Genomic DNA, 142,239 nt, shown 5'->3' on the forward strand with positions numbered 1-142,239 from the left:
CCCTAACCCTAACCCTAACCCTAACCCTAACCCTAACCCTAACCCTAACCCTAACCCTAACCCTAACCCTAACCCTAACCCTAACCCTAACCCTAACCCTAACCCTAACCCTAACCCTAACCCTAACCCTAACCCTAACCCTAACCCTAACCCTAACCCTAACCCTAACCCTAACCCTAACCCTAACCCTAACCCTAACCCTAACCCTAACCCTAACCCTAACCCTAACCCTAACCCTAACCCTAACCCTAACCCTAACCCTAACCCTAACCCTAACCCTAACCCTAACCCTAACCCTAACCCTAACCCTAACCCTAACCCTAACCCTAACCCTAACCCTAACCCTAACCCTAACCCTAACCCTAACCCTAACCCTAACCCTTGTCCTCCTGAATGCGACTGGTTGCTGTAAAACAAAGGTCTAGATGTGATTGGGTCAGCTATTGCGCCATACCTGAACTCACAGAGCATAGTACCAGCTCACGTGGAGGCAGTGGGAGTGGAAGCAGAAGCGGCCGGGGGATCTTCACTCACGACGAGGGACTTGGTTGGAGAGGTGAGGTGGAGGGGTGTTGAGGGTGACGTGTCCCTCCGGCGCACGGACTTTTGGAATCTGTGTAGCCCCCCCTCCTGCCGGCCGCTGGTGGTTGTCGGCTTGTTGGCCGTCAAAGCTTCTTGACAGCAAATAGCCGCTATGCCTGCCAGCGGATGTTTGGTCAGGGCGTGTTTGCCGGCGACTTGACCGGGCAAGTTAACATAACTTGCCTGAAGTCGAGTCAACTTCATCTGAGCTTGAGTGTTGGTGGGAGATCTGGTCAGATTGGCGGCAATTTGACAGAGTGGGGGTCAATTTGCCGGTGGCTTCCACCCCCCGTCAATCTGACAGGCAAAACTTTAAAAAGCAAAACCGCCATGTACGTACCTTTTTGAGCTTTCACCTTTGTTTTCACGCGCCATTCACACAGCTGTCACAGCTGCACACCTGTCTCGCATAGTCTTACACTGTTTTAGTGGGGATTTTCCGACCACAAATTCCCATTCCCATTAATGATTAGAACGACTGTAGTTGGCCCAGAACACTCGCCTTGATTCTCAGAAGTTTTGCTCCACAAACCACTTGCTTCAAAGTAAGTCCGTGATGCTCATCACACTTAATCATATTCATACCCCAGCTCCACTCTGACCTCGATCTACCCCAAAGGAGCGGTATTTGAAGCCCAGCAAAATCCCGCCCATGGAACCGACGACTCCCAAACGGCCTTTTGCCGAAGTTGAACCGTTGAACAATGATCAGGCATTCAAACGTTTCCGGGACAATCTTTCTCCAGAGGAAGATCTAAATTCAAAGGAAGCTTTTTGATTGTTTTGGAATGAGGCAGGAGGTACGTCGATTCTTTCACATCCATCCATTCCTCCTTGTTAACATTCACACTGATGATTTTTCTTCCTTTCTTTCCCAGCCGAGCTTGTCAAGAAGTATCTTGACCATCTTGATTCTTTTTCTGAAAAATTGCTTCAGGACACTGTCTTGACCAAGGAAAACTTCCGCTTGAGATGGGCAGATTTCCTCGCTGGAGATATGTCGTTGGAAGGGTTCTGTCGCCGGTTGCGGGTTGACAACCAACGCCTGAAGGACCAAGCTGTCCAACTTGCATTCTTGCAAAATCACCCGGGCTATTCCACCAACAAAGCGATCACCGTCCCGCAAATGAGTGAAGCCCTGAAATGTTGCGGTAACGGAGCAGAGCTTTATTTGAAATCTCTACTGAACAAACCCGCCCGCAAGGCCCTAGCATCCGGCATAAGCGTCGAGATCATCAAGAAAGGTTATGACGGTGATTTCTTGAAATCAGACACTATTCTTAAGCCACTGTTGGAAAAACTTCGAAAACAAGCAGCGATGTGGGACAAAAACAGCTGTCATTCCCCGTACACCTCCCTGGTTGGCCCAATGACTTGTGGAAAAACTCAATCATTAGGCAAGCTATCCGAGCATGTATGCGTAGTTTATATCTGCCTTTGCAATAAAGATTCCGACGGGCAGCCACCCCGATCAGCGCTGGCTTCTAGCATGACGCCAGATACAGTAGCAGATTTGACCAATTACTATGAAAGCTTCCTCATCGCTATCTTTGGGGTGGTGACCAAATTCTTTTCTAAACATAAAGATACGCCGAACAAAGAGCTCCTGAAGCAATGGTTTGATTACAATTGCCCAAAGAATTTGCAACTGGAAGAGGTAACCGACTTTTCCAAGGCTGTTTCCAATAAAATCAATCATCACTATGGATCTTTTCAAAAGAACCCAAACAACAAGGCGTCCACACTTCTCAAAAAAGCCGCAGCCAACATGTTCACTCAAACAGAGGGTATCCACCCTTCCTTTAACGTATTGCTTGCAATCAATGAGGCGCGGGCATTACTCTCGTCGCCCAAAAAAATTCCAAATGAATTCTCTTTTTTCCGCAATTTTTGTCGTGCTTTACAACATATACCTCCACATAAAGGCTTCTTCACCATACTAGCCGATACTACTTCGCAAGTTGCCAACTTTAACCCAGCACCCAAGTACGATCCTAGCGCAAGAGGTGGTCTTGAAAAAGGTGTTTGGCTTTTCGACCCAATATACCAGATTTCCTCGCTCGATGTCCTAGTCCCAACCAATTCACCTACATCCTGGAACAAATTGACGTCGGCCGCTCGACTAGTCAATTATGGAACTCCAGTTTATGGAGCATACTGGCGCGATGCGCAAGCCGAGTCAATTAACCAATTGGAAGTCTTCAGCCACATCATCAGCTTAGCACAATCCAAGCTACTTTGTTCAAATCAGCTGCCCCTACCTCAAAACCTCACCAAATATCAAGCCCTCGCATTGCTAGGTACTACAATCCAGCCAAGGCTCAGCGGCACTTTGCACTTGAACTCCAAGCTAGTTTCATCGCATGCAGCTCATTGTGACTACATGTCACCCGGTCGTGACCTGATTCTCGCTAATTACCCCTCCCAGTTTATCTTGGCATCTGCAGCGAATAGAACTTTGGCAGACAAAGAAATGCTCATTTGCTGCATCAAGAAGCTAACTGCCACTCTGCGCCTCGGACTTGATGCCAGGGGAGTTGCTGGAGAGCTAGCCAGCAGGATCATTCTATCATGTGTGATGCGCGAGGCTATGCAAAAATCAAAGGAAGATCCTGTCGAAATACATTACGGTTGCTCAGTTTGATTGGCCGACTTTTTGAATGCTTTAACCGGTTGTTCAGAAGACAAGTTAGAGCTTGGTGAAAACCTCTCCCCCAAACACCGCACGAATCTCTTGAAAAACGGGATGGTTTTTTGGAACCATTTCTGTTAGAATTATGCCCCATGCCCAGAAGAGGATTTATTTCCTTTTTGTTCCTTTTCTTTCCATCAGGGTCCTTTAGCCCCCTAGGCCCCTGTTAGGCCCCTTTTTCTCCATGTATTTCATTCGTCCCCTCATGAAATACAACCCTCACTTAGTTCCGAGCCCATAGTAGTCAGACCTGCTCCTCTGGAGACTTCTGATCTGCTGTTCTGAGTCCCTGAGCATTCTGTGCTCCTGATCTTCTTCAGCTCACCCTTCTTCAGTCTCAGGCCTTTGGCCACATTTTCTTCATTTTCATCCAAATCTCCTACACGCCGAACTCAAGGCAGCTGTTAAACTTCCTTTATTGAGGGCTAGCCGTGCAATGCAAACCATTACAAAAAGGTTTTGATCAACTATTCACAATCTATCTGAAGCGTGACAATACCCTTGACAAGCAGAACATCACGTTCTGCGGTGTTCAAGTCAAGAATACCACAACCAAGCCCAACTTTGCCCAAGACAATTGCAAATGGACTGATGTATCCTCTGATGTTAAAATCCCGAAGGCCAACCCATATCTCGTGCTTTTCATGAGCCTGAAGACAAAAGGCGACGTGGCTCCGTTACTGCCGCCAGATGCACGACGAGCCTCCCAAGTTTTTCATGGTTTCAAGGGCTATGCGTGTCTTCCTGAAGGCGTAGCTGAAGCTCTAGAAGAAATGATACAAGTCGAGCCGGATTTGCGGTTGCTTCATCAAGATCAACCTGGAAGGGAATACGCCCACACAGTCAACCCATTGGTTTATACTGGTCCCCAGAGCTGAATCATCATGATCACTCCCATCGGTATGCACATAATTTCCCGCAGCCCCAAATAATCTCAATTGCAACATTGATAATTATCCAATTTTCCTATTTGCTTTTGTTCCCATTCTTATACAACAGTCAAGCCCCACTTCCTACGCATGTTTTGCCTTGTAGCTCCCCATCATCATCCCTCTTGACTGTCCATGAAGTTGACTGTCCATGAAGCTTTGAATTATGTGTGTTAATTATTGCTGTATTTACATCCTATGAGCAAAGATATTATCAATGTGACAGATCAGGTACATGTCAATCTTGCAAAAAGGAAAACCCAATGGCAAAGGCAAATTGGACAAGACCAAAAAGCCTAGTTGTCTGTCCCTTTGAATTCACCAGCAACTACTGGAAAAAGAAGCAATTCTGTAAAATTATCACTTAGGAACCTCTGCACAACCATCAACCTGCAGAACACTCCTTGGCCCATGCTTTCGAAGGCATGCTTGAGGTTTGGCGCTGGTGTGGTGTGCTGGCTGGGATTTTGCTGACTTAACTAAGCCTCCCGGGACTGGGGGTGCGGAGCACCCCAATGCGAAGCATTTCCCATTCCCAAGAGAGAGTCCTTGATTTGGTTGTCGGACTTGGAATCAACGGACTGAAATGAGACGCTACTCAATGCCAGCGGAGTTGTATCTTCCAGCTCAAAGGGAGGCTCCGCCTGGTTCTCTAATGGCGGGGAAAAATCTGGACTGGGTTGTTTGCAGTTTTGATCCGCCATGGTGCTGAATAAGTTTAATCGGAAGGAAGGGGGTAGTCAAGTCCGGGACTCCTAAGACTCGATAGCTTGTTTACGCTGGGCTCATAACCTGAGAAACCAGAACAGCGGGCTGTGAGCTAGGGAGGCTGTGATGATAACCAAACTGAGAGTTAGTAATAAATACAAACCAACAGCCTGTCAGTAATAGAAAAATTTGCAGCTTTTTTGGTGGGTGAATAAATACTGTTGTTTAACTTAAAACTACTTCCTGATCTTCAATATCATGGCACTTGGGATCAAGCATACATTTTACGCAGACCAACCAAGCTTTATGTGAAGTTGCAATGTACATATTTCAGCACCTCAGGAAACGCAAGCTCCCAACACATAATTTAGTCCTCATGTCATGCATGGTGTGATCACTGGCACTCTTAGATCAGAGAGTTGGTGATAGTAGAAAGCTCCCAGGGACTAATCTGAAAAGGTTGAAAGACATACAGAGGCTAAGAGAGGAGATTTTGACTTTTATTGAACTTGATTGCAGTGGTTGGATGAAGATTTTAGTAGAGGGAAACCCGGAAGAATTGGGCGTCATTTTGAGAGATTTGAGGGATGCATGGGTCAGAGTGTGACCTTTGAAGTCTTGCTAGACAGGGGAAGTAAACACAGGACTGTAAAGCCTAAGATTTGCAGCGGCAAAGCCGCCTTGGCCTCTAGTCTATACTAAAATTGTAAACTCCATACTCAAACAGGAGTCATCTGAAAGGGAAGAATACTACCTGCTAAAGGGTGACAGGTGCCCTCTGGTGTTGCAAATTACCATCTCTACTCACCATTTCTAATAGCATCTGGGGGTACAGATAAAGCCACTGCATCATGTTCTGGAAAAATTTGTGGATTTCAGTTGGCAAATTCAATGTTTTCTTGCTAGCATTTTTCACACTTCAAAAAAAATTGCATATCCTGTCCGGGATATGTCACACATGACACAGGATATGTCATGTCATTTTTTTTTTTTTAAAAAAAAGGGGCTAATAATACATTTCAGCGCAAAAATAAGTGTGTGTAGTAGAGTAGAAACATACAAGCTAGGTAGAACTGGGACTAGGAGGATTTTGTTTTTTTTGTTTTTTTTTCATTTTTTGTTTTTTTTTTGTTGTTTTATTTTTAAAGCTATGATTACAGTCTGAGTAGATTGGATGATACTTGGGTGGCAAATCGGACTTATAAGACGTGCTCCGGCGCCGAGTCGGGCGATGCCGTTGGTTGCTGGCTGGCCTCAGGGCCGTGAGCGGAAGGGGCGGCCTCCGGCGCCAAGTCGGGCGATGTTGGCGGTTGCTGGCTGGCCTCAGGGCCGGGAGCGGAAGGGGCGGCCTCCGGAGGAGAGTCGGGCGATGCCGGCAGTTGCTGGCTAGCCTCAGGGCCAGGAGCGGAAGGGGCGGCCTCCGGCGCCAAGTCGGGCGATGTTGGCGGTTGCTGGCTGGCCTCAGGGCCGGGAGTGGAAGGGGCGGCCTCCGGCGCCAAGTCGGGCGATGCTGGCGGTTGCTGGCTGGCCTCAGGGCCGGGAGCGGAAGGGGCGGCCTCCGGAGGAGAGTCGGGCGATGCCGGCAGTTGCTGGCTAGCCTCAGGGCCGGGAGCGGAAGGGGCGGCCTCCGGCGCCAAGTCGGGCGATGCTGGCTGGCCTCAGGGCGGGAGGAGCACGCCGGCACCGATTGAGCGGCCAAATGCGGTAATTGCCAAAAGTTTGATGTCCAGGAGGATTGCGGCACCTGGGTTGACAAATGTAATCCAAAAACTAGACAAGGTTGAGGCTGGGTGGGCAACTCTTGTTGGCTTGCCTTTGTGCCAGGAGATCCTAGATTTCCGATCTCGGTTAGGGTGAGGGGAAGGGTACGACTGTTGATCTCGGTTAGGGTGAGTGGAAGAGTACCACTGGGTTGTACTCGAGAAGGACTTGTGGCAAGTCTCACAAGTACCTCCTCCACAAATGAAAAGTCTTCGTCTCCTGCAGGATTCGACTCGGCGCGCATCTCCGCCAGTTGGTCAAGTGAGAGCTGCTGAGTGGCCGGTGTATCGTTCAGTAGGCTGTCCAAGAAAACTAGACACCAATGATCAGGAGTTAGTGTGGCAAATGTGAAAGGAGTGAATGTGGGACTAACATGCTGAAGCCCGGGGCCGTGAGGATGCTGGACTGGCTCCAAAGGAACTGGTGCTTGGAGGAGAGTCCAAGTCCATCGGTTGAGAAGTATCTCCCGGGTTTGACTCATCCTCGAGTTGAGAATTGCGAATCGGCAACTCAACGCTGGTAAGACTCGAGATTTCCGTGACATGGGGGGCTGACAGAAGAGGGCTGGTTGTGGTGCCGGTTTCCGAAGCCTCCGAGTCTGCTTCAAAAGAAATCAGATCCATGTCCTCGGTTGGCGGTTGGAATGCTGCTGTCGGAAAATCCTCGGCGTCCAGTAATGACGGAGCATCGGCGGCTCTAACAGGCTGGGAAGGAAGGAGGGGACGAGGGAGCTGATCGTGACCCGAATGAGCAAGCAGAAGGTCGTGAATATCTTGCACGTCGGCTCTACGCGGGAAATAGGGCGGGGGGGCCTTGATTGGTCAGTTGCACTGGCTAGAGTGATCAGGGGCTTGGTTATTGTTTTGGTCACCCTTATCGTAACACGCTGACGATGGTCAGGCGTATGAGACATGGTCTCCTGGATGTTGGTTTGGAGTACAAGTACTAAAATCAGCATTACCGCGCCTGGGTTGCGGATTCTGGAGGTATGCAACTCACCGTCACCGTCACGTTCATGCGGCTTGCCCCAGGGTCGGGATCAAGACCCGGCAGGTCAGCTGGAGCAGCTGGAACATGGGGGTTTGGCCTAGCGAATCCCGTAGATCTGGAGAGGTCCTCCCGGGGAACTGGGACAGCCGGAGCCTGTTGGTTTGGCAGAGACGTACGTGTAGCTCTACTGATCACTCTGCGAGGCGCACGCCCTTCTTGGTTTGGTGATGGCGACAAGGTTCTAGGCACGTCGCGTGGCCAAGGGTTAGGCGGAGTTCCTGCCCAAAACACGCATCAGACCAACAACGATTTTCATTCCAAAGAAATCACTTATGTTCAGCAGGACCAGTGGTATCCCGAGAACGGCTTCGTAGCCTTCGGGCAGGAGTCTGGGGTTCCAAGGGGACTGTAGAGTAATCATTTGTCAGATTACTGCAGAGAGAGAAATTGGCAAATGAGGAAAAACAAACCATTGGCCAATCGTTTGGTTGCCAGCTGTTGCAACTCGGCCTTCGTAATTTTTGAATGAATATAAATTTCAGAATCTAAACGGCGCAGAAGATCTAGTATTTGTTGCCTTTTCAAGCCTGAGATTCGTGGATCTATTTCCCTGGGTGGAGGATGTGCAGGGATGTGCGGAAGTTAGAGATCTGTGCAAGCCCCATGTTGCGTTAAGGTCTTACCTTTCCATGTCGTCGCCCACACCGATGGCAGAACTGATGAAATGTTATGGAGGTGTGGGGAAAGCTCATGGTGAAATCAGCAGGGTTATATACTAGGATTGCATAGCATTCAAGTTTTAAACACTGAGGATCGGAAAGCTGTCCAATGTCCACCGATCCAGCTGTCAAGTCACAGAAGGTCACAGACAGTTCGAAATCAATCTTATTAAGCAACTCTACAAGCTCCGTGGAGCTTCTTTCAAGAACTTCTTTAATTCTGCGTCACATACACAACATGGATCTTCTACCTCCGGGGATCCGCTGGCATGAGAGATTTACTTGGTGCATATTGTACTAAGGTTAGCCAGTCTACCAATTATGGGTGTCGTAAACCAGCATACACCGCCCGTCACCTGATCATGCTTGCCAGTGCTTGCCAGAACGCGTCAAGGGCCTGTGTCAAGTGGGCGGCCGGAATTACAACAGAGTCTGAGGTATTTAACTCACTGCTTCCGTTTATCCCCAACACGCGAAGCGCCCAGCCAAGAGAAAGTCTGTCAATGGATCCGAAATGACCAGTGAGTGATTTATTATGATCATCGTGCAAGCTTTGTTTATGTGGTGAGACAAGATTAAACTGACCTTCAACTCGTAATATTTTCTGGAGCTCAGAACTTGAAGAAGACTGGCTGCGTTAGTATTCCATCCTACAGCCATCTACATCTAGCCACCACTGATTTGGTACAAAACTTGATAATTTGATGCAGCCGCCAGAACATTAAGACTTCCTGGATTAAGGTCGCGACTTAATTTGCTGGGCATTGCCTTTGATGAAAAAAAAACTCGCCGTCCACAGCTGGTGGAGTTGTACAAAGCAAACAAGCCGTCAGCAACCACAGGTCCCTCAGGAGCGCCACCTGTCCTCGAGCCAGGAACCGTCGCGCCGGAAGAAACTGTCGAGCGGGAAACGTCCGTCAGGCCCAAAGAGACCGTCGAGAGGGAAAAGACCGCCGAGCCGCAAAGGACTGTCGAGCGGGAAGGGGCCGTTGGGCCGGAAGAAATTGTTGAGCGGGAAAGGTCCGCCGAGCGGGAACAGACAAAATCTGTTGAGCCGGCGAGCCATGGCACAAAAAGCACCGTCGGGACAAAGAAGCCTTGAGGGCCACCTCAACGTAAGCGGGTGAACAAGCCGGCCAGCCAGCTTACGGGTTCTGCCAAAGCCTCAAAGGATGCAAAACCTTCAAGGGACTGCTGGAAACGTAAGTAAGCAGTCAATTCTTCTGGGGTTCCCAGGTCTTGATCACTGAGAATTGCGTTGCACGCACAGCATCGTCCAAGCATAATATTGAAGCTTTGAAGAGCATCCTTACTCGCCACCACGTGCCCTTCAAGCACAAGGCAAACGCAAAAGGGAAGATCGGAAGAGATGTCCTCGTTCCACTTTACAACGAGCTCAAAGAGCGTGTCGAATCCGCCGATAAAACTGAAGTTTCTGGACCATCCAATGGCCAAGCACGCGACACTCAAACCCCAGTGCATTCCAAGGATTCAGACCTTTCTTTACCACAATCAGCCGCCAACATCCTGCCTCGTAACGGCAAGTCCCCAAGCGTTGTCGGCACGACATCTTTATCGGCTACGGTTTCTGATCCTTCCAAAGGTAAAGGTAAAGCACGTGACAGCCAGGCTCCAGCCCTTCCTTCACCAGCCGCCGACATCCATCCGCCTGGCAACGGCAAGGCTCCAAGCGGTGTTGGCACGGCATCTTTGCCAGTTGTGCTTTCTGATCCTTCCAAAGTCCAAGCACCCAAAAACCAGGCTCCAGAGGAATCCAACGATCCAATCCTCTCCTTACCACGATCGGCCGCAGACATCCTGCCTGGTCACGGCAAGTCCCCAAGTGTTGTTGGCACAACATCTATACCGGCTGCGGTTTCTGATCCTTCGAAAGGTAAAGGTAAAGCACGAGACAACCAGGCTCCAGACCTTTCTTCATCAGCCGCCAACATCCATCCGCCTGGCAACGGAAAGGCCCCAAGCGTTGTTGGCACGGCATCTTTACTTTCTGATCTTTCCGAAGATAATGCACGCGAAAACCAGGCTCCAACGCAATCCAAGGATCCAATCATCTCCTTACCACGATTGGCCGCAGACATCCAAGCTTCAGTGCAGTCGGGATCATCACTACAACACACACCCTCCGGAGAAGTAGAAACCGAGAACCGTATCCGGAAGGCGCCTGATCAAGTTGGAGTCGGAGAAGCTGAAAAAACGAAGCAGGATGGCTCGAGAATACGCAAGGCAGATCTGATTGATTTAGATGGAAACACCTCTGACTTGGTGAGTGAGAATCTCTAATTGAAATCAGGTCGCAGAGTTGCAAACTAACCCCCTTTTTGACATGAAGGATGAGATGGATTTTGCTCGAAAACGACCTCGCGTTGCTCCGGTGAAGCTGCCACCGGTATGCGCCCGACCGCATTGGATAGTGGAAAGGCACCTCAACAAGGATAAAACCTACCATGAGATGATGCGCAAGGGTCAACAATCTAACGCATCAGGGCTGCCGACCTCGCCAACACAAGAATCGATGCGCGGCAGCCCACAGCTTGCTGACACGCTGGGCGAAGTGGCCGACTTTCCAGCTCCAGTTCAGCCTGCAAAGCCACCAGAGCCGATGATACTGACGGATATGGCTGGCAGTAACTCCCCGCGAGCCAACGATTGGGAGGACTTGATTGATTGGGATGGTCCCAACTTGGAATTATTAGCGCCTCAGCCCACTCACCAAGCGATTTTGGCTGACCCACCAGCGCCGGCAACCCTGCCAGCGCATAATTTGTCGGACTTGATTGATTGGGATGGTCCCGACTTGGAATCATTAGCGCCTCAACCCACTCAACAAGCGATTTTGGCTGACCCACCAGCGCCGGCAACCCTGCCAGCGCAGAATTTTTCGGACTTGATTGGTTGGGATGGAACCAACTCGGAATCCATCCCAAACCCCAATCACCCACCGATTCCAGTCAACAGGAGAAAAGCATGCATGATTGATTTGGATGGAGACGACTTGGAATCGGTACGTCAGCATAAATAATTAGTATCAGGTCTCGTAATCAGAAACTGATCACCTTATTGACTTGCAGGATGAGATGGATTTTACTCAAAAGCGACCTCGCATTGCTCCAGTGAAACTACCACCGGTATGCGCCCGACCGCACTGGATAGTCCAAAGGCAACTCGAGAACGAAAAGGTTCCTCAGAGTCCACAATCACAGCATGTGGAGGTTCCAGCTCAGCCGGCAACCCTGCCTGTGCAGGATTTGACCCAGGATTCCTCACGCGGAAACAAAGATCCAATTCTTGAACCCGACAACAGATCAGCTTCAGTCAATCCCCGAGAGGAACCACCTTTGTTGCAAGCCCCATCAACAGGCTGTGGCCCAAAGATGACCAACAACCTAGGTCCGTTGATTGAGTATGGTTCTGATGAACAGATCCCCGCCCCGCTTACGGCACCAAAAAACAAAGGCCTTCCGCAACAGCCAGACCATTGTTCCGAGATTCAGCTGTCTGACCTTTCAGCTGGTCCCAGACATTGCCCAGATCGTTCAGTCAAGGAGATCCTGAGCCTGTGTGCTGAGGTTCATCCGTCGGAAAGCCTTTCGGCTGGTCCCAGCCATCACCCAACTCGTCCTGTCGAACCACTTGGCAACTGTCCCCTTCCTCTGAATGATAGGACCTCAACCTTGGCTACTCCATTGAGAGCAACTGAGGAGCAATCTCCTTTGCCAGTTACAATCTGTACTGCAACACCTGAGCGTACCAGAAACTCTCCGCCTGAAATACTGTCAACTGCAGCTCCACCCTCGCCATATCCAGAGCCCACTCCTTCCCCAGACCCTGAGCACCCATTATCTTCCCCTCAACCCAACAATCAATACTTACATCAAACATGACTAAACGAGCCTTCTCCAATGCCATCACCCTCTCCATCACTGGGTTCCGAACCACAAATTCAGACGGGTTCTGCGGAGCCCGCCCCAGTTCCACCCGTTGATTGCAATAATCAGTCCTCCGATGAGGGTGGCAGTGGTGCTGCACCGTGTTTAGGCAAGAGAATACATCACGATTTGGAAGGTAAGTTCACCTACACGCATCGGGCCTGCTAAATACCAAGCTGACATGTCCACCGATTATATTCACAGATGATGATCCTACAGATTTCCGAGCAAAGCGCAGGAGAAACACTACGGCTAGGAGTCCTCTCCCTTTGCCGTCAAAGGATCGCCCGAGACCTCGAAAGCGCATTATCATCACCGCTTCAGACGAAGAAGAAGAGATCCCCAAATTCTGCCCCGAAGTAGAATCTCAAGGAGGCACCGGGAGAGACCTCCTGGACGATCAAGCGGCCCCAGAACCTCCCTCAGAAGTCGGCGGTAGACCCCCACCTGACACATCCAGCACACCGGCCATCAATCCTCGATGGCGCAAAAATCCCGACAAGATGACGATGGTTCAGATCAAGGCTGATCTTGATGAGTATAAAGTCAAATACCTCAAACGAGAGCGCAAACCTCAACTGACCAAGCGCTGGAAAGACTTGGCCTTTGTGCAATCTGAGCTGGAGCGTTGGCGAGGCGCAGACCCTCACCCAAAAAATCAAGTGCCTCCATCCGGTAACACAACGCAAAATCACACGCCGGGAAATCAAGATGTGGCATTAAATACGGATTTGTCCGCGGCAGGTCCACAGGTGGATCAGGTAGATGACTTAATCCGATTGTCTCCCGAGCCGCAAGCCCCTGTAAACAATGGAAATTCTATTGCTGCCACTGTGGACTCATTCAGAACACCTGCAAGACCAGTAGCAGAAACTTCAGGCTCCCGGGCGGCAGGTCAATGGAATGAAGGTGTTTTTGATGCTATGCATGCTATGGATGAAGACACACCTGATACTGGAAACCCGTCTATGACACTCGAGATGATCCATGCCTTGAACTCATTTACCCACTCATCAAGAGAATGGGCAAGTTCCATCGCGCGGAGCATGGAAACCATAGCGGGTGGTGTATCCGCAATCCAATCAGCCGTTGGAGCTGCGCCTCTGTCTTCCGCATCAAGACACCCTTCAACTTCCCGAAGAAGAAGACGCCAGTCCCGGCCAGCAGACATGTCTGACAACGAATCGACCACTGGCAAAGGGTCAAACATATTTTTACCAACGAGAGACATGATGGTAAGTATTGAATGTATTCGAATCAATTGATTCCGTCATTGTGCTCACGCTAGATCGCCCTTGTTACAGGCTGAAATCAGGGTGCACTGTGCTTGTTTATTCGGAAAATCTGCACAAGAAGGCACTTTTCCGCCTCCCGCCACTGAGGAGGAGCGCCGACGATGGATTGTCACGACCATGGATGATTCCTATTCCGATTCTGATTCCGGAGACAGCCAACCAGACGATCCAATGGACGTTGACGTTGCCGAGGACTTGGACACAAACACGGACCCAGTTTTTCCATTTCCAGATGGACCTGGACACAAACATGTCTCGCCTCAAGGTGTACGTATCATCTGGAACATGATGAGACGTGCAGGTGTTAAGTCTTTCAGGCCAGACTTGAGTGAAGCATTTACCTCGCCAATGAATACGTTTCTATGGAACCTTGCTGTGAAGACTTTCATTAAACTAGTTGAGTCCGGAGAATACAAACGATTTCCCCGAGATTCGTGCAATGAAGAAATAGTACAAATGATGATTAGCAATCATGTGAACGGCCACCTTATGAAAACGTAGGACCTTTCTTGCCTGCAACGTGGTCTCCAAGCACTAACACCACACATTCTTCCTGCAGATACCGAGAGACAAAACTTGTGGCAGAAGAGAAAGCTCATCGCGAGCAACGCCGACGAAGTACAACTCGTTGACACACGGTAAGTACAGCTTTCTGCTATTGGTACTTAGATGTCATATTACTCATCACTTGCTGCATACCGACGCCTTCACCCATCTAGCTCCGGGACTGGCGCGTCGCCCTGATCCTAGAAAGACCAATTTTAGCCCCAATCCTGCCGGTAATCGACGCCTGCTGTAGTGATGACGAAACAGAAGATGAGGACCCACCCGCATTATCGGCCATCAATGCTAACCGTAAGCGTAAGGTCAAGAGCTATGTTGTCAAGGAGCTACCTTGGCGCCACCCTCGAATCGGCCGCATGATGATTGAGCTTGATCGCATCCGAGAACAGAGTGGCGCCCAGTCTGTCCGCTCCCGAAGGCGTCCCATCAATCCAAAGAGCAGTCACATCGAAGCTGTGTCAGGCCTACCTATTGGATGTTACAATGCTAATTGGCTCCAAACTTTGACACCCTACGAGATGAACAAATTAAAGCACACTCTCACTCCCGTTGTCAACCAATATGTGGGACTCCTGCAATCACTCTGAAGAAGCTGCAGCCGTTTCTGTGGTTGATCCACACCTGTACGTGTGTCAATGTTGCTGGTCCGCACCCCATCCGATGATTTCACGTTTCCTTTGTAATTATATCACATGCTATTTCCTACGTATCCCCGTCTTACTCCCAGTTTCGGAATCACCCAGCCCCGTCATCTCTACTTTGATTCCACTTCCTCAATGACCCTCCAACTCTTTTTTACCCACCACATCTTATGTACTTTCTGTATTGCTATTTGTCACAAAACTAAGAAGCCGCCCTGTACACATGCCGCCACGCACCTTTGCAAAAGTTATTTGCGTTTGCAACCAATGCTCTAAATATCAGTACACTGATGAAACAGGGACTCACTCAGGACAACTAATTGGCGCGAAAACCCGAAAATCACACGTTTTGGCTGACGCTCGAGTTGCTCTCATTGCTCGAGCAGCAAACAAAGAAGGTAAGCCTCTCAGAAAACGTGCATGCGTATTGAGGCTGAGATTGTGATATTATTAGAGGGACCCTCTGATTCACATTGACTCGAATTTGATCTACCGGAAAATGATCTGGAGGACAACAACTTACCGATGGCAGTTGATGAACCCAAAGACCTTCTAGCAACTGAAGTACCAGAGCAACTTGCACCAATCCTCGAACCGGATCAGCTTCTAGGAGCTTTCGGAGGTCTTGAAATTGTTGACGATGTGATCAACTACAATTGCTGTTAGTATTTTCATGTGTTTCAAGGTCATCTTATGTACAGATCACTAGACTGAGCAAGACACTTCTTTACTGCAGCCCGATTCCATAAAGCTACCAACTATGACCGGAAGTCTCCAGCGGTATTGCTAGTCAGCCTTAAGACAGCCCTCTTTTATGTTACAGAGCAATCCTCCTTATACACGTCATCCTGTCTCCTCAAACTCGACCGCATGCTCATTGAACTGATAATCGCTCAAGGTCTCAATCCATCCTCTCCACCTCAGAAGATAGCTTTTGAGCACACAGCTGTGCTAAACTCCCTGCCCAAGACCACCCAGACGGTCATGCAACGGCTAGCCATCGAGCCGGACCTTTTGTTCTTTGTTTGCTGTCCAAGTTGCTTCGCCACGTATCCCGATGGATCCACTGGACCCGAGCGGTGTACTCATCGTCTGCCTGATGACAGCGAAGAATCTACGGAACCTGATGGGACTGGCGTGCGCGACAAGTCAAGGAAAAAGCCCTACTTATGTGGTACACCTTTGTTCAAAGATTTTGCCTCTTCAAAACCCACTCCAGTTCGCCGCTTAGCCGTCCAGGATCTTTACAGCTGGCTAGGGCGATTGTTTTCCAGAGAAGGAATCAAAGACGCGTTGAACCAGACAGCCGTTAAATCCCAGGCCCCATACGATGCATCGCTCGATCAGTTAGATATTCAAGATTCTAGAATCTGGAAGCAATTTCGTGCCGCCAATGGGAAACAATTTACTGCCGACAGTAGCAATGTCACATTTGGCATGTTCATTGATGGAATTAATCCCTACGGAAATCGAATAGCCGGAAAACATGCCTCGGTCACTTTTATGATAATGATTTGTTACAGTCTACCACTTTCCCTTCGCTACAGACCCGAAAACATCTTTCTCGTAGGCATCGCCCCTGGCCCAAAAGAACCTTCGTTGGAACAAGTTAACTGGATTTTACGACCCGTAGTCGAACAGCTGAAGCGTCTGTGGAATCCTGGTGTACATCTGTCGAAAACCCATCAATACCCCGAGGGTCGGCTGATTTCCGCTGCTCTACTCCCATTCTTTGCCGATCTACCGGCCCTCCGCCGCTCGCTTGGATTCGCAGGACCAACTGCCAAACTGATGTGCTCTTACTGCCTTCTACCAAAGCAAAAAATCAACAATCTCGATGTCAAAACTTGGCCTGCGCGCGACTTAGAAGAGCACCGGCACTGGGCGAAAAAATCTCGTGATGCTAATACCCTCAAAGAAAAGAAAAAAATCCTCGATGATCAGGGTGTGCGCTACTCAGTTATTTTGGAGCTTCCCTATTGGAACATTCTTGAATACCACGTAGTAGATTCAATGCACAACTTACTGTTAGGTCTACTCAAGTGGCATTGTCAGCGTTTCTAGGCAATGGACGACAAAGTTGACGAAACCGGAAAAGCTTCGGAAAAAGAACCCGAAGATCAACAAGCCAATGTCGAGGCCACTCATCCAACAATTCCGCAAAATGATGTAGCATTTTGGGAAAATCTACTCGAAATCCCGATCAATCCAACAAGTGAAGATGGCCGTGTGCCATCTGTCGAAGGCAATGAATGGGCGGGCCAATGGTTGCCCCCAGAAGACGAAACTATCTTTGATGGTGCCCTGCTGAAAAAAATCAATTCTTTCCTCAAGAGAATTTGCGTCCCCACCTGGATTAAGCGGGAAATTCCGGCTCTCGGCAAAGCCTCGTTTGGTCGCCTCAAGGCTGACGAGTGGAGGAATCTATTCACGATTCAATTGCTCCTTATCCTGCCACATCTTTGGAGCGATGATGACCCTGTCTCGCAGTCCCTACTGCATAACTTTGCTCACTTGGTTTCTCTGGTCACCGTTGCGCTTAAACGGGCTATGAATGCTAAACACATTGCAGATTATCGCTACCACGTACATTCCTACATTGAAAGCTGCCTCAAACTTTTTCCAGACTTCACACTGGCCCCAAATCACCACATGGTGTTTCACTTGGCCGATTGTTTAGAAAGATTTGGTCCTTCTCGAGCGTGGTGGTCGTTTTCGATGGAACGGCTGATGGGCCAGGTCTTGAAAAGCACTGGTAATAACCGTATAGGTAAGGGTCTTCTCCTGTTTGACCTGTAGCACCAGAAGGAAAGTAACCTGTATCATCTTTTGGTTTTCTAATGCAGGCGAACTCGAAATAACCTACTTGACAAATTTCGGTCGAGTGGGAAATCTTCGGGCTCTCTTACAAAGCGGAAATCTGCCTGCTTCATTAGAACCATTCGTCCAACAGATTCGGGCATTATACGAGCCGATCCCGTTCGTCCCTCAATCTCAAGTTCAACATTGCCAGAGCTCGCTGGAGCACGATATGTTTTCGCACTTGGTGACCAGACTCAACGAGCTATTCCCGCTCAATAACTGCGAGTGGGTTCCATCCGATGAATGGCACAAAGCCAAATCAAAGAGCAAGTTAGCTCCTGTTAATTCCCTTGTCCAGGTAGTTTCGAATTTCAAACGAGGAGAAGAGATCTTCATGAGCATGCAAAAAAGCAAAAAAAACTGTGCAGTTGCCCTGAAACCGGACGCCAAAATCAAATACGGAATGATTGACAAAATATTTGTACATTCACGAACGCCTCCTGGTCTTCTACTTCAAACCGATACCTGGTTGGCTGTCAAACCTCTGCATCCTGTCCCCCGGACCAACAACCCATTCGCCCAACTGAGTAAGTACGCCTTCGATGTGTCCTTACGAACATTGGAACAAAATCCAATCTACATAGTTCATTCCGACGAAGTACTGGCCCATTGCGCGTGGCTGAAGTACCGGCCAGGTGAATTAAACTCAAAGATTACTTACGAGACATATGCGCTGGTTTGTCTTAACCGTTGATTTCGTTTCTGGCAACCATTTTTTGTTTTCCAATCTTTCTTCTCTTAGCTATCTTTCTTTCTTCAGCTCGTGTGTCTATCTCAATCTACCTCAGCCAAAATAGAAAAAAAGAGAAAAGCAAAAAAAACAAAATCCTCCTAGTCCCAGTTCTACCTAGCTTGTATGTTTCTACTCTACTACACACACTTATTTTTGCGCTGAAATGTATTATTAGCCCCTTTTTTTTAAAAAAAAAAAATGACATGACATATCCTGTGTCATGTGTGACATATCCCGGACAGGATATGCAATTTTTTTTGAAGTGTCATATATAAGAGAGGCATCATCTTGTTATATCCTTTTGTTGAAAGCACTTTTGAAATCAAAGATCCAACGGAACATTGTCATATTCCAATCTTGGTCATGAGTCACTGTGCATTCTTGACCTATAGAGGATCATAACTTGAAAAGAATTATAAATCTCAAACATCCAAGTATATTAAAGCTTCAGGTTTGCAGAAAAAAAAATCAAGGGTTTCCCCTATATATGAGCAAATTACAAAAAAAAGATCAAAGGTTTCCCCTTTTACAAATCAAGCAAACACAGGGTGAAATTTAGCTGACAATTGAAGCAACACACAAAAAAAATCTATACAAAAAATTTACAAACAGAAAAAGGCCCGCACCCAGCCACCCAGCGCAGCAAGCTGACGCACTGTGGCCCAACACCCATCCCTGTCTAGCAGGGTTAAAAAGCGTTGGGAAGAAGACCCCCAGCCCAAAAGCACAGGGGGGTCCCCGAATATCCCCCGCCGGACTGCGCAAGTGCAACAGCGGATGGGGGTGAGGCAACCCTCAAGCTGGAATTACAGCTGAGGAGTTGCCTGGGGATCCAAAGCCCAACAAATTCATCACTCTTATACCCGGCAAGTCAACCTGTTTGACCTTGGAGGTCTCAACTCTTGCCCATCTGGTTGCTCACACCACACCCCGCCTGGCCCTTGCAACAACCACAACCCTTCCCTGCTGTCACTGCCACAAAAAAAGAACCGCCACCTACGCTGGCGCCTATCCCCTATTCCCTGACTGCCATGCACCTATTCCCTCAGAGAATTTGCCACGCAATTCCGTTTAACCTTGTCATGGGGATACCCCCACACAACTGCTCTGCGTGAGGGTGTCAATACAATCTCCAAGCGTTGTCAAGTCTTGCTCGAAATTGTCAACTTCAACGTCAAAGGCCAGCAATATGTCACCGCCAGAGAGCTTGTGGCGCTCCAAACCCTTACCAATGTCTTGAATTTCTTGAAGGTCCAGAGAAAACGCTGAAAAATTGGGTCAAGGATGGCTGGGACCCGCCCAAAAATTGAAGCAAGCTTGGTCACGTCATTATTGTCAAGCTTCTGGCTTGCCAATTTGCATTGTAAGTTCCTTTTTCTATTTACTCGGCTGCTTTCACAAAGCCCATCTGAAAATATTTGTGCCCAAATTTTCAGACCAGTACTCTGGATTCAAACTCAGGATCAGCTGTTTTCCCACCACAAAAGTACAACATCAAGCGACTGATCAAATTTGGCCCATCTCCAACCCTCGCCGGCATGGCTTCTTGTACTTTGAAATTGAAGTATGTTAAGCAAGATACAGCACACAACATGTCCCGCGAAATCCTTTGTATTTCGAAGAACATCACAGAAATTGACTATCAATACCAAGACAAAGTTGAGACTGAGGCACCCTCACCAGCAGCCAACGAAACCGCTGTTGCTGCTCCTGCCGCCGTTGCCGTCGCTGCCCCAGCCCCTGTCGTTGCTAGCTCCGGACCCGTCGCCGCTGTCGCTGACGAGCCACTGCAGGCGGTCAAAACACTGCGTCTCTTGGTTGCTCAAGGCCTGAAAAAACTTTGGATGATGTGCCCCTTTCGAAGGCCATCAAGGATTTGGTTGGTGGCAAGTCAACACTGCAAAACAAACTGCTAGGCAGTGCTTGTATATGCAAGTAAATCCTAAGTTTAAGGTCAAAGAGACTTTGAATATTTGTGTCTTAGACTAAATAAATTTGCAGCCCAACAATCATGTATCATCAGCCAAAAGGGAAAAAAATCCTCAAACTGAACAGAATTTTGACTGGATTGGACTCACAGCAACGGTGAAAGGCTACGCTGCGCTACAAAAAGCGCCCATTATAGCGCAGCGCAGCGGGCACCCGCTACTCAACTGACCCAAAAAGCTTTAGCGCAGCGGGTAACCCGCTGCGCTAAAGCTAAATATAGCGCACATGCGCTTTTCCCCAAGGGGGAATAGCGCAAGCGCATCCAAAAACGCTGCACTTTTGCGCTAAAATAGCGCAGCGCAGCTTGAAACGCTTTTTGCCTCTATGAGTGCGCTACATGCGCTATTTTGCTAAAATAGCACAAGCACTTCAAAGCTGTGATGCGCTTCGAGGCGCTACAGGCTACCAAGCGGGTATACATATACCCCTTGCAACGGTGGGCCGCTACGCTACATTTAGTCCGTAGTTCAGCGCAGCGTAGCGGATCTAAACTACAAATGACAGGGCTTTCCGTTAGCGGGCAGTGATTGCCCGCTACCGCTAACAGGCACCCCTTGAAACTACAGGGCCTCTATCGCCGCTATCAGCGCTAGCAGTGCTATTCAACCGCTAAAAAAGCTGATAGCGCTGTTAGCGCCCGTTAGCGTAGCGTAGCGTCCCGTAGCGGGCGCTACAACTAACGGCAATGTGTCAGGAACTACGCAACGCTAAACTAGCGGATAGCGCACGCTACGGATAGTTTAGCGTAGCGGCCCACCGTTGCCCCTTGGCTCCTCCCATCCAATGCATCCATCCCACAGTGGAGTGATCACTCACCATCCCTCACCCTTAATCTGTTCTTCACTTCAGTGTGATAGCATGGTGGAAGGTAAGCCAAAACTTCAGTTTATAATGTGTCCGTGTAGCTGACTCTGTCTTTTGTTCTGCCCAGACCCACTGCCAGGACTTCCCTGTCATGGGCTCCTTGGCAAGAGATTATCTCGCCTGTCCCGCCAGCTCAGCTTCTGTGGAACAAACGTTCTCGGGCGCAGCAACGGTGTGCTCATCAGGTCTGTTGAGTCTTTTGGTCCGCACAATTGAGCGCTGCATCCACATGTGGCTGCGCAACAATTTCAGGATGGGAGGTGAGTTCAAGGATTGCCAGAAACTGATTGATGGGGCGCTCAAGAACCCCAAATTTGAATCAACTGCAAACAAGATGGATCCTGGAAATTCAAAGTAGATCCTTTTTACTAATGGCCACTCAAATTTATCTTCCATGTTATTGGTTCCCCCTCAAACATTTTTCTAGATAAAATCTATATTGAAATAAAAAAAATGCTACTTCCCCCCCCCTCCCAAATAAAAACTGCCTCAAAAGCGCTACAAAAGCGCTATAAAATAGCGTAGCGCACTATTTATAGCTGTAGCATAGTGCTTTTGCGCTATTTTATGGCTATAAATAGTGGCTAAAAAAATAGAAAAGCTACAAGCTCGTGCAAAAAAGCGCAAGCGTAGCCCAAAAACTCTACAAATTAGTGTAGCGCATCCGGGCCAAAAAACGCTACGCTTTGCGCTATCTGCAGCACAGCGCTTTCACCATTGCTCACAGGTTAAATCTTATGAGCTGGTGAAATTTTATTCAATGTGAATTCCAACTGGTTTCACTGAACATAGTGATGATAGGTTTCTTGAACTCTTGACCAATGACAAAAAGATAAATTTGGCTGTGGAACATCTGAAAATCTGTATCTTTGGGGCATCATTTTACATACAGGCAGTGGAATGTTAAACTGATGCTTGTATTTACATTTGTATCTGACAAGAACAGTGTAAAACTTTGATGTAGATTTAACATGACAATTCTTTTGGGATGTTTGTTCAAGCCAAAATGCTATACAAACACAACCACACCTCCCATGAATGAGGCATTGCCAGAAGGTTCAAATTTTAACTAAAGGTGAGACATGGATTTTGTTTAAACAAGTTTTACTTTATGAATTGTTTTTTGATTTAAATGATCAGCACTAGGACTTAGGACCATACTTGATTGAGCCAAATTGGGAGCAGCAACAGGGGGGCATACTGGCTCATGTGGTTAGACAGATACCCTGAAAGTGCAGCGGCATAGCCGCCTTGGACTCTAGTTATCTTATGAATCTCAAACATTATCTTTTAGAAACCAATTTTGAAAAAGATCACAGCTAAAACATTGATATCTTTCTAAACAAAATTTTGATTGTTTCCTTTTGGGTATATCCTTGTCTTGTCAATTTTGGGTTGATTTTATGTGATCTGTAGTGTTGATCAATTAACCATTTGATCCATTGTTGATTGTTCCTCTTTTTGGATGTAACTGTTGCTCATTTCAAATTACAAAAAAGTCACTTTTTCCGGACAAGTTTGGACATTTTTGGTTAATTTTCTCTCTGAATGTTTCAAAGCTGCACTGCTTAACTCCTGAGCCAAACCATGAATCATCACAAGCAGATTTGAACTCAACAAAGCCCCTCTCTACAGTGGGTGTGTGATCTTGCCAAGCAAGCCCATGACAGCCCTTGGCAGGAGGGAATTGTGCGCTACAAGGGTGGGCTGTTACATTTACACATGAATTCAACATATCATAAAATATCAGAGAATAGTTAGCTAACGGTAGCTGCCTTGAGGGATAAAAGATTACTCTTGACAACAGTAGTTAAAGGCTGGTTTTTTCAAATACAGCCTGAAACAAATTGTACGGTATTGTAAAGTGTTGAAGAATTGTTGATTTTTTTATTTAATAACAGGAAAAAATGTTCCAGAGGTAATTCTTGATTTTCAAGTGGTTTTGCCAATTGGATACTGGTGCAGCAAGACAAACATTTGTCTCAATACCCCGCAGCGGCGCAGCCGCCTTGGCCTCTAGTTGTTTATTATTGAGTGGATCATGCATTCATTTGTTTGCTTTTTTTTAAACTGGGGGAAAGCCTTGATTTTCTTTTTCTCATTTTATGTATTTACAGGGGGAACCCTTGATATTTTTTTTACAATTCAGATGAATCTGTGTCTTTAATAAACTTGGATAATTATTCTTGGGAACTTCTTTTCCACCCCTGTAGCCAATCTCATGAATCAAAGTCTGTGGCCTGAGCTTCTGAATTGAAAAATTTTGTGCCAAAAACATTAGATAACCCACTGCACATACAATGTATTTTTTTTCAGTCCAATAACCATGGGGATGTCTCCAAAAGGAGAATTGTTTAGGCTGGATTCATTCCAGCAGCAATCTGAGTTATACTTTACCCACTGACTGTCATCCCACATTGGTGGGAAATCTGGTTCAAGCGCGAAGACCTTATACAACCTGACGGGCTCTCATAAATTTTACAATGTTCTTGGTCAATTCCTGCTCTCCCAGAAGCTTGGTAAGACTCACATCTTTGCTGAGAGTGGCTCAAGCCATCACCTCTTTGCAACTGCTTCTCTTTGCGCAAAGTTTGGAATGGACTGTGTCATCTACGCGGGTGAGGAAGAAATCCTGAGACAGGAAGATGCTGTGCTCAAGATTGCAACGGTTGATGCAAAAGCTGTAACTGTTCTTAGTGGCCACAAAAAATTGAAAGATGCAATTATTTAAGACTTGGCACTCTCCTCTTGCTCTCCTTTTTTTTCTTTGACCTGTTAATGAAACGCTGAAAAAAACTTGCCTTGCTTTTTGAATTACAGATGAGGCAATGAGTGTGTGGGTGTCAGATTTTGGCTCAACCCGTTATTTCACTGGCTCCGCAATTGGGCCACATCTATCCCCAACAATAGTCCAAGATTTCCAGAGCATGATAGTTCAAGTTATTAATTAGCAACTACAAGCAAGGCAACAGTATCTTCCATTTTTGGAGTTTGAAACCTATGGAAAGAAAATTCAAGTCAGAAAAGGATGAGAAAGAAGGCTCACATATGCAAAGCCCTTGCCCGTAAACCCTTTCTTGACAAAATGCTGTTTGGATGGACGTGAATCCCGTAGCTCTGCCTGCGGCACTGTAAATTCATTGCACTTGCTCTTTTCAGCTGCCTCAATGCCCCCAAACAGTCCCAAACAAACTATAAATGCATACATGTCAAAGATCAAGCAGATTCATACCCTATGTACAGTGCAAAAAAAGAAAGAAAAAAACTGCAACAGATCAGTGTTCAGTATGTAGAAAAAGAGCAGAAGATTGCATACTTGGAGAGCAGTTCTGACCCCTGTTCTTGGCCTGATTGGGACAGAAAGGTGTCAAGGCGTCAAGGCAAGCATGAGGCGTGTGCATGGCAGTAACAACAGTTAGATTACAACATGGAGGAAGGTTTTGCTTGGGTGGAACTGGATGGTGTGGTTTTGGAGAGGATACGGTGGTCATGGCGCCAGATGTGGCGAGAGTCACGACTCACTGCACTTGGATGCTCTGAGCTTGAGTATATAAGGAGGGGGGCTGCTGTCAATTGTACCCCCAGGGGTTCCGGTTTTGTCCTGGCCCCTCCCTGCAGGCCCCCTACTTTGCTTGGATAGGCCCCTGCTTGATTTTAAAAAATGCTGGCCCTTTTTTGCTTGTTGCACTGTCACAAGCTGGAGGGTCTATCCATGGCACATAGTGTTTGGGGTTAATCTATTCAACAGTGGCCATCATGTGGTTGCACACCAAAACTTAGATCTTTTTTGCCATGTTTTTGTGAATTTAATAAACTTGGATTTGCACCTGTGCCCAGTGCATTTTACCATCCAAAAGACAGGGAAAGACACTCCAGCAGTTGGTGTTTGATCATCCCAGGAGATCAGTGCGGCAAATTTTTGTCGGGGGAAAATGGAAGACTTCCTGTAGCCCAGACAGAATAAAACTTCACAGATTAGTTGCCAACAGATTGACTGGGCCCTGCTAAATTGGCAAAAAATCTGTGAAATTTTAGTCTCTGGGGCGTAGATCCAACGACAAGTCATCCAATGGAGGACTTCCTGTTGCCTAAATGACTAGATTTATCAGGAGGCTCTTAAAATTGAGCTCAATCAATTTTCACCAGCCAGTAAGGTTTAGCCTTGCCCTCCAGATCTAGCATTAATTGAGCTGACGGGAAGTCCTCCAATGTTTGTCATCTTTGGCTTGTATGATGATCTGTGCACATGATAGGAACACAAAGTAACGATAAATTTCAGTTGGTATACAGGTTTTATCTAAACCTGCAATAGATATCGCCACTTTTTCTCTTAATGAAGGAGTCTCATGTACCTCCAGATCAGGATCAAGTTTGATCAAGTAACACTAGGGAAGTTTCCTGGAATCCTTGTTGATTTTTTTCTTCATTTTCTCTGCAAAGGAATTCTAACAAATGAGCACAATCATTCAAGAAATGCCAGATAACCACTTGATAAAATGCTTTAACCATGAAAGCCATTAAAACCTGTCACAATTCTACCCCACCAACCTTGCAATCTTCAGACCAACCAACCACCAGGCCCAAAGCTTTTTACTACCCTGAGGATATCAATGACATAGCCCCCATTGATTTGGTGTAACCCAGTACAGTAATTGACCTCCCAAAACGGGCACAGAGAACGGATGGGTCCGGAGAAATTTGACAAGGTCTTGTCCAGTTGGGTCCTTGCATAATACATGCACTTTTTGAAAGACATTCGCCGTTGGCCGCGGTCTAGGGAAAAAGTTTCGAATAACACAGGCCACTTCCTTGTCGGAGTTTAGTGGTGGGGAGATCTTCTCTGGTTTGCTACATAAAATTGAGGTGATGTGGTACAGGGATTCCCCACGGGGGGGGAGGGGGGACCGGGGGCTGGACAATATAAAGATGGGCGAACAGTTGAGAGCACAGCCACGCCTGAGGATGACCGAGCAACGACAACCAACCACCGGAGAAGACGACGAAGCTCATGGAGAGGGAAAAGGACGAGCGCGAGCACGAGACCGAGTAGAAACTGGGAAAGAACGAGAACAGGAACAAGAACAAGAACAAGAACAGGAACGAGAACAAGAACAAGAACAAGAACGAGAACAAGAACAAGAACAAGAACAAGAAGAACAAGAACAAGAAGAACAAGAACAAGAAGAACAAGAACAAGAACAAGAACAAGAACAAGAACAAGAACAAGAGCGCGACGGAGAACAGGATAAAGTCGACGGAGAACCAACCACAGAAAAGGATGACACCACAACCCACTCACAGCCTCCAACCGACCAACGCTGGTGGATCAAACAGATACTCTGGCCACCCTTTCCAACTCAGAATAACTCAAGGCCCCGTTCGGTCTCAATCGTAAATACTTCAGCTCTCCTCGATTTATTGATCTCATCATAAATTGATAACCAGTATATTTATTCCATCATTCCAGCTCATGCAAAACCACAACGGCCCCTGTTCCTTGCTGGCCATCTGTAACGTCCTCCTCCTCCGCGGCTCCATCCTTCTACCCGGCCCACCCACTCGCACCTCGATCTCGTTCACCAGCCTGCTATCCCTCCTGGCAGACTACCTCGTCCGCCAGAACCTGCAAGCCGACCAGCTCCATGCAGCCCTCTCCACCATCCCCACCACCCAGACCGGCCTCGACCTGAACCCGAGATTCGGGTCGATAGACGGCTTCAGGGCCCCCTCGCGATCCTCAGCCGCCCAGGGCCTCGATCTCTTCTCGGCTGTCGGGATCCCTCTCGTCCATGGATGGATCGCCGACTCGCAGGACTTCGATACATGGGACGTCGTCGTCGGAAAGTGTGGTGATTACGATAAGGCGGTCGAACTAGCGGTGACTGGCGAAGAGCTACTGGCCAAACAGCTCGAAAACCCTCACCTTGAACTCCGCCAGGAAGAGCAAAGCTTGCTAAGAGAGGGTCAGTTCTTATACATATATGCTCATTATTAAATATAATTAATCAAGAACACATCACTGATTCTCTTGTGGACAGCTCTCCTGCTCCGCAGGTTTCTCGACTCTACCTCGACCCAACTCAGCTACCCGGGTCTCTTCCAGCTTGCCAGCGGAATAGCGCCCGATTCGCTAGTCGCCCTACTGCGCAACTCGCATCTCTCGGTCCTCTACCGCCGGCCGGTCCTACCGGTCCACCAGCGCCCACCGGCGGCCCGACCGGCCCCACCACTCCCCCCGCCGCCGGACCAGACTGATCCGGACTACGACCACCAGACGGCCTTGGAGGTCCATGCGCTCAGCCTGGAGCTCGCGGCGGCTGAAGAGCACGAAGGCCAGCCGGATGGCGATCAGGAGGGGCGCCAGGACGATCCCCGGCTGCCTAAGCTCTTCACCCTCGCCACCGACCTGGCCTTCCTCCACGAGCCCCAGATCGTCTGGGAGTCTCTCGAGGATGTCGAAGGCGGGCTGAGTGAGTTCTACGACTGGAAACTGGCCCGCAGCTGTCTCAACACCCATCGTGCGCCCACTCAGGCCGCTCAGTCGACCACCCACCCATCCAGCCAAGCTCAGCCTTCGGACACGGATACCGAGTGAGTGTTGATCTGCCTGCTTCTCCCGGCTCTTTGACCCACAGACTAAGTCTGACCGCTTCTCTCGCAGCTTGAGCCTAGCCCACCAGCTACAGGAGGAAGAGTACCAGCGCGTCCGCCGAGCCGAGCAGCGGTCTGGCCATCAGCCTAACACACCGTCCGGGGGCGGCGTGCCCTCTTCTGCCCCTCCCCGCCGACCCGCTCAGCCTCAACCGCCTCATCTAGTCACAGCTACTGTGCCGCTTTCTTCGACGAAGAAGAAAAAGAAAGACTGCGTGATCGTCTAGTCAGTCTTCTTTCTCGACGAAAAGCCATTCTTGTTCGGAATTCAGACCAGATGATACTGGAAAGCTATGATTACTAGATTCTAATTATCAGCAACATCTTCGAAACATACATTTGCTGTATCTATCTCCACCGATAATTTATCCGCTGTAGTAAGTAAGCCTCTGGTGTGTATTGTTGCAACGTTTTCCTCTGATCACGCTTCCGCTGTATGTATTTATTTCCGTCAGAAAGCATTGGTGTATTGCTCATGATCGCCGGACAATCCAGCCGAGGCCTCATCCTGTTGATTGTCCTGCTCAGATTGCTTGCTTGTACTATACCTCCCCCATACCATTGTTCACGGACGTAGATATTCTCATCTTTTTTTTCTTTTTTTTTTTTTTCTCTGTTCGACACAAGACAAAGGGTGGTTATTTGTTTGAAACATGCAATGGATGAGATCTAAGAGGGCGCATCGGCAGCCAACTGGCCCATTGGGGTGTGCAACTAAACGCCAGCGAAGGAAAACAGAAGGCGAGGCTAGGGGCGTGTGGAAGAGATCTGTTTCTGGGTTGTGGTGATCTTGAATTGCCCGAATTCTTCCAGACCAGGATTAAAATATGGATTTCTTGGCATACATCGAAGGTGCAGGTGTTTTGGACTAGGGAGGATGGGCTTGAGTGGCCCTGGAGCGCTGTTCGTTGACGACCCGTTTATTGAAATGGTCGACCTGGGGTGGAGAGTGTCAGTGTGGCTATCTGTATGTCTCATGTGGAGGATTGGTTGGATCTACCCAGCTCTTCATGCATCCGGCATGGTATGCCTGGCGCTCGGATGCGCAGAGCTGCTCGGGCTCCTCTCCGGGCACGAAGTAGTGCGTCTTTCTTCCCGGGGCCAGCTGCTGGCGGTGGTGGTTGGTGGCCAGACATCCGAAGTAGGCGTCCCTGGCCGCCCAGCACTGTGCGCGTGAGTTGCGGTCCGGCGGCTGGCTGGCTGAGGAGACCATCGTCGCTGGGAGTCGGTGGTGGGCGTGGCTGGCTGGCTGGCTGGGGTGTGGTGTGGGGTAGTGGTGCGCAGTGCGCAGTGGGCGTGCGCGGCGCGCCTGGGCAAGCAGGGCGAGTGTACATATTCTCAGTCGAAAGTTGAGCTGGAGCTGGCCAGCATCGGAGCGATGGCCGACGACCACCCCCTGAGCCCACACGAGGAGACGAACGAGGAACAGCCACCGGGCACAAACTACTTCGGACTCAAGGCACACGCAGAAGCCATCACAACCGAACCAACTCAAACAGAACCAGAACCAGAACCAGAACCAACTCAAACAACAACCATCTCACTCTCAGACCAGCCTCATCGCATACCCACCCAGAACCAGCTACTCCACGAACTCAGCCAGACCACAAACACTCCAACAGAACTCCTCCTCCTCGCACTCGTCCGCGAACTATCCCGCAGACTCAGCCAGGCACAGGACCAGCTCACCCACAGCCAGCGCGAAACCAGCAGCCTCAGGGATCTGCTCAGCAACACCTACGCCGCCGGAAGAGGCGAAATCGAGCGATGTCTCCTGCGCGCAAGAGTACCACCCAAGAAGCCACCCACAGCCACAGCATGGCACCTCCAACTAGAACACCCACTCGGCCCATCATGTCCAGCAGTCCAGCTCGATCTAGACGACCTGCGCGAAGCCATGTCCGACAACCCATGCTTCGACACCCTCTCAGCCGAAGCCGGGCCCTCCCGCTCCCAACTACTCACCTCACCCGCCGCACGAATCAACCAGCACACACTGCCCAAGAAGACAACAACCATCCTCAACGGCAAGTATCGCAAATCCGCCCCCATCCCACCCATCCGCCCCACCTCATCAGCAGACCACCACCAACATCCTAACCCCTCCCTCCACAAGCGCACCACTTCCATCGCCAGCAGTCTCAGCGCACTCTCCTCATCCGCAGCCGGAACCCGCCAGCCACCCAGCAGTAACAACAACGTCTGGGGCCTATATGGCTGGAAGTGGAACAAACGAAACAAGACAAACACTCCCGCTACCGGGCTGGATGGCAACGGATCCACCCAGGAATCCGCCCTGTCCCCGGAGAACGGACCTGGAGGCGGACCTCATCACCCCCAGGACGACCAACACACACCCCCCCTCACTCGTCCCAAACGCAGCCCAACCGAAGCATCCAACAGCACCATCCTCTCGGGCCTGTTCGACAGTCTCACTCGGAGGTAAGCTCATCAAACCAACCGAGCAAAATCTCCACTGACTGATTGTCTATCCCAGGAAACGAGCTGAATCCAGCCTCCAGAAACCATCGCTTCAATCCTTCAACTCCCCCATCCCTGCCCCAGGCTCATCATCCGACGAACCCTTCCCAGCATCCATCAACGCATCCTCCAACCTCCTCACCCGCTCCCCATCCCTCATCCTCAACTCCTCATCCTCCATCAACACCCAGACTACCTCAAGCAGCCCCTCCTGCTCCAGCGAGCACCTCAGCCCCCATCCCCAACAGACTCACCTCACCCTCTCCCTGCCCAGTCTCGCCACAGCCGATACCAAACCCCCCGATCCCTCCTCCTCCTCCTCCTCTCAATCAGCCCTCGCATCCGCCCCACCCAGTGCCCTCCATTCAGCCTCATCTGCTTCCGACCTCACCCCTCCATTCACTGGCACAGACAGATTGCCCGACAGCCTCCTCGATCACTGCTCACTCGACCCAGCATCGTCCAATCGTGCCCCCAGCAGCCAGTCCACCCCTCTGGCCAAGCTCGCTCGAAATCCTACATCCAGCTCAGATCCCGCGGCCATCAACCGGCGGCCCTCGCTCATCAATCTCAAATCGCCTGCCGAATCTTTCGTATCCACCTCCAAAGCGCTACCCACCCTCGCCACCCATGCCGAGACGACCGCCCAGGGCGAAACCTCCCAGCTGCCCCCGGTCATCACCGCACTCTCTGGCGACCACCACAGACATCGAAATCCCTCCACGAATACCGGAGATCATACCCACCCCAGCGCCGATCCTGACTCATCCTCCTACTCCCAGTCAGTCAATTCAAGTCTCACTGGCCCTCAAGATCTCAGCGACCGTACCAACTCCACCCGGCTTCGATCACCCCCTAGTCACCCAAACCTTTCGATCCGCTCCTCAAAATCTAGCGTCGTGACCAGCGCATCGCAGATGAAGTCCAAGCCCCAGGTCAAACTAACCCAACCAGCCACCACTAAGAGCTATCTCTCAACAGCCACCGGCACGATCGGCAAAGCCCTCGGCACCAACCCATCCTCTGAGCTCCCCACCCCCGCAGAATTCGAACCCAACGTGACAACCGTGCCCAAGGCGGCCTTTGGAAGACTGGCTTCTGTGTACTTCAGAGCCCCCGACTCACGCGCCAGTGCATCTCCCTCGAGATCTTCAAATAAGGCTAGCTCAACTTCAATCCTCTCCACCGGTCAAGCTCCCCCCCATCGTGTGCTTGGAAACAGGATCCCTGGGATTACTGATCAATCAGTAGACCTCAAACCATCCACAAAAGATACCACTCTCCCCAACGAGCCCAGCAAACATCCCCATCATCACCGTCTCAATAAACTCAACCTCAAGTTCCTCCCACCGCTCTCGAACAGTACCATGGAACTTAGTACGTTTATCAATCCGCAGTCCAACCCACCGCCGTTCTCCAACTTCAATCGCGACGAAGAGGCCCGCGGGCTGGATGCCCCGCCTGGTCCGTCTCCGGGTGCGGCGGATGATGAGCCTATCATCGATCGCTTTGGGTTCATCGTCGATGCCAAGTACGGGCTGAAGCTGATGCGCAAGTCTAGAGACAAGAAGAAACAGCTGTTGGCCAAGGAACGACTGGCCGCTTTGGGAGAGCAACATCCCCCCGCCGCACCCCGACAAGCCTCGACTGTCCTTGATTCCACCCTACATCCTGATCAGCCCCCGACGGATCCAGCTCTTTCAAGTGAGACCTCATCGACTTCTCTCCATTCGCCCTCCGATCGCGTCCTCCCTCTAGCCCATACGTCCGAAGAGAACAGCAAATTGAACTCAACACGTGGTGATGCCAGTGTCGAGGGCTCAGATCTCGACCATACACCCATGGTCACCACCGCGCTACCCATCAAATCTCAAGTTGATGTGGAAGCTGAACTGTCCTCTCTGCGCGAAGCCTTGGGCCTCTCCCCAGCTCCCAAACCTGCGGGAAAGGAAGACTCGTCGACGACCGAACCGGGTGAGACCAACAGTCATCAGGCACATCAAGCCTCCTCGGCCGATCCGGTGGTCGAGTCATCGACTCAGAGCATTCGAAGACTGCTTTTCCAGCTCAACGAGATGCAAAACATGCTGGAGAAGAAGCAGATGGAGGCCTGGGGACAGTTCATCACGAAGCGACGGATGAAGCTCATGAGAGTCTCCAACTCGTCCACCCCTTCGCACGGCCTATCCTCCGGGCTCTCAGTCAGTGACCCTAGTAGTAGCGGAGGTATCCAGGGCACCGGGGCGGTCTCGCCGGCCTCGGTTGGCGCGTTCCTTGGGACCGGGCCGCGGCAGGGAGCGAGTTCGAGCGGGGGTGCGAGTTCGCCGACCGGGCTAGCCGCCAAGACGCCGCACTCGAGCACCCACCATCCAAGCTCATCGAAGCGCCCCTCGATGGGGGGAGGAGACGCTGCGTCTGTCGACAGCGACACGCCCGACCTGATCACCTGTCACGACGACAACCTCATCGGAATCGCCTCGATGGGCCTGTCCAACGACAACAACAAGAAGGCGCTCAAGGACGAGTGGAAGGAGTTCAGGGCGCTCGTCATCCAGGGCATCCCGATCAGCTTGCGCCCCAAGATCTGGCTCGAATGCTCCGGCGCCAGTCAGCTTAAAGAGCCTGGCTATTACCACGATCTTCTCAACTTACATGCCGGCGAAGAGGGCCTCTGTCTCACTCAGATCGAATGCGACGTCACCCGGTAAGCCCTCTCCTATCCTTCCCTTCCCCTCCGCCCTCTAACCCTTCTCTGTTTGGCGTTTAGCACTCTTCCTACGAACGTCTACTTCGGAGGCGACGGGCCCGGTGTGAGCAAGCTACGGCGCGTGCTCGCGGCGATGTCGTGGCACAACCCGGTCGTTGGCTATTGCCAGGTCAGTCTCTCTCTCTCTCTCTCTGCCCTGAGATCTTGTACTCACGCATTCATACAGGGCATGAACATGGTCGCAGCCACCTTACTGCTAACGATCCCGAGCGAAGAAGACGCCTTCTGGATCCTCGTCTGCATCGTCGACGTAAGCCCCTCCTCCTCCCCTTCTCTCCCGCCCGCGCCCCACCGGCTGACCCGCGTCGCGACACCCGTATCTGTGTAGAAAATCCTGCCCGCACATTACTACACCTCTCATCTCCTCACCTCCCAGGCCGACCAACGCGTGCTCAAGGTCCTCGTCGGAAAACACCTCGCCGAATTGGCCGCCCACTTCGAGGCCCTCGACGTCGAGCTGCCCGCCATCACGTTTGTCTCTATCCTCTTCTCCCATCACTCACAGATACCGTTACTCATAGTGTGTGTTGGATTTGCAGGTTTGGATGGTTCTTGTCCCTGTTTGCTGATGCGTTACCGATCCAGACGCTCCTGTAAGCCCGCACTGAGTCCTCCACGAGCCCTTGTAGCGCGAGACTGACGGCAGAGCTGAGCAGACGGGTGTTCGACCTGTTCCTGATCGACGGGAGCCTGCTCCTATTCCGGATCGCGCTGGCCCTGCTGAAGATCAACGCGCCGACGATCCTGTCGTACGACTCGCCCGCCTCGCTGTACGCCTACATGCGCGGGCCCATGACCCTCAGCTCCCACCACGCCGACCTGCTCGTCACCGTCGCCTCCCGCGACTTCGCCGACCTCAAGAACTCCCTCATCGTCGCCCTCAGGGCCCAGTTCGTCGACCAGATCAAGCTCGAAATGGGCCTCCCCGACTGACCCTTCCCCCCCCCCCCCCCCCCCCCCCACCTTTCTCCTCCTGGCAACTGTCCATATCCTGCCTCGTTCTCCAGCTTCCATAACTCGCTACTTCAACCACCAATCTAACCAATCCACTCCATCCATTTATACATATATATATACATACAAAAAACATGTGTTTTGTCTGGATCGTTCATTTTTTGACTTTTTTTGGGGGCATGGTTTGTGGTCTTGTGTTGTTGTTTTCAGATGATGTTGTTGTTGTTACCGTGTCTGCGTCTCGAAAAAATGTGTACGAGTGTGTGTATCTGTTCTGCCTACATAATAACTAACCAATAACAGAATGAAGAAAAAAAACTCTCTTGTTTTGTGGCTGCACTCTCCCTCTCCTTCCACACCCTTACATGCGCTTTTCTACGCAACCTTTGTTCGCTGTGGTCTTCCATAGTTCTCTTCTTCTTGGCCGATCTTTCTGTCATACGTATTGGGTTTGTCTGTCCACTTGCAGGGCCCATTTTTACTGACGTCACTCTTTTTTTCTCACCTCACATAATATATTGCAATGCTAACCCAACTACTCCCCTCCCTCCCTGGGTGGAGAGTGGTCAACCCTTGCTGCATTGTGAGGGAAGGACTGCTATCTCCAACAGTCTGGGGGCGGATTGGCTTGCCTTGAGCACCTGCAGGCAGATGTCCTGAGCTGTCACTGTTCTGTCACATTTTAGTCTGCATCTTACGGACGGCTGGTGCCTGCAGGATCTCGTGCTGAGGCCCCAGCTGCCAACAGGAGCAGCCAAGGGCAGCTGTGATCCACACCCGCCACCTGTGGCAGCTCTCTCAGCAGCTCTGCTGGAGGCTGAATCTACCATAACCAATGCTCTCTCTATGCAGTGCAAGACTCCAAAAGTGGTTTCCGCCTCGTATGGCTGAATTTATGGAAGTGTGTGTGGGGACACCCTGGCCTCTCTGAAAGACAATGACTGACAAAAATCCCTGGCTAGGCTGGACGACAGTGGCCCACTAAATTTGAATACTGTTCTCACAAGTGGCTCAAGTGGACTGTATATTGCAAAACATAAAGCAAGTATTGATCGTGTGAGAATGTATTCTGCTCAGGTGGGGGGAACAATCTCTGCTGGCTGGCTCTCCTCTCATCTGATGGGGAACAAAGGAAGAGAGCTCCCCTTATCATGCAGGAAAATGGGAGGCAGTGATGCTGGTGTTCTAGGTAGAAGAGTGTTTTTGGCTGATGTGCCTTTACAAATTGGTTAATTTAGCTGAGCTACTGTGCAGAATAAAGCTGCATATGGGGAATAAAAGATCTTTGGTTTTCCAACCACTGGTGTTAGTATACAACCAGGATACTAACAAATTAACAATCTTAGAGCTAGGTGTTAACCTGTGGTTTTCCAACCATGGGTGTTGGTATACAACTAAGATAGTAACAACCAGAGAGCTCAGTGTGAACCTAGAGCCCACAAAAATGAGATGGGACAGAGAAAGAGTGAGACTCTGAAATGAAACCAAATATTGGATGAAGAAAAGAAAAAGGAAAAACTAGTAGTATACATGTGTATAATCTAAGATAGGTTTCACTACTATGGTCTTCTCACTATTCCGTGTTCACCAGTGAAGACATGAGAAACTGTATCTGGTGGTCCGGTTACAAGTATGGCTTACACAGCCCTCTGGTTGGGTCTAGGGATGGCACTTTGTACCCGGGTACCCACACGGATGCGGGTACCCAGACAGAATTTCACTAAAATCAGACACCCGCACCCGCAGAGAGGGTACCCGGGTGCAAGAGGCAAGTACCCGCTGCCCGTACGTTGGGTCCAAAAACCCATTGATTGGGTCCAAAGACCCATTGATTGGGTCCAAAGACCCATCAATTGGGTCCAACTGTTAGCGCAACAGTCAGACAGGCGGGTACCTGCGCCAGGTACCCACCCTTTTTCTAGAAAAACTAAACACCCGCACCCGGTATCCATTGGCGGGTACCCACCAACAGTTACCCAAGGCCATCCCTAGTTGGGTCATTGATGAAAAGCTATTTATCCAAAAAACTGATGTCATTTGTTGTTGCCTGATTTGTTTTATTTATTTTTATCAGTCTGAGTCTGCACCTGTGATCCAATTTTATATCATGCAGACACATTTCTTCACTGGTTGTTAATTTCCAAAAGCTCTGTTATATACTATATCTGTCAGGGAAAGATCAAGATGACAATTTGGTACCCATTGGCATGTTCCCCCAACTTCCAAGGCAGTGCCGTGTCCTCAAATTTCTAGAAAAAAAGAGGAAAAACCTGGGTACCCACCAGCCATACCTTTCCTCCCCCCCCCCCCCCAAGCCCCAATTATTCTCAGGTCCAAGGCGGACTTGACCATATCCAACAATACTACCCACAAGAAAAAGGAAAGAAGCTCATCACATGTGTCATCATCCCTGTACTCTCCAAATGAACCTCAACTTTTTATGTCTACAAAGGAAACAAATTGCAAAGCCAAGGAAACTGAAAGACCTCTGATTCCTAGTAGAGAAAAACTCAATGTGCACCTGATGGTGGTGCGGGCGATGAGACACAAGATGAGTGAGGAAAAAGAAAAGAAAGGAAAAACAAGTTATGAGCTATCATCTAATATACAAAGCTTAGTGCAAAACCTAATTAGATGATATTTCAGCCGCAGTTGTTCCTCCTCACCCCGCCAAGTCGCTGAGTCGCTCTTGTGACAGGTCTATGTAACTCAACAAACATTACTCCCCTTGAATAACAATGGCCCCTTTTTCATCATCAGGGGATTCTACCACTTTTACATGAGTGTATGGTTGGAGTTAAGGCTGTAGTTAACTTCACATCACCTACCACCTACTCCCCTTAGTTTTTTCATGGTGCTGGTACCTGCACAGATGTTGCCGGGTCATGTGGTACCAGCAGTGGTGGGTAGTTATGGTACGGTTATTGGTAATGTACCAATATCGTAATGGTTTTTCTTGTGTTACCATTACCGTTAACCGTAACGGAAGTGCATTACAATATTGCACACCCAGGATGTTTGGCATTTGACATCCGTTACAATATCTGCCTGCACGAAGGGGCAGATATTGGACTGCATATGATCCAGAGGGGGCCATTTCCCCTCTTTATCTTGTTAACCGGTGGTTAACACGTTACGCTACTAGTAACGCAATTAACACACCAAAAAAATCAGGCCTGTTACAATACGGGCCCGGGGTTACAACTAGTTGTTACTAGTAGCCCTAACGCCTGAGCGCAGTAACGGCAAGCGTTACGCTACGCAGATAACGGTGGTTATTGTAGCGTATTGTAACTACCCACCCCTGGTACCAGATTTCTTTTTCAGGTTGAAAACAGTGTGGGTAACTGGTTCCCAATTGACACCTATAGTTGGGGAGAGGATGTTTCATTTAAGACTGGAGCCTGCTTCCCTTAGGCTAATCCAAATTTCTTGGCCCTTGAGTCTGCTTGAGTAAGCCACAGGAATGATTTCTTATAGTAGGATGAGACACCTCTCTGAGCATGTTTACCGGTTGAGACAAGTTTGTGCAAGGTTTGACTTGCAGCTATTGCTAATTAAAGTAGCAAGGTGTGATTTTACCATATTGGTCTGTCAGCTTTGTGATACACTTGTGGGTAGATAGCTAGCTTGTGAGCTAACTGTTGCTATATGTAGCAAGGGTTAGCTCACATTGTTGATTCTTGCTAGTTTAGCTGAGGCTTAGCTCAGCCGGGTGTGGTTGAGTTTGATGGCTAAACTAATCTGAAAGCTAAACTAGCCACCGGTAAACATGCTCTCACACTTATTGCTCTCACAGGGTCTATCACCACTAAGATGAACTACTTGGACAAATTAGTGCAAAACATTTTTGGACTGATTTGCCCAAGCTTCTGGTGAGACTGCTAAATAATTTTTATCCAATGACTGCTTCAACAAATTTTGCAGTCAATTGGCAAGAGGTGCCTTTGGCCCTGTCCAAATTTTACTGGGACATGGTTGATAAGACAAAAACAATGTTGCTGGTCATGTTATATTTTGGTGAACACATCCAATAAATAAACAAGCTAGGGAATTCCTGCACATTGAAAAAAGATTGAAATATAGCTCTGGAGGATCTTGTGGATCCAGAAAACCAGGATAGAAAGAAACTGTGGAACTAGACTTATGAAGAAAGTTTCAAGGGGAACATCTCAAGGAAGATAATATGCATAGAAATGGTGAATTCAAAGCCAGTAGGTCAAAAAGGAAATGTTTTAGAGAAAAAGGATGGTATGGTTTGTAGATTCAAAGCTTCTAATAAGTAAGAAACAATCCAATACCATGTGTAATGAGTTAGGCTTGGTACATAGGGACTGCCTCATGGATAGTAGATGAAAGAATTAAAACAAACAAATGAATTGTTAAAACTGATGGTTAGAAATTTGTAAGTGATACTCTGACATACAATGCTCTAATTAAGTTTTCTCATGGGATAGATTGACTTAATTGTAAAAATGTCACACTTGAGGTTGTGAGTCAGGGTAATCAAATGGAAGGTGATAAGGTATGGGAAGGAAGACAATATACAAACAGATAAACCAAGATTGTTTTAAACCAAGAAATCCTGCTGTTTATCTGATGAAAATCAAACTGGTGCTAATTTGTGTAAAATTTCACTTGCTTATACATATATATCTCAATTATTCAGGCAAATGAATAAGATCTGATTTATTGGTAAACTGTTCTCAGCATTCAATCAATTCTTCTTTCATGATCAAGACCAAAAAAAAGCAAATCAATTCCTTGTTTAGATATATCATCAATCCAATATTTAGCAAACTCTTTTTGTTCTGGACTGATTTGAAATTCCAAAGGAAATGAATTCCATACTGATTCCCATTTTGTATGGCCTTCCAGATTAGTATGTTGATCTTTCAGCAATCTGATTGTACCAATAATCTGCCCATTGAGGCCATGTTCCATCACAATCAATCTTTGTTCATCCCGGTAATCCATAAGGTCAATGATTTCTGAGATTCTTTCATGATTCAAGTCTGGCTCTATTCTTGAATCCTCAGGCCAATATCGTAGTGGATTTTGTAAATATTCCCAATATTGTACACCACTGGCTCTTTGACATAAAAGTTTCAACTTCTCATCATATTCTTCTCCAAAAAATTCTCTTAACCAAGCCCTATCAGCTGATTTGTACCAACTAATTTCAGTGTGCCATATTGAGCTTGAGATGATTTTATTGAGTATTTGAATATGTTGGATGACTTTATTGATGTCCCAAGATTGGATAACATTTTTGCTTTGACCTAAACCAAGATAATGGATAAAGTGGCTCACATTCAAGATACTAACTCCATTCAATCTTTCTGCCTTCTGAAGTTTCTCCTTCATCTCTTGTTGCATTTTCATTTTTTTAGAGTCTTTAATAAAATCATGGGCTGCCTGTAACCTCCTGTTATTCTCACTGATACCTACAACTGATCTGTAAAGACTGTTGGCCTTCTTGGATGTCTTATCTTCTGGATAGTATTTTGTGTATTTTGTATTTGCCCAAGTGAGTGGGTCTGGAAACTCTGTTTGAAGTTTAAAGTAGTCTTCAACTTTATTCAAAAAAGAAGGCTTCTCTTCCTTTTTTTCAATCAAGTTTTGCTTGACTAACACCCAATTTTCAAGAATAGTCTTTTGGACTATTTGATTAGCCAAGGTTATAGTTCTCCTGAGAAATTCATATTTATTCAATTTACAGTTAGCAATTCCCAATTGTTTAATTCCAAGTGCAGCCACTTCAGGATCCAAGTTCCACAGTAATTTTAGTTTTGTGTAAATCTCCTCACTCATTTCTTGAAGAGGAATATTATTTTGAGCATTTGAGATTTGCAACTGATTGCCAAAGATTTTAACCACCAGATTTGTGTGATTTTGACTCACTTTTTCAATCAAATCACCTGAAGAAAGTGCTTCAATTGATTCTTCACTTGATGGTATACTTTGAACAATTTCAATCAATAAGTCCTGTGATGTATGCACAATCTCACTGAATATTCCCTTGATGACTCCAGGATAGATTTCACCAGGATTTTCTGATGGATTTGGTTGGAAAGCCCTCTTGATTTTTTCTATGGCTTCCTCTGACATTTTTTCTTCCAATTCTCTTTCACTGTTGAAAATCCATTGAATAGAATTTGATATACTTGAAGCTGCATTGGGTTCTTCTTTGGCAGGCAAAATTTGTTTCAATGATATATTTGATTGTGACGTCAATTCATGAATAATTCTATCTAAATCCTGGTTGAGTTGTTTCTTAGATTGATCTGACTCCTTAGAATTATAATGAGATAGTTGCCTGTATGTATAAACCAGCCAGAAAGTTGTCTTAGTTGTTCAGGAAATAATGGTACAAGATTGACAAGGCAAGAAACCACTTGCCTAGATTGCACTCCTGAAACCTCATTTTCTGGAAGAAATGAAGCCTTCATTCCGGGTGCCTCTTTTGGAACAGCTTCTACATTTTTAGTTTGGTTCTTATTTTTTCTTTTGTTCTTATTTTTCCTGCTTTTCTTATTTTTTCTTTCATTTCTCACCGGAGAACTAGCTCTGGCACAATCAGAAAAATATTTATTTGAGAATATCAGCTTTTACATTCCACATACATAAACCCTTCCTTCCACTCACATTTTTCTTTCCTCAACTGGCCTTTCATATGAAGCTATTTCCAGTTTTTCCCCTTCTTCTGCAACAGTGTTGATTTCTGAAATCTGGTTATCAGGAAGTAATTTGGGTAGTGTACCGGAGGCAGAAGGGACACTTGATTCCTGACTGGCTTTCCCCTTGCTTGCTAACTCTCCCCAGCCAAAGCTATCTGTTATTTGGCCAGTAGTTCCTTCTGTGAACCTTTCTTCACCTTTGTTCAAATCAAAGACAGCCTTTCTTGGGGATCCTAATGTAATTGGGGAAGAAAAGTCTGGAGCTAGGCTTTCAACAGCAGTGGTCCAAATGCTATTCCTTCTTAGATAAAAAGTAATTATCAAGTACACAGGCACTTTAAGTTGATTTCCTAACATTATAAATTAGGTAGACTAGGATGATAATTGGATGGTGTGATTGTGGGGGGTAAAATAATGAGGTTCAGTGAAAACACTCGCTGGTTATATAGGCTTTCCACAGCAGCTTCACTGGATTGTAAAGCAGAGATGAGCGGGTAACCAACCAGACAGAAAGCCATACATGTGTCATAGATGGAATGTAGACGCCAGGCAGCTGGGTGCGCTCAAGCCCTGCCGGTCCCAACCTCCCGCGAGCCTGTTGTGCAGATCTGCTGCCCATCAGGATGGCCTTGACAGATACTCATAAGATGTCTCTACATCTCGCCAGCAGTTCCTCCTGCGGGAGATAGGACACGTGTCGCAATTTAATTTTTCAGCAATACCTCACCGGAGATTTTGTTTCAGTTCAGCTTACTTGGGCACTTGCCAGTCCAGCGAGAACTTTGTGGTTTTCTGCAGCAACCTTTTGGACCTTTGCGCTCCGAGCAATAGTTATTGAGTTTAAAACCGTTTGTCCGACCGACTGGTGTTACTTGTTGTTGCCTCAGTTTTGGTAATTGGGTGGCATCATGCAAAGTTTAGGCCGGATCTGGCCGGATGTACCCAGGCAGGTAGATCTACATACTCACTGGCCGCAGCTGTAATGGTCAGTCGACATGAGTTGTCACAGACGGGAAAAGCTTATGAATGAATCAGAGCAACAAACATTTAGAGTCCTGCTTCAGAAATGAGGTTCGGTTGATGTCAAGGGGAGAGGGACAAAAGATGACATCCTGAGGTGAGAATTACGCTGCTAACTTTGTTCAGTATGTAAGCAGCTGGTTGCCAAATTTGCTCCGCTTGGCTTTGAGAAGACAAGAGCCAGATTTTCAAAAACAAACGGCACATCAGTCTACATCAGTATGATTTATCTAGTGTGCTTTACCACCGAACTTAATGGCTCTTTGCACTGTGGAGGGTCGTCCTGCTGAGGTTTGCCGCACCACATGCTATTTAATGGCTGAAAGTGACTTACGCAAATGCAACGCTGGCAGACGAAGAAGACCTTGTATTAAGTTTGCCTTTTGCACCACAGCAATGTGGTGATCCGGTTCACTTGATGAACAAGACAGGATTGAGCGAAATCATAAACGAAGCAAGACAATATAAGAAAGGCATTGCGCAGTCGACAGGCATGTAGTGATAAATGTGAGAAACGATGATTGCTCAGAAACGACCAACCTGGATATCCCTTACTAACATGATTACAAACAAACAAACAAACAAACAAGAGTAGAGGAGAGTAAAAAAGAGGAGGAAGATGGGCAAGGAGAAGAAACAGCCAGCCATACAACGCGCAGAAGTTTCCAGGCATCAAGTTCACATACACATACGTGTTTTCCACAATGAAAGAACACGTTTTTTTGTTGCTTTGGTCTTTTATCAAAGAGAAAATAGGCAATAGAGACGCGGGAGGGATTTGATTGTGATTGGGGGACGGAATAGAGCGGGTATCATTCTTCATCTTCGCATTCGGCGTCGATCTCCATCTCATCATCGACCTGCCTGATCGATGTTGATCCGTCCTTGGTGCTTCCCTCAACTTCTTCTTCCTCGCCCTCCTCCTCCTCTTCCTCACCATCATCGTCCTCGCCCTCCGCCTCCTCTTCAGCTCCCTCAGCCTCGACACGCCCCTCGACACGGGGTGCGGGGCCGTTGCCGTTCAAAAGCGGCTGAGAGGTCGGCGGATGAGGGTGTAGGCTGGGAAGGACGGCGGCCGAGGCTGGGTTTGAGCGAGCATGCTCGGACGGGTGTCGGTGGTGATGATGGTGGTGGTGGACATGTGGGGATGGATAGCGGCTGTGATGATGGTGAGCGGAGACAGGCATCGAGCGAGCACCAAGTTGGTGTTGTTGTTGGAAATGGTTGTTCGGTGCGGTGGGACTGTCGGAGGCCGAAGAGAATCGGGCGCTGGCCGCCGGGTCGGCAGAGATCGGCGCAAGCTGATGGGCGTTGGTGGTAGTCATCCTGGAATTATTATGGGATGGGACCTGAGTTTGGGCAGGTAGGTTCTGAGGATATTGACTGTGAGGGATCGGTGGAGGTGGTCCGTGGTGAGAATTGGTGTTATTAACATTCGAATTCAGCAATCCGGTGATCCCGTTGATTGGGACCGGTTCCGTTGACCTGTTAAAGCTTCGATTGGGTACTTGTCCGTGATTATTCGCGGCTTGCGGAGGATCGTTGTAGGCCCTACTAGGAGGCGGGATGCTCTGAGGATGATATCCATTATGAGGCGATGGGATCGAAGGTGCCGGGGTCGGATTTAAGGCAGACAGTGGAGCATTGCAGGTAGATGGTTGAGCTTCAGGAGGGACGATTATGCCCTTTGCCTTGAATGCACTTGCGCTGACCGTTGCCAACGCCTCGTAGAGCACACTACGAGCCGGAGAGAAGCGAAGGGGATGATAAGCGAACGCATGTTATTTTGTTTTTGTTGGGCAGGGTTCAAGAGCACTCACGCTCGCTCGATCCGCAAGCGTGACACGTTCTTCTTGGATTGCAGGATTTTTAGCTGAATGTTTTGGTTTTCCTGGATGGAGGATCATTGGGTGTCAGGACTAGGTTTGCCGGATGGACTTGATTGCTCCTCTTGCGTGGGTTGAGAAGGATGGGTTTGATCGGTTGAATGGTCCGAACAAGACGACTCACCCGTTCGATCTCCCGTATCTTAGCCCGTAGCTCGTGACACTTGGTACCGTAACGTTGTTCATCGGCGATCGAGGGTAGCGGGTTAGAGTAGGCTTTCGATTTTGGCATTCCGACTGTGGTGAGGAGATGGAATAAGGAAGGGCTCGAGAGGGAAGTAAGCGAAGAGCGAGTTGAGATTGGATGGAGATGGATGGGAGGAGAGATGGTTCCGGGGAGGTTCGATGGCGATGGTGGTGGTCTTTGGACTTCGGCCCTGGCCACCGGCATACATAACATCACATAACACGCTAGCAGCTGACGTGATGTGATGTGGGCACAACCTTGGCCCTTCGGAAACATTTCAAACAGAAAGATTGATTGAAACTGTTTATTCCAAGAAATCTGGCCCATTGAATACACCTCTGATCGAAAGATACAACTCGTAATCAACCCCACATGGTGAGAATCGTCTGATTGAGGATAGAAGGGCCAGAACAACTGTCGAGGTTTCATCATCTCCAGAGACATGCCAGGGAGAGGAAAGATAATTAACAGGTCTTATCCAACGACTCAGTCCTCTTTCAAACATCCCCATGTCGCTCCACCTTTTTCAAAACAGAGATATGATATAATAAGATCATAAGAGCACCCAATCGCGTCCTACTCTAGTTGAAAGGCATCAATAGGCATGAATCCCAAGAGCTTTCAGAGACGATCACTGGCACATACCAAATAACAGCCACAGTATTGAAAACAGCCAGTCACGAGAGAAGCAGACAACTCATTCAGCAATCACAAACAATCCCAGCCATAACAGGATTCCTAGAAAAATTTCAATCAAACCCAAAAAGAAATCCAGGCCATCGCTCCCAAGCTATTATATGAACCTCTTTTCAGGAGGGGGGGAGGGGGGACTTCAGTCTGCTGAGCAGGCTTCCTTAACCTGATTCCGCATGGGTCGATTTAAGGTAAATAATCAAATCCAAAACGTACATAAGTGTTAAATTTAGGAGTCTCTGTTCGATCAGCAGGTCGGATGATGTTTTAGTAGAACCATGCTGATACAGAAAAACTGCTAGCCAAGCTCAAACGTGAACACCTGGCAAGAGCAGTAGATTTCAAGGAATGAATATAACCAAGAGCATATTGTTCTCATAACATAACACGATTGTCCTTCGGAATCTCCCGGCTCGCGTGCACAGACGAAGATCGTAAAAAAAAACCCCCGGCGGAAGAATCAAGTCATGGGGGAAGTATAGCGGAGTTTCCATTGAATGACCCTTCAACAGATGTTGCCAGCATGCTGCTCTCTTCGATACATCCATCAGTCACGTTCTGTCAAAGCAGGTCAAAGCCCGCCCATCCTATCTCAACAAATATGTTTATGAGACTCGTAGCGTGTCGGGCTTATTGTTCAAACTGACATGAAATGATTGGACTCTCAAGTCTTGAGATGGGGATAAAAGAAAACATCCCCAAGCTAGAAAACAGGGTACACATATGAAAAACCCAAATTTGAACTGCTCTGGGTTCCTTTCCCAGTCGGGTTTGAACCAAACAAGACAGGCGGATAGCCGGAATTCCGTTCGACGAGGATTGCAAACAGAGTGACTTACCATCGTACCTTCTCCTCCGTCCACTCGGCCCATGCTCTGCCTCCATATTTCCTGTAGACTATGCCCGAAAGAATCGACGTCGCAAGAGCACCAGGGAAGAAGCTCTGCTCACTGCCAAGACTAACTAGCTTCGAAGATCACGTTCGGCGTTATCATAAAGAAAGACAGAACAATATTCAGGAGTTTACTTCGCCAAGGAAGTCAAGTAAAGCTGAGTCTTTTTTTGCCAATGAAGATGATCGGAAACCGGCGGTCCGATTGTTTCAATTGAGTGAGGAATTTGAGCCGATAAACTGACCTGATCAGCGACTTGAAGATTCAATTTATCTCTTTTCAAAGAACGGGAAATTATGTAAAAGACGGGTGGTACCTAGTCGCGAACATTGACTGATTTATTTGCGGGTACTCCAGGGTACTCTTCACTCATCTCAGCTCGAGACCCAGCAGGACTGAGCATGGTGGGAGTACTGTAAGGATTTCAAGGAGATGAAGGAGATAACATTCCATGCCTTTCAATTCATTATGTATTTCCAAAGTTTACGTAATAAATAACTTCAACAGAGAAAAGTGTAAACTTTCGATAAGTTTCGGTAGGTGAGAGTCAAGCCATCACTTTTTCCCCTCTGAAGTCTGACCTTTTTCGCATAACTCTTTCTTTCCTTTTGTAACCTTATTTCTGGGCTGTAAACTTGGACAGTGGTCTGAATTGGTTCGCCGGAGTTTCAGGGGCGCTCCTCCGGCTGCCGAGTCTGGCCGACTCCAAACTCTGACTGGCTTGTATGTATCTTGGACTTTCAGCAGCCCGGAAGGAGCGAATCCATCTGAAGGAACACGCCAAAAAACCCAATGGGATTGGGACAAACTTGTCCGTCCACTCGAAAACACAAACATACCCACGCTAAGAAACCTCATCACATGTTCAGCTGCCAAGGAAAGAGGTTGAACAGAAGCCAATTATTTTACATAAATAATAAACAGCACGGCGCCCATTACGTAACACCCGTGGATCAACAAATAGTTGAGAAACGTGAGGGATGTCATGGTAACAGTCGTCTTACTGCATGGACTTGAGTCTGCCTCATTCACACCGATCGCGTTGTGTCAGTGTGGATTCACCATCTGCCTTATCTTTCTCACTCAACAATGTCAAGAGTGTTGATGAAACGAATATCTGTACATGTCTGTGCAATACAACGCTGCGAATGGGATCGCAGCGAGAGAAACGCCCACTCAGACTTTGTTTTTAGAATGACGACATTGTGGGGTGTGGATTGCCCCATTGGGGTTTTCTTGTGGGGAGCGTGAAATGTTCAATCGGAAAAAATATCTCACGAGTCGGATGGAGTTTAGGAAGGGGGATGCCGAGGATACATACTCAGGCACAAGAAGGGCTCTCTTGCCCTGTGGGAAAGGGAGCTAATTCAGACTGGAAAACTGAAGAGAATGTATAGTAATGCCATGGCCGGAGAAAAACCAGCGGCTCTAGACCCGGTACAAAACAAATCATTGGTAATAGCTTCTGCTGGCCCAACGGAATGGCTGTGCCCCTCGGACGGGGGTCTTCTGCGGACACACACTCTCAACAGCTCCTGAAATTTTGAATCGGTTGGCGGACGCGATGATGATCTTTTTGGCAGAGATCACAGTCGGACCACCCTAACTTGACGAAGTCCCAAATTCAGAGTGGGGACGCCATCCCACAGGGATACTCTAAAATTAGGATTTGATCCATCTAGCAAGGTCCCACATATGTACTATTGGTGATAAGCGAATCACATCTGTTGCAGGACCTCACACGGTCACCCATAAGTGCTTGTAGTTCAGGTCATCTCAATACCAGGACAAGCGACACGATACTCGTGCTGATGTGGTGCGAGATGATCAGACATGTGGAGATTTGGAAACAAGGTTACTAGACAGACGGACTACAGCTGCTTCAAAAATGAGTAGAAGAGGAACAAGCGAGGCCTAGAACAAGGGCCTGGAGTGGGTCGATCAGTCGACATACAACACGGTCGGGATCCGTCGTCAGGACACGAATCTCGACAAGATAAATGATCCAGTAATGTGGGCGTAAAACTCAAATGAAACAAGACGGAAGACAAACAAATAAACAATCGGAAGGGGGAGAGAACAGCGTGGGACGACTTGTACAATCAGAAATAGGCAGAGGTCGCTGACACGTAGGTGGGGGATTGCGAGGGGACATCAGAGACGATTATAAAGAAAGAAATCTCGAACATGGGATAACAGGTATATAATAGATAGACGCACAATGTGGCTATCAAGAGAGGAGAGGGTTAAGAGTGATCGTTAATAACAATAAGGAAGAGTGAAAGGAGACCAATGGTAGCCGATGTCCGGTTAGGCAAAGACGGCGGAGACCGCGGCGGCAATGGCAAGGCCAGCCAGGCAAGACTGTTGGCTGAAGCCAGAGACGGAGGACGCAGCATTAGCAGGGGCGTTGCTAGCAGCGTTGTTCGGGGTGGTGGGGACCGGGGTGGTGGAGGAGGGGGTGGTGGAGGGGGGGACGAAGGGGGAAGGGCCCTTGGTGGTGTTAGTCGAGCCAGCGGCGGCAGAGGTCGTGTTGGGCGTGGTGGCTGGCGTAGTGGCGTTGGGCTGGGCACCTCCCGGGGTGTTGCCGCCCTTGGGCGGGGGGTTCGCAGGGGTGGTCGAAGTCGATCCACCCGGAGTACCACTGCCGGTTGAGCTAAAGGAAGACATAAATTAGTTGCTCTGTACGTTGGGTTGTTGTGGGGGGAGCTAAAAGAAATACTAACTTGGGTGGGCCTGAGGGGTTGGGGGATGGGGTTCCACCAGCACCAGCACCAGCACCGCCACCACCACCGTTCAAGCATTTGCTGTCACTGCTGGCCTGTAGAGGTGAAAAGTGGGTTAATGTTTAGATCTACAAGTAAGCAGAAGCAGGGCGGCTGGCTTACCTGGACGGTGATAGCCTGGGTGTAGTTGATGACTCCCTTGGAATCACGAATCTGGAGGGTAGTCGCGGTACCGCCGGGCAAGTTAGTGACCCAGGTGAAGCTCGTACCGGATTGGGAGCCCAATTCGGCAAGAGGGGTTGCGCCGGGTTGACCAGCAGGGAGGGCCTGGCAGAGAAAAGATTGTGGTAGGACGATCAGCGCGCAGCCCGGTCTACCTCGGGCCGATCAGGAAGGAAGACTTACTGAGAGCGTGTACGGAGGAACACCGCCGCCGAAGGTCAACTGCGTGGGCAGACATTGGACAACCGACTTCGGAAGAGCAAGGAGCAGGGTGTCAGTCGGGCCTTGGGTGGAGGGTTGAGAGGAAGACAGAGAGGACACAAGCCTACCATAGGGGTGTTGATGGTTGGTCCATCTTGTGCGAGGACGAGGTGGAGCGAGCCCAAGAGGATGGTCAATTGAGGATGCATGCTGAGTGAGACGAGAAGATTTATAAATGACAATTAGTATCGGATATATGATGTTCCAGTGGTTTAGGATGGATGTATTGGAGGAATACAGATGGTTATGAGGGGGATGGGAGGGAGGGAGGGAGGAGGAGGCGAGCGAAGGCGATGGAAGTCGGGTGGAGCAGGGGGAGGCGGGGCTTATGTAATCATCGGCATGTCCAAGCGGCTGTGTGAAAATCCACCTGCAACGACAGTCTGTGCTCACTTCCTACCAGACATCTCAATAGGGAACTGTTTCTAGCGACCAGAGATACCCTGCTAAGTATATGTACCCTCGGGCAGTTAATCCGATCTTGACAAGCTGGAGAAGCTGCAAACCCTTGGGCACGGATGCGCTGGACTTGTGCTTGTTGAAGTGGAAAAACATGAATGGCAAAAAACGGAAGGACGGTTACATACCTTTTCTTGCGGGCTCTGCTATAGTGCTTGTGAACTCTTATCGGTACAGTTGATGATGGCAGAATAATGGTCGAGTTTGAAGCCAATGGGATGGGGGAAGCTGCGGTGGCGGGATGGGGTATTTGTATGGAGCTGGGCAGTAGGATCGAAGGAAATCGAAGGTTCGGCTGCTGCTTCGAGCGATGATAAACTATTCCCAAGGTGTCCGGATCCTTCACAACGTATGAGGGGGAATCGAAGGGGACTTCGCTCAAACTGTGATCACTCCGGCGAATTCAAGAGCACACACACACAGAATTGCCCCCCGGGGAGGATCAACAGTGTGAAACGTGTGAAGTTTGGTGGATACAGAAACAGCTTCGTGTCATAACCAGAAGCCACCCTAGTTCTCAGCGAAGAAATACAAGGGAAATGTAAGGGTTCACACTGGATACACTTCAGCTCCCCTCAAACAGTTTGATCAGGTGTAAATGCCTTCAGACTGGCAAGCTGGGAGGGACACGGAATTAAACCCTGGCGGAATGGTTTTTTTTCTTCTTTTCTCTTTGAAAAAATATAAATGCAGAAGCTGGCATGATGTAAAGCTGACTGTGCTTGAAGCCTCTTTCAGGTAATCAGAGCCCAAGTGGTCTTCAATTGACCCTTCCTGCGCACTATAAATAGTGAGCACTGATTGCGCAGCTCCAATATATCTGAGCAACTCATTCTGAGGCAGTTCCATCGGTGATTTAAGCAGTCCCATTGCTAGCATGCCAAAAGGACTAGTTGTCACGAAGCTGGATGATCTGGTCTCCAGTCCAAACATGTCACTTGGCTCTTTGCACGAAACTCTCAAAGAGATGCACCGCCTGGCGCCTTTGATTGGAATGGGCACCAACCAGAGGAAATTCCCATTCAACTTTGCAGTTTGAGTTCATGTGAACACTGGACTCAAGTGTCAGCATTTTTTTCAATTTGAAAGTAGACTCAGATTGTTGAAGGTAAATGAACCTGATTAACAACGTGAGAAAAAGCAGCAGCTGGCAGATTGGATTGGGAAAAAAGAGGGAGGAGGAGGAAAAAGCTGAAAAGTCCAATTAAAATGAAACCCATGGCACATATGTAAAATACATGAATCATGAACTGATTCACATTGAACTTGCTTCTATCCTGACCTCCATACATACTGCTGTTTCTGAAATTTTGGGCTTGCTTTGTCTCTACATGGAGATTAGTATTTAAGTAATTTTTGAACCACTTGCAATTCAAGCTGGTTGGGAAGAATTAGCCTGAGGAAACAACTCTGCTGATAGGCTGTTTGTTCTTTTTGAAATGTTCCAAGTTATATTTTCCTTCTTTATCAATTTTCTTCAAGGAATAATGGCCATCAACAGATAGTTTATCTCCCAAAGATTTAATCATAATGTCCCAGTATTCCTCATCTGTTTCAAAAAAACATTGTGGATGAAATGTTCTGTACCAATATTCAAGTAAAGCAAGTGAAACCCAAATCACTGCCAAGTATCCTGTGGGATCATTCAAGTAGTTTTCTATCAAGTAGGCTTGTACTTCTCCAAAGTCATTGTATTCAAACTTCTCTTTTTCTGTTTCTACATCTCCAATTATTGGAAAGCTGTCTCCTGCTTTCCCAAGTAGAATATTTTTGAACCATGTGTGGAAAGAATTCAATGCATCTTCAGCCACCCTTATGGATCTTGACTCTTGTTGGGAAATGAGGTCCATGTGGCATATTTTCAAATGTATGTCAAGCATATCAATCTTGGATTGAAAGCGATGAGACCGACAAGGTTTATTATTGTGTGAATTTAAAATTTTGACTCTATATTTGGCAAGATTGCCCTTGGATTTAGCTCTGTATTTATACATCTTGGCTGAAAGATCTTGAACTTTTACTGTTTTCCAAGCATCAAACTCAACTGTTTCAACTTTCATCAACTCCCCAAGTGGTTCCATTGTTGGGGTAAACCCTCTTGTATAAAACTTGTTTGGCTTCATTGTGATGGGAAGTTTGCTTACATTGGGCTTTTTCAACTTGATGTTCCCTTGATAAGATGTTTTGATTATCCCAATCTGATCTTTAGAAATTTTAATTCCTGAATGAACGTATTTGTATGCAATACAGATTAGATTTATTTCTGGGCTGCACCACTCCTGGTAATCTACAACATGTCTCCAAAGGTCTGGTTTGAAAGCCTTGAGCCATGATATAATGATCAATATGGAAGCCTCAAAGGAATATTGGTCAGGTTTGGTCCTTGAGAGCTGTTGAATAAGTATCTTTTGAGTTGTTCCAAACTCTTCTCCTGCATTCAATCTTTTATCTTTTTCAAGTATCCCAAAAATAGGATAGCTACTTGTTGGCTTGAATGCTTCATTAAACAACCAATCCAATAGCTGTGTGTTTGAATCTGAGTTATTTGGGTCTGAACCAGCTGGCATGTAGTCTTTTGCTACAGCTGTATTGATGAGAATCAGCCACTTGAAGATGTAGTTGAAGTTATCAATCATGTAGTAAGGGCTTCTGAATCTCCCCTTCCTTTCACTCTCAAATTGGATAAAGCAATCTTCAGATTTTGGAAGATGACATTTGAAAGCTGGAGAATCCTGTATCTTATATTTTTTGAAGCACTTATTAAATCTTGGCATGTTTTTGCCTGTTCTATTCATGAATATCCCAAATGTGTTTGTATGTACTTTTAAAAACTCTTCATCAATTATTCCATCAGGCACAGAGTTGAGGTTGCAATAAAGAAAAGACTTATGTTGAATTATGTTGAGTTCTTTCATTTTTCTGCTCCAATTCTCCCTTTGTTTTGCAAGAACAATGTCATGTTCAGGTTCCACATTTGCATTTTTCTGGCCGGTTTCAAGACAATTTGGAAGTTCCTCTGGATCATCTGACTTCTTTTGTTCTTTTGTAAAATTCTCATGCTGATTGTAAATTTGGAGATGAGAAGCAGAATCAAATTCATCTTCATTTTCTGAATCATCTGTAATTTGAATTTTTTCTTGCTCCAAGAAGCCTACAACTTGTGGAGAATTGTCAGACTTATTTTGCAGATTGGAGTTTTCCCAGGTCTCAAGGGTATACAGAGGCCCCTGATCTGGATGGACTGAATCATCTACATGGTTTGTTGGCATGAGTTCATTTGGATCAGAAAGGTTGAGAGATTCGGAAAAAAGACTTTCTGAAGCATTTGGAGCCTTGATAGAAGTGTGTTTTGGTTGACAGAAGTTCAAGTTCTGGGCATGTATGATTTTTTCAGAATCAATTCCCAAAATTCCATCTGCCTGGGTTTCATGACGATTTATAGCCTTTTCCTGGTCTCCAATTGGGATAATTTCATTTGGATCCAAAGAGTTGAGATATGAAAAAAAACCAAAGTTTGTCAGAATTTCTACAGCATGTGGAGCATTGATGTCAGAGCTCCCTTTTTCACATTGGTTTGGTGGATGTGCATTAGTTTGTCCAATATTTTTGTACTGTGTTGTAGACCCAAAGTCATTATTCACTGCACATGGTAAAGTAGAAATCTCCCCTGGATAATATGTTCCAGGTATTCCAAAAGAATCTGGAGTTTGGTAGCTGTCCAGATGATTCAGTTGTCCTCTATGAATGGGTATTTCAATCCCTATAAATGACAGGTTTTATTTAATATTTATTCGAGTATTTTACATTGTCAGAAGAACGTGATTCCTAACCTTGCAAGTGGTCAAGATGAAATATGTCACTGTCATGGCTAACTTGACACTTACAATCACCTGATTCCACCAAGCCAGATTTGCAGTTATATTCTGGAATCTCTCTCCTAGGCCTTTTTTCCTGATTATGAATGGAGGAACCTCCAGGGTCAACTGATAAATAAAGCAAATAATTAGCACTATTAGATATGTTGTACTGCAGTCTTCATTTTAGACTTGCCTTGCTTGGATGGAACTGTCCATGAATCTGGTGGCTGCAACACATATTGACTCTCCAGTGGACGCTTGCAGTTCCTTCCAGTGCCCATTTCCCAGGAACCTTGAGATTCAGTGCAAATGGTTTCTAGAATTCTGCTTGTGCTAGGTTTAGAACCCAGATTCTGGAGCTTGGGGATTCCTCCTGGCAAGAAGATTGGCCAAGTCCACACTGATATTAAATTTGGGTTAAAAAATACGCCCCAGAAACCAAGATACTTCATGAAATATTGAAGCATCTTTCTTCAATGTTAAACAATATAGTAGCTTAGCTGGTCTTGGTAGAAGTCTGGCTTTCCAGAAGAGCGTTTGAGAAAGCGTTTTACAATGAGGGCCAACAAATCCACTTGTTTGAGGTGATTGTTTTGCGCATTCAAGTCCTTATTAATCAAGCAGTTGTAATCCCCCAGTCAAATGTTTGATATGTGTCAGGTATTAATAACATACACAGGATGGCTGTCAATTTGTTACAGTGTTTCTGAGGCATATTTGGTGTGTTGTGTGTGATGGACAAAGAGACCTTACATAATTAGTTTCCTTTTAGGGTTCTCAAAGTTGGGTGACATAAAATCACAGCATCATAGACTCTTTCAATAAATGTCAAATTTTTTATTTGAAATTTTGTATAATGTGATCTACTATCATGTCTCTACCCCTCAAAAATTGGTCTATATCAGTTTTTAAACAGCAAACTTGCACTCATGAAGATTGAAATTTGTATGTTTTCAACTTTGAGACCCCTATTTGTTTCTAATTTTACCAACCTACCTTCAAGTTCCGGTGAAACTTTCATATTGGTTCAACCGGGGTGGAAATCTAATGCAAGGGGGTAAGCAGAGCTTGGAGGGGAAATGTAAATACATATCACAGAAATGACACATTGCAAAGGTTCTCTTCAGCTGTCCTCCTGAAATAAACTCAGGGAGTTACACTGAGAATTAAGTATGCCACAATCTCTGAGAAAGCTTAAGGTGGCTACACTAAAACTTCTTTGTCCCAATTTCAGGAGAAGATAATATGGTGTAGATGTGGGCAATTTATCTGATATGATTTGAGAGATGTGGCAAAAGGGATTTAAGGGGCCCCTGTCCATAATCTAATAATACAGAATCTTCCAGATCTGGATTTTCAATATCTTCAATGAAGAATATGATCATGAATGATGATCAGTCTTTATAAATTGATTAAGTAGTGCAAGCATGGGGGGAAAAGAACGCAGGAAGGTAAAAAGAAGGCCCCCTTTTATATGCAAAAACTAGTCTGAGAATGTTATGGTCAGGTCTGTGCCACAGACCTACCAATAGTGACAGGTTTCAATTTGGAAATGAATCCAAGCTTAATTAAACTGCACTAGTTGTTACTAGACAAGATACACACACCAGGGGGGAAAGTGTGGCACTCCCTGGAGAGTGCCAGACCGTATGTTCCTTTGGGAAGACTGTCTGATGTCAAATGTGTGAGCATGTGGGATTTAGGCTTCAAATATGTTGACCTTATGTTCAACTCGGGATGATCTTTGATCCACTCCATGGTGAACATGTTGGTAATTGAGTTGAGGGTACCCCCACTTGATGCCTGGTACACCCTGGTATTCTACACTTAGTGGTGTGTTTCAGGAATCAATTTGAGACCCCCTCCACTCAATGAATGGGTTGTAAAGTCATTGAGTGGAGATTCCCTCCACTTGATGACTGTTGGACAACCATTGATTGGAGGTTGTGTCCACTCAATGACCATATCTAAATTACCAGCCACCAAGTGGAGACATCCTCCACTCGATGACTGGTTTTTAATGTCATTGAGTGGAGGGATTCTCCACTTGAGGACTGGTGTGTATACTGGCTGTTGAGTGGGGGGGGTTCCATACTCGGTGACTGGTTCTACTGGCCATTGAGTGGAGACACCCTCCACTTGATCACAGTTCACTAGGCTGGGAAAATCCCAGAGCAGTGACCAGTACTGCATGTTGGTCATTGAGCCGGGCCTCTCCCAGCTTTAAGGACTGTATGTACTGTACTCAGCGCGGGGAAAGTCCCGGCTTGATGGACAGTATGTACTGTCCATCCTGCTGCACTTTTCCAAGCTGAGTGGCCAGTGTAGGCTGCCTACCGCGCTCGGAAAGGCTGACTAGATGACCAGCATTTGCTGGTCATTGGGCTAGGGCTTCTCGCTGGATGACCAGCATCTACTGGTCATCGGATTTGAGCTCGGAGAGGCTGCAGATCGATGACCAGGGCATGATGCCTGTCAAGCGCGGCCTCTCTGAACTCGATGGCCAGTTTGTGTTGGCCATCCAGTCGGAGAAGCCCTGGTCCAATGACCAGCACCTATTGGTCATTGTTCTGGGCCTGTCTGAGCTTGGTGAGCAGTCTGTACTGGATGACTTCCCGCCAATCTGGAAACCCAGATTTTCCCAGATTTCGCAGGGAAATCTAGGCAGATCTAGGATTTGGGAAGATCGAGCCCAGATTTCGCAGGGAAATCTAGGCAGATCTAGGATTTGGGAAGATCGAGCCCAGATTTCCCCGCAAAATCTGGAAAAATCTGGGTTCCCAGATTGACAGGAAGTCCTCCACTGTCCACCAACCTCGGAAAAGCCAAGCTGAATGAACAGTATTTAGTGTACTGTTCATTGAGTTGGGGCTTTCCCAGCTCAATGACCAGCAAACAAAGGTCATCGAGCCCGTGTACATAAACAAGCAACTTGCCAATGTCCACCCTGATGTTCGGCCAAACATGACAGTGGACATAGCAACAAAAAAAAAAACACTCCCCGGGGACACCCGGGGATACAGAGCTGATCCCTGTTGCCCTGCTGCCACCGTAGTTGACTTGTGCCCAGATTGAAACTCCTGGAACACAAGCTTTTTTGGTGATTTGCTACACATATGAACACCATTTTTGCCACTACAAAATGATGATGATTTTGATTGTTCTGGATACAGTAGGTCAAAAGAGCATCATTCTTATCTTACACCTGGTGCTAATAATTACCATGTGATAAGAGCAATCAACCCCATTTTGTTGCACAATGGCCACGGAAATAATGGTAGGTGTGATGAAGGTATGCTACCTGGAGGAAAAAATCGCCCAAAACAGTCATGCAAAAGGTGTGAAGATGATCAATCTACAAGACAAACGGTATGACCCTGCATGCTGAGATGTGTGTGGACATTTCAGAGTTGACTTTTCACCTCAGAGTTCAGTCCAGCTATTGAAATCTTTCTCCTGCTGGTTCCAGGATCATCAAAATATTGATGCATCTATTGATATCCACCAATCTGCCCCCTTCCCTCTGTGAAGCTTAATAATTTTAACCTCTAGCTGCTGCATTTTTCAGTCAGATGGAGGTCAAGTGAAGGAAAATTGTGCAATGTGTATTCACATACAAAAGGTGCATGGACCCAAATGAACAGCTGACCGTATGACAAACTTTAGCCTGCATAAGTGGACCATCACTTGGTAAACATCGTTGGTGAAAAGGCCTCTTTGATTGTTCACATTTCATATTACAGGGAGGAAAGACAGGTTACAGAGGGTTTCCCAGCTTTGACACTGTGTGATACTCAAAAAAGAGAAATTTAATTTTAGATAACTTTCCTCCCAATTGATGAAGGGAACAGGCATGGCAGAAATATCCCACAAGGATTAATCTACCAGTTAACTGAGTCTTTGCGGTTGCTATAATTTACAGCTATCTTTCATTATGTGATTTTATGTGGGTTTTGATTGAAAAAAATCAGCCCTGAAAAATCTTCCTTCTCACTTGGTCAAGGATATCTTTGAGCATCAGGATAGTTACATTCTTGGCAAAACATGTTGTGAATTGAAGCTCACATCCTGGATTTTTTTGATATGAACCAAACAGAAAATTTCAACTAAGATATTTCCATGTGTTGGAATTGAGTTACAGATCATCTCTGTTGGGAAGAAAATTGAACAAAGAGTTGCGACTCACATCTAACTCACATCAGACCATTTGCCTGACAGAATTACGGCCTGGCACTCTCCAGAGAGTTCCACACTTTCCCCCCTGGTGACAGGTTGATGCTATCAATCTCAATGGATGTGATTGTGTACCCACCACTTTTACTCATTTGGTTTTATCTCACATCCAAAAGACCACATAAACTGACATGGAGAGAAACACAAGCATCAAGCAGAGTTGGAATGTTTTGTTGAGGTGAGGTAGGTTCTATGATATCCAGATGAGCATCTTTATCAAAGAGATGTACTGTAGGTGCCTTGAATTGGAATGCATACCAGCAGTTTGATTCCTTATTCAACTTTGTGGTTCATGTGAACACAGGACTTGGAGATGGCACTTTGCACCTAGGTACCCATGGAAGGTGTTGTGCGCTGCTCAGTTCATAGATGAATGGCTTTGAGATTTAATCCTATCAAGTTTACTGGTAATTTGGAGGACTTAATCTGGATGACCAAGCATGTACCTGCTTGAAATTCTACTAAAACTGAATAACTGCACCCCCACCTAGCATCTGCTAACAGGCACCTTCAAGAACAGACAGGTAGCTAACAACAGTTACTATGTGCCATTAGGGTTGACAATTGGGCCGGGTGTCCAACAGGCCGCCAAAACCCGGCCGGGTTTGGGCCGGGTGCGGACAGTGCTTTTATGGAAATATTGAGCTTTGGTCCAGCCTGTTAAAGTTGCTAAACGGCGCGGGTCGGCGCGGGCTGCCCATTGGGCGCCCGTGGGCTTTGCCTTGCTCATCTGGTGCGGCCAGAAGCTCAGATGATAAGTGTGCCATCCCAGAATCCAAGACCCAGTCACAGGACCTGTGAGAAAATCTCCCTTTGCATTTACTGAGTTGAACAAGGTTAAAAAAATCCATAGGAAACCCTGTGAAAATCTAATCTTCATGAACTATGTGCCCTTCACCTTGGCAACTTGGTGTACAGACAGCAGCCAATCCAACACACCGGGTGCCAAATTAGACCTCTACCTTGAGGAGAGGAATGTCGGCATAACCAGTGATGAACAGTTTTGATCTCCTCAGCTGGTGGAAGATCAATGCCTCCCGCTTTCCGGCCTTTTCAAAGCTTGCCAAGGCAATCTTGATGGCCCCGGCGACCTCTGTGGCATCAGAATCGGCCTTTTCCACTGGGGGGCGTGTCTTGGACGACTACCGAAGCCGCCTGAGCAAAAAAACCACCAAAGCACTCTTATGCACTCAAGACTGGATTAAGAAGTAGCCTATTTTCTTCTTTCTTGACTACTTTATTTTACATTCTTCCTATACCTTTTTGCTTGTAGCTGCCCTAGTTGCATAGTACATGTCTTTGAATTGTAAAAATACATGTCTCCTCCTCCAAAACTACATTTTTTGAGGGTCTTTCTACCTGGCCTGTGGGCTGCCCGCGGGCAGCCTGCCATGGCCCGCTGGCCATTTGGCCCAACGGGGCGCCGCTGGACAGCCCGTGTCCGTCTCATTGCGGACACGGGTTTGGGCCAGACAGCAAAATCTGAGGTTTTAGCCCGGCCCGGCCTGTCCAATTAAGTCGCGGGCTGAGGCGGGCTAGCCCGTGGGCGGCCCGAACCCGCCCAATTGTCAACCCTATGTGCCATCCCTAAAGTCTTGAATAAAGTTTCAGAAATTTGGCTATTTGTTTATTTTAAAAAAATCAGGCAGGAAAGGAGGAATGCACTAGAAGAATGTGGGGACAAGAAGAAGTTGGAAGGTGTGGGCAGGATAGGAAAAGAGAAAAGAAGAAAGCCAAATAGTGAAGGTTGTTTTAATCCCACACAAAATATAACATGTATGATAAAATAAGTTTCATCATCATGGAATTGATTCTATACTGAAAACCATCATGCTACTGTTTGGGAAATGTGGTGCTTTCTTTAACTCAACAGAAAACTTATGATGCAAGAAATTTTGTAGCAATTTGAAATTAAAACTTTTCAAGAGGAATTAACACAGGAAACAATATATTTCCGCTTTTTCTTTTTAAGATATCTTGAGATGTAGTTACCTTCATTATCAATTCTTCTCAAGGAATAGCGACCATCAACAGATAATTTGGCCCCCAAAGATTCAATCATAATATTCCAGTATTCCTCATCTGTTTCAAAAAAACATCTAGCATGGAATGTTTTGTACCAATATTCAAGTAGAGCAAGTGATACCCAAATAACTGCTGAGCATCCTACTGGATCACTGAAGTAGCTTTCTATCAAGTACACTTGAACCTCTCCAAAGTCTCTGTATTCAAACTGGTCTTTCTCAGTTTCTACATCTCCAATGATTGGGAAGCTTTTTCCTCCTTCTCCAAGTAGGATATATTTGAACCATCTGATGAAAGAATCCAAGGCATTCTCAGCCACTCTGATGGATCGTGACTCTTGTTGGGAAATGAGTTCCAAGTGGCATATTTTCAAGTGTCTATCAAGCATATCAATCCTGGCCTGTAAGCACACCGGTGGGACAGTTTTATCATTGTCTGAATTTGTAATTTTGACTCTATATTTGGAAAGATTACACTGAGATTTGGATTTGTATTCATACATCTTAGCCGAGAGACCTTGGACTTTTATAGCTCTCCAAGTTTCAAAATCATTTGTTTCAACTGTCATAAAATCCATCAGTGGTTCAATTTTTGTGGTCCCCCCTCTTGTATAAAACTTGCCTGGCTTCATTGTTATGGGAAGTTTGCTCAAATTTGGCTTTTTCAACTTGATTGCCTCTTGATCAATTGTTTCAATTATTTCTTTATTTTCTGTAGAGATCCTGATTCCTGCATGAATTGCTTTGTATAAAATCAAAATCATATTTATCTCTGGGGAACACCACTCCTGGTAATTCACAAGGTATTTCCAAATATCTGGTTTATAATCCTTGAGCCATGCAATCATGATCAAGACTGAAGCCTCAAAGGAATATTGTTGAGGTTTCATACGTGAGAGCTGTTGCATCAATATCTTTTGAGTTTTTCCAAACTCTTCTCCTGGTTTGAACTCTTTATCTTTTTCAAGGATTCCAAAAACAGGGTAGCTATTTTTGGGCTTGAATGCTTCATTGAACAACCAATCTAAAAGTTGTGTGTTTGAATCTAAGTTATTTGGGTCTGATCCAGCTGGCATGAATTCTTTTGCTACAGCAGTATTGATTAGAATTGTCCACTTGATAATATTTTTAAAGTTATTAATCATGTAGTAGGGGGTTCTGAAAGAACCCTTCTTTTCACTCTCAATTTGAATAAAGAAAACTTCATATTTTGGCATATGAAATTTGAAAGCCAGAGAATCCCGTATCTTATATTTTTTCAAACAGTTGTGAAAACGTGGGATTTTTTTGGCTGTGTTGTTCATGTATATTCCAAATTTGTTCAGATGCCCTTTCAGAAACTTTTCATCAATTGTTCCATCAGGCACAGAAGTGAGGCTCCAGGAAATAAAAGACTTGTATTGAGCTATGTCAAGTGCTTTTAATTTCCTGCTCCAATTATCACGTTGGTTTGCAAGAACTACAACATCATTTTCAAGTTCCGCATTTAAATACTCAAGTTCCACATTTGCATTTTCTTGAATCTCAAGAGAGTTTAAAATTCCCTCTGGATCAATTAAGTTATTCTCCTGGTTTCTCATCAAATTTTGAGTTTGGTGGAAAAAGTTGAGATGGGAAGAAGAATCTGGATGCTCTAAATCATCTTGAATGACAATTTTTTCTGGCTCCAAAGAGGCCGGTTCATTCACAAAACTGTCAGGCACACTTTCCTGATTGATTTTTTCCCAGATCTCAAGATTATATGGGGGTCCCTGATCTGGACAAGACAAGTTATCTGCATGGTTTATTGGCATGATTTCATTTTGATCAGGAAGGTTGAGATATGAAGAAAAAACACTTTTTGGAGTATCTGGAACCTTGATAGCAGATTGTTCTGGTTCACAAAACTTGAGGTTTTGATCATCTATGGACTCAAATTCTAAATTTACATTTGCCGGTGTTGCATAATGATTTACAGTCTTTTCCTGGTCTCCAATTGGGATCAGTTCATTTGGATCCAAAGAGTTGAGATATGAGAAAAAATCAAAGTCTGTCAGACTTTCTGCAGAATGTGGATCATTGATGGAGTTCCCTGTTTCCCAGGGGTGTGGGGGATGTTCATTAGTGTGTCCCATGTGGTTGTGCTGGGTTGTAGCTCCTAATTCATCAACCAATGAACATGGTAAAGTGGAAATGTCCCTTTGCCAAGTTTCAGGTATTCCGACAAGTTCTGGAGTTTGGTAGCTCTCCAGATGATTTAGTTTTCCTCCACAATTTGGAATACCAATTCCTAAGATGACACTTTTTATTTATATGAGTATTTGACATTAAAAAAGGAATTTGATTATCTAACCTTGCAAAGGAACATGCTGGAACATGTCACTGTAGCTGGGCCCAAACAGATGATCTCCTGATGAGACCAAGTTAGATTTACAGCTATCTTTTAGGATCTCTCTTCTGGGCTTTTTCTCCTGGTTGGAGGAACCTCCAAGGCCAATTGATAAAGAAAGCAAATTAGCACAGGTGAAGATATTGCATTGCAGTCTTCTTGTGAGACTCACCCTGCCCGTCTGGAATGGTCCATGAATCTAGCTCCTGCCGCGTATACTGGCTCTCCAGTGGACGATTGCAATTATTCCCAGTACCACCGTCCCAGGACCCCTGCAATCCAGTGAAAATTTTGTCTGGTAGTCTGCTTGCGCTAGGGTTGCCATAACCTACATGGTGGAGCTCGAGGCTTCCTTGTGCCAGTGGCCACGAGCCCGGTCGAGCCCACACTGATATCAAACTTGGGTTGAAAACCACACCCCAGAAAGAATGATACTTCATTAAGGATTCGTGCATCTCTCTGGAATGTTAAAAAATGATAATAGCTCGGCTGGTCGTGGTATAAGTCTGGCTTTCCAGCCGAGTGTTCAAGAAAGTACAGTTCTCATCGGGCCACCTATTCGAGGCGACTTTTCGCAAATTCAGGTTTTTATTCAGGTTTTTATTCAGCAAACTGTTTAATGTACTGTGCAACTTGTGTCTGGTATTCATACCATACACGGGATGGTTGCCGGTTATGATGGTGTTTCTGAGGCATGTTTAGCGCATTCCTGAAGCGCGGGCGGCTTCCTGTGGAGATCTGCGGCCCCCAGAATCGATTTACACGCTGAAAAGCTATATTCACCTCTTTGGGCAAATACCAACATCTGCGAGTGTCCCAGCTTTGACAGGAAGTCATCTAGTCTTTACGTAAGTATTTCGCTTTGTTTCTAATTCCACCAACTCCCTCCCTCTCGGTGAAACTAATATGTAGATTGGGTCGGCCAGAGGGAGTGACATACCTCTGTCCCCCTACAGAATCCTGGTTCCCGCCTCAGGAAATTGCAGTTGTGTTTGGGCCAGCAAAGCAGAGTCCAAATCTAAGCGTAGGTAACTGCTAGGTGAATGTCTGATCATGCCGGAACCCTTCTAGGTTCGGCTGGCTTTGAGTGTGCGGGAGATAAGACCAGTATATGGACTTTCTGGGATTGATCAAAACATCTTTCTGTTCGACTCCGGACTTACCAGTATCCGGTTTCCGACTTCTCCTTCCTAATGGCAACACTGGGTAGGTAGGTTACCAGTAAAGGTAACATACCGATATTGTGTTGATTTTTGGCAGTAAAGAAAGCGCGCTAACGATAGGCGATTTTTCTCACGTTTTTATTTTGGCGCCGGCGCGTGATTTTCTTGCGGGAAGAAGTCCATTTGCAGTATATTTAGTTAGTGCTACGCCGTCGCCTACGGTACCCAAAATTAAGAAAATATGAAAAGATTAGTTGCTCTCTTAGGGCTATTTGAAAGTGGTCTCCAAAATTGAATCATAACTGCATAAACATGAATTCACAATTGGCTTTGGGCTGGGATTATGTGAACATGTACTTGCCAAAGTCAGTCATGATTTTATGTTCATGCAGTTATAATTACAATTTTAAAGACTTGAAATCATAAAATCATAGAATCATAGCAGTTGTGCTGGTGATAATTGTTTTATGTACCATTCTAGTATTATATTTGATCTGTTTTGAGTGCTTGGGTGTTTTTTGATTTAATTTTTATGCAAGTCAACTTTGAAGACCCCTGTTATCAATTAAGGTCTTCAAAGTTGAAATCATAAAATCATAACACTTTCAAATGATGATTTTATATGTACCATTTTAGAAATGTTGCTCTAATTTGAGTGTTTAGGTGTACATATTTTTTTCACCTCAGAATTTTATGATTTTATGCAAGTCAACTTTGAACACCCTAAATGGCAAGGGAGCCTGTTGTTATGTACTGATAGCAGTAACAATGGTCCACCGTAATGGGAATAGTTACAATGAAAATTATGCTCAACAATGCAGCATATTGTACTACCTACCTGGTGTTGCTAATGGGACTAAAGAGTATTAGCTGCTACTCCAGGTTAGATTGGGTGTTTTATGGGTTGTGTCTGCCTGGCTCTTTTCAACTGAGACTATATGTAAGGGTTCAAGGGTGTTTGCATTCAGTTCTTGCAGTCAACCAGTTTTCATTTCCATGAATGCAGCAATTTTTGGGTGGAAAAGAAAACTGAGATGATGAAAGTGGAATGTCCCTCATGAATATTGATTAGCAGCTGGTGAAGTAGCAACATTGAAATAGATGATGTAAAATTCAGAGGGCCACTGAATCCAATCAACCTCCACTAGCAAAGTGATAATAGGTAAATGAAGGCCAAGGATCACATGAGACCATTTGAAATCCCAGAAAGCTCAAGGAGAGTTTGCTGATTACAGTCGTATATCTTTTGTTATCTCGACTGTAGCGCAAGACCCTAATAGCTTCGATGTTAGAGAATTGTGATTTTTAAAAAGATCACATTTGTTGTTGTTTTTAATTTCTCTCGCCGGACATCAGCGGACATCCTGGCCGGAGTGTGATGGAAGTTCTCAGGATTTTCCGTTGAGATTATGTAAGCTGTGTGAGCTGATTAAGGTTTGCCGGTGCACGATTTGAAATTGGGGTGATGACTCCCAGGCCCCGCTGGCCCAGTCCGGTCCATCCCCCGGCCAGTTCGGGGGCCAGCCCAGTTCCGCCCCCTCCGACCTCCCCCCCCCCCCCTCTTCAGCCTCAGCCGACAACCACCACGACCAAACCCAAGCCAGCAGCAAACCATGTCGAGCGATGTATCCCGGAGACAAGCACCCCCGCAACAACAGAGTCTGTCCATCCCCACACAAACCCCCGCATGCGCTCGCACATACTGACCCCTTCCATCTCTAGCATTCGGCTGCCAAACCTACCACGCCCCCACCCCCAACCAGGTCATCGAGGCGTTCTCGACGGCCACCCTGGAATGGGACCCCCACTGCTTCGACTCGCAGAAGAACATCGACATCTATCTCCAGTCGCTCGACGTCGCCCAGCCGATCCACGTCTGGAAGAACGTGGTCGCCTCGAGTGCCAAGCTGTCCACCCAGTTCATCCCTGACTGGTGGAACAGCACCCAGTCCGTCTCGCTCCAGATCGTCATCACCCCCTCCGACCTGCCCCTCTGGGCCGGCCTCGGCCCCGGCCCGATCTTCTTCGCCCACTTCAACGGCTCCATCCCCGCTGGCGCACCCACCTCGGCCCACGACGGGAAACAGCTCGGCGGGCCAAGTATCGAGTACATCACCGACCTCTTCCATCGCTCCCACCATGCACTCAGCGGCGGCAAGCTCGGCGCGGCCATCTTCTTGCCCCTCCTCGCCGTGGCCGTCGCCATCTCGACCTACATCTTCATCTCCAGACGCAGGAGCGGCCAGGCCAGCAAGCGCTGGAGCGAGTACGTCGACAAGCGCATGTCCGTCATGGGCTCCCAGACCTGGGACAGCCCTGCGCTCGGCTCGGGCCCCTTGCCCTCAATTCGTGGCATCCCCGGTAGCAGGGTAGCCTCCATGTACCGTCACTCAGCCTCGCTTCCCCAGCGAGACTCGATGGTCAATACCCCTCACGCCCGCCTAAGTACATTTAGCCTTAACCGCCCAGTCTCCTCAGTCAGACCGCCCACCCATCACTCCCGTAACATCTCCCTGGCTGGCAGCGCCGCGAGGGTCTCCTTCGTCGACCGCCAATCCGGCATCTCCTTCCCCCGCCCCGGCTCCGAACTGGTCCCCAACTCCTTTGAGCCTCCCGTCGCGCCCTTCAGACCTACTCACCAAACCACCTCGAGCATGAGTAGAAGCGTCAGCAACCTGCGCTTCGAACTCGACGCCCATCCGGCTGCCGACCATGTACGTCCTATCTCTCCCCCCTCCCTTAAATCAAGAATGTGGTCTAACCTTCTTCAAACAGTCGCCCTCCGCTAAATCCAGGGCCCTCAAAGTGGACACAGAGATCCTCTCCCATCGGGCCTCCAGTGCCGGCTCATCCGCACGCACCGACCCGGTCACGGCCTCCGGTATGCGACGTCTCGACGGCGCCTCCGCCCTCAGCCCAGACGAGGCCCTGCGCCAGTACACCCTCTTCCGTGGACGCGACGACGAGCGAGCATCGACTCCTGGTAGTGGGTCACCTAAGTGATCAGACTTCCCCCCGCCGTGCACTCACGAACACTCCATATCCATTCCCTCCATGACGAACAAAAAACTTTCTGGGCCTCATCTGCTTCCTCCGTCTCCGCTATTTTTTCTACTCTCCCCTTCCATAACACCGATTGTCTGCTCTTCCTTACCTGTCTTCCAAGCACATGGAGGGGAAGAGAGCCGGTCACGACTCTGACAGTCTCATCTTTTCTGGTGATCCCTATGGATCTTCTCTCGTTGGATTCCCCCTTTTTGGATTTAAATCTTTTTCTGGGTTACGATCACTCTCGACATCTCAAAATATCTGCAACTTTTGGATACTTGGGTCAGATCACTCGGGTCGATTGTCGGCTCTGCTTGACATCCACCTGTCTGCGCTGCTTGTTTTTCTCGCCGCTTGGCACGATCATACGTCTCCTCTTCCTATCTCTTTCATGACTCTCGATACGTCCATTCTCTCTATCTCTCTCTCTCTTCTGCCCGTCTCCCATACCCAGCCCGCTGTCTTTCTCCTGTCACATTACCATTAATCTCTCTCTCGCTCTTCCTTGAATATATATATACACATCTATCTTGTTCTTTCGTCACCATACTTTTGGGATCGCCTTCTTCCCAGTCCTTCGTTTGTTGTTGTGTGGACAAATCACTCAATACCACCTGTTTAAATTTTTCTCCTTTTTGTGTGGATCTCTCGAGTCATTATCAGATGTTTTTGGAGTCCATTACATCATCTTGAATCATCAAACATTGTGGTACAGATGCATCATAACCTGCCACAAATTCACTCAAGTGGGTTTTTCTTCTGAATCTGTCGGAAACGGGGTGGTAAGAGTGGTGGAAATTTCTGCTTGGGCAAAAGAAAATGAGAGCATGTGATAAGATGTGACAAGCTTGCTGTAATTGCAGATTTCTGACAAGGATAGAATGTGTCTCTGAGAAGCTCAAGATAAGAACAAGTGGGCAGAATTAGGGAGGAACAGAGGAAGGAAGCAGAATAAGCTAAAAGTAGTTCAAGCTCAATAAATGTGATTAACTCAAAACCGTCAAGACTGAAGATACATCAAGGCTACATTTCCTTCTCTCCTGGCCCAGCCTTTCAAAACTCCAAAAAGCTCAGGAGAATTATTTAGCCAACTAGGGATCTTTGATATATCATTGCTGATAGCCATATGTTTGCCATTCTCCCAATAACAAAGGTATGTACAACATTCCATTACTTTTGATTGCCTTTGTCAAGGAATAGTGACCACCAACATATAAGTTTGGTGGTTGGAAGATGCAACCCTCTGCAACCACAGTGGCAGTATCTCTTAATTTTAGGGCCTGTACCATACGAAATCTGTTTTTCCCGTGCGAGGAAAACAGCTTTATTTTTTTCAATATTCTGTTTATCAAGCTATAAAAACAGCTCTGCATAAACGTGTACCATAACCACAAGTTCCTTCACCAAGTTCCTTGCTGCAAGAATCTTCTCCGCTTGGACTATGTATGTACATACATACATAACACATATATTATGCAGTCTGAGGCCAATGGGGTTCCTCAACATCAGGCCGATAAACACATATCGGTCCACAACGGAAGGCAGGAGGGCCAAACCTCTCCTTCCTCTCAGACCAATCGAGCTGTGACGGTCAGAGAGGAAGAGGCAGACAAGTCTGTCCTGACCAATAAACGGACCTCTCCGTCCGAGGGCAAAACGGACCGCTCCGTCCAAGGGGAAAGGGAGACAAACCCCCACCCCCAGACACATTGTATCGGTCCAAGGGGAAAACACCCCTTCTTCCTCTTGAGCCGATCTAGTCAAATCGGGTGGAGAGGAAGAAGGGGTGGTTTTGAGTGATATGAAGGAATTAGATTGTTCCGTCCAAGGGAGAAGAGGAGACAGATCCTCTCAGACCAATACCTATACATTGTATTGGTCCAAGGGGAACACTCCAGAGTCCACTACTTCCTCTCGGACCGATCAAGTTATATCAGGTGGAAGGAGGGGAGGATTCCTCTCGGACCTATATGATAGATGGTCCTGGAAGGTGGAAGACAGAGCTCCTCTCAAACCAATACTTTGTATTGGTGGCAGGACTATCCGGGATGAGAGTGTTGTATCGTCCGAGAGGTGGGACAGGCGGGCGCAGCGAGTGTGGAAATTGCTTGAGAAAACAGGGTCAGACCTGTTTCTGGAAATTGGCAATTTCTGAAGGAAATTGATTACTGGATCCCCCCAAAAACGGGTGCTATGGTACACGTTTTTGAGGGGAAACTGTTTTCTGTAAGAAAAGCAGATTTCCGGCCGAAAAACTGCTTTTTGAGTTGCTATGGTACAGGCCCTTGTTCTGGTTTGAAAAAGATGTTTTAGATAAACAGTTTTGTGCAAATATACAAAGGTAGAGCAAATAAGACCCCCATATATACATACTTTGAAGTTTGTTTCTTCTCCCCAAAGATGTCTGGCAATGGATGAGGTGCAATATTCCACATTAATCATTTCAGTTTTCTCAACCAACAAATTGGCCTGAAATGCAAAATTTCCACAGGAAGCCGGCTGGCAGATGTTGGTAATTCAGGATTCCAACAGACAAGAATGTTTTGATGAATCCTGGAAAGGAGCTGGTCAAATGTAGACCCCTGAAACAACGTTGTAACAGCTGCGCTGCTTGTAGCGCAGCGAAGCGATTGGCGCAGCGGTTATTTGTGCCGCTGCGTTAAACGCTGCGCGCAGCGGCCAGACCGCTGCGCTAACCGCTCTTTGTTTTCCTGAAAAAAAAAGATAATTTTAGCGCGCTAAAAAAGCGGTCACGTAGCGCTGAACCGCTGCGCTTCAGAGGTAGCGCAGCGGTTTACAAAAGGAGAAAGAAAATGGTTTAAATCATGTCACATAAAAGAGGTTTAACATGCAATTAAATTCCACTATCCGCAAATTTAGCGGATAGCGCAGCGGATTTCCGCTTCTGCTGCGCTATCGCTAATTGCCCTGGGTGGGTAGCGGTCAACCGCTGCGCGTAGCGAGTAGCGCAGCGGTTTTTTCAACAGCTTCCGCTGCATGCCTCTGGGACCGTGGGACGTAGCGGTGTGACCGCTGCGCTGCGCTAAATGACAGCTTTTTTTAGCGCAGCGCAGCGTTTACAACGTTGCCTGAAACCTCACTTAGTTAAGTTGTCTCACTGAGCTTCCCCAGCCTTGTGAGATGCCCCCTATTACTCTTACTTCTTGAATGGCTATGAATAGACTCAAGAGAGACTATTGCCTATGTTCAGATGTAATAAGGGTAGTTTATCTTCCAAGGAAAGATAAACTCTTGATGGGGATTAACAAGGAACCTTTATAATGTAGTTCTTTTGGATAATGATGATATGAAACACAAATATCGCGATGAGGAAAAGAAGGAAAGAGGGAGAAAGACAACAACCATCTAGCACTTATCAACGGAACACGATATACGCGCACAACAATTAAACAATGAAAATAGCAACCATTTACAATCAAAACTAAAACCATAGCGGCGTACAAGCAATATTACACATAGTTTTAGAACCTAACCTGTATATAATTTAATCTATAAATAATTGAAAACGTTACAAGACTGCGCATGAATAGGTCCGGCGTGCTCAGGAAGCAGCATACAGGTTTTGCTTCAGCCCAACCTGGCAGTTAACCTAACTAAGCCTCCCGATGGGACTGGGGGTGCAGAGCAACCCGCATCTCCGCTTCCCAATGGGAATCCTGGACCACTGACCGAAGTGAGGGCCCCGAGGCTGGCAGTTTGCATGGGCGCTGTTTTCCTGGCTTCAAATTTGTTCCAAGACGGCAATCGGGGTTGTGGGACAGAACCTATCTCCGTTCCTCGCTACACCAAAGTTTCACCCGGCAGGAGGGAGTTGGTGTATTGCAAACTGCGGACTCGTCAATCACACAGAACACACCAAACTTGCCTCAGAAACTGTGTAACCAAAAATTGGCCTTAGGTAACCCCCCTATATGAATACCCGACCAGTACGTCAAATGTAACAGGGGGGTCGTAATAGCTTCAAGAATAAGAGTTGGCCCGAACGGAAGATATGCTTTCTTGAACACTTTGCCAGTCTTGTACGAATACCAATCGACACACTTTCATTGTTTCAAATTCCAGACAGAAGCTTGAATCTTTGATGAGGTATCATCTTTTCTTGGGCGTGGTTTTCAACCCAGATTTGATATCAGTGTGGGCTCGACCGGGCTTGTGGCCAGTAGAAAACCTCGAGTTCCAGCATACGGGCTACAACCCTAGCGCAAGCAGACTACCAGACAATATTTTCACTGGATCGCCAGGGTCCTGGGACGGTGGAACTGGGAGGAATTGCAAGCGTCCACTGGAGAGCCAGTATCCACTGCAGCTACCAGATTCATGGGCCATTCCAACCGGGCATGGCGAGTCTAAAAAAAGACTGCAATTCTATATCAACACTTGTGCTAATTTGCTTTCTTTATTTGTTGGCCCTTTAGTTTCCTCCATTCACAACCAGGAGAAAAGGCCCAGGAGAGAGATCCCAAAAGATAGCTGTGAATCTGACTTGTTCTCATCAGGAGATTATATTTTTGAGCCCAGTTGCAGTGAAATATCTCAGCTTGTTTGCTTGCAAGGTCAGGAAATCTGTTTCCTTGTTGAGGTGTAGAATAATCAAATGAACAAAATAATTTATGTTGATCATCTTAGGAATGGAAAACCCAAATCATGAAGGACACATGCATCATCCGGGCAGCTATGCCACTCCAGAACCTGTTGGAATACCTGGAACCCATCAAGGAGACTTGGACACTTTAACATGTTCAGTGAATGATTACTTTGACTCAACAATACATTGCAGCCACCAAATAGGACCCAGTAATCAACATACCCCACACCCCTGGGAAACAGAGAACTCTGCAATCAATGTGCCAAATGCTACAGAAAGTCTAGAACACTTTGATTTTTTTTCATATCTCAACTCTATTGATCCAAATGAACTTATACCAATTGGTAACCATGAAAATAAATTGCCTGGTCCAGAGGGGATCCCAAATAATCACAACACACAGGCAAATGCAAATTCTGGAATTGATTCAGACAAGAGTTTACAGGCCAGAATCTCCAAGCTCCATGATACAGAAAACTCTGGTATCAAGGATCCAATTGCTTCAGAAATTCTGGAAGAATTTGATTTGTCTTCATATCTCAATCTCTCTGATCTTAACCAACTTGTGCCAAAAAACACAGAAAATCACTCACCTGAACCAGGTCAGGAGCTTCTGTATCTTCATGAGAACCAGGCAAATATGAATGTGGAAAGTGAGTTTGAAAATGTTGCACATTTCCCAGGCTCATGGGAATCAGAAGACATAGACATTGGTATTTCTGAAATGCCAAAATACCTTGATCCTGCTTCATATCTCAACTTTATCAATAGCAACAAATATCTCCCAAAAAACCAGGAAAGTAACTCATCTAATCCAAAGGGACTTCCAAATCTTTCTGAGACAAATGCCAATGCAAATATGGAACATGATCAATATAATATTCTAACTCTTGCTAATCAAAGGGATAATTTGAATAAAAAAATAAAAGAACTGAACAGAATTAAAATTGATTATTCATTAGATTCCTGGAAACTGGATTCTGTGCCCAGTGGAATAATTGAAGAAGAGTTATTGGAAAGCCATGCAGAAAAATTTAGGATCTACATGAAGACTGCAGGCAAAAAATTACAAAGGATTCATAAAGACTGCATGGATTTTAAGATAAAGGGTCATCTAGCTTTCAAATACCCTTCTCCAAAATCAAAAGATTTTTTTATCCAAGTTGAGTCCGAGAATCAAAATAAGAGTCAATTTAGAACACCCTACTATATGATTAACAACTTCAAAAACATCATCAAGTGGCTGATTCTCATCAAAACTGCTGTAGAAAAAGAATTCTTGCCATCTGGAACAGACCAAGGTGAATTATTTTCATCAACACAAGTATTGGATTGGGTTTTCAATCAAGCATTCAAGCCCAAAGATTGCTACCCCGTTTTTGGACCATTTAAGAAAGAAAATGAATTAAATATTGTGAAAGAGTTTGGTACGACTCAAGATATATTGCTGCAACAGCTCTCAAGGCATAAACCTGAACAATATTCTCTTGAGGCTTCCATCTTGATCATGATTTTATGGCTCAAGGATCATAGACCTGATGTTTTAGAATACATTGTAAATTATCAGGACAGGTGCAGTCCAGAAATAAATCTGATTTTAATTGTATATAAATCAATTCATGCAGGAATCAAGGTTTCAAAAGAGTATGATAAAATTGAGGAACTTGATCAAGGCTTGGTTAAGTTGAAAGATCTAAACTTGAGCAGACTTCCCCCCACATTGAAGCCTAACAAGTTTTATTCAAGAGGGGTGGATGTAACAACAGCACCACTTATGGATTTGATGAAAATTGATAGAGCTTATTTTGATCTTTTAAACCCCAAATTAGCTGTTCGAGGTCTCTCAGTCATTATGTACAAATACAAAAAAAACTCAGAGGATGATCTTCCAAAATATAGAACAAGAGTTTGCAATTTCAATCAAGATCCTCATGGAAATAAAAACTTCCAATCCAAGATTGATATGCTTGACATACACTTGAAAATATGTCATTTGGATCTCATTAACCAACAAGAGTCACAATCCATGAGAGTGGCTGAAGATGCCTTGAATTCTTTCAGCAAATGGTTCAAAAATGTACTACTTGGAAAAGAAGGAGACAGCTTCCCAATAATTGGAGATGTAGAAACTAAAAAAGAGCAGTTTGAATGCAGTGACTTTGGAGAAGTTCAAACCTACTTGTTAGAAAACTACTTCAGTGATCCAACAGGATACTCAGCAGTAATCTGGGTCTCCCTTTCCCTACTTGAATATTGGTACAAAAGATTTCATTCATACTGTTTTTTTGAAACAGATGAGAAATACTGGAAAACTATGATTGAATCTTTGAAAATCAAACTATCTGATGAGGGCCGCTATTCCTTGAAAAGAATTGACAATGAAGGAAACTATATCCCACCTTATTCCAAGAGGAAGAAAAAGAAATCTATCAGCAGACATGCCATTTACATAAATTAATTCTTTCAGACAAGTTCAAATTTAGAATTATGGCTTGGAGATGTCTTTTAATCCTCTTTCTGTCCAGCCTAAGGTATCCAGACATGGAACAGGAATATTTATACATGTTGGGATAGAGTCAAGTGTCTTGGAGTTCAGCTCATCATCTGTTAGACTTCAATTAGTATTCATTTTCAATTTTATTGGGAATTTGCCTTGTAATTTGAGCTTGTTCCTATTGTGAGGCTGAGTCTCATACAATGTGAAAACAGGACACAACAAGCAAGGGAGAACTCTGATTTTATCTCAATATATAATGAATATAACCAGATCAAGAGAGAGATAGATACAGAGTGAGATAATCAAGAGTGAGATGAGATATTCAAGGTGGGAACTAACATCCACTAGCAATGCTACAACCTTAAGGGTGTGGCCAAGCTGTGCCAGTCTCCAGAGATGCAACAGCCTCTTTACACAAAGAAAATGTAGAATTTAACTGGATTAGAAAATTCTAAGCACTGCCTGGCAGGTACTGCCGGCACCCGCCGCACACCCGCCGGGCGGTGCCGGGTGCCTGTTTTTTTTGTGAAAAGCGGGGGGAGGGGGTGCCTGGGTACCGCTTGAGGTACCCGCCCAAGTGCCTCCTCCAGATGCGGCAGGGGCTGGAGCACGTGCCAATGCATAACACCCGGCGAGCTGGACGTTGACCAGCTCGCCGAGAGTAATACACACCTCTCGGCGAGATGGATTTGTGCCAGCTCGCCAAGAGGAAAACATCCCTCCTGGTGAGCTGGACATTGATCAGCTCTCCAAAAGGAATATGCTCCCCAATCCGGCCTAGAACAAGGACCTTGATCCACAGAAACCGTACTTGTACTATATCTCTGACCATCCAATGGCCGGTTCTTCCACACAACTTGACCCGAAGAAAAACTACAGCATTCACACCATGAAGATAATTAGATAATGTTTAGATTGTTGGCTGCTTTTCTTCCTGTCTTGTGTTTTTGGTGGTTGATAGCCCAATGCAAAGATCTTACATGAGAATCCTCAAGCTCTACATGTCTCTCTAAGAATGTCCACCTGTGCATTCAGTCTATCTGTAGCTCTCAGGATCAAATATTCTCTTGGCAGCTTGTCATAGTTATAATATTGAGCTGTTACTAGAATGAGTGCTTTACTGTATCTAAAAATTATCATGAATGATTATTTCATGGAGCCATATACACAGCTTTCACAATGAAAATATTTCAAAAATATCACCACCATACTCTTTTATCTGTCAAGAGAGTATTCAGTGAGATATTCCAAATCTGTTTCATCTATTGGAAATGAAAACTCAAAATACAAATGGTAACTCATAGTGTACAAATATTATTCCTAAGCCATCAATTATGCACATCAATGGCCTCAATGCACATCAATGGCCTCAATGGATTAATCTTTATATAGCAAGTTGTGAGCTTACACTGGCAAATTCAAATATGTCTTGCTGTATTTGAACCCCTGAAGACAAAGCAGTGCAGCAGAGTATTTTTAACTGATTACATAACATGAATTGTTTTTGCATGGGGTGATGGTCACACCAGAATCCCAGATTATTGCAAGATGAATGCATTCCCAGCAGCATTTTGCAAGTGTTTTTGTGAGGCATTGTGACAGGTACCAATTTTAGATTTTTCTTGGGAAGACAATTGTTGGGGGAGGTGTGAGAAATGGGCTCTTGTCCCTACAGCGATGAAGCCGCCTTGGCCTCCATTAGAAACAAGGAAGATAAATTCTGTTTGTGTATGAAACAGACTGCCTCAAACATGCCTCAAAGAATTACCAGATACCCTGCGCAGTATGGAGATCTGACAAATAAGCTGAATGGTGTATGAAAACTGCTTTTTCAGCTTTTATTCACTAGTCAGTACACAAGGGGATATGTTTAAGCAATCAACTGATTCTTATTGTTCACCTTTCTTGAAAAACTGAACACAATATCAGTCAAAACACCATCAAGATTCCAAACAATTCTTGAATCTCACATATGAAGTATTATCTTCTATTTGCTGTGGTTTACAGCCCAAATTACAAATTATTGTTGGCTCTACCAGGATTGTTCTCAGGAGAAAGCCACAACCTCCAGAGCTTGGTTGATGATCCTAACACAAGAATACTAGCCGACAAAGTTTTCCCTGGTTTGGAAGAGTTCAGGGATGGTGGAAGAAATTGCAAGCACCCACTGGAGAGGAAGTATACACTGCAGCAACCAGACTCATGGAAAATTCCAAACAGCAAAGGCAAGTCTTACTTAATACAAAAAATTTCGAGTATTATATTTCCACTTCAACTAAAGTTATTCCTTAATCAGTTGAACCTGAAGGTTCATCAATTCAAAACCAAGCAAAAAGGCCCAAGAGAGATGAGATACAAGATGGATGGAAACCTAGCTTGTGCTCATCACAAGATATGTTTGAGCCCAATCTCAGTGATATATTTCACCTTGTCAATAATCCAGGTTAGAAATTATATTCCCTTTTCAATATTTAAGATTTAATACTCAAACAATAAAATTTTTTTTGCTCATCTTAGGAAAGGAAGAACTCAATCATGAAGGACACATGTATGGTCAGGAAAGTTACCCCATTCATGAACTATTTGGGCTACCTGAAACTTCTCAAATGCAAAATTTTCCTTTCCCATTTCCAGTTGATCATTACTTTGAATCTATATCACAATATAATACCATACACAGTTTTGAACAAGCCCCTAACTGGGAGCCAGAACCATCTTCAACTTGGTCTCCAGATACTTCAAAAAGTCTGGAATACTTTGATCACACTATATTCCTCAACAATTTTGATCCAAATGAAAATTTTCCAAAAAAACAGCAGATTAAATCCACAAATTTGAAAATGCTTCCAAGTCATCAAACAACCCAGGAAAATGCAAATGTGGAAAGTAATTCTGAAATCTTACATACCCCAAGTCGTCAGGAGCCAGAAAGCTCTAGCATTATGATTCCAGGTGATTCAAAAAGTCTGGAATACTTTGATCATTCTTCATTTCTAAATTATTCTTCAGATGAACATGTGCAAACAAGCAAGGAAAATGATCATGAGAGCTCAAATTTGGATTGTGGATCTGATATTGTAATTCTTCCCAATAAAAGAAATAATTGGAAAGAAAAAATCATAGCGCTTGGAACAATTCAACTTCATTCTTGTTATTTATGGGACCTAAATTCTGTACCAGATGGTATCATTGATGAAGAGTTACTGGAATTCTATTTGAACAAATTCAGAATTCACATGCAAAACACATACAGAAAGCTGGATAACATACAAAACATGCATAAAATACCTGATTCTCTTGCTTTCAAATGTCCAATACCAAATTCTCAAGATTACTTTATTCGAGTTGCAGGTGAACAAAGAGGTTCAAGTCAAACCCCTCGTCATCTGACGTATAACTTCAAAAATATTATCAAATGGCTAATTCTCATCAATACAGCTGTTTCAAGAAACTTACTTCCATATGGATCCGACCCAAATGAGCTTTATCCAAACACACAGCCCATAGATTGGTTGTTCAATCAAGCATTCAAACCCAAAGGTAGTTATCCCGTTTTTGGAATCTTGAACCAAAATGATTTGGCTCCAGGACAGGAGTTTGGTGTAATTCAAAAGATATCTTTGGAACAACTTTCAAGGCATAATCCTGAAAAATATTCTTTTGAGGCTTCTATTTTGATCATGATTTCATGGTTCAGAGATTACAAACCAGATGTTTGGGAATACATCAAAAATTTTCAGGTGCAATGCAGCCCAGAAATGAACCTCATCTTAATTTTATACAAATCCATTGATTCAGGAATCAGGATTGGGAAAGGGATTATGAAAATGGAAATGTTTCATGATGGCTTGAGTAAATTGAAAATTCCAAATTTGAGAAAATTTCCACCAGCACTGAAGCCTGAAAAGCTTTTTCACAAAAGACTGAAGGGTTCAATGGGACCACTTGAACATTTGATGAAACTTAAAAAAAATGGTATTGAAGTCAAAAAATTTCACAAGGTCCAAGGTCTATATGTAAGAATGTACAAGCATAAGGTAAACTCTGCTGAAAACCCCCCTAAATATCGAATGCAAATTCTCAATTGGGACAGAGATTCACACCCAGACTTTCGTTACATGCAACGCAAGATTGATATGCTGGAAACACACTTGATAATATGCCACTTAGATCTGATCTCACAGCAAGAGTCCATATTGAATAGGGTTGCTCAAAATGCATTGGATTATTTCAACAAATGGTTCAAGAATATCCTCCTGGGAAAGGAAGGAGACAGCTTCCCAATAATTGGAGATGTGCAAACTGAAAAGGACCAATTTGAACACTGTGACTTTGGAGAAGTTCAAGTCTACTTGATAGAACAATACTTCAGTGATCCTAAAGCATACTTGCAAGTCATTTGGGTCTCCCTTTCTCTACTTGAATATTGGTACAAGAGATTTCATCCGGAGTGCTTGTTTGACACAGATGAGCAGTTTTGGGATATCATGATTGAATCATTGGGAGATAAATTATGTTTTCGAGGCCGCTATTCTTTGCGCAAAATTGACAATGAAGGAAACTTTATCATCCCAAATTGGTCAAATAAGGAAAATGAGGATATCAGTAATTCAATTCCAAATGAATATCCCAAGGGTGATTCTTCTTAAATATTGTGCATTTGAAATTTCTAAATAGAAATTTTACCCTCTGCTTTATGTTATGTAGCTGAAGCCATTCAGACATTCCGGAGAAATTATTTTGGGGGCTTGAAATAAATGAAGTTTCATGGGACTTGCTTTATCATCTCTTGATTGCAATTCAATCATACTTTGCTGCCACTATATTCCATGTTTGAATTGAATTGCATTATAAATTACTCTGGTTGGCACAGTCAACCTTTCTAGGTACATGTAGCCAGCTCATATGTCAGCCTTAGAGTCAACTCAGCTGACCTAAAGTCTGCCTTTTTCTACTTTTTACATATGAATTACTTTATATCTTTTTCATCTTTAGAGATAACATTATTTTGACTTCATATTCTGTTTCCTCATGCAATTTTAACCCTAGTTACAACTTACCAATTCTTTTTAACTCTACTCCTTCCCTGAGTTATTGAGTTGTAGCGCGCATACGCAGTTGTGACGTGTCAGCGCTACCAGGCGCGCCAAACCACATGTACATATGTAAACAACACTGGGTCGCTACGCTACGCTACGCTATTTCAGCACTACACGTTAGTGTAGCGGCAAAAAGCGCCCATCTATTTTGCATAGCGTTAGCGCGCTGTTAGCGCCGCTACGCTGCGCTAATTTTCAGCGGCGCTAACAGCGCGCCAATTCTTCGTTAGCGTTAGCGCGCCGCTACAGTCGCTACGCTACGCTGCGCTGCGCTACAGCGCTTTTAGCGGAAAAAAAGCCCTTTTTTCCCGCTAAAGGCGCTGTAGCGCAGCGTAGCGCGCGCTCTTTTGCGCCCTGCATGCATAGCGTTAGCGCAATTGCACACATCTGCGCTAACGCTACGCTATAAGCTAAAATAGCTGCGCACTGCGTGCGCGTAGCGTTAGGGCATATGCGTGCAATTGCGCTAACGCTACGCTAAAAAATAGCGCATTCGCGCTGCGCTACGCTACGCTAACCGCTATGGTTAGCATAGCGACCCAGTGTTGATGTAAATTACATAAGCAAACTGTGAAAATTTTCGTTGTCAGGATCCCCCTCGCCTGAGGCGGATCTACAGACTTCAACACACCAGAACCACACCCCAGATAACCCCAGGATCACCACCAAAGAGTTTACAACACTCCCAGTATACCTACCATCACAGGCGCCTAGGATATTGACAGTAAGTAACCTCTTTCACTGAACCTTGTTTATCTCAGAGGTACAACTCTGTGTCTTGCTTGATCTGCTATTTTCTGCTGACCTTTGCCTCATTCTTGATCACAGGGCTGTCCCTACTTAACATTATTCTTTTTCTGTGGTTTTTGCAAGAAACAAACCACATAGCTGGTTTCCCTTGAAAGAACCTTGACTATCCAGAAGGAAGCTAAAAAATTGTGGCTGGATTAAACTTGTCTAATCCAGGATCCCTCCGCGTTTCTTTGGTGTGAGGAGGCTGTAGCACTCTCTAGCACAGCTTGGCAGCACTCTTCTGAAGAGGTAGCATTGCCAGTGGATGTGCATTCCCACCAGAATAACCTTGAATATCTGCTTATCTTGATCCTGCTCAGTTTCTCTCTCTCTTTCTCTCTCTCTCTTATATTTGTATTTTCTTTATCCAAAGAAATCCAAATATCTCCCCCTTCTTTCTTGTGTCCTGCTGTCCTATAGAGACTCAGGCTCACATCATAGCTACAAGAAAAAACTGAAGAAATAGGTTTCAGTTTAAATACAATAACTCAATATGTGCTCTGAGCAGAAATTGAGTTATAATTCAGTTTCAATTCAATAGTCACTTGATTCCTGCCTTTTGTTTCAGCAGGGTGATACAACTTTTTGATCAGCAAGGATTTCCCATTTTTTTGTAGAGTTAAAGATTCAGATTGCTACATTTCACTGTCAGATCCCCTGGCTTTTCCTAATCCTTGTAATCCAACTCCCATTGATTTTGATTCTGGTCATCTGTTCCAAATTTTGATTCTTTCTGCTGAATCATCTCCCCCAAACCCCCCAAAACACCGCCAAAAAGTCTCCAGACTCTGCTTGTTTTTATCTGCTATTTTACAATTCTCAGGACCTCTCTGGAAGGCAGCCTCAGCGGCACCTCCAACTATCTACTGGGACAGTAGGGGTTCCACAATGTAATTTTTTTTTTAAAAAATTTTTGGACCACATAGGCACCTTCCTTCATCAAACACTGAAACCTATCCATTAATCCAGGGGTCAAAATCAACTGGTATTGGATCAAAATAACTGTTGATAGTTTGAATCAGATTGAATTGGCAGGCCAATACAATACACCTCTGCAGGATTGTGGGCATTGATATGCCAATATGTTACATACAACAATATACCAGGTATATATTGGCATGATACTGCTCCCATTAGCATCCAATTCAATAGGGGGTTTCACAATAAGCATTTTTGCTTCCTGCGGCACTAAATTTCTTTACTCGCGGGTGACATACTTGCTTGAAAATTTGGCATGAGGTCCCGCAAGAAATCACCCCAAGCATCCTCATAACAATACTCGCAAGCGCTCAAACACCTTCCCAGGTTTCCTTATTGTGAAACCCCCTAATATCTTTTTATTATATTTCTCTCTTCATGATACAATACTCAAGTAGTCAAAATTGATTATCAGAGGTGGAGAACTTCAAGAAGCAATAAAATACGCACCAATATGGTACAAGTATTGTGTGAAGGGCCACCTACTCAATTCCATGGCAAGACAGCCTAGCATAAGAAAGGGGGGGAGTAAGATTCTGTCAGCCTTGGTGATGCCAAGAACAGAGTTCTTCTAGCTACACCGGGTGATGATTGATAAAAAAAAAGGTAATTTGGAAAGGTTTTGGGTTTTTATTTCAAAGAAATAAATATAAAGAATAATGAAAAGAGGGAACCAACGTAGCGGGGGTGGTTTGGTCCCTCTGATATACACTGGGGCCTGCAAAGCAGGTGTGGTTGAATCCCAGGAGGATAAATAATGAAATTTTTGACAATAAGAGGAGAAGGGGTTTAACTTACTTTGATATATAACCCAACTCTTATCGCAAAAGAAGGAGAGATTGAAGATTTAAGCGGAAGGCTTCAAGACGCAGGCAATATTTAAAACTGGATTGATTGGAATCTGGATATTTTGAGTCAAAGAAGTGTTCAAATTATTGTTCCTATGTCTTAAGCTGAGGAGAGAGGAAAAGAGGGATAACAGACCTCTTTAAATATCTTTTTATGTCTCCTGGTTCAATGGGGAAGTCTCTTCAATGACTACAGACTGGGGTGGTCTCTATTGCTCGAGGATCATTTGACTTGCAATGGGGCTGTCGATATCTGTCCGTTTATTATTCTCGAACTCGATTGGGGCGGTTGGTTAACGGCATCGATCTGTTTATTACTCTTGATGTTGGATGGGGTTGTTATTGTCAAGAAGATCCTAATAGGGGATGATCTCTTATTTCCCAAAAGTTACCAGAAATTTGACACCTGTCACGTGAATGTCTTTGACAGGTGTAACTCACGTGCCCGTGTGTAGTTTATTATTCACACAGATTATATTTTCTCATATTCACTAGTTTGAAGATTAATATCAATATTAAATTATATGTACATTATATTTCTAAGTATTTATTATATATTTATATTATATGTGACAGATTACATAGATATCTGTCACACAAAAAAACGTGAAATATTCATTTGTATAATTGTTACGCTGGCTTGCGCTGCGTAGCCGGCTGACAGATTCTTCTAGAATTGAGAAAGCCTACTGGGAATGTTTTTTCCTATTTCAATTGAAAAATTTCTTTGTGGCCGACATCTAGATGAAAAATTTCTTTGTGGCCGACATCTAGAGATCTTATGAGTCTGCAGAGGCTTGCTGTAGCAGTTGCTTTGACTTTGCCTACATAGACCCGGTACAGGAGATTTGAGGAATGGATGAGACGGCTGCTTTTACATTGAGCCTCCAGATATTTCTGATACATAATGGCACTTTGTAAGCTACTATGCCTATGAAAAACTCTTTAAAGTCTGTAGAAATGCCCTGGGCTCTCATACCCAGTGACACATACCCTTCCCAGGGTCGGGTTGCTTGGCAGGGGATATCCTTCTGGAATGTGTTTCAACCCCACTCATAAGAGGGGGGAGGACAAAAAATTTTAACTTTGGGTTTAGATTTTAGCAGACGGGACATGTGGCAAAAGGGATAGCATGGTGATTGTGCCTGGGCTTCCGTAGCCACTCCAGATAACAGAGAAGCCCCCAAAGTTAACTTGAATTCCATCTTTGGAAAACTGACTACAAATTACACCGGCTGACCTAACAGTGGGTCAGCTACGCTAACCATAGCTGTTAGCATAGCGTAGCGCAGGGCAAATGCGCTAATTTTTAGCGTAGTGTTAGCGCAATCGCGAGCATCTGCGCTAACGCTACACGCACAGGGTGCAAAGCTATTTTAGCTTTTAGCGTAGCGTTAGCGCAGATTCGCGCAATGGCGCTAACGCTAAGCACGCAGGGCGCAAAAGAGTGTTTGCTCCGCTGCGGTACAGCGCTTTTTGAGGCAAAAAAGGCCTTTTTTCTGCTAAAAGCGCCTTAGCGCAACGTAGCACAGCGTAGTGGCTGCAGTGTAGCGCTAAAGCTAAACAAAAATTGGCGTGCTGTTAGCGCCGCTGAAAATTAGCGCAGCATAGCGGCGCTAACAGCGCGCTAACGCTATTCAAAAAAGGCCAGCACTTTTTGCCGCTACGCTAAACGTTAGGGCTAGAATAGCGTAGTTTAGCGTAGCGGCCCACTGTTGGCTGACCTCTCATCATCGTTCTGAGATAGCAAAAAAATGATTCAATCTTACTTGAAGGATTGTATTCTCCTTGGCGTGGCTTTCGACTTTCAAGGTCAGATAATCTCTTTTCTTTTGGAGATGTAACTGGAATACTTATAAAAACAGAATTCTTTCAGGAATAGAAACCCCAAATAATGAAGGACACTTGTATCATCAGGGTGGCTCCCTTGCTCAAGAAATTTTTGGGAGACCCAGAAGTGTTCAAGCAGAACTTTCAGCTTCCCCATGTGCAGTAGATAATTACCTGGGATCAATACCACAGCAGCATACCATGGGTTGCAGTGGTCAAGATGCCATGAGCTTCTGGGAGCCAGAGAACTAGGGGCTTGATTAATCGACTCCCAATATTTCGACTTCCGACTCCCAAAATGGGTTTACGTCCTGGGGACCCCAAAATGACGTCCTCCCCGGGTCCCCAGGACCAAAAATTGACCCCGGTAATTTTTGGGAGTCGGAAGTCAAAAATAAAAATATGAAAAGGCAGTCGGAAATTCAATTTCCCAAAAATCCCAGAAAACATAGAAATATTCATATCTCGCCACTGGAGCACCCAAACGCGCCCATATTTTTACAGAAATATAAATACATTTTCTAGAAATTATGATGAGATGTACGTGAGTCTGAACCCTCAGAAAAGCCTTAAATAGCCAGGGGGCTAATTTGGCAGATTTCCTACTAAGGAAATCCGCCAAAGCCTTAGCTACAGTACTCCAAAAGCCACCAAATTTTTTCTGCCATAAAACCAAACTTTTTTAAACATATACTCAGCGTCACGGCATTGGCACACCTCAGGGAGACCATTTGTAGCTGCGGGGCGGATTTGGCTGATTTCCTACTGACGCAATCCGCCACATCCTGAGCTATGGTGCTCCAAACACCCCCAGATTTTTTCTGCCACATAAATACACTCTCTAGAGCATATTTTAAGCTTCACGGAATTAGCACACCTCAGGGAGACCCTGTGTAGCCGGGGGCGGATTTGGCTGATTTCCTACTAACGCAATGCGCCATGTCCTGAGATACGGTGACCCAAATGCCCCCAAAATTTTTCTGCAACATAAATACACTCTCTAGAGCATATTTTAAGCTTCACGGCATTAGAACACCTCAGGGAGACCCTATGTAGCCGGGGGGGCGGTTTCGGCGGATTTCCTACTACTTATCCTCACTTGAACCCTCTATATCTTCTGATCAAGAAGAGATAGAAAAAAACGGAAGCCGCTCAAAAGATTTCCCGCCCTCATATCTACAATTACCAATACAGACCGTAAAAATATTCCTAACGGCGTAGGACCGCGCAGAGGAAGAAAACTATGACTATACACAATATGAATAAATAACTACCCCGCGGCTACACAGGGTCTCCCTGAGGTGTGCTAATGCTGTAGTGCCCCCAAGTGCCCCTAAATTTCACAGCACTGATTCAAACATGTCATTATAACTTCATAAGATTCTCCAACAACTTAAATCATTTTGGAGGGGGGGGGGGAGAAAGAACCCCCCCCCCCCCCCCAATAAGAATAAATGACTAAGAAAGAGAAAAACTAACAAAAGATAAAAGAAAATACAACTAGTAATGGGTTGCTTGAGTCAATAGCTTCCTCCCAGCAGTACATTTGAAACAGTCAGAGAATTTTTTCTCCCAAGGGAGAGCTTCAGGAGAAGCCTTGGAAACCCAATCCTTGCGAAGAAGCTGGGGAGCAGGGAATAAGAATGGAACTTTGAGGACTAGGGGAACAAAGTGATCTTGGACCAGACCAAGGAAAATGGGGGGATTTTGGTTGGGGGGGCAGAAATATGGGAGGAAAGTCTGAGACCAGTTTTTGGAGAAGAAAAAAACTGGCCGCTGGAAGGCATTGGCCATGACTTCACCCGTCGTTGGCATAGACATCCACTTATTCCTATCCACAAAGCCTGGTGCTGCCCTGATTCGGTCCAAGAAAGCGTCAATATTGTGGAAGATTTGGTGCTGGACATACCATTTGCGGCGGTTGGTGATTTCGTCAATCAATTCGTCACGGATATGCTTGTAATTGTCCTGTCCGCGTCCCAAAGCCCAGGCCACTGCTTGGAATCCACAATTTACATCTGCGTCGACGTCCAAGACCTTTGAGACACTATCCTGAATGATGAAGGGGAGGGAGGGAATGAAAGAATTATCTTCAGGGGGTTCGGCGGCAGGCTGTTGGCGTGGTTTTTTGGGTTGAGGGGGGACTGGCAGTTTCTTGGAGGCTCCTGGGGGTGGTGGCGGACAAGAGACAGGCCCTGGCGGCGGTGGCGGAGGACAAACGGCGACGGTGGTCTTCATTGCGCGTGATCTAGTCTTTGGGGCGGGTTTTTCTTCAGGCTCTGCGGGCGGTGAGGGTGGGATTTGGTTGGCAGCCTTGATTGGGCGGAATTTCTTCTTTGAGGCTGGTTTCTCATTGTCTGAGGTGTCGTCTTTTTCTGAAGATTCTTCCTTTGCTGAAAATTCCGACGGTTCTTTTTCTTCTTTGACTTCTGAGACTTCTTCCACTTTTTTGGGCGGGGCTGATTTTCCTTTGCGCGCTGGGAGGATCCTCTTCTTAGGTGGTTCTTCAGTTTTTGCGGGGGGCAGGGTGGTTTTATTTGTCGGCGGTTGGGGTTTTTTGGCTGGCGTTTTCTTCTTTGTCTTCTCCGCAGGCTTTGAGTCTTCAACTTTCTGCTTCTTGACCTTCTCGGCGTGCTTCTCTTCTTTCTTGCGCTTCTTTTCGACGTGTTCAAAGCTTGAAGGGTCCCTGCGAGTGGATTTGGGTTTGTTCGTGGATCCTTTAGGTCTTCCACGCGTTTTTTGAGGTTCAGTAGGAAGCTTGATGTCAATGACGGTGCCGGTGCCTTCAATGATACGGTTGATTGCGGCGAGTTGAAAGTCCAGTTGCGCGGGATTCATGGCCAGGAGCTTGCGCTTGATGTCGTCTATGGCGGAAACAAGGTCTTCATCAGGGGTTTTCTTGGTGAGGCGCAAGGACTGGATGGACATGGGGGGCAAAGAAAAGAAATGTCAGCGCTGTATGAGATTTAAATGACCAAATCCCATGTTTTGACATCCAACCCGCATTAATATGCATCCGACTCCCAATATTAAATTTCCGACTCCCAGAATTATAATTCCGACTCCCGGAATAATAATTCCGACTCCCAAAAAAGAAACCCAAAGAACAACAATTTTTACGGAAGATAAAAGGCAAAGAGGCATGGAAAATTGCCAAAAAGGCCGCACACAAAACCGCTGCTCACCTGAATGTGCCATTGGTCGTGAAACATATTGGGGGTCAGTGAATCCTTTGATTCCAAAAGTTCAACCATCTGATGCTTGCACGGGATTCCGGTCCGTTTTCTGTAATGTCTGTGGCACTTATCCTTGGGTGAAAGCTTTTTGGCGTCCACAAAATTGTTGTATGCCTTGCGGAGCGCATAATTTGTGATGACGCCACGGCATTTGTTGAAGAACTTTGGGAGATACCGCAGGGTTGTCATCTTCTGTTGATGGAAATTTGACGCAATTTCATGGTATTGCGCCTCGAGAGCATTGCTGATGATCTTGATGACGGTGGTGAAGTTGTGCTGGGGGCCAAGGAGGTGAGACTTGATGAAAGTGTGAGCAGATTCCATTTGAGATGTCGTGCGATTGTCGAAGTGAGCAAGATCCTTAGTCCACGCGTTTGAGTAATGTTTGGCAACTGGGAGCCAAGTATCTGTGACATATTTTTCGAATTTGGGCCCGTATTTCGACGCAAATCGGCTGAAAGAAGATCTGAAATCAGCTTGCGTGCGTATTTTGACCAAATTCGACCAGTATTGGAGCATGTCCTTCTCTTGGGCTTGATCCTTGATGAGTTTGGAAGCTTTGGCGAGAAGGTTCTTCTGAATATGCCAAGTACAGAGCATATGATCAGCATCCGGAAAGGCGGTCAAGAGAGAGTTGATCAGAGCTTTTTCACAATCCGTGATGACGACCGCCGGGGGAGGGATTTCGTGAGAATTGAAGACTGAGACCATTGATTCCAGCGCCCAGTTGTAGAAGGATGTTGTTTCTTCTCTCATGAAACAAAAAGCAACACTGAAAGTTTTGTTTGCACCAGTAATACCGGAGATGTGAAGCAGTGGCATGTTGTACTTGTTTGTCTTGTACGTACAATCAAGGAGGAGGATATGATTGTACACTGTGAGCAATTCAATTGATTGAGCATGGCAAAAGAATAAGGCCTGGAGATTGCTGTTGTTGTCAACTTTTGAAGAGGTAGTGAAATCAGTCTCGTTGAGCGTCTTGTTGAGGTGACTGACCGGACTGAGACCTTGAAGCGATTGCTGCTGAGCTTTCCGGCGGGCAACGTAGATTGTACTGATAGTGGCTAGAATCTTCTCATCTGGGTGGGTTTTCTTCAGTGCTTCCAGGATAGCCGCTGGTTTCAAGCCGGCGTCGCCGAGATTCTTCATTTCTTCATAGAGAGACGGCGTGAGCTTTCTATTGGTCGTGTGGGCGGCAGGATACTCAGACGGAAGGTGATTGTGTAGCGGATTATTGACGGTGAGCTTCCACGTATTTGTCTTCTTCTGGAAATAGGCGGTGGCGGTGAAAGGGCAGTTGATGAGTCTAGTTGATGCCGTGGCTGCTTCAGTTTCTCCTGGACGCCTGTTTTGGTGTGGATTGCCGCCCCTAATAATGACAAGAAAAAATGATGGATTTTATTAGCCATAATCCCAAAAAACCATCATGGAACAGGGAAATTTTAAAAAAAAAGGGAGTCGGAATTGCAATTTTGGGAGTCGGATGTCAAATTTTGGGAGTCGGAATTATAAAAATGGCAGTCAGAATTTTCAAAATGGGGGTTGGACAGAAATGATGGAAATTTGGCAGAAAATCCCTTTTTGAGAGGGGAAAGGCCAAAAAAAAAAAACAGAAAACTCACCTGTCACACTTGAAGGTTTTACTTTTACCTTTAACACTCCTTCTGGTTCCAACCGCGTACCCGTGACGAATGGCAAAATCCCTAAGCGCGGCGGAGATTTTGTCTAGATTTTCATATTGGCCATTGGCGGGCACCGGGAATGACCACAAAGGCTCCCCATTCGCCGGATTAACCTCAAACGTATCTTGATCGAAATTTTCCACGAATTCAGCGGCAGCAGCGCACGGATTTTCTTTGTCTTCTGAGTCATATTCTCCTTCTTCATTATTTTCATCAGATTTTTCAGCAATTTTGTTTGGGTCTTCATTTTTAGTTTTTTCATTACTTTGAGTACTATCTACATCAGAGACATTTTTTTCTAGCAGATTTAAGTATGAATCTAAAAGTACATCAGCCTTCAGTTCTTCATATATTTTTTCTTGATTTTCTTCTTCTTCTTTGTTGGTTTCATCTTCCTGTTGTTGATCTAGATCTTGTTCATCTTTTTGGGTGGTTTGCTTGTCTTGAAGGTCTTTCTTGTGAGCTAGTAATATGTCTTGAGTGAGTTTCATAAGCTCAGGGTCCAGAGCATCGTTTTGAGGGGCTGGAGACAAGATTTTTGTGAGGGGAAGCGGGCTGGACGACATATCGAACGATCTATACGAGCTGTACAAAAAAACGGCCTGGTCTGCGTGCGCGGGGAACAATCGAGTGGTCAACGGATGGGTGGCGTGTGCGGCGTGCGTACCTGTGCGTGGGCGGTTCGGGTTGAGTCGCGGTTGGGGATGGTTGACGTGGCAATATTGTCGCGAAAGCTGATTAGGGGATTGACTCCCGTCCTTGCGCGGGGAATTGGCGCTCTGACTCCCCCGCAGGGGGTATGAAAATAATAAATCAGGGGCGGAGAAATTAAATGTCCAACTCCCTTTTCATATTTTTATTTTTGACTTCCAACTCCCAAAAAGTCCCGGGGTCAATTTTTGGTCCTGGGGACCCGGGGAGGACGTCATTTTGGGGTCCCCAGGACGTAAACCCATTTTGGGAGTTGGAAGTCAAAATATTGGGAGTTGATTAATCAAGCCCCAAGAACTATGACTTACATTTTCCAGATGCTTCACAAATTCTGGAATACTTTGATCATTCATCATTCCTCAACCCTTTTGATACAAATGAACCTTCACTTACAAACCAGGAAAACAACTTATGTTTTGTAGAGGGGCTTCCAAATCCAAGTTTATTAAAGCCTCTGAATCACAAAACAAAACTTCAAGGGTTTCCCCTACAAATCTTCAAAAATCACAAAAAAAAAATCAAGGGTTTCCCCTTTACAACCTCCAGGAAAAAAAGATGAAGGGATTTCCCTCTACAAATGAAAAAATCAACAAAAAAACCACAATATTACAACAACCAAAAACAGAGCAATAATCTGCACCCAGCCACCTAACATCAGCAAGCTGATGCACCGTGGCCCACCATCCATCCCTGTCTAGCAGGGTTAAAAAATGGTGAGAGGATGACCCCCAGCGCGCCGCATTGAAGGCATTATGCAAAGGGGGGGCACCGAGTAGAGCCCCTCAAACTGCGCAAGTGCAACAGCGGAGGGGGTGGGGACGAACCGCACGCTGGAAGTGCAGCAGCAGAGGACGCCCTGGGGATTTATCAAACCCACAACAGCCACATTTTATACAGCAAGGCCAGGAAAGCTTGCGGGTCCGGCAGCCTGAAAATCAACCAAACAACTTTGTCGACTTCAGCCACCGGACCTGTATGCCCTTCCAAACCTTCCAATCATTCCTCCTTCTTCCTACTCCTTCCCTCCCAATCCCCCCCCCCCCTCCAGCAAAAATGCCCCCCGACCCAATTCCCCCTCCCCGCCCAACCGGACCCACCTCCAATCCCCCCACCCACAATCCAGCCAGCCCGCCAGCCAGCCACCCGCCGAACCAAAAAAATCAATCTGCGACCGGTGAGCAGGCCGTTCCACTCTGCCGCGTCCATTCCCACCCGTCCACAGCTGACCCCTCCTTCCCCCTGCGCCCTTCGTTTGCCCAGCATCCAGACCCGCGCAAGGCCTTCCCGCCGAGCGAGTTTTCCGCCGGTGAGCAGCCCCAACCATCCATCCCAGCCCTCCCCCCCCATTCATCCAGCTGACCTCCCGTTCCCCCTGCGTCCCTATCCCGGATTCCAGAACCGCACAAGCCCTTAGACTGCACGGCCGACAAGTCCGAGGACAACACAGCCACTCAATCCCATCCTGCTAACAGTGAGCCCTGGTTTTTTGTTTGGGCCCTTGCTTCATGCTCCCCCCACTCACCGAATTTTTTGCCTTGGGTAGGCCCGATGGTCTTCGTGAAGTACTTGCGCGACGTGAAGGTCATCGTCGTCAAAATGGCCGTGCAAGGACAGACTCTTGCCGAGATCAATTGGTCTCTTGACCACAAGGTGTCCGAAGACTCCCTACTCCGGTGGAAAAATCTGTACCGACACACCCGCGATGTCGTCCGAGACCCGGCACTGTACGCCGAGCGGGGTCGCCCATTGGCGTTCAGCCGCGAGGAGGCCGAGTTTGTGCTCGCAGCGCTGGAGGCCGAGCCAACCCTGTACCTGGATGAGATCCAGAATCACATCCAAGCAATGACCGGCACCCAACACCCGCTCAGCACAATCCAAGCTGAGTTGAAGTTCCGCCTCCTCATGACGAAGAAAACCACCCGCACGGTCAACCCAAACCAATGCCCCAACGCTCGAGTGAACTACATTGCCCGCGTGGGTAATTACCCGGCGGAATTCCTGGTGTTTGTCGGTAAGCAAGGGTTGTGGGGACTTTCTGTCTGCATTTGCGCTGTTACTAACACGTTTGTGGGCCTTCAGACGAGGCTGGAGTATTGCTCGGAACACATTCACGGGACAAAGCTTGGGCGCTCCGCGGGCGCCGCACTCAACGCATCCCTAGGCCCCTGGGGGCCCCTCGCGTCTCGGTTCTCCCGGCAGTGTTGTTGGACGGGTGTATTGAGTGCATTGCTCAGGTCGGGACAATGCGCCGCATCAACATGGAGTATTTTCTCGAGGACGTTTTGGTAAGCTATCTGGTCTGGTCCCATTCGTGCAAAGAGGATGTAATTGATTTGGTGTGTTGCTAGATGCCTGTGATGAATCCCTTCCCCGGCCGAAACAGTGTCCTGATCATGGACAACGCCCCCATCCACCATGGGGGTCGAATTGCAGAAATTTGTGCGAACGCTGGGGTCCTTCTACTGTATCTGCCAACTTATTCACCCAACTTTAACCCGATTGAAAAGGTTTTTGCGACACTGAAAACCTACCTCAAGCGCCTCGAAATTCTCACTGGGACCCGACAGGATGCTCGGATCATCAAGGAGGTGCTCCCCAACGTTGCAAATCCTCGGATGATGAGCAACCTATTCCTCGGCAGTGGCTACTCGGCCGGAATTGTGTGATGATACGCGGTGGATACGCGGTGTGGTGGGTGGATTTCTTCATCAATTTTGTGCAGGTTGCTTGGCCTTTGACGCCGAATCAGAAAAAATTGCAATGCACAATCTACACTACCTAAAAAAACGCTTCAGAGGATTGCTTGTGACTTGCCAAGCAACCCGCGGCGCAGTTCCTTTTTTCACCCACCTTGGCGCGCTCGGTCCATTCCTACAGGGGCAAGTGCCCCCTGGGGGGGCATTAGGTAACGCGCATGCGCCCGGCCTACAAGTCGCCACTCGCTCCTGGGAGCTGTCTGTGCACTGCCAAGTCCACACTCGCCCCTGGGGGCGGGTTCTCCACGGCAAAGTCGCCCCTGGCTCCTGGGAGCTGTCTGTGCACTGCCAAGTCCACACTCGCCCCTGGGGGCGGGTTCTCCACGGCAAAGTCGCCCCTGGCTCCTGGGGGCTCTCTGTGCACTGCCAAGTCCACACTCGCCCCTGGGGGCGGGTTCTCCACGGCAAAGTCGCCCCTGGCTCCTGGGAGCTGTCTGTGCACTGCCAAGTCCACACTCGCCCCTGGGGGCGGGTTCTCCACGGCAAAGTCGCCACTCGCTCCTGGGAGCTCATGCCGCACTCCCAAGTCCACACTCGCCCCGGGAGGCATTTTTTAGCACTGCCATGTCCTCACTAGCGCCTGGACATGGCTGATTCTGCGCCGCAACGGGCTCCGCCCAGTGGGCCGCAGAATCAGCCCCCTGGAGATTTTTGGGTGTCATCTGTGCCCTCTATTTCTCAGAGGCCTCAATTAGAACACATCCCACATCATGATTATGAATTCAGCTAGGGATGGGAAGGGGGAAACAAAGTTATAACGGATAGATAATGAAAAGGATTAACTTGTGAACCTGTGTTTGGAAACCGGGTACTGGGGTTTCTGCGGCCGACTGAATGTGGTTCTGCCGCCGGATATTCTTTGAGACTGAATGTGAGATTAATGGTTCCCAGGATTACAAGCCAGGCCGGGAACCACCATGAAGAGATAGAAACAATCAAATCCCCGCGAGCTACAAACGGGTCGCATCACGCGGAGGTGGAGTCGTCGCCAAGGAGGTCCCCGGGACCTGATAGCCCGGGAGCGTTGGTTGTGCTAGCAGCCCCGACATTCCCGCTGGATGACGCGCAGGCGAGTCCTACAGTCGCCGTCTTGGTCGCGACAAGGTGGTGAGAACCGGGGTCTTCATTCACAGTCGCTGGCGGGTTGACGACTGAGGTAAGGCCTTCCGCATTCGGGACGATGACGTGGGATGGGATCAGCCAAGTGGCCCCCTTGACCAATTGGCATGCGATTGCGTATGGGAATCCAAATTTTGTCTCCAAGACTCTTGGGGAAGTCTGTAGGAAGAAATCCCACCGGCGGATGTGGGACATTGCAAGTAACCCGCGGGTGATCACATCACCCTTATCAAAGCACGATAAATCAAGGAAACCCTCAATTGTGAGGGCCTTCCCCGCCTTGTTGAGCGGATAGTCGGCCGTGGGGACGGACTCGGTGATCCAGGACGCCATGGAATCGGAGCGCAAACGAGAAGCGGGAGTCTTCCAAGTGGGCAACAGCGGCCGCCCCCGGGTCAGCGATCGGGGCCTGCCAAAGTTCAGGCAGCTGATCGTGTGGGCAATGCCATCCCCGTGTGGGCTGCGGGCGATCTTGCGTGCTGGGGATCGATGGACATAGCCCTTGCGATCCACGTCGGACTTTGGAGGCGGCAGGATTTCAATATCCGTGCTTGCCAGGCTATTTTGACGGGTCGAACACATGCGCACAGATGCTCCCGGGCTGAACGGTGCATCCTCCGGGTCTGAGTTATTGAGCTCGTCTGGCCCCCCCTCGGCCCCCATGAGCTGAGGGATCAATGGTTGGCAAGCGCCTTTCGCGGGAGACGGCAAGGCGGAGCCGACAGGGGCTGGAGGGCTGGGTTGCCCCCGTGGGGCGGATGATACCAGTCGGGGAGGTATAACTCGTCCAGACGCGGTTCTTTGGGCCTGGGTAAACACAGGGGTGGCCATCGTTGAGTCGCCGCCGGCGGGAGGCAACGTGGCCCAGCTGGGATGAGCAGGCAAGCGCGGGAGGGTGGCCGCCCCCCCAGGCAAGCTAGGCTGTCCGGGCACCGAAGCAAAGACGGGCGGGCGGGGTGGTGCCTTGGGCACAGCAGGCGTGGAGATGACGGGAGTCGGTGGTCCGGACGGAGAATTCCCCTGGACCACTGCGGCAGACTTGTGCTTGGACAACCGGTTGGTTGCCTGGGCCGCCAACTCGGCCAAGGAGTACACGACCTCCTTCTCAGAGACAAACTGGTCGGTTTTAGGTGGGTTATCCTGATCGACCCCGCGCGCGCCGTGCAAGATCGCCATGCTCCACATCTTATACCCATCGGCGGTCACACGGAAAGATCTCGCAGGGTCTGCGGGGTCCTTGATGCGCATCGACTCTCGATTCCCCCCGTAGAGCTGACGGTGATATTTGTACAGTTCTTGGGTGATCCTCATCCTTTCCTGGGCATCAACATTGGCATGGGGCTGACAAACAAAACCATTCAGCCTCCCACCAGGGATGAAGGCACCACAACGGAAGACTTACGTTGCGGGCCACTTGGGCGCTGGTCCTTTTGAGGGCCAATCGGTCGTTGTTGGAGCCATAGGCTATCGCCAAGGCATCGGACTGAGCGCGCTTCTGCCCAGCAAGTAGCACGCATGTCAGACCGAGTGGGAGAGTGCGGAATAGAAAGATAATGCGGCCGAACTCACACTTTCGTGCTCCTTCGCGGTCCGGCGGGGGTCGGCCATGATCACCCGGATGATGACCTCGGAGTTTGGGTTAGCTAGGATTGCGTCCACGTAGGAATCAAAATCCGCGTCGGACGCAATGACGGTGTTCCGTCCGACGCCAAAGACGGCATGCTTCTTGACTGCCCCCTGCCACTTGATGAGGCCATTCACATCCATGAGGTCGATGTGGGTCCCGAGGTGCTGTTTTGTCTTGCCCAGCGCCACTGCGACATCCAATCGGAACTGGGTCCACGTGACCCACTGCACTACCGTCGACAAGACCGCGGTGCCGTTTGGGGTTACCTTTTCCCAGTGCTTTTGGACCTCTGCGAGGCCTTGCTTTGTGTGGATCACGGTGTTGGGATTGGCCATGGCCAGCTGGCCTGCAACCGTTCGCTGAAATAAACAGTGCTTGATATGGATGTTTCGTGGCTGCGGGGGCGGGTCGGTAGCAGTAGCGGTGCCAGTCGGATCGATCAAAGACTTGGGTTTGGTGGGCGATCCCGTGGGCGATCCCTCGTAAAAGAGCTTACAGGCTGCCGCCTGCGAGTCTGGTGGCTGGGAGGGACCAAGGTATGATTCTTGAGTCTCGCCCGGCACGTTTGCAAACGGGAGCGGGTCCAAAGTCCCGCGGGTGAGGGTGAATCGAGAGTTACTGGGGTTTGAGTTTGGCATTGTCTGATTGCAAACGCAAACTTGGTCAGCCGGGGACGCACTGAGAAGGGGGGGGGGGGGGAGGGCAGGACAGACCAGGTTTTCCAATTGATTTTGCAGCAATCCAATGTTGGCGGTGCAGTCAAAGCGCTTGGGTGCGTCTGGATGCCGGGCAAGGTGGACGGCGGGCAGAGGAAGCAAAGCAGAGAGTTGTTAATGGGAGGTCAGCTGGGAACGGGTGGAGAGGGGGGCAGAGAGGTTCGCTGCTCACCGGTAGCAGTTTTTATTTTTTGGTTCGGCGGGTGGCTGGCTGGCGGGCTGGCTGGATTGTGGGTGAGGGGATTGGAGGTGGGTCCGGTCGGGAGGGGAGGGGGCATTTTTGCTGGAGGGGGGGGGGATTGGGAGGGAAGGAGTAGGAAGAAGGAGGAATGATTGGAAGGTTTGGAAGGGCATACAGGTCCGGTGGCTGAAGTCGACAAAGTTGTTTGGTTGATTTTCAGGCTGCCGGACCCGCAAGCTTTCCTGGCCTTGCTGTAGACACCCGGTCAACACGGTCCACCAATGGCCAGCAGCCTCAATCCCTTGGAGTCGACTATGTATGCCGTGCCTGGTTTGTGAGGCGTTGGCAACTACCGCCTCCGCCACGTCGCTTTTCCCGTTGAGTGTGCCAACTTGGCGTTTTCAACGCCCGCCCAATCTCATTTACCTGCAACAAGCCTCAGCAGCAGTATGTACGTATACATATGTCATCATCATCCTCATAACAACAACATTGGTTCACAAACCAGAACAAACAGAAGGTGTCGTTGATGCTGGGTCTGATCAAACGCTCAGCCGCCCGTTTCGCGCTCCTTCCCTAGCCCAGTCCACTCTGCGCTCACCCGGGAGGTACTGGCCGTCGTGGCGGCGAAAGACCTCGAGACTGTGAACTTCTTACTCGACAACTGCTCTCCTTGGAAATCGGGGAGGAAGATGGAACTGGACATCAATAAGACCACCAAACAAGAGGCAAAAAAAGAAATAGTATCCTTCCTTGAAAGCTTAGACCCGGTGTCCAATTTGGTGATCTTTACTGATGGTTCTGATCATCCTGAGGAGGGCTTGGGAGCGGCGGCCGTCTGTAGGGATGGTACTCTGTCCAAACTCGCTTTTTTAGGACCACCGGGCACGGCGTCAAACTTCGAATGCAAACTAGTTGGCATATGACTCGAACTAGAAATAGGTAGCGAGGCTCGGCTGCCAAGCACTAGGGCTCGGATCATTCTGCTAACCGACAGCCATACTTTTGCTGCCGTTACCGCCCGCCGGCATTTGCGCCAAGCAGCCCGTTCCTGCCCAGCACCGCCCTCGTCAATCTGAACGACGCCTGCCAACCAGGCCGCCCTCGCCTTGTTCCTCACCAGCAAACTCGGATAGAAAGACTCGCCCGAGCCATCCTAGCTGGTACGCCAAAAAACCATCTGTCTCTCTCTCTCCCTCTTGCTGTCCTGCACCCTCTTCCAAACAACTACTCAATTTGTCTCCCCCCTTGACTCTGGTGCCGCTGGCGCAAAAGGTGAAGCTGCGAACAACTGGCCGACGGGTGCGTATCAAAGCGTCGCAGCATGAGCCCTGGCTGGTACCGGCGTCAACAACAGCGGATGCGGAGCTGATAGAGCTGCTGTACTGCGGATGCGGCGGTACATCGCCGGCCTTCTGGCTTCCGGGCTCGCTCACACCTGCCCAGCCCGTCGAGTGCTGGGACCGCGGGCATACTCCTCCGCACACCGCACACCCTCTCCTCCTAGCTCTCGCGAAGACAGGCTGGTGAGCACGCCGGGGCGCTCAGCAGGATCTAGATGAAGCGGGTCATGCAACGCGACCGGCTCCTCTCGCCACCCTCTTTGATGTTATCGCCCACTCCTCTTTGACCATCTCACCCATCCTCTCCAACCTTCTTGGCCTTCCTCTTTGACTATTTTACACATCCTCCTTGATGTGCTCACCCTTCCTTAGAGGCTGCCAACCACCCACCCTCTTTGTCCTGCAATCTTCCTCCCCACTTTCAAAGCGTACAGTCATTTGGCTGGCAGACCCACCCCCCCTTCAGCACAGTCAGGGATGCAAAACTAATGATCAACCTTACCCTGATAATCTCCCCTGATATATTGCATCTAACAGCTCAATGTTTCATTCATGCTTCACAAACTAGCCTGCACTCTGGTCAACCTCACTAAGCAACAAGCATAAACTTATCCTTTCTCACTAGGGTGAATTAAATTACCCAGAGTTGACGGGTGATGCTCTGTAGGAAATAGAGACAAGGATGAAAGAAGTGGGTGGATCATCAACTGCATTGTTGAAACTTATGTTGCTTAGGTTCACTTGATTTCTTTCTCCAACTCTCTTCTCCTTCTCCTAATCACCCACATCTCATGTTTCCTTTTTCCTTTCTTTCTTTGTAGAAATTGTAAAGCAGATGTTTATACTGGGTTGACCGCTGTCAAATAGGCATGAGTGTCTGATTGATCCAAAATGGAGAATCAAAGGAAGGTATGTCAGTATGTCACTTGAATTCCATGGATTTCCTGATAATACCACATATTATTGAGCATTCTTCTTCAATATGTGCCACACCCAGAAGTCCCTCCCTTGTCATAACCTCTCCTTGTCTTCTGTCCAAGAGAAGTACCTCAAAGGAGTCATCAAGGGCCCCAAGTCTGCCTCTATCAATTTCTCTGGGCACATCTCCCCTGCTTCCACAATCTATCAATTCAATTTCAAAGGATCCAGGGCTTGATTCTTATGATCCCATCCTTACTTCACCATCCCGCAATACAAGTTGAAGATTTGTCAGCTGTCTATTCCTTTGCTCTTGTTTTAAATATTAGTTCATCAAATTGTGTCTTATCTTTCTGGAAGGAGAACTGCTTTGTGTACAACTCAAATTCTTTCCAATTCTCATGTGCCTTCCCTCATCTGGTCTTATCTATACTCAATTTTATTTACTCACATTTTTTGGTCAACGGTAGGCACTTCTATTTCTACTTGATTTGTGCCTTTTGTTTTATGTATGATGATGTTATGAGTAATGAATTTTTGATTGAATTTAAAGTCCACAGCTTGCTCAAATTTCAAGAACTGATGTTCAGGGAGGGGCTTAGCATGATCTGCTTCAAACCAAACAATGTCAAGATTTGTTGCAGATTGCCTTATAGGGTTGACCACATTGAAACTTAAAATAAACAAGTTCTGTGAAGATTTGATTGGGGAAAAATCATGGTGGTTGGGTCCAATCCCAACAAATTCTTACCAAAATTTTGAACTGATGGCCAGTCTGTCACTGGGGTAGCACCTGGGTTACAAATGATAAATCAGAAGCAAGGAGAGAAATGTAATATCCAGGATGTCCTCTGATTTGGTGGGATGTGATTGTGGGTGATTTTAGCTAGAAGGTGGTGAGCTGGAAAATTCAAAACTTGCCCTCAAATCTCCAGCGGTGTAGCCGCCTTGGCCTCTAGTTATCACAAAACTCAGGCAAATCCAACCAGAGAAACTGAATCTGAAATTGTACATTTCCCAAGCTCCTGGAAGCTAGAAAATTCTGGAATTAAGGTTCAAGTTGCTCCATCAAGTCTGACATACTTTGATCATTCTTCATTTCTCAACTCTCTAAATCCAAATGAAACTTTGTTCCCAAACCAGGAAAATAACTCACAAGATGTAGATGAATTTCCAACCCATCACTGCCAAGAATATGTAAATGTTGAAAATGATTTTGAAAAGGTTTCAAATTTACCAAGCTCCTGGTATTCAAAGTCAGAGGGATCTGGCGGGAAGGTTCCAGATGCTTCAGGAAGCCAGGAACACTTCCATCCATTTCTTTATCTCAACTCTTTGGATCCAAGCCAAATTTTTTCAACAAACAACAAAAATAAATCACCTTATCAAGAAGAGATTTTGAATAATCATGAAATTGAGGCCCAGGAGAATGCAAATGTGGTCACTGAATCTGAAATTTTTATTCTTCCCAATCAAAGAAACAGTTGGAAACAAAAAATCAAAACACTCAAAGCTATTCAAAGTGGTTCTTGTGATTACTGGCATCTGAATTCTGTACCTGATGGGATCATAGATCAAAACGTAATGGAAGCTCAAATGAACATATTTTGGGTTAAAATGAGAACAATTCGCAGAAGATTGCAGAAAATAACTGAAAATTGGAAATAATATAAGGTCAAGAATTTCCCAGCCTGCAAATTTCCTATACCAAAATCACAAGATTTCTTCATTGAAGTCCACTTTCTTGAAGAATGTTATGTTGGATCAAAACCCTCCCCATGGAAGTTATTTGACCACAAAAGAAATGTATCATTGACATGAGGTCTTTGAAGACATACATCCTACTTGCACTACAAATGTTGTTCTTCCTCTCCCCCATGAGACTGTCCCTCTAGCTGGAAGTACTTGGGGTTCATTGAATTTGTAATCTTCTCAGATAATACTAGTTACACAAAGAGTTGAGCACTGAATCAATTATTCTATTGAAACATCCAAAGATTCTTAGGGCATGTTTGTCCAGTGGTATATCACAAGCGTAATGATGTAGATATTTGTGACACCTGATGAAGTTTTGGTGGAATTGATCAGGTGTGACACAGGATGTCAAGCAAAATTTACATTATTACACTTGTGACATACCTCTGACAAACGCAACCTAAGAATGTTTCCAAGTATACTTCAATAGAAAATTGATTTGGTGCCCGACTCTTTTTAGCATGACTTCTTGGCTGATACGACGTGCTGGGCAATATGAACAATCTGGCTTGATATTTCTTCATCTCTACACTTTCTCCCAAATGTCTGTATGGCACTATTCAAGCGAAATCATAATCACCAAACGAAGACCTCCCCAAATCATATCTCACTGTAAAAAATGGAGCTGATTTTAAGAGTGTGCAGTCATTCTGTTGGGGAGAGAAAGAGAGTGGGAACGAGGTCCAGAGAAGTGGACTTCAGTACGAGTTGGGTAGATGACAAGAAAGAAAAAGTGTACATGTTCCAACGATCTCGACGCTGACGACAACAGCGACCATGAAGATGAAAGCAGAGAGAGAGAGCGTTGGAAAAGATACGTTGATCTACGGTTAACGGGTTGTATCTTGAATTTCAAGCGAGGGGATAGGGGGATCAGGGGGGCGCCTGGAATTCTGTGAAAGGAAGCAATTCATCAAAATATTAGATGTGTAAGGAGGAAGAGAGGGAAAGCAAGAGCAGTGACGGACGATTGGTTTTTGAGTGGCGCGGCTTCTTGGACAGCGAGCCCGGCGGGAAAGGTTTCTGTTTCTGCTTAGTCATCTTACCCTTCTTCTGCGTCTTGGGCCCCGAAGCTGGCGTGTTGAACAGGAACCGGCGTGGCTGGGGCGGGCTGTCAGGTCATCGTCCGTCCGATCGATGATGTTGATGAAAAATGGAAAAATGAATCAAACTTCAGTTCAAAGGGTCCCTTTCAATGTACGCTCTGTTTGCTTTCCAGAGGGATGTATTCATTGAGCCTGTCTTTGGGCACGAGGGAAAGCTGAAGTACGTTGGTAATGCCAATCTTTGTTTGAGGCTCAATTTAGATGGAGGCGGCCGTGGCTTGACGTAGTTCTTAGACCTCGGGGCCAAGGGAATAGCTTGCTGATGATCGACAGGACGTTGTTGTTGGTAATGGGACGGAGGCTTGATGGTGGTCGTCCTAACTGGTGGAGGAGGCTGTGGGGGCTCGAGAGCTGGGGTGGCGGGGACAGCAACAATTTCGACACTGATTGTCGAGACTTTTTTTTCCGCGATGAGGGTTGCGTTCGAGTCAGCCAATTGATCGGTCGTCGGTTCCTTCAACTATTGCAAATCAGAGCGACACTGACCCTTGTCGATCAGCTTTCCGTGAAACTGGTTATGGCATTTGAGAGCGGACTCGAGTGAGTGAAATTCGATGAGAGCCTTGGTTCACGATAGGTTTTTCAGAAGAGAAAAGGATATATAGGTTGAGTTGTGTCAGGTAGATTTGAAAGTGATTTTGGTAGGAATAATCGCTAGAATGGGGCTCATTTCAGACATACAATTCCTCTTGATGTCCCAGATTGGTCGCAATATACTTCGACCTTATGGACCTGTTGGTCCGAATGATCGAACAGTTCCTAGATAACACACAAATTCGTGTTTTCGAAGATTTCAATCAGATTCAAGTCGAGCTATGATGAAGTTGAAATGTGAGTGTGCTTACATGAAGTTGCGACTTGATGTGTCAACGAATAAGAGAAAACAGAAGAGGCCTAGTATCAGCTGATTAACGTTTGCAGACTCCGTCTACCATTTTCTTCTTATTTACCCCGGTGACATCAGAAGGGAGACCAGAGATTAGGACTCTTGATCCGGATTGGATGTTGAGACCAATCGGCCGATGCTGCTGGTGGGAGCTTGAGCTTTCCGGGACGATATCCATGATGTTCCGTTTTGTTGTTTGTTGCGTGGAGGTTTTTTTTTCATTCTGGGGAAGCCAAAAGGAGCCAAACCACTGCGAAAGAGCTCATCATGCAGATGTCACAGCCAACAGTCAGAGTGTCACAGATCTACATTCATATATGCATCGGTCTCTGCCTTGCCATTCAATATGGAAGCCCTGATTCAAGGATCAAACGACACCACGGCTCCACTTGTAAAGTGAGTCGCGCGGCGGGCAGACCCTCCCGTCAGATTTGGGTCGGGCCGTCCTGGCAGGACGTCGAGCAGCCCTTCGGGTCGGCCCGACCCTGCCCGACCACCCGTTGGCTGTTCCTCCCGACACGGAGCGCAGGCCGACCCCGTCCGACCGTGCCGACCCGCGAGGCAGCATGGTCGGCTTGTCTGATAGGTCCGGCCAACCCATCTGCCCGGCGGGTCAGCATGGTCGGCCGGCCCTCGAGGTTGTCAACAGGTCGGCTGCCCCCGGAAATGAGCCGACCTTCCCGACGAGTCACCGGACTAGTCGACCTGTTCGTCGGCCCAAGGTCAGAAACTCACTTGAAAAAGTGAGTTTCCTGAGACCACCAGTACAATCTGCCGAGCGTGCTCGCGGATCGTACATAGAAGAGAAAAAAAAAAAAGAAAAAAAATGTTGGACTTCACAACGTTTGCTCTTCATGATAAGTAGAAAATGCGGTATATGATTTTGACCAAGATGGATATCAGTATGAAGACTGTTGTTATTCCAGTGGTCGTAAGTGATTGTACTGGTGGGCGAGTAATCTCCGGATGTAAGGTGCGGCCGCCGGATCAACCCTCCCATTGACTGCTTTTTGCTGCTCGGAACTCGTCATGACCCTGGGCCCCGCGGCCAACGTCTGGGTAATCCCAGCTTGAAGCCCAACGTCCGGGTAGGATTCGTGGCCTATCCGCCGTCAGGGGCAGCCCGACCTTCCCGACATACACTCCTCCCAACGTCCGCTGTGCAAAGTTTTACTGCAGGGGCGGAGAGGGGGTGGCCAACGTCGGCCCGGACATCCGCCCGCCGTCCAACTGCACCCGTGGTGGACATGCTTGACATTCCTTTAGGACCCGAACTTAACAAAGTCCCTCGATGCTGCGGGCGTGGGACTCGCGAAGCGAGCCTCCGACAGCCCCCGGCAGGAGGGACTTATACCGTACCTCCCCATCCTGGCGCACGGGGAATGGGATTTTCACCCCTCTTTTTACTTTCCCCTTTGTACATCTCTCATACCACAACCTTTTTTTGTTTTTTTTTTTGCTCCAGGTCTGCCCAACATGCTACCGCTGAGACCTATATTTTTCTCCCTTTATGTACTGATACCAGTATGTCCTGAAAAATTAAACAAGACAAAAAAACCTCAAGCCTGTTACCGAGTCTGCAACCCAGAATTGCAGAAATTAATCACAGAACGAGAGCACGGACTCTCTGTTTAATACATAGCGTGTTTCACACGCAGCTAGCTTGAGGATGACCGGAATCAACCGGTCATCGAGGGGACTCGACCCTCTCAATGACCAGTATGTTCCGGTCATCGAGAGGATAAAGCCCTCTCGATGAACGGCACAGTACCGGTCATCGAGAGGGTTGAGTCCTTCCGATGACCGGTCGATCCCGGTCATCGGGTGTGTCAAGTCCCCTTGATGACCGGCACAGACCGGTCATCGAGAGGGTTGTATACTCTCGATGGCCGATCTGTACTGACCATTGAGAGGTTCTACATATCCATCATCGAGAGGATAAAGCCCTCTCGATGAACGGCACAGTACCGGTCATCGAGAGGGTTGAGTCCTTCCGATGACCGGTCGATCCCGGTCATCGGGTGTGTCAAGTCCCCTTGATGACCGGCACAGACCGGTCATCGAGAGGGTTGTATACTCTCGATGGCCGATCTGTACTGACCATTGAGAGGTTCTACATATCCATTCGATGACCGGTCTTTACCGGTCATCCAGGGCGTTGTATATACCCTCTCGATGACCGGTCTTTACCGGTCATCCAGAGGGCTATGCGGTCTCGATGGCGGGTCTGTGCCGGCGATCGAGGGCTCAGAGACTTGACTGTAAGTCAAAAAAAAAACTATATGTCCAAGTCATTGAGCACGGACCTCTTCTGCTACTCGGCTTCAGTAAAATCAAAGTTTTTATTTACTTTGATAATTTATTTCTCTTTGAAGGAGTTGTGTGGCGTAACTCAGATTGCATCTGATGACGCGCAAGAAGCAAGGCTTTGTGCCAAGCAAATATTTAAGGTTTTAACTTTAGAGGGCCAGGAACTGTGATGGTTTGAAAAAACCACCCAGCCAAACTCAAATTCTAGGCTCTGCGAAAGGGGGTGATAGCGCGCAAGTCCCTCCTGCCGAGGGCTATCGGAGGCTTGCTTCGCAAGACCAGACGCCCGCAGCAGCGAGGGACTTGGGTTAAGTTCGTTTAGGACCACTAACTTGTCAAGTTCATGTGGTCCTTGACGAAAACATGTCAAATTTATTTGAGCCCTTGCGCACCCTTTTCCGCCCTGGGGGTGGTTCTTTTTGGCTGTCCCACCACTGTTTTCGATTAGTTGTGAGCTGTGTACTCGCTCAAGCTTTTTTGTGGGAGGCCATCGCGGATCACCGTGTCTCCCGACTCCGAGTACAAATATCAGACATTGGGAAAACTTCATCGGTTTGGAATATACGAAGAGCGCGTCGAAAGGTTCAGAAAAGTTCCAGATCCGAAACTTCTACGGGTGTTTCAGACATGGCGGCTTAACCGGAGCCGTCGGTTAAGGTATACCGGATGCAAACTGGTCGTAAACTAACAACCGGACTTGCCGTGTTCGATCTGAGAGTGTGAACTTGGCAGGACGGGAGGCGTAACCTCCATAGACTCTGTTCGCTGGTGGCAAAAGGGTGAGATGCCAGCAAACAAGTTTTCATGCTAGATTTGGGCGACGAGAAGCCCTCCAGTCATGTTTAGAATGATATGGAATGATACAGCCTCCCACTAGCGTTGGTGACCTGTGGGACTTGTGACGGGAGAACACAGTTGTGACGCGTAAGAGATGCTGGTTTGTTTGAGAGTCGGGCGAATTGTTCCCCTCAGGCTCATGTGGGTGGACTGTACTGTGCTGAGATCCCTTGGGGATATCAAAGGCCCATTAGTGTACGCGGCTCAACGGCAAAGCACTTAAAGCCGGCACAAGAGCCGGCCCCCTTCACTCCCATATCCCCCTCTGCCATTCCATCAGATTATCGCATCATGTCACCGGCAATGTCCACCCAGCCACGCCGTTTCCATTGGCTTGTAGGGATGACTGCTGTTCTCTATACCCTCTCTGGCTCAGTTACTGTCGAAGCCGCTCCGGCATTCGCTACTTTTTCAAACAAGCTGCTCACCCGCGACCCAGTTAATACCGATCTGCATCTAGGACCGCTTCCCCAAATATCACGCGAGGGATTCCGTGCTGATGACCCCGCTGGGGCTCTTGGCAACGAAGGCCGAGGCGCTCCCACCGAGTTGAATCTGATGGACCGTTCCCGAGACGCGGCCACGGACTTGAGCCTTGCACCTCCGACACCGGAGCCGCGGCCTCCAGCGTCGGTCCCGTTGGACTTGGACCTTCGACTGGCCTTGGGTACGAACGCGCCTGAGACCCCAGCTGGTGCACCGGGAAAAACCGAAGGGACTGACAGCCACCTTCCAGACGCGGAGGAAAGCTCTTCAGCCGCACCAGGTATATAAGTTATAACTAGGTCTCACTAATAACATCGTATCGCTTCATGAGTGACCATACCAATTTCAATGTGCTTTCCATGTTTTAACCAGCCGAGATCCGTGTCACCAGAGAACAATACAGCCCGGGTGCTATGAATTTTGGTCAACAGGCGAGGCATCCCCGATTGGATCAAGGAATCAACAAACCTAGGTTGACCTTCGAGCCTCAAGACCCGGCAATAGCACTTGAGGCACAATCACGACTTCTGGCCGCTCACGATCAACCTTCAAGCCATAAGGCAGACCCCTTACTGCGATCAGGTAAATATTTCTCTCTCAGCTTCCCCACATACATACGTAGCTCCCCCTGATTCTCGCTAGCCCTGATTTTTCCAACCACCACACCTAACATTACGCCTTCTGAACAGCGATGCTCCAAAGGATTTCCCGAACGCTAAGTCAGGATCCGTCTCATAATAGGCGCCCAGTACGTGCCGTAGCCTACAATCCCGAAAGTGAGCCTTCTCAGACCAAGTTATAGCTATTCCAGAAGGTTGCAGTTCCATGGTGAATAGAGAACTCATTTTGGTGTGATTGTCTACCCATTTTGAACAACCATGCTGTTCCTCATCAAGACAACCCAACTTATTATGATCAACCCATCCATCCCGATACCCTGGTTGCTGGAAGCTCACAGATCTTCAGGTCAAACTCTTTGGTGTCCCAACCAAATGTATATGTGAACGCCCCCGGATCCAGCCAGCTTGGGAGCCCGTTTGCAAGAGAGCAGATGAGAATGTTAGGAGGGACCCCGACCCACTTGCCCGAGGGTCAGACCAGTAATTCCAAACGGGTGATCGAGAGGCTCACTGAGCTCAACTTGCCCAGTAAACGCCGGCGGAAAAGCTCTGAAGCCACTTCAAATTCTCCTGGTACCAACAATGCTGCGGGATCGAACAATATGTGGGGCAAGTTTCTATTCGGGCAGCCGAGAGATTCAGGAATGAACCCGACTCACTTATCCCAGGGCCAGCCCAGCAACTCCAAGCGGGTTCTCCAGGAGCCGACTCAGCCTAACTTAGCCAGGGAACGCGATCAGACAAGCCTTGAATCTACTTCAAATGTTCCCAGTTCCAATCGCCGTCTCGCATCTGACACTGCGGATCATCTCCGTCACAATCTTCAAAATCCTCGGTATCGTGCCGATGTTAGTTCCAGACGTTACATACGGCCCGGTGACGAGTCTTTTGCAGTTTTAAACTCAGGACCTACACCCACTGTGTCTCGTCATAGTCCCACTGGCCCCAACTTAATCAGGCAACACCAGCAGACAAGTCGTGAAACTACTTCAAATTTCCCCGTTTTCAATGGTGGTCTCACGCCCCAATTTGTGCAACATCTCGATTCCAATCCTCCCAATACTTGGCATCGTCACATTTTCAACCCGCCACATTTTCAAGCCAATCCATGGCTCAAAAATATTTTCATGCACCAATTCGCACCCAATACTCAGCCTCATACCAATCCCGGTCCTTAATTTTTTGCGACCAAACATCCCAGCAATAGCAAATGACAAATATCATCTTCTCTCATTACTGTGCTTTCCGCTAATTATCTCAGACGCCTGTTCATCCGTTAGAAAGCGAAGTGTCCCATTTCTCATTCCACCCGTATCAGTTCCCTCTAATCCAAATTTCCTGCAGCTGTTAGCTAAATCACTTTGTGAATCATTTTAACCTCATTATTCTCTACGGATAGGAAATATTTACTGATGCAAGAATCTCAAAGTTATGAAATTTGCTGGGTCATAAGCTTATGTATCAAGGTCTTTCAATTAAGCACCTAATAGATATGTTCCAGTGAGTTTTGTGGCGGCTGAGATAGGTAAGATTTCTGGCATCAAAATTTGGACCACTTCTGTTTGCCCCCCCACTTGCAGGCAAATGATTGGATGAATGGAAGACTTCCTGTAGGATCTACGCCCCCTGTACAGACTAAAATTTCACAGATCTAAACCTTACTGGCTGGTGAAAAGTGACTGAGATCAAGTTCTCACCAGCCATTAAGGTTTAACCTGGCCTGACAGATCTGCCTTTTTAGCCCACGGGAAGTCATCCAATACACCACAGGACCTTACTGAAAAAATGCGGCTTTTCTGCATTTACATGCGGTTTTACGACCGCGGATGCTGTTTCCGGGTGTACTATGTATACAGGCACATTTTTCTTTTTTTGAGGTTCCCAACAAGCTGGAGGCTTTCCTTGCAGTTTGCCGTTTCGAGCGAGCCAGTTTTGTACCACGTCAACCGAATAGCCCTAGTCGGTAGCCGGGTCCCGTGTCACCGTCCTCGGCGAGCGTATCTCGATTCGCCCGGGACACCCGGCGAGCTGATTCAAAATCCGTGCTTGCTGAGCGCACTCAAAGACTAAGGCTCGTACATACCCGCCCGCCGAACAAGGCTACCCGGGTGAAGTGTATAAAGCTGACTCGCTGGGAAATAACAGCAGGCTGTAAGGGTCAACACCTCCAGCTTGTCGAAAGCTTCAAAAAAGAAAAACACGCGTGCAAACGCGGAAAACTACGTTCCCTGCGTAGTCCCGGGGCCCCGAGAAACCGCGTGTAAACGCAGAAAACCCGCGTGCTGTAACGCCCAAAGATTTTGCGACCGTCGCGTGCTGTAGGGACCTGGAGACTCGTCAGACTCGTAGCCAATCATCTTGATGACTATCCTATCATGATCTGCATGCATAATTTTTGCGTTCCCCTAGTTTACGCAACAGCGTTGATGACCTGTGTAACTTGTGCATGGAGAGCACAGTTCTGACGCGTAAGAGATGTGAGTTGAAGCAATTCCTGTGAGTAAAATGTGAAACGGTCCAATCAGGCCCAACAGCAAGGCACTTTGTCACCACCACATGCGCGAGCCAACAGTTCTTCATCAGCTTTTATACATTTGCCCTCGCCTCGAAGCGTCTCCAGATTTTATCGCAAGTGTCACTAACAATGCCCGTCCTGCCACAGCTATTCCATTGGCTTGGAATAATTGTGGTTCTCTATACCCTTGCAAGCTCAGCTGTGGTCGAAGCCGTCCCCGGAAACGCATTCATGTTATACACAAAAAATGCCCGCAAGGCTAACCTGAATCTCGACCTGAGCCCGGAGCTTGCCCGCCCAGTCGATACCGATTTGCATCTAGCACCCGGTCCCCCAGCTTCACGCGAGGAACTCCGTGCTCATGATGACCCTGCCAAAATTCTCGATAAAGGAGGGCGAGACGCTCCCCCTGGTTACGGGAAGAATCTGATGAACCCTCTCCCAGACATTGACCCGCTTGCCTTAAGCCTTGCACCCCTAGCACCATACATGCTAGCAGGTACCGGGAAGATGCCGATGGACCTTCGAGTCGACTCGCAAATGGAAGTGAATACCGCAGCTGGTGCACTTGTGACACGAGTACGAGAACCCACAGGCGCTTATAGCAGCCAGCTTCCAGGCGTTAAGGCTGGACTCGACGTGAAGATGGACACGCTAAAGACCCCAGCTAGTGCGCCCGTGACGCTAGTGCGAAGACCCGAGGCCGCTTCCAGCCAGCTTCCAGGCGTGGAGGCAAGCTCTTCAACCGTTCCAGGTATGTAACTACGTCTCGCTGAAAGCATAACATCAAGCACCGTCCAAACTTTTTTTGCTAACACTGGCCTCTTCACTGGCAATACCAACTGCGAATGGTCCTCCATGTTGTAAGCAGCCGATACTCGTGTCCCCAGAAAACAAGACACTCCTCGTGATTCTAGCACAAAGGCGACGTCCTCTCGATTGGGACAAGCAATGCACAAACCTCAGTTGATCTCAGAGCCTCGACCTCACCGGATAATCACACTTAAGACACAATCACGACCAAATGTCGCTTGCGGTCAACCTTCAAGTGACAATGCACGCTCCTCAGTGGAACCAGGTACATATTTCCCAGGAAGCTTCCTCCCGACATAGTCCCTCCCGGGACTCGCTAGCCCTGACTTCTCCAATTACCAACGCCTTCTGAGCAGTGAAAATTGAAAAGATTAATCGAACGCGAGACGAGCTTCAGTCCCAGAAGACGCGTCAACAGCCCTCAGTGCGTACGGTAATACAATACAATGACAGTGAGCCTCCTAAGATCAAGTCATGGCTATCCAAAAACGTTGCGGTCCCATAGTGAAAAAAGAACTCATTTTCCAAATTTGTTTGACCGTCTTCCGGTTGTTCAAAACCAACTATCTTACTGTTCCTCATGGAGATCGAGAATATCATTATCATACTCTGGTTACTGGAGATTCACCGACAGAGCCACTGAAACCAGCCGCTCGGATGCCTCAACCAAGTCCAAATTTGAGCGTCCCCAGATTGAACAAGATACGTGTCAAGCTTTCACCAGAATCCTTGACGGAAGCCGCGCCCCGCCTGTTGAAGAGTCAAACCAGTAATTCCAAACGGGCTCTCGAGAGACCCACTGACCGTAACTTGCCCAGTAAGCGCCAGCAGACAAGCCCCGAAATCACTCCACAATATCCAGGTTTCGATCGTCGACGTCTTAAATTCAGTACTGCGTATCCTGAGAATACGAGGTATCCGACCAGTCTCGATTTTAGACCCATGACAGAGTATCATCCCGTTTCCAATCAGGGGTCCACTGAACGCCCGCAGGCAAGCCCTGTAATCATTTTAAATCATCCCGCTTTCGATCCTCGACGTCATGCATCCACTACTAGGTATGCTGGGCATCATACCGGTTTCGAGAGTGAAAATTTCACACTCACTAGTAAATATCATCGCGCTTTCAATCAGGGCCCCACGGAATCCCGCTTGCGCAGTAAACGCCCGCAGGCAATCCCTCAAATCGCTTTGAATCGTTTCGATTACGATTGTCGACGTCTTGCACCCAATGCTAGGTATTCTGGGCATGATACTGGTTTCGAGAGTCAAGATGTTAAACCCACTCGGAGATGTCATCCCGCTTCCAATCAGGAGCCCACTGAACTCAACTTGCGCAGTGAACGCCCGCATGTAAGCCCGGAAATGACTTTGTATCATTCCGGCTTCGATCCTCGACGCCTTGCATCCAATTCTGGGAATACTAGGCATACTAGGTATCATTCCGCTCTTGATGGTGAAGGTTTTACACCCATGGCTGAGTATCATCCCGTCTTCAATTTCGGAATTTATGAACCCAATACGAGGAATCGTCCCGGTTTCAATGGCGAAAGTCTCAGAGTCGATGCTGGGAATCAACCCGGCTCCCACCGTGGGTCTTTTGCACTCAATGGCCCTTCAAGTCCATCCTCACCTTAGTCAAGCCTGAGTACAAGATTTTAATTGCTGTTATATTTCTGCCGTGGTTTCTATAATCTAATTGGAGATATATGATCAATAATAATATCAATCTCGAGTAAAACCTTTTTGGGCTGGTTCCATTGCTACACATAGTCTGGTTATGTATGGAAAGTTTCAAATAGCAGATACATCATCCTACCTCTCCCAGCTTTAAAAATTAACAGAAATATCTTCTAATATATAAATACATACATAAATATCTATCTTCTTTCATTTGGGGTGCTCACATTGCACCGAAACACTTTCTAATACAAACAAGGTTTGTTCGCTTATGCACCATTTTAATCGAGTTTACACTGCTTCTAAAGCGGAGTTTCCCAAAGTTTTGACTGCTGATTGTAAAATCAGCAGTATGGGAAAACTCTTGACTCTTGCACTCCCCTCAATCACCCCAGAAGCCTTATTATCCATGAGAAAACAATGTAACATATTTCCCACACCCTCATTATTGCTCACCACTGCTCTGAAATACACATGATCCTACTCTAGTCATAAGGTCATGTATTGAAGTGGTTTGATAGACACAAGTGAGTTTTAATCTGGTTTGACACATCATGAACAAATTCAAGTCAAGGGCAGCATCAACACGGAGCACAAGAAACATATATAGACGGAATATGTCGAACTTCTACCAAGAGCTCAAGGTTACAATAATGGTCTTTGCTGCGGGTTTGATGAGTATCAAGTATTAATCCCAATATCTGAATAGGTTTGTCGGATAGGATGGTTCCATCGTGGCAAGTTGAAACAGTACTTGGCATGCATGTCGGGGTTGATTGGATTGTACAAAAAATTCCTGGATCAACAAACTCACGATAAAGTTAACCTTATCCTAAACCTGAGCAGTTGTAGGGGGCGGATTTGGAGTACAGCTGTATAAGTGTTAAGAGTCACCGGAGCCGTTGCGACATTGGTAACTGATGAGTCACAAGATGTTGTAAATTACAGATTTTCTGAATCACAGTCACAAAGCTGTTGGAGCGTTGATGTTGTACCGACCGATCTTCCCTCCCCAAAGTTTGTAATTCAACATGTGACTCGTACGACTGAATCCCATCACTTCACTGACACCATTGCAGGGTGAATAGAAATTTCAGCTATTTCTACAGGTTTTCGGAGGCCTCATGGGGATCTAACCCGATTTTTCCAACAGACTACAGTCTTGCTTTTTTGCCATCTTCTTATAAATAGCTAACTCCCACAGATTTTCCGGTGGCTATTGATCCAGCCTTCTGCAGACCTTATCTAGAGGTTACTATCACAAAATGTCTTCGCTGTCCCCTATCTTCTCCCCGCGATACATTTGGCTTGGGATGAGCATTGTCCTCTTGACTTTTCCTCCGTTCCGTGTCGCAACCGCTGTCCGGCCTGTTGATTTCGAATTACGTCTGGCAGTGAAACCAACCAGTCACCCAAGATCAGCCCCGGTAGTTGTTGCGCCTGATGGACGATTCCCTAGTCCGACTGCGGCTCATCAGGGGCAGAGTTCGATGGATGCTCGACTCGAGCAAGATAAGGACCTGCTTTCTCTAAGGCTAGGACCTCGAAAGAACACGGTTGCAAGCTCACACCAACCACCACCTAACAGACCTTATGATGCTAGACTTTTTAGTCAACATCCAGGCTTTGGGCCAGGCCCATCGACCGTCCCAGGTCAGATAGCATTGCCTAAAGCTTATTGTTACTTTCTCTGACATTTTCAATGAAATCACCATCATTCGCGAATGCCCCTTTTAAACTCACCAGAAGTTACTGCTCGTGCCACCGCAGCACAATACGCCCCGGTTAATCGGGGTAAGGAGGCGATGGATCCTCCCCTCGATCCGCGAAAGGATGTATTTGAGCTGAGCTTAGGCCCTTCAAAAATTCCGGTTAGTTCACATGAGACACAGACTAAACCTCCTGTGGGCTTCAAGACAGGCCCCTCAGTGGAAACAGGTGCTTCCTTAAGCTTCCTGCAAAATGGCCCGCGTGAAACTAATTTTTTTGCCTCCTCCATGAATTTTGAATGACCATACCCCCTCGAACAGTAAAATTCGCGCTGAACAACGTCCGGCGGCCTGGCCTTAACCCGGCCCCCTATCACTTTCAGCACATGCCTCCGCAATTGATGAATGGCATACATCTCCAACCGGGTCCACAGTCCCAACAGGCAAGACATGGCACCCTAGGTAAGCACCAGGTGATCTCACCCGGCCTATCAAGTTACGTTTGAGCTGGAAAGAGGAATATAAAAAACTAACTTAATTGATACTGCGGTTTCGCTCTCCCCCCTGTTTCCTCATACAGTCAATTCCCATCAAATCATTCACGGGGGACCGCGGTCAGCCGCAGTAAACCATCGGATCCAGCCCGCTGCGCCGAACCCATTCTATCGGCAAGGCCCGCCAACTGGCAATCCACATGCTGTCGATGTGCAGCAGCCTAGTCAGTTGCAACGGATTGCGCGCAGCGTGAGCCGGCTCCAGGAATGTCGCAAGAGACGAGCTCAGGTTGAGAAAGCAAACAACACAATCTTGCCTAGAAAACGCACGAAAACAAAAGCCCTAATCATCCCCAATCCTCCTGCTCCTGAACTTCAACGTCCTCTACCTGATGCCAAGTCTTCCAGTTAATTTTGAACCGACAATTCCACAATCTGTTTTTTATATGTATGGTTTGTTCTACCCGCCTTCCGCTGCACTCTCCCTCGTGAATCTCATATCCAACCCTCATGGATTTCACCCACCAATTTTTTATACTCACATATCCGGCAGAATACTGATTTACTGATGACCTAGCTCTGTGAAAGTTTCCCGCAAATAAATTACTTACTGCGTTTTGCAGAATGCTTGATTTTTTCTCAAAATTTCTGGTTTTGCTATGCACTTAAATTTGATTTAAACTTCACACCAAACCTTAAGCCAACCTTGCAATTAAACTTTTTTTAGCACATGCGGATGGAAGATCCAAACTACTTGCCACCTAACCTTCAACAAACCTTAGAAAGAAGCTTTTGGAGCACATGCAGCCTCCATGTGCTTGTCAATTGCTGCAAAGAGCAGCAGTAATGTTGTGGATCCAAGCATTCCATGTTGTGTTGACCGCTCACCGGTTTCCCCTCTTTCCTGCTTTCCCACCAGCCCTGAGTGCAATGTGTCACATTGCAAGATTCTGGGTTTGCGCAGCTCGCACTCAAAATTTAAGATTATGCGAGCAACGAAACCGGAAAATTTGAGAATTCATCCAGGCATTCAGCAAAACACAGTACCTGCCCGATATCCTCTGGTTCTAAAAGTATTTCTCCTAACGTACATAGGGCCAGTCTACCTGTCAGAAATATGGGCACAGTTTTTTTAATCTATCAACATCAGTGTTTCATTGGACCACCTTTTTGTTTGCCTGTTTGCTTGTCTTTTGGTATGCTGTCATATCCAATCCTACTGCTACCGTTCTGCATAGGGTTGGGCTGAGTGCGAAATGGTACTCAGCTTGTGTGAGTTTCTCTTTACAGCCCTTGTTACCTAGGGTTGCCTAGGTGACCCAGGAGTTGTCCCTCCAACTCCCCAAGCCCCCTGAGTGTGGGAAAGGTCCTCCTCTCATCTCTCCTGCGGTTTTGCCGCGCTTCTCCTCTCCATGATGGAGGGCATGGCACGACGGACAGATGAGCTGGGGGAGTGGCCACTGCTCCCTGCAGAGTGTGGCCTCTCCTCCACTGTGAGCACTAAGATGTGGGGGTCTGAGCCCAACCCGCTACTCCAGGTGGCCTGGAGCCTGCTCAGACCCATCACTCCAGGAAGCCTGGTCCTAGTGAGGCTAGGTGCCTTTCCTTTCCCCTCATATTGCAATGAAACCTGGATTCATTGCCCGCCCCTCTTTGCCCCAACCGTGCTGCGTACGTAACTTCATGCCTCTGTTACCTGCTCTATTAGTTCTTCCAGATCATGAGGGACCTTGACCCGTAACTGATAGCGGGTCTGACGGTTCCGCCTGATCCCCCTGGATAGCTTGTTGGCCCAATTCTTGGCCAAAGTGACGCACTTTGCAATGAGATTAATCTGGTTCTCAATCAGCGTTGCTTGGATCTTTTTCCATTTGGCGTTGACAAACCGATCCTTTGACTTCTGCTTGGTGACAACGCTCTCCGTTGTAGTGTTGTCCTTCCAGACAATGAAAGTCTTCCCTCCCCTTGCTCCAAGTTTGATTAACATCAGTAGCCCTATTCGTACCACTATGGTTTCTAGCCTTGATATTCTCTCTTCTTCTTTCTTCTCCTGGGCAAGGGCGTGTTGGCCAGACCCGGGCGGCTTTTGTCCTTGGTGGTCTCCAAGGAGGAAGCAGAGCAGCGCGAGGAGGCCCATCACCAGTGGAGACTCGCGAGACATACCGTGCCTGTGTGTGTGCTGTAGGCAATGATTTCCAAGGAGGAAGAGACGGCCAGGGCTTTGATGGGCCCATCCGAGTTGACCGGGGCCAATGGCTCCAGGCTGGGCAGGTTGACGCTTTGGAGGGTGCTGGATGCGAGGCCCAGGAGGAGAAAGAACCGGCCCTGGCTCTCAGCCTATGGGAGCCTCTTGCCCATCGGATCCAGCACCCGTTTCTCGCCAATGGCAAGCGCTAGGAGCTTGTCGGAAGCCGCGCCTGGCCACTCAGCCAAATTATCCATTGAGATTCCTGGATGTCCAGGAAGCTCATTGGATATCACTACAAACATTTATTATTTTGCCCAAAAAAGAAATAAAAGTCAACATGAAAAAAAATGAAACCAGAATTCCACTCAGGGGAACAAACTGAGCATGCTGAGCCAAAAAAATAAAATGTCCCAAACTGAGCAAAAATCATTGGACAATGTTTTGGGATGGTTTTTTTTTGACAGGCCTGGCGGGCCTGGAGTGGGCTTGAGCGGGCCTTGAGCGGGCCTTGAGCGGGCCTGAGACGGGCCTACCCCAAAAGCACATTGGTTCAGTATTAAAGGAGTTTTGCCTTGCCCTGGGAGCTTCTGGGGCTTTTGATGGGCCCAAAGTCTCAACATGGGCTTTTGGTGGTCTAGAAGTGTCAACCCGGGCCAATGAATAGCCCATGGGCCTTTGAATTCCCAGAAAGCCCACCATGAGCCCCCACATAGCTAATGGGCTCTTGGTAGCCCATAAAGATCTCCATGGGCCAACCAATACCCTCATGGGCTTTTGGTGGCCCATGAAGATCTCCATGGGCCAACAGATAGCCTCATGGGCTTTTGGTGGTCCAAAACCCTTCCCATGGGCTTTTTGTGGCCCAGAAAGGAGGCAAAAAGCCCATGGGATCCCATGATGGAAGTATCTGTGTTGGCCCACAGGGATCTTCATGGGCCACCAAGAGCCCCTTAGCTATGTGGGGGCTCATGGTGGGCTTTTTGGGAATTCAAAGGCCCATGGGCTATTCAGTGGCCCGGGTTGATACTTCTAGACCACCAAAAGCCCATGTTGAGCTTTTGGGCCCATCAAAAGACCCAGCAGCTCCCAGGGCAAGGCAAAACACCTTTAATACTGACCCAATGTGCTTGTGGGGCAGGCCCGTCTCAGGCCCTCTCAAGGCCTGCTGAAGCCCGCTCCAGGCCTGTGAAAAAAAACCATCCCAAAACATTTTCCAATTACTTTTGCTCAGTTTGTGACATTTTATTTTTTTGGCTCAGCATGCTCAGTTTGTTCCCCTGAGTGAAACTTTGGTTTTATTTTTTTCATGTTGACTTTTATGTTTTTTTGGGAAAAATAATAAATGTTTGTAGTGTATGTACATTTCAGCCCTGCCAAAACGTGTATCCATCTCTGTTTGAATTGCACACAAAAATTGGGGAGGAGGCAGTCAGGGTGTAAACGGGTTGGGTTTGGGTCAAAAAAAAGCGCCCAAACCCAACCCAACGTTTAGCGCGGGTTGGGTTGGGTTGTGGCAGATTTTAAAATATGCTGCCAAAACCCAACCCAATGTCATACTTTTTTGGGTTGGGTTGGTGTAAAGCTCAAAAGTGTTCCTGAGAACCTTTTGCTGAGTGCGGAAAGGGATGTATGAGGAAACCTCTGCCTTTCCTGGTTCACTAGACACTAAAACAAGCCCACCAATCTCAGATTGGCAGGTTTAATGTAGTGATAGTGGAGTGTTATCTAAAGATAACTGTTGTTATAAAGTGGGTGCGATGAAGTTGCTGAAATGTGTTATGAGTGAGGAGTCTGGACTTCAACCAGGTGATAGTTGGTCAAAGAGGACCCCTCAGAGGTTTGTGTTATGTAATGTGAGTGTTGTGTAGAGTTGTTATTTCGTATGTAAGTGTTTTGTAATGTATGTAGAACCAAAATATAGGGTGACTGATATATTGTGGAGTGAGCAGTTGTGTACTTTGTTGTAGGGGAAACTGAGTGCAGGTAGTCTGCTAGTAGTCTGCTGGGGGAAAGTTACAACAGGGGAGGAGAGCCTCCTTTTATAGACAATGGTGAGGGATTTTAGCTCCAGAGGAGCTCCACATGAGAGATTTTAGCTAGGTACATGAGGGTTTTTGGCTAGTACATATGTTGAATGGGTGAATGTGATTGGTCAGGACTGTACAGGTGATTATGGGTTATGACCTGCAGGCTGAATCAGGAGGTGTGATTGGTCAGGACTGGATGTTAGTGTAGTCATGCTGTAACCAGGTCACCTGCTGTTGTTATGCAACAAAAATCCACTAGCGCATGCAGCTATTGCATGCAGCTATTACATGCAGCTATTACATGCAGCTAGCACCTGCATGTGTGCCTGCATGTGTACCTGTATGTGTGTAAGTGATGATGCAGCTGTGTGTAAGTATGTATGTAGCTATCTATGTAACCGTGTGTGTAACTAAGTGTTGTAAATGTGGATTGTGTAACTGTTTGAGGTTGTAAGGGGTGTTGTGAGTGTGTAAGAGTATGTAACTTCTGAATGAGTACCATTATGAGTGTTCTGTAAAGCAAGACTAGGGGTAAATTTGTCCCAAGAAGCTAAATCTTGAGGAATATTAAGTGATTTCTAAGAGGAAAAGGGAGATTAAGAGTGAAACTAATAGAAATAAGAAAGAAAAGCAGAAAATTTTGATTTTGGCATATGGGATACCGTAAAGCATACCACATCCTCCCCCAACTTATTGTCTGTCCCCAGACAATTTCATTGTGAGGTTTACTTGTGTTTGATTTTATTTTGATGTTGAGTTCTGTTGAAATTTGTTGATGTCCGTGTTTGAGTTTGTAGGTTTTGATGAGTTGATAGATGAAGAGAAAAAAAAATATGAAAGAAAAAATATGTTGATTATTTGTATTTGTATTTGTTTTGTTTGTTTTATTTAGTGTTTTATTTTTGACTGTTTTTTTTTTTTTTTTTTTTTTTTAATAGCTTTATAGGTTGTTTTGATGACATGTATTTAATTATGTAGGATATTAGGTCTTTTTTTTTTTTTTTTTGTAATGAGTTTGTATTTTATGTGTTTTTCTAGTGAGAGTGTATTCTTTTTGGGTGGTGCGTGGTGATTGGTGCCCCGCTTGGAAAGGTATGTTTGTCGGGGCGCGCGTCAATGCACTCGGGTGTTGTCCTAGAGTCGCAGGGGGTGTAAGTGTCACAGCCGCGGCTGCGACTTGTTCGAGTGTTGTCCGAGGGCAGAGCCCCCCCGCGAGGGACTCGTTGCTTGCCCAAAAAGGTGAGTTTTTTGTATGTCCTAAACTGCGGCCGCTTCGCCTGCGCGCCGCGCCGTCCGCGCTCGTCCGTTCCGGTCTTCGTAGTTTCATCCGACCGGCCCGAGTATACATATACATATGCCCGGCCAGTTACATCCTCGCCGCTCGATATCGATTTCGCATTCGTCTTCCAATCTTCTGACAGGTTCGATCGGATCGTCCAGTGGGTAGCCAGTCGTCCGAGTAAGTTCTTTCTTTTCTTTAATCTCACTTTGCTGACCAGCTGACTTCTAATTGTTCTTTGTGATCTTTTTTAGGTCATTTCGTGATGCGTGGGCCTTCCTCCTGGTACCGTGAAGGCTTCAGCCCCCCAACCGTGCCCAGTTATTGGTCAGAACTGAAGCCTCTCGACTCCAGCTCTATTCCCTTCTCTTCCCGGTGGTGGCCTTCGAACCGTGGCCTGCTATTGGCCAGCAATGAGGCCTTGGGGTGGGTCTCTTTTCTGGAACGTTCTTCCCAGATTTTGGATACAGGTATAAGTACCCGATCCAGCCGCGAATCGCCACTTCTCCCCAGCCGTTTTCATATGTCTTGGCCCCCTCGTCCTCCAACACCGTATCCATTTGTTATCCCATCTCGTGTATCCCGCCTCCGAAGTCTTTCTGCCCACATCGTTATACCTCCTGTGGGTCGTTTCCTTAGTGTAGTCGAGACCTAATTACTAAACTTCCTTCTCTTTTCTTTTATTTCTATCTGAGTAGATTATGGAAGACCCGACTGCCATCTCCATTAGTTTTGATTCCTCCGCTCCCATCAACACCAATGCTTCGCCTATTGCCCCTCCAAGCTCTGCTCCAGGCATGGACCTTGACGAGGCCATTGCTCAGCCTGTTCCTGCCCCTGTGGGCCGCTCTATCCGTCAGCTTGAGCGCGAGATCTTCGGGAGAAGCCTTTCTCCCCCAACTTCTGAAGTTCGAGCCGCCATCCGCAGCGCGGAGGACGCCATATATCGTGCGCCTCCTCTCCGCTCTTGACGAGGTGGTCGTGCCCAAGCTCGTGCCTCTGGGCGCGTTCGTGGTTGTGGTCGTGGTCGTGGAAATGGTCGTGGTCGTGGTCGTGGTCGTGCAACTGGCAGCACTCGCGCCCGTACCGGTCCCGTAAGTTCCCTTTTGTTTCCTTCTTTTATGAACCCTTTCGTTAAAAGTTTGAAACTAATCATGCTACATAGTTTTTTAATCTCCAATCGAGCCATGATCAACCCGAATTTCACTCCTCCTCCAGCCTCTAGAGCTAGCACCCCCCGGGTTGATCCTGATCACCCGTATGTGAATCGGGTTCCCGATGAGCCCGTTGGGTCGGGGACTTCCAATGACAACAGTTGGGTCGAGCCTCAAGTTCGTACCCGAACTCGGGTACCCTCCCCGATTCCATTCGGGTTCTATGACATGGACGACTACCATCGCCTTGCCCCTCATCAAGTTGAGGCTTTACTCGACCGCCGCCCCGACTTCGGCCAATACGATCAATACCGATTCGCCCCGCAAGCTTACACTGTCTTCTATCAAGAGCTCGCCTCCGCCATGGTCGGTCACTTCACTCGATACCCGGCGGCCAATGCTTTGGAGAGAGACGGCCGTGTCCAACTCTTCCGATTCTCCTCTTGTCGTTACCGCGCTGCCATGCGTCGTGTTCCATTCTAAGTACGTGTTTCTTTTTTTTTTTCTTTGGCTTTCGTGGTCCTTAAGCTGATGACTTCGTTTGCCGTTTCGACCTCGTTCCGTCTTCAGATGCCACCTCCTTCGGTGATGGACATCTCATAGGGGTAAGAAAAGTATAAAACAGAAAAAAATTGATAGATAACAAAAAAAATCAAAAAAAATTTGGAGATACGAGTCTAAAACCTAAAAAATTATTTATGCAGCTTCTTTTGTTGGCCCTCCTGCTCTAGTGAACATTTTAAGTCCTAGTAATCTACTCCAAACCCCTCCCCCAACTTAAAAATGGTTGTCCCCAACCTATATGTGCGAGTTGAGATCCTTTGAGAGAGAGAAGCAGAGAGAGCCAAAGAGAGAACTGGGAGAATAACATAGATGAGAGAAAATAAGGGAAAAAGATTCAAGGATGAGAGAAGTGAGAGCACCTCCCCCAACTTATAAGATTGAAACTACTAAGATTTAAGATTCTGAGTAGGGTATTTTTATGTTGATTTTTGAAGTGAGTCTTTGATGTTTTTGATGAGTTTATAATGATTTTTGATTTTTTATGGTTTTTCCAGATATAGCAATAATTTGACTTGGTAAGGATTTCTAAGAGAAGAAAGTTGATAGAAAAGAAAGTGAAAGAAAGGTTTTATTAGCTGTTTCATAAGGTTAGTATTTGAGGTTGAACAGTTTAGTCTCATGCCCAGGAGATCATGCTTAATCAGAAGCATCCAAATCCTCTTCATCAGAAGAATTTAAACTTTCTTCATCTTGACTGTTGAGCTCAGGATCTTGTTCATCATTAATAACTTGATCCAAAGGCCGCCCACAAGGGTAAAATCGCTTGATGTGAGATGCCGCATAATTTCTGTGGAGCTCTGTTCCATCCAACTCTTCTAGTGAGTAAGATCCTTTAGGTAGTTGTTTCTTGATCCTAAAGGGACCATTCCAGCGGTTCGAAAATAATTTTCCCCACTGATCTTCCAAACTTTTATTGTAGATGAGAACTAGTTCGCCAGAATCCAAAGGTCGTCGTAATCGTGCCGCCATTTTCCTATCCCAATACCGGACAGAAGCTTCTCTGGCTTTCATCATCTTGGTGTGAGCTTCTTCCAGAATTTCTTCCCGTCGTTCGAGTTGCATCGCCCAAGCTTCCAAAAGTTGTTCCGTAGTTTTGATTGCTAACCAATCTATTCCTAAATAGGTGTCCATTTCCAAGTCCACTGGCAAAACCGGCAGTTGTCCAAATACAAGTCCGTAGGGAGTTCGTCCGGTGGTCCGTTTTGTTGAGATTCTGTCTGAAAATAAAACTAGTGGAAGGTACTCTCGCCATTTCCCGCCAGATTCGCCACACATTTTGACCAGAGCATCCTTGATGGGTCGATGTCCACGTTCAATCATTCCATTTGCCTCCGGGTAGTAAGGTGTTGTAGGTTTCAGCGTTGCTCCAATACTTTTCACAGCTTCAATGAAGTCTTCTTTAAATTCTGCACCGTTATCCACTATGACTGTCTTGATTGAACCATACCTGTAGACCCAGTTTTCCAAAAGAAACTTGGCTACATTACTTGCAGTGAGTTTCACCAGAGGGGCGGCCTCAACCCATCCAGATAAGCCGTCCAGTGCCACGATAAGATATTTGTATTGTCCAGCTTTGATGTGGCAGGCGTCCAGAGCCACTCGTCCAAAGATGTAGCTATCCCCAGTTGGATTTCGAATTTCTCTAGGTACCGTTGGATCCCGCTTTTGACAAGCTTCACAGCTTTGAACCCAGTTCTTGACCTTCTTCTTCAGGCTGGGCCACCAAAACCGAGTTACCAATTGCTGATAAGTTTCTTCTATTCCACGGTGTCCCAGTTCTTTGTGAACCTGCCGGAGTAATTTTTCTTGATAGGTGTCCTTGGAGATTACTATTTGTGGAGAGAGTGAGTGTTTTCTCATAAGTCGTCCATCGCTACTGAAGAATTTAGCTGAGTTCCGTCGTAATTTTGCAAAATCCACTTTGTCCATTCCATCCGGTGGTTCCAAGGTTTCCAGGTAGTGTCGAAGGTTTCTCCAATATCCTGGAGACTCCCATTCCTTGAGCTCTAGAACTGTTGATTGAGTGCAAATTCTGAAAGTGTAACATGGTTTGATCAGAGGTTCCTCCTTGTCAAAGTCATCCTGGTCCTCGTAGAATTCCTCGTCGTCGCTAGAAATAGGGCGCCTTGAAAGCCCATCCGGTAGTGTGAAAGTTTTCCCAGGTTTATGAACTATGTCGTAAGAAAATAGCTGAATAAAAGACACCCATTGAGTCATAGGTGCGTTGGGCAACGATGGGGAGTTTATCATTTGAATTAATGACTTGGCGTCCACTTGGAGTTCAAAGTGTTGGCCCCAGAGGTAGATCTGCAACTTCTTTAAAACCCTAGCTACTCCGCACAACTCCAACTTAGGCTGAGAGTATCGTGATTCCACTGGTGAAAATACTATTGATTCGTACAGTATAGGTCGATCTAATCCAGTCTTGAGTTCTTGTTGCATCAACACCGCGCCTGCCGCTATGAAGCTCGAGTCAACCGCCAGTTTAATCAACCCTGCGTCCGCCGAGTAATCAATGCTTTTGAGTACAATGTCTTTGCCGATTATTTCCTTGAGCTGCTTGAACACTTGATTGCATTTATCCGTCCAAATCCATTCGGCGTCCTTCCTGGTGAGCTGTCGTAAAGGTGCTGCCTTTTCTGACAGGTTTTCAATAAATATTTGTACGTAGGTGATTATTCCAAGAAATCCGCGAAGTTCTGTGACATTCAAAGGGGTAGGCCAGGTTAATATCTTGTTTTTCTCTTGTGTAGAAACTTGTCGTCCAATCTGCGAGACCACGTGTCCAACAATATCCAGAGCCGGGACACAACAAGAAAACTTCTTCCCAGAAACTGTGAGTCCTGCTTCTTCTACTCTAAACAATATGCGTTCGAGTGTTTGAGCGTATTCCCAGATAAATTTTTGAATCCCAGGATTTTCCTCCAGAGTTTGTCCGCCGCAGGTTGATCTTGGTCCTTTGATGCCTCCGTCGTCAATGAATACCCCCACATGTTCTGGAATCTCGTCTTGCAGAATCCACATCATCTGGGCCTGGTACACCGCCACTGAATTCGTTGCGCCTTGAGGTAATCGAGTGAGTTGAAATCGTCCCAATGGAGTGTCAAAAGTTGTGAGAGGCCTTGATTCGTCCGCTAATTCCCGTTCATCGTATCCTCCCATGATATCACCAAGTCCATAGCAAGCTCTTCCAGCGAAGGATTCAATGAATTCTTCCGTCGTAGGAGGTAAGCCAGCATCTTTAATCGTTACTTTGTTCATTTCTTGTAGATCGTGTACGATTCTGAGTTTCCCGTCGTGTTTGGCAACACAAAATACTGGACTTGAATAGCTTGAGGTTGGGGGCTCGTAAAGTCCGGTCCTAATTCGTTCGCGTACTAATTCCGTGTATTCTTCCTTAATTGCTGCCGGAATAGGTATTGGTTTCTTCTGCCATGGAGTATGTTCTACCACTGGTATGACATAGGGTAAGCCATAGGAGTGTTTCAACAGTCCACGTTCTGCCGGGCAGAATGCTAAAGCATTTTGTCGGATAGTAATAAGATGTTTAAATAATTTTATTTCCTCTGGCCAGAGCCAACCTTCAGGTCCAAAATTGATGACTTTCAGACGTTCTTCGGTTATTTTTGCTGTAGGTTGAAACTCCGGTGGATTCGGTATTAGAGGTGTTTTATAAGGATCTCGTGATAAGGTAGGTCGTCGAAGAGGTGGATTAATTGACTGTGGCATAGCTTGGTTGATAGGTCGAACTTTCTTGGCAACCGGTTTGTATTTAGTCATACACCACAAGTTATCTTCTTTCCAATTTTTACAGGGATCTTGCTGCGCTGAGGCCCCTAGTCCGGTGACTAGTAAACTATTGATTTGTAAATCTTCGTCCAAAGTCGGAGGTTGAATTGTGATCTGAGGTATGTTTTTCTCCTTTTCCGGTTTTTTTCTGAGACGCAGGCACATGTTCTTAACCCATCCCAGCTTCTTTGATATTTTAGATCAAATTTTGATGGAGTCGGTGTCGTTCGAGAAGCGTGACTGATTCGGGTGCTGAGTCATGTAAGCTGTTGTTTGCGCCGATTGTGTGGGGTTGTGTCCTAAATTTTTCAATTGATTCCATCCTCGTCTTTGTCCTACTTTAGCGATTGGTACCGTTATCCTTCGTCCGCTGTTGCCTTGAAAAGATAGAAATTCGCCTGAGCCTGGATAGTCCAACGTGCAGTTGTAGTCAAAAAGGAAAGGTCGTCCGAGAATACATTCTTGAGCTTGAGGTGAAACAAAGAGGTGTACGGGTCCAGAGAATCGCCCAATTCCAAGGGTGCAATTTTCCACTACTCCTTTGATATCACATCTTTCACTGCCGATGCCTCTCATTGGAATTTCTACTTTGACTACTTCTAGATCTAGATCAATTGCCGCCTGGCTGGGGATTACGTTCACCATTGATCCTGAATCCACCATGAATGGTACTTTTTGTCCGGATATTTTAGTGTTGATAAATCCCAAAGCACAACTGTATTAACAGTTATATTCCGAGTCTTCTTCCTCTTGGTTAAGTAACATTGAAGCTGAAACTTTAGGATCTGATTTTTTTCCGTTCTTGTATGACATTGCAGAAGTTTTGTACCCTGGAATTCGAGTTTGAAGTTTGTTGATAACTTCTTGAGCGTAAGTTGGGGAAATTGCCGTAAGTTGAGAAAATGTGGTTGGTATCTTCAAGTTTTCCAATTCCATGACTAAGGCCGCTTCCGCTGATTTTTCTCCCTTTGTGAGAGCTGCTTTCTTATTAGGGTCCAAGATCTGTCCTGGTGTCTTCCTGGTTGCCGGTACTTCTTGAATGACCTCTTCTGGTCCGTCTTCTGGGTCCACGTCCATTGCTGAGTCATCCGCTTGTGCCGGGGGTTTTCGTCGTCCACGGAGCGCTTCTGCTCTAGTTGTCGCCACATTTGCTTCAAGTTTTACTTTTTCGAAGTTTGCCGATCCCAGTCGTGGTGGTTCCCAGTCGATTTTGTGCATTGAAGAGGTACAGTTGGATTCTTGCTGATTTTCTTCACTGTTGATTGAAAACACAGCCGGGTGATTGGTTCTGAATGCTGCGTTGACTTGGGTTTTAGGTTTTGCGGAGTCCGCAGCTACCACCGTTCGAATGGGTCTGGAGGGATTCCAAGGAATTTTATCCCCATTAGGTAAGCAGAAGTCCTTTCCCTCCCGTTTTACTAAGCCTTCTCTTTCATCTTTCTGTGCTTCATAACACATGGATGTTGGATGACCTTCTCAATGGCAGTAAGCGCAAGGTTGAGCTTCGTAGAGTCGTCCACTTGGTCGTTCGTTTCCACAAGAGTATTCCGCCTTGGGTGGGTTTGTTAACTTGCCAGTTAGAGCATCAATTGCTTTTGCCAGACTGTCAACCTGCTTTTGAAGCACCTCAGGTGGGTTTTCTTCAACCATTTTCTCACGCTTCTTGCTGTCACCTTTTTTCTCGTCCAACTTCTTCTGCATTGCTCGATTGGCTTCACTGAACCCGCTTCCTACAAACGTCTCGTCTGCTGCAGCTCGGACTTCATCCTCAGCCACATCCATCAAATCTTCTAGGTGGGGCGTCTTGGGATAACCATCCTTGCCATAGGGAATCAGGTCTTGCTTGACCATTTCGTGTTTGATCGACTTCTGTAATTCTTTAGAAAAAGCCATAAAAAAGAGGTGAGTAACGTCTTGTTGGTCTCTAATGTGCTCATTAGCAACCAAATACTTTGTTATTAATAGAAATTTTGATTTGTAGTTTTTGTATTCTTTAAATCCTTTCGGTCCACCAGCCTTTGCTTGTTCATCCACAAAGTTTTGCAGATCCCGAATGGTGAATCGAATTTTTGCATGGGTGTCGCCCCATAATTCCTTCATGCTGCGCCTAAGCATGTCCCAGTCTCGTTGTTCGTAACCGTCCATCGATTCCAGTTCCTGCTTCAGGTCTTCTGGTCCCACAAAGCTGCAAATCTGTCAAACCATATCGTAGCCTTCTGCTCCGTAAACTTCCGCCGCCAGTTCAAATCGGTCCAGAAATTCCTTGAAGTTTTCGCCATCGTATAATAGGTTTGCCGCCTTGATGATTGTCACTTTTCTTTTGGGCTCTGCCCTGGGTTGGTTGTTGCCTTCAGGATCCGCCGGCAAGCCATAAGTTCCAGGAGGGTGAGTCTGATTATTTTGTTGAGTATTTCGATTGTTGGCCAGCCTTCCGCAATACATCCTTGTTCAAGTATGAGACATTGGTCGTGGAGGTGGTGGATCAACATTCATTCTTGTGTTCTGACTGTTTTGAGTTCCATTAAATAGTCCGAGTGGATTTGGATTGTTTGTTGGTAAGACATTTTCCAAATCTTCAGCTTGTGGAAAAGCCATGTCCGAGTTTTAAATGATTCCTTGTTAATTTGTTTTCCGCTAGTAGGTTTGATTTTGCTAATAGTTGTCCTAAAAAATTGTTCTCTGGATTTTTTCCAGGGCAAGTTGGGGGGGTAATTCACTAAAATAATACTAAAAAACTAAATAATATGATACTACTTTATTCTTCAACTATGCTAATAGTCAGAGGTTGTCATAGACTTAATAATGTGCTATATTGAGTTTTGTACGGCCACCACTTTGGTGGTTAAAATCTATATCCTAAGGCTCAATATGCCAGTTTCGCCGGTCCCCTTGTTTTCTATGTTATAGGTGATTTTGTCGAGTATTTAACTATTTAATCCGGATTCGTACTAGGGTTATTTACTAGACTATTGGTATAAAACTAATTTGGAAGTGTTAAAACGGAGATATGGTCCTTGCACTTCGCCAAAAACAGGTAAGTTCTCCTGCCGTAAACTAACTAAATTCACTAAAAAATATGCTAATAAAATTTCGCTACAGTAGTTCAAGATGTATTTTGAGCCACTTGCTAACAACAGGATCCTCTATCACGTTGGGGACTCCCTTGTAAAGCTCAAAAGTGTTCCTGAGAACCTTTTGCTGAGTGCGGAAAGGGATGTATGAGGAAACCTCTGCCTTTCCTGGTTCACTAGACACTAAAACAAGCCCACCAATCTCAGATTGGCAGGTTTAATGTAGTGATAGTGGAGTGTTATCTAAAAATAACTGTTGTTATAAAGTGGGTGCGATGAAGTTGCTGAAATGTGTTATGAGTGAGGAGTCTGGACTTCAACCAGGTGATAGTTGGTCAAAGAGGACCCCTCAGAGGTTTGTGTTATGTAATGTGAGTGTTGTGTAGAGTTGTTATTTCGTATGTAAGTGTTTTGTAATGTATGTAGAACCAAAATATAGGGTGACTGATATATTGTGGAGTGAGCAGTTGTGTACTTTGTTGTAGGGGAAACTGAGTGCAGGTAGTCTGCTAGTAGTCTGCTGGGGGAAAGTTACAACAGGGGAGGAGAGCCTCCTTTTATAGACAATGGTGAGGGATTTTAGCTCCAGAGGAGCTCCACATGAGAGATTTTAGCTAGGTACATGAGGGTTTTTGGCTAGTACATATGTTGAATGGGTGAATGTGATTGGTCAGGACTGTACAGGTGATTATGGGTTATGACCTGCAGGCTGAATCAGGAGGTGTGATTGGTCAGGACTGGATGTTAGTGTAGTCATGCTGTAACCAGGTCACCTGCTGTTGTTATGCAACGAAAATCCACTAGCGCATGCAGCTATTGCATGCAGCTATTACATGCAGCTATTACATGCAGCTAGCACCTGCATGTGTGCCTGCATGTGTACCTGTCTGTGTGTAAGTGATGATGCAGCTGTGTGTAAGTATGTATGTAGCTATCTATGTAACCGTTTGTGTAACTAAGTGTTGTAAATGTGGATTGTCTAACTGTTTGAGGTTGTAAGGGGTGTTGTGAGTGTGTAAGAGTATGTAACTTCTGAATGAGTACCATTATGAGTGTTCTGTAAAGCAAGACTAGGGGTAAATTTTTCCCAAGAAGCTAAATCTTGAGGAGTATTAAGTGATTTCTAAGAGGAAAAGGGAGATTAAGAGTGAAACTAATAGAAATAAGAAAGAAAAGCAGAAAATTTTGATTTTGGCATATGGGATACCGTAAAGCATACCACATTGGTTTGGGTCTTGGGTCAACCCGACCTATTAGGCACCAAAGCCCCCCAACTTAACTGTTGGAGGCGCCATAGTTGGGTCCAAGGCTGACCCAATCAGGAAATAGGCTTCCCAGACCCAACCCAATGATTTTACAAAACAGGTTGCGTTGGGTTCAGGTCATGCCATTTTCTTTAAGAACGTGCCCAACCCCAACCCAAAAACCGACGGGTCTCGGGTTGTTTTTGGGTTGGCCTGACCCATTCACACCCTGAGGAGGCAGCCTGTGGTATGCGGAGGATCAACCAATTTACCCCATGGCCCTGGTTGGAGCTGGGAATCCACCAACAATGCCGCCAGGGGGCACCCAGCTCCACAACACCGCCTTGACCGACTGGGGTGAGGCACCAGATACCAATGCAGGAAGAAAAACTAGTTGAAGGGGGTCAGGGGGATAACAGTGGAGATCAGGAAGGAGTCGGTTGGCTTGGGAGGGCAATCAAACTTGTTGGCAAGAGTTGGTGTTTGGCTGGCAAGTTTGAATGGCCCTTGCATGTACTTGTTGCTCCGGGTACCTGCCTGTTTTTCACCCCAGAATCTGGACACCCGCACCCGCAAACGGGTACCTGGTGCCATCTTTAGGTGGATATTGGTTGACCAAATCTGATCAAGTGTGAAGTGGTGTGTAGGCAAACAAATCCAATAAATATATACATTTATTTATTTATTTTTTTGGTGGAGGGTACCGTTGGTACCCACCTGCTGGGGCCTGGTGCGGGCATTTGGCTAAAATTTGGCCTGAAACCCGGGTCCCACGGGGCCATCTTCAATGGCGGTCACACCAGAAAAAATCCCTCAAAAGGATCCCCACCAGCAAAAATCCCTCACATTTTACTAGGAGGATATTTTCCCTCCTCAGTTTCTGTTGGATGAAATGTCAAGTACATGTCACATGTAAAGTTCTGTGCCTGAACCATGTTCCAGAAGTTTCTCTCTCAGTCAGTCTCAGAACAAACAAGCTCGCAAGCTTGGAACCATCAAGATCAAATTGAATCAAGAAATCCACCATCCTAGCTGAACAACAGTCTTAACACCAGGTAAATTTGTTGGCATCAAACATCCAAGTTTCAGTCACTTATCACACTTGCTCAAATCTGCAACTCAGTGATCATTGGGAGTTTGCAGAAGTCAAGATATCCGGGTGCAACTGTTCAGGGGGAGGAGGATAGGTACTTGGATCTTGTTTGGTTATTGTCTCTGGGTTCTTTCACTTAACTCATGTTTTATTGTCTTTTATTTCACTGTCTCATCTTATTGAGTCTGATATTAGAGCACTGAACAATCAACCTAGGTAAAGATGTTACTCACTTATTGTACCTCATGATCAAATGCTCTTTATTAACTTTATTTTTCTATCAGTATTTTACTACTACTGGTTTTCAAGTGTTTTCAATAAAACAAGATCTCTCTGAACTACAGTTTCAGCATGCCACTCAGGCAATCCTAACCAGAGCACACATCTTACTCAGATTTACAAGCCCCATCCACATAAATCCAGCAGTGTGATCTCAATCAAGTTGCTCATCAAAATCTTTCATGCCTCAGGGGACATATAAGTAGTCAATTAGCTAGCATCATTTCGTGCAACAATGGAAGTTTACGCTACCCATAACAGTAGCGTAACAAAAACATAACGGAATCCTTGCCGTTATTGTTACAATGACGGCTGCAAAGCTTCCATGTTGTTTTCTTTAATTTCTTTCCCTCTCTTCCTAGCCTTGTTGCGTTATCCCTTGCAATTATAGGAAGATAACCTGCGCAAAAAAGGGGAGTTTTCCCCCTTTTATGGCATTTTTACCTCTGGTAACGCGGTTAACGCGTTATCTCTGTTATTTTTCCGGGTATTGAGGGTGAAAACACCCTCTGTTACATTACCCACCGGCCCAAGGAGCAATGTTGCCAGACAACAGTAATACATTATCTGGTAACAGTGGGAAGGTACTTTACGAAAATCCCTCTGGATATTGTAACGTATGTAACTTCCCATCATTGCTTCTTGTGCTCTCAACAAGTCCAAGTGATCTTAACCCATTGTGCTCCTAACTGAAGGTTGAGCAAGAGGGCAAATACACTTTGAATAGTTCACACGTAACATTAGTTCTCTCAGAAGTCTTGTATCAGTTTATCTCTGCTTCAATCACAAACATATAAAACCATATAAAACATATCTTATGTTTAGACTCATTTCCATTATCTGATTCAAGGCTGTTGTAGACCACTCCAACTCCACTTCCCATACTAAATCCACTAAACCCATTTCTTCTGAATTCAAGGTTGATCTATGTCTGATAAGAGACTGCTGCGCATTGTTTTCTCTATCATCAGTTTGCCACAACAATATATACATTTGTTGTGATATCTTTGAGATATTATAACTGGTACTTCCCCCTTGCAGAACTTCCACCCTTCCCATAGGAGTCCTCAAAACACATGATAATACACTTTAAACTCAGTCTACTGTGTCTAAAGACACACTTATTCACTACAGTCACTTGTGCAGCTAGAAGACTTTGTGTCTTGGCATCACCAAGCCTGACAATATATCTTGACCCTAGTATATCTGAAAAATTTGGAAGGACTAAGAGAATGATATTTCTAGGGTCTTGGAAAAACGACTCCCAAGTTTTGGGAAAACAACTCCCATACGTCTGCGCGACCGTTTTTCGACCAGCGTTCAACGTTGACCTAGACCCTTTTTTTGGGTACGGCTTTTTTGGGAGTCGTCGACCCAAAAAAATTTGTTTTTGGGAGTCGTCCCCACTAATTTTTATGAATATTTTTATTACTTTTTTCTCGGGGGGTTTGGGAGTCGTTCACCCAAAACAAGTGCCCCCTGCGTTATTTTGGGAGTCGGCCGCAGGGGCCACGGAAGCCCCCAGGGAGTCGTGACGACTCCCCTTCGAGCCCCCCACCCATCACACAAGTCACACACCACAACCGCCACACCAACCGCCTGATCACCGCTCACCCGTCCACACCAACCGCCCAATCGATCCAATAATATGATTAACCCAGCCGCCCCGGCCGCTGTCCAGGACCAGGACTCCCAGGCCCCTGTCGCCGCCATGGAGCACGCCGGGCCCCCTATGGCCGCCGTCGAGCTCGCCGACCCCCCTTTCGCCGCCATCCAAGACGCCAAGGCCCCAGTGCCTGGCGAGCACGCCAAGGAAACCCCAGCTGCCGAGGAAACCCCAGCCGCAGGGCCAGGTAAGCTCCCTCCCCTGCCGACTCCCCCATCCAAAATGGAGGCACTGAGCCCCCAACACCCTTTTTCACACCCTCAATCCAGCTGCCGATGAAGACGCCGCCAAAGGCCCCGCGAACGGGTCTGGCATTGACACCGACTCCCTTGCAATCGCAGCCCAGGACCACGGAGCCACCCTGGCCATTCTAGACCCCCAAGGAGCCGTCCTAGCCAGCGGTGCTCAAGGTCTAGCCCCCGCCGACTCCCGTGATCAAGTTCTAGCCCCCGCCGACTCCCGTGACCCCGTCGACTCCCCACGTCCCGCAGCCGCCAACTCCCAACCTCCTGCAGCCGCCAACTCCCAAACGGCAGCCGCCGACTCCCAAACGGCAGCCGCCGACTCCCAAACGGCAGCCGCCGACTCCCAAACGGCAGCCGCCGACTCCCAAACGGCAGCCGCCGACTCCCAAACGGCAGCCGCCGACTCCCAAACGGCAGCCGCCGACTCCCAAACGGCAGCCGCCGACTCCCAAACGGCAGCCGCCGACTCCCAAACGGCAGCCGCCGACTCCCAAACGGCAGCCGCCGACTCCCAAACGGCAGCCGCCGACTCCCAAACGGCAGCCGCCGACTCCCAAACGGCAGCCGCCGACTCCCATTTCGCCGCCGACTCCCATCTAGCCGCCAACTCCCATTCAGCCGCCAACTCCCATTCAGCCGCCAACTCCCAAACCGCAGCCGCCGACTCCCAGGCCATTGCCGCCGTCGAAGCCTGCATTCAGACCACTGAAGCCCTTCAAGACGTCACCCTAGACCCCCTCCTCCTTCAAATTACTCAAGAAATCACCAAAAAAAAAACTAGAAAACAAAATCCACGAAGAAAATGAGGAAGAAGTAGTTGAAGATTATAGCTTAGATAATCCAGACGACAAGAAGACACTTGAGGAATATGTAGAGCTAGCCAGAGAAGAGAAAACAATAGAAGATTGTATTGTAATGTTAGAATTAGACAAAGATAATACTAACAATGATCCAAACTCTGGAACAGTTCCAACTGAAAAAAACGCAGAAGAAATAGAGAAAATACTTGAGAAAATTGCTGAAGAGAGAACTGAGAAGGAGCTCAAAGAAATGGAACTTGAGAATGAGAATCAACCGGATGATGAAGACTCAGTTAATGAAGAAGGAGAAAGGACGATCTACGGCAACATTCCTGCGCCGCCAGCTGGAAATTATGACGACGTTGAATCGGTTAAGGAGGCCATCCAAGAATTTGCTCGTGCGCATGGCTATGGGATATTGGTCAAACGCTCTGTTCCTGGAAAGAGTGTCCATTTTAAATGTGTCAGGTCTGTTATTTCCCACTTCTTTTTCATTCTTCTGTTAGTATTGACTGACATTAAATCCACATTGAAATGATACAGAGGAGGTGATCCTGCGAAAAACAAATGTAAAGGTGATACTCGTGAAAATATATCATCTCGATTGATTGGCTGTCCGTTTGCCGCTGCCGTATACAACCAGAAGAAGAAGGGCCACTGGAAATTCACAGTCTCCAACTCGACTCATAATCACCGCCCCACCGCCGCCGTTGCCCACACTTTTCACCGTAAGCTCAGCGACACTCTCTACGAAGAAATGAAAAGACTTGGCGAGGCCGGATTGCAACCGGCACAAATACTTGAATGCCTCAAGAAGCTGCACCCTGACGAGACAATCCTGGCCACAATTGATACGATTTACTCAGCACGAAAGCGGGCTGCGCAAGAGATGTTGCAAGGAATCAGTCCCATCATTCACCTGAATGAAATTCTGGCTGGAACCGATTTCACGACTATGACAAAGGTCGACGAATCTGGCGAGCTCAAGGGCCTTTTTTTCTGCCATTCCCTCTCTGTGAAGCTTCTCCATCAGTACCATTCAATCCTTTTCCTCGACTGTACGTACAAGACAAATAAGTATTGGATGCCTCTCCTCCACATCACTGGTGTCACTGGAGCCAACAAGTCTTTCAGTTTGGCATTCTGCTTTCTTGCCAAAGAGACACAAGATTATTACGACTGGGCGCTCGAATCCCTCCTGACTGTTTTCACCTCGAACAAGATTCCCCTTCCTGCTGTTGTTCTGACCGACCAAGAAGAAGCTCTCATCTCCTCTCTCCAGTCCAATTTTCCCGATTCGACCCACATGCTTTGCACTTGGCACATACAGAAGAACTTGGTCTCCAATGGCGCGAAACACATCAAGAACAAGGCAAAGGAGTTCAAAATGCTTCAACACTGGAGCAACTTAATCAAGATGACTAGTCCTGGCGATTTCCGTTCAAGCTTCAGTCAGTTTTGCGCAAAATACGGCAAAGCTTTTGGAGATTATATGATTGAGACATGGCTTCCGGTGTGTGAAAAGTATGCTAACACTTGGACAAAGGATATACCTCATTTCGACCATCGGACAACGTCTCGAATTGAATCATTGCATGCTTTTTTACCAAATCTTATCTCCTGGGCCCCAACAATTCTTTTGCCGCCGTCATCAAGTTAATCACGAATGCGCTTGAAGCTCAATCCCACGAAATCTCCGTGGCGTATCACAAGGAGAAGATTAGAAGCCTTCAATCAATAGGGAAGATTTTCTTGCTCTGTCACGGCCGGATCACCCACTTTGCTCTCCGGAAGGCGCAGGATAATCTCAGAGCAAGTGTTGACCTGGAGAATTGGCACAGGTGCAACGGGTGTTACGAAAACCGGATGGGAATTCCTTGTAAGCATACACTCCGGCAGCATGCAATGGATGGCGAGAAGATACTTCCCAAGGATTTTCATGTCCAGTGGAACATGAAGGTAAGATCTGGGTCTTTTTTTATCTTTTTGTCATGTGGGGGGGGGGCCTTGGATGGCCGGGTTTTGTGGACGACTCCCATTTTTCCTATGACGACTCCCGTTTCTCGGCGGACGACTCCCATTTCTCGGCGGACAACTCCCATTTTTTTCCAACGACTCCCTTTTACCCCTGCGCGCACCAGGGACAGGAACAACTCCCATTTTCCGTCCGTGCGGCCTGCCAATTGGGATAACGGCTCCCAACAACTCCCAAATCCCCCAGCCGCGGAGCCTCGATTGGAAGAACGACTCCCGCCGACTCCCATTTGTCCGGCCATTGCCACCGCCCCTCTGCCACCCCTCCCTCCAATTTTTAACCTCCCCTGCGCCATTCCCTTACTAATTGGAGTCTTTTCATTCCCCCCAGGATCTCCATGCTCTTGGCACCAACGCTGATCTCACCCAAATCAAGCAAGTCGACCGGATCCGCGAAAGGCTCCTGCAGATGAATCCCGCGCAGATGGCGGCCCAGTTACAAGCTATCAACAGCCTATTGGAAGGCTCTGGAACCGTCGTGACAATCCAGGAACCAACACAAGCTCAGACCACCCGTGGATGTCCAAAAGGCGCGCCAAACAAACCAAAAACTACGAAAAGGGACCCCTCCGCCTTCGAACACGTTGAAAATAAAAGGAGGAATGAAGAAGGAGCAATGATGAAGTCCAAGAAACAGAGGCTAGCGGAAACCAGAAAAGCGGAGAAGGAAGAAATGAAACAAATGAAGAAAGAAGAGAAGGAGCAACAAAAAAGGAAGAAAGAAGAGGAGAAGAACAAACCAGCGCCCAAGAAGAGGAAACTCCCGGCACAAAAGTCAAAGACTGCCAAGAAAGTCGCTCAGTCTCCTTCTCCAACTCCTTCTCCGTCGCCGTCTCCATCACCACCACCCTCCTCACCTGCACTTCCTCCTCCTCCGCCGCCGAAAGCCCAAGTCCCAACAAAGCGCTTCAAACCGGTCCGCGTTGCACCTAAGAAGCCAGCTTCCCCTTCCCCTCCTGTGAACTCCGCCTCGTCTGCCGCTGCCCCTCCGCAGCAACGTACGTCCCGCGCCGCTGGGAAGATGCGAGCTCCGCCTTCCCCTTCCCCTCCTTTGCAATCAACCTTGTCTGCCCCCGCGCCTCCGCCGCAATGTCCGACCCGCGCCACCGCTAAGAATCCAGCACCACCTTCCGCTCCTGCTCAATCAACCTCGTCTGCCCCCGCCCCTCCGCCGAAATCTAGCCGGGTACCTCCGCCGCGAGCCGCGCGAGCCACGCGAGTCCCTCCACCGCCAACAGCTCCAGTCCCTCCACCACCAACAGCACCAGTCCCCCCACCCCCATCCGAAGAACCAGTTGACCGACCGAATTGGCTCAATCAACTCCCAGTCATCATCAGATCCTCGGTCAAGCGGATACTTGATGTCGAGTCAGATGGCCATTGTGGATTTCGCGCGGTGGCATGGTGCTTGGGGAATGGTCAGGGCGCTTGGAGTGCAGTCCAAGAAGCTCTAGCCGACGAAATCAGCAAACGAGGCGAGTGGTACATGAAGTTGGGACATTTTCACAACATCAAGTCGGCTCTGGCCAGAATAAACTTTTCCGGTACCAAAGGTTGCGGTATGGCTCATTGGATGGCGATGCCCTCCTCCGGCAAAGCACTGGCCAACACTTTCCAACGGCCAGTTTTTTATTTCACTGAAGAGTGGTCTCAAACTTTCCTTCCCTCCTTCTGCCCTCCTAACCAAAACCCCCCAATCTTCTTGGCTTTCATCCGGCGACTCGATCACTTTGTGGCTCTAGAACTATCCTCCCCTGACGTCTTCCCTGCCCCTTCCCTACAAAAGAGCTGGATGCTAAATGCCAACCCAGAGGTACGAGGTTGGGAGGCAAGATACTCTGATTGTTTTGCTCAAACAGGTGGAAGAAAGCTCCTCTTTCCTGATAAGAGTGGTAAATTTTACTAGTATTTCCATTTGTAGTTTTCATGTATTGGTGGTTGTTCTAGTCTTTTTTGAATAAATATTGTTATTATTCCTCTCTAGTATTTTTTGAATAAACACTTTTTATATTTTCTTGTCCTCATTATTTCTGGCAGCTCTGAGAGTTTGTGTCATCAAACATGAGGTACAAATTGTGCGCTGGTAGGGAGCATGTCTATTGTGGAGCTGCACCCCTCATATCTCATGTTCTGATGGCACACTAGTGCCACAAACCATATAGCGCAGAGGAGTTACAGTCTTGAAATATCCCTGAAAATTTTAGACTGTTTGGTTGTGTAACACAAAAGTTACACAGTTAGCAGTCATTTCCTACTGAGCATTCGGCATGCCCCTTATGTGTCATGTTCTGATGGAACAATAATGCCAGAAATTTTATATCACAGAGTTTATGCAGTCTTAAGATATCCCTGGAATTTGTGGAAATTTTGGGTGTGTAACACAAAAGTTACAGAGTCAGCAGTTATTTTCCTACTAATTTTGGCGCACATCCCTTATATCTCAATTTCTGATGGGACAATACTGCTGAAACTTTCAGTATTGTCTTTTTGTGTATGTTTCTCTGTGCCATCAAATTTTTATGGCTCTAGTACGTGGAACAAAAAAGTTATACATACACTACCAAGATGGATGAATTTGCGATGTCGTATATTGATCAATATAGCGTATATTGATCAATTTATGTTGATCAATTTTTTTTTTTTTTGAATATTCCTCTTGATACCTTTTTCTGTTTTCCATTTCTCCTTGATACTATTCTATAATCTCTCTCCTTCTGACTGTGTTAGCTTCAAGCCACAGGAATTTTTTTTTTCTTTTGCCTGATAACATTCATAAATTTCTACATACACCACTCAATTCTTCCTGAAAAAAAGACATTGCAAGTTTTACGATTAATCCAGGGTAGCTGAGGGGTCTCAATTTTTTTTTCTTTTTTTTTTTACTTCAACAATTGATGTTATCAGAAGTCTCCAAATCGACTTTTTTTCAAAAGAGGAAAACCATTGCCCCCTGACCTCTCTCATGATACCATCCTGCACACATTTTTAATTTGGTTGGTTGAACTTGCTCAAGATATTGCATATCATACTTGAAGTGCTACATGCATAGAAGGCCTTTTTGAAATGAGTTTACCATGGTTTAGCATATTTTGGTCAGGTTCTTTTTTTATCTACTTTTGTTATCAACCACAGATTAATGAGGAATATTTCCACATCAAATTTCATCAGACAATTCTTCTGCATATAAAACCCAGAAATATTTTAAAATATAATTTATTTGGGGTCGCATCCATTATGCAGCAGCAACAATGTGATCAGTTGCCAAATATCACTAATTTGGTGTTTCTGCCACTATATCTCAGCGCAGCATGGGAGTTCTTCCATGATATTGGTAAAAAAATGATCACATGCCCCTGAAGATTCATTGTGTACCTTGAATGACCACAATACCCCCAAATGTAGCAGCCACACTGTGATCAGTTGCAAATTATCACTAATTTGGTAGTTTCTTGGTGTTTCTGCCACTATATCTCATCACAGCATGGGAGTTCTTCCATGATATTGGTACCAAAATGATCACATTCCCTCAAACATTCATTGAGTACCTTGTGTGACCACAAAACCCCCGAACATAGCAGCCACAATGTGATCAGTTGCCAAATATCACTAATTTGGTAGTTTCTTGGTGTTTCCGCCACTACATCTCAGCACAGCATGGGAGTTCTTCTATGATATTGGTACAAAAATGATCACATGCCCCTGAAGATTCATTTTGTACCTAGAATGACCACAAAACCCCCATATGTAGCAGCCACAAGGTGATCAGTTGCCAAATATCACTAATTTGGTAGTTCTTTTGTGTTTCTGCCACTATATCTCAGCACAGAGTGGGATTTCTTCCATGATATTTGTACCAGAATGATCAAATGCCCTCAAAGATTCATTGAGTACCTTGGATGACCACAAAATCCCCAAATGTAGCAGCCACAAGGTGATCAGTTGCCAAATATCACTAATTTGGTAGTTCTTTGGTGTTTCTGCCACTATATCTCAGCGCAGCATGGGAGTTCTTCCATGATACTGGTACCAAAATGATCAAATGCCCTCAAAGATTCATTGAGTACCTTGGATGACCACAAAACCCCCAAATGTAGCAGCCACATTGTGATCAGTTGCCAAATATCACTAATTTGGTAGTTTCTTGGTGTTTCTGCCACTATATCTCAGCACAGTGTGGGAGTTCTTCCATGATACTGGTACCAAAATGATCAAATGCCCTCAAAGATTCATTGAGTACCTTGGATGACCACAAAACCCCCAAATGTAGCAGCCACAAGGTGATCAGTTGCCAAATATCACTAATTTGGTAGTTCTTTGGTGTTTCTGCCACTATATCTCAGCGCAGCATGGGAGTTCTTCCATGATACTGGTACCAAAATGATCAAATGCCCTCAAAGATTCATTGAGTACCTTGGATGACCACAAAACCCCCAAATGTAGCAGCCACAAGGTGATCAGTTGCCAAATATCACTAATTTGGTAGTTCTTTGGTGTTTCTGCCACTATATCTCAGCACAGCGTGGGATTTCTTCCATGATATTGGTACCAGAATCATTAATCACCCCTGAAGATTCATTTTGTCCCTTGAATGACCACAAAACCCCCAAATGTAGCAGCCACCATGTGATCAGTTGCCAAATATCACTAATTTGGTAGTTTCTTGGTGTTTCTGCCACTATATCTCAGCGCAGCATGGGAGTTCATCCATGATACTGGTACCAAAATGATCAAATGCCCTCAAAGATTCATTGAGTACCTTGGATGACCACAAAACCCCCAAATGTAGCAGCCACAATGTGATCAGTTGCCAAATATCACTAATTTGGTAGTTTCTTGGTGTTTCTGCCACTATATCTCAGCGCAGCATGGGAGTTCTTCCATGATATTGGTACCAAAATGATCACATGCCCCTGAATATTCATCTTGTACCTAGAATGACCACAAAACCCCCATATGTAGCAGCCACAAGGTTATCAGTTGCCAAATATCACTAATTTGGTAGTTCTTTTGTGTTTCTGCCACTATATCTCAGCGCAGCATGGGAGTTCTTCCATGATATTGGTAAAAAAATGATCCCATGCCCTCAAATATTCATTGCGCACCTTGGATGACCACAAAACCCCCAAATGTAGCAGCCACAATGTGATCAGTTGCCAAATATCACTAATTTGGTAGTTTCTTGATGTTTCTGCCACTATATCTCAGCACAGCGTGGGAGTTCTTCCATGATACTGGTACAAAAATGATTAAATGCCCTCAAAGATTCACTGAGTACCTTGGATGACCACAAAACCCGCAAATGTAGCAGCCACAATGTGATCAGTTGCCAAATATCACTAATTCGGTAGTTTCTTGGTGTTTCTGCCACTACATCTCAGCGCAGCATAGGAGTTCTTCCATGATATTGGTACCAAAATGGTCACATGTCGTCAAACATTCATTGAGTACCTTGGATGACCACAAAACCCCCAAATGTAGCAGCCACAATGTGATCAGTTGCCAAATATCACTAATTTGGTAGTTTCTTGATGTTTCTGCCACTATATCTCAGTGCAGGACGGGAATTCTTCCATGATATTGGTCCCAAAATGATCAAATGGCCCTGAAGATTCATTGTGTACCTTGGATGACCACAAAACCCCCAAATGTAGCAGCCACAATGTGATCAGTTGCCAAATATCACTAATTTGGTAGTTTCTTGGTGTTTCTGACATTATATCTCAGGCCAGCATGGGAGTTCTTCCATGATATTGGTACCAAAAGATCAAATGCCCCTGAAGATTCATTGTGTACCTTGAATGACCCCAATACCCCCAAATGTAGCAGCCACACTTCGATCAGTTGCCAAATTAGTGATATTTGGCAACCATTCACATTGTAGCTGCTACATTTGGGGGCTTTGTGGTCATTCAAGGTACACAATTCATCTTTGTCATTTTGGTACTAATATCATTGAAGAATTCCCACGCTGCGCTGAGATATAGTGGCAGAAACACCAAGAAACTACCAAATTGGTGATATTTGGCAACTGATCACCACTGCCAGCATATTTGGCTGGGTTGAAGTCATCCCAGTTTAACTGGGATGCACTCAACCAATTTAAACTTGGTTGATCTCAATCAATTTAATATAAACCCAAGGGGGTACCTTGGATTTATATTTCATCAGTTGAGATTGTCCAAGTTTAAATTGGTTGAGTGAATCCCAGTTTAACTGGGATAACCTCAACCCAGCCAATTATGCTGGCAGTGCACATTGTGGCTGCTACATATGGGGGTTTTGTGGTCATTCCAGGTACTCCATGAATCTTTGAGGGAATTTGATCATTTTGATACCAATATTATGGAAGAAATCCCGCGCTGCGCTGAGATATAGTGGCAGAAACACCAGAAACTACCAAATTAGTGATATTTTGCAACTGATCACATCCTAGCTCCTACATTTGGGGGTATTGTGGTCATTCAAGGTACACAATTAATCTTCAGGGGAATTCGATCATTTTGGTACCAATATCATGGAAGAACTCCCACGCTGTGCTGAGATATGGTGGCAGAAACACCAAGAAACTACCAAATTAGTGATATTTGGCAACTGATCACAATGTGGCTGCTACATTTGGGGGTTTTGTGTTCATTCAAGGTACACAATGAATCTTCAGGGGCATTTGATCATTTTGGTACCAATATCATGGAAGAACTCCCACGCTGCGCTGAGATATAGTGGCAGAAACACCAAGAAACTACCAAATTAGTGATACTAGAGGCCAAGGCGGCTGCGCCGCTGCGGGGTCTCAAGAAAAATAGTTGTGTTGCTGCAACAGTATATAATTGCCAAAACCACTGGGAAACCCAGAATCAATTCTGCAATCTCCACAATCAATGAAGAAGTTTTCCCCATGTTGTTTGTGTATTTATGTAAAAAGGTATATGGTTTGCTGTCATTAAAAATTATGTCAAGCCTTTCCTTATCACCACTTGCTTCTTCAAACTCAAAGTTGTACAAACATTGAGCACAGCCCACACTCATCTTCATCTCAATCAGGTCACAATGCAAGCACCACCTACGGATCAATGAATTGATTTTGCAAAGGATGGGGGACATAGCTCAATTGTCCACTTGATCCATTCATTCTACGAAAGGCGGGTTGATTTTTTTTATTGATTTTCAACAAATCAGTGAAGGCAAGTGTTTGAGGATTGGTATAACAAAATTCTAAATTAATTAATTGTTGAGGACAATAGATCATTTTCAGTTAGACGGCAGTAAAAAACAAATTTAATGATGATTGAACATGTGTTGACCAGTTTATTCACCACCGGGATCACAAATCCCAGGCGCAGTTTTTGTAATGAACGATGACAGCGGAGGACCGAGTGGAGAAGGGAGGAAGCAGTGGGAGAGAGAAGGTCAAGAAGACTTGCGGCCGGGGGAGCGCGATGCCGCGGGAGCAGGAGACGGAGTGGCGACAAGGAAGTGATCCGCGGGTTTGGCGGGCGAGAGGAGGGGCAATTTGGGGCCGACAGCAGCGACGGGGGTCCAAGCGGCGGTTCTGATAGTCTTCGCGGGGCTGGGCGAGGGCGTGCCGGAGGAAGAGGACCACAGGGTGCCAGCGCCGTCGCCTCCCGCCGCCGTAGGAGTCCGGCCCTTGCTGCCCATGCCAACGCCCGACCCGCTGCGCACCGGCGTGCTTCCCCCTGCGCCCGCACTCTTCATCACGTTGCTACTGCTACTGGGCCCCGCGCTGGTCATCGGGGGCAGGCCGACCTCCTCGGCCAGCTTCTTGTACGCTGTCCCAGAACCCACGGGTCAGCCAGAACAACAAAAAAAGAGGGGGGCTGGGAGAGGGAAGCGTACCAGGGATGTGCTGGACGCGCAAGGTGACGAGCATGTCTTTGACCTTCTCGGCCATCGCGGGCCTCCGGGAGCCCTCGAGGGCGGCAGCGGGTCCGGCGGGAGTTTTGGAGATGAGGGCCACGCCATGGGCTTGGTCTGCGAGGATCTCCTCGAGCACTTGTTTCCTGGGGCCGGAGAAGATGGCGTCAAGCAGGATGGTGGAGGCGGCGGGGTCGAAGTTCTGGTTGATGATCCTGAGCACGGTGACGGGGGCGAGTTTGTGGGTGCACAGGTGGGCGAGATGCAGGCGCGGGGCTAGCAGCCGATATCTCCCCGGGAGCCCCCACGAGTCGAGCAGCCAGGTCAGCAGTAAGGTCCCGTTCGGGTTTGTGGCCAGCGGGATCGAGTTTAGGATCACCACGATCGCGACTCGTTTGATTTCGAGCGGCAAGGCGTGCTTGGAGGTGCGGATGGAGCGGGCGCCGAAGCGGGTCTGGGCGACCTCCCAACACCAATGGACGATCGCATTAAACACAAAGTCGTTGTATGTAGGGCGCGCCGAAGCGCAGACAGCATTGCATCACGTAGTTGCCAAGAGAGTTGAGCAGGAGCGGGGGGCCGAAGGGACGCAGGTTCTGGGAGATCAGCCGCATCTCCTCGGCGCTGCTCGCACATTTGATCATCTTCTGCGCCGCCCTGGTCCCGTTCTTGTGGCAGCCGATGATCGCCAGATGGGGCGCATAGCGTTCGAGCATGAGCATCTTGATCGGGTGCGAGCATTCTCGAAGAGCTTCTGGGCCGATGTAGTCCGAGGAGAGGTAGATGATCTGCTTGAGCAGCTCGCTCGCGATCTGGCCCAGGCCCATCTCTTCCTGGCTGAGCGTGTTGGAGTCGAACCGTTTGCGGATTTCTCTCAATCGGGCCGGGTCGGAGACCGCACTGACCAGTCTTCGGTGCGGGTCCAGCTGGTTGGT

At 46.9% G+C, this 142,239-nt stretch overlaps 15 protein-coding genes across 15 annotated transcripts; 10 read left to right on the forward strand and 5 right to left on the reverse strand.

The window, feature by feature from the left end:
* Window positions 1–2,714: 2,714 nt before the first annotated feature.
* Window positions 2,715–4,152, forward strand: PtA15_15A1 (uncharacterized protein; the record flags this gene model as incomplete). The annotated part of the gene is made up of 2 exons (XM_053163382.1): window positions 2,715–2,760; window positions 3,698–4,152. The coding sequence occupies 2 exons, from the start codon at window positions 2,715–2,717 to the stop codon at window positions 4,150–4,152; spliced, it is 501 nt and encodes a 166-aa protein (XP_053027167.1).
* Window positions 4,153–6,110: 1,958 nt separating this feature from the next.
* PtA15_15A2 (uncharacterized protein) lies at window positions 6,111–8,353 on the reverse strand (the record flags this gene model as incomplete). Its single annotated transcript, XM_053163492.1, has 8 exons — window positions 6,111–6,563; window positions 6,656–6,984; window positions 7,046–7,456; window positions 7,564–7,591; window positions 7,672–7,940; window positions 8,009–8,068; window positions 8,133–8,272; window positions 8,346–8,353. The coding sequence occupies 8 exons, from the start codon at window positions 8,351–8,353 to the stop codon at window positions 6,111–6,113; spliced, it is 1,698 nt and encodes a 565-aa protein (XP_053027168.1).
* Window positions 8,354–9,553: 1,200 nt separating this feature from the next.
* Window positions 9,554–14,422, forward strand: PtA15_15A3 (uncharacterized protein; the record flags this gene model as incomplete). Its single annotated transcript, XM_053163602.1, has 10 exons — window positions 9,554–9,587; window positions 9,652–10,664; window positions 10,732–11,403; window positions 11,471–12,022; window positions 12,293–12,464; window positions 12,533–13,563; window positions 13,633–14,019; window positions 14,091–14,120; window positions 14,183–14,261; window positions 14,343–14,422. The coding sequence occupies 10 exons, from the start codon at window positions 9,554–9,556 to the stop codon at window positions 14,420–14,422; spliced, it is 4,050 nt and encodes a 1,349-aa protein (XP_053027169.1).
* Window positions 14,423–15,353: 931 nt separating this feature from the next.
* PtA15_15A4 (uncharacterized protein) lies at window positions 15,354–18,384 on the forward strand (the record flags this gene model as incomplete). Its single annotated transcript, XM_053163703.1, has 3 exons — window positions 15,354–15,489; window positions 15,565–16,002; window positions 17,675–18,384. 3 exons carry the CDS (start codon window positions 15,354–15,356, stop codon window positions 18,382–18,384), a joined length of 1,284 nt encoding a protein of 427 aa, XP_053027170.1.
* Window positions 18,385–20,015: 1,631 nt separating this feature from the next.
* On the forward strand, window positions 20,016–20,362 carry PtA15_15A5 (uncharacterized protein; the record flags this gene model as incomplete). The annotated part of the gene is made up of 2 exons (XM_053163713.1): window positions 20,016–20,240; window positions 20,288–20,362. The coding sequence occupies 2 exons, from the start codon at window positions 20,016–20,018 to the stop codon at window positions 20,360–20,362; spliced, it is 300 nt and encodes a 99-aa protein (XP_053027171.1).
* Window positions 20,363–26,746: 6,384 nt separating this feature from the next.
* Window positions 26,747–28,154, forward strand: PtA15_15A6 (uncharacterized protein; the record flags this gene model as incomplete). Its single annotated transcript, XM_053163724.1, has 3 exons — window positions 26,747–27,239; window positions 27,315–27,867; window positions 27,938–28,154. The coding sequence occupies 3 exons, from the start codon at window positions 26,747–26,749 to the stop codon at window positions 28,152–28,154; spliced, it is 1,263 nt and encodes a 420-aa protein (XP_053027172.1).
* A 1,151-nt stretch (window positions 28,155–29,305) lies between these two features.
* PtA15_15A7 (uncharacterized protein) lies at window positions 29,306–34,108 on the forward strand (the record flags this gene model as incomplete). The annotated part of the gene is made up of 7 exons (XM_053163734.1): window positions 29,306–30,369; window positions 30,425–33,112; window positions 33,176–33,284; window positions 33,342–33,425; window positions 33,504–33,646; window positions 33,715–33,768; window positions 33,832–34,108. 7 exons carry the CDS (start codon window positions 29,306–29,308, stop codon window positions 34,106–34,108), a joined length of 4,419 nt encoding a protein of 1,472 aa, XP_053027173.1.
* An 8,533-nt stretch (window positions 34,109–42,641) lies between these two features.
* On the reverse strand, window positions 42,642–43,947 carry PtA15_15A8 (uncharacterized protein; the record flags this gene model as incomplete). The annotated part of the gene is made up of 5 exons (XM_053163745.1): window positions 42,642–42,689; window positions 42,816–42,929; window positions 43,011–43,566; window positions 43,650–43,720; window positions 43,840–43,947. The coding sequence occupies 5 exons, from the start codon at window positions 43,945–43,947 to the stop codon at window positions 42,642–42,644; spliced, it is 897 nt and encodes a 298-aa protein (XP_053027174.1).
* Window positions 43,948–47,798: 3,851 nt separating this feature from the next.
* Window positions 47,799–48,846, reverse strand: PtA15_15A9 (uncharacterized protein; the record flags this gene model as incomplete). Its single annotated transcript, XM_053163756.1, has 5 exons — window positions 47,799–48,144; window positions 48,215–48,309; window positions 48,377–48,541; window positions 48,620–48,685; window positions 48,766–48,846. The coding sequence occupies 5 exons, from the start codon at window positions 48,844–48,846 to the stop codon at window positions 47,799–47,801; spliced, it is 753 nt and encodes a 250-aa protein (XP_053027175.1).
* Window positions 48,847–64,414: 15,568 nt separating this feature from the next.
* PtA15_15A10 (uncharacterized protein) lies at window positions 64,415–65,804 on the forward strand (the record flags this gene model as incomplete). The annotated part of the gene is made up of 3 exons (XM_053163283.1): window positions 64,415–64,460; window positions 64,524–65,515; window positions 65,577–65,804. The coding sequence occupies 3 exons, from the start codon at window positions 64,415–64,417 to the stop codon at window positions 65,802–65,804; spliced, it is 1,266 nt and encodes a 421-aa protein (XP_053027176.1).
* A 25,832-nt stretch (window positions 65,805–91,636) lies between these two features.
* Window positions 91,637–91,933, reverse strand: PtA15_15A11 (uncharacterized protein; the record flags this gene model as incomplete). Its single annotated transcript, XM_053163294.1, has 2 exons — window positions 91,637–91,749; window positions 91,843–91,933. The coding sequence occupies 2 exons, from the start codon at window positions 91,931–91,933 to the stop codon at window positions 91,637–91,639; spliced, it is 204 nt and encodes a 67-aa protein (XP_053027177.1).
* Window positions 91,934–99,416: 7,483 nt separating this feature from the next.
* Window positions 99,417–100,713, reverse strand: PtA15_15A12 (uncharacterized protein; the record flags this gene model as incomplete). Its single annotated transcript, XM_053163305.1, has 7 exons — window positions 99,417–99,436; window positions 99,512–99,654; window positions 99,814–100,045; window positions 100,136–100,211; window positions 100,331–100,408; window positions 100,495–100,506; window positions 100,600–100,713. The coding sequence occupies 7 exons, from the start codon at window positions 100,711–100,713 to the stop codon at window positions 99,417–99,419; spliced, it is 675 nt and encodes a 224-aa protein (XP_053027178.1).
* Window positions 100,714–103,973: 3,260 nt separating this feature from the next.
* Window positions 103,974–105,966, forward strand: PtA15_15A13 (uncharacterized protein; the record flags this gene model as incomplete). Its single annotated transcript, XM_053163315.1, has 4 exons — window positions 103,974–104,448; window positions 104,541–104,750; window positions 104,858–104,944; window positions 105,065–105,966. 4 exons carry the CDS (start codon window positions 103,974–103,976, stop codon window positions 105,964–105,966), a joined length of 1,674 nt encoding a protein of 557 aa, XP_053027179.1.
* A 1,466-nt stretch (window positions 105,967–107,432) lies between these two features.
* PtA15_15A14 (uncharacterized protein) lies at window positions 107,433–109,754 on the forward strand (the record flags this gene model as incomplete). The annotated part of the gene is made up of 4 exons (XM_053163326.1): window positions 107,433–108,057; window positions 108,175–108,381; window positions 108,473–108,568; window positions 108,703–109,754. The coding sequence occupies 4 exons, from the start codon at window positions 107,433–107,435 to the stop codon at window positions 109,752–109,754; spliced, it is 1,980 nt and encodes a 659-aa protein (XP_053027180.1).
* A 1,307-nt stretch (window positions 109,755–111,061) lies between these two features.
* On the forward strand, window positions 111,062–112,411 carry PtA15_15A15 (uncharacterized protein; the record flags this gene model as incomplete). Its single annotated transcript, XM_053163337.1, has 4 exons — window positions 111,062–111,449; window positions 111,543–111,734; window positions 111,827–111,967; window positions 112,086–112,411. The coding sequence occupies 4 exons, from the start codon at window positions 111,062–111,064 to the stop codon at window positions 112,409–112,411; spliced, it is 1,047 nt and encodes a 348-aa protein (XP_053027181.1).
* Window positions 112,412–142,239: the final 29,828 nt, after the last annotated feature.

Source organism: Puccinia triticina, chromosome 15A, assembly GCF_026914185.1.
Source record: "Puccinia triticina chromosome 15A, complete sequence".
Lineage (NCBI taxonomy): Eukaryota > Fungi > Basidiomycota > Pucciniomycetes > Pucciniales > Pucciniaceae > Puccinia > Puccinia triticina.